The sequence below is a fragment of the Mauremys mutica genome, chromosome 5, assembly GCF_020497125.1.
Source record: "Mauremys mutica isolate MM-2020 ecotype Southern chromosome 5, ASM2049712v1, whole genome shotgun sequence".
NCBI lineage: Eukaryota > Metazoa > Chordata > Testudines > Geoemydidae > Mauremys > Mauremys mutica.
In genome coordinates, this window is record NC_059076.1 from 123,886,257 (window position 1) to 124,030,435 (window position 144,179).

Below are 144,179 nucleotides of genomic sequence, written 5' to 3' on the forward strand. Positions count from 1 at the left end.
TGGAGTGAGTCATGCAGGATTGAGTCAGGTCCAAAATTTGAAAGGGAAGCTATGTTGTTTCGTGATATGGCCACTTAATGATGGAGTCTAGTGATTAGATACTCTTTGTATGCAAAAGCTTTCCCCTGAACATCATGCTGAGTGTTTACAAAGTTGTCTAGGAAACCGCTTCCCAACCTCTTCAAGTTAGCAGCAATCTCATGGGATTGTGGAGCACTCAGAGCTTGTCTATTCTGAGGAAGGACAAGTTTAAAAACAACACAATCTTAGGGCTTGTCTACACTGGCAATTTACAGCGCTGCAACTTTCTTGCTCAGGGGTGTGAAAAATCGCCCCCATAAGCGTAGCAAGTTTCAGCGCTGTAAAGTGCTGGTGGAGACAGTGCTACACCCCTTGTGGTCTCTCCCAGCGCTCTGCTGCGATCACACAAGTCACATTAAAGTGCTGCCGCGGCAGCACTTTAGCGTTGCCAGTGTAGATTAGCCCTTAGCATATGCTAGGTACTGAATGGGGATATGTGGTAACTAACATGTTTTAGCTAACATATGCTAAACACCTGAACAGGGCCAATTTAGGGAGGAGGGATAGCTCAGTGGTTTGAGCATTGGCCTGCTAAACCCAGGGTTGTGAGTTCAATCCTTGAGGGGGCCACTTAGGAATCTGGGGCAAAAATTGGTCCTGCTAGTGAAGGCAGGGGGCTGGACTTGATGACCTTTCGAGGTCCCTTCCAGTTCTAGGAGATTGGTATATCTCCAATTATTACCTTTAATGAGAAATAAGATCCCACTAGGGTTGCCAATTTTGGCTGGACGTATTCCTGGATGTTTCATCACGTGGTATAACCTTTAATTAAAGATTAATCTTTAAATCCTGGAGATGCAATGTGAAGTGTAAAATCCTTCCTCGACCTCATCTTGTATGCATCACACACGGTACTCATTTCCCTCTGCGCTCTCATTCGAACCCATCTGAATCAGAGGGCTTTAGGAATTCAATGGAATTTAAATTCACTTTCCCATTACTAGTCAGTTGCTTTTAGTTTGGTTTGAACAGCCCTAGATTGCAATACCAGCTTAACTGGCGGCCTCAAAACAATAGAGATTTCTCTTCTGGCAAATGCAGCTGTTCAGTTTAGTGCGGATAATTCGTCTGTAAATTCAACTTTCTGTTTCCTGTTAGAATTTCTCAAAGGAATGATGCCAGCTATGGGGCAAGGGGCCACGTAGAGGACTCAGAGGGCTGCTCAGACTATTTAAATTAGGGGATGTTGCATATGCTGCTCTCTGATTGTGAGGGAGCCTCTGGACCTGCAGCATTGTGACTCATCTGCAATCAAAGTTCTGCCTCTTCTATAGGCTATGTTGCAATAAATAGGAAGCCATGGAGGAGCAGAGCTAAGAATAAGAAAAGTAGCAATGGGGGCCCAATAGAAATGCTGGGCCACAAACCTCCTGAACTTCCACAATGACGACGACACTCAGCCAGGAGAGGCATTTTCCTTTTCAGACCAGCCTTGAGAGTCACCAATGGCAAGAACTAGAGTAAAGGAATTTTAGTGGCTCAGTCAAAAGTGAAACTGGTGAGTGATCTCTAGGCACCTTGAAGACAAGTGTGTAAGTGCCTATGTAGGGTCCTTTGGTCCTTCTCAGGTCTCCATAATGGAGAAGTTGCAACAACTTGCAATCCTGGCAAGTCCACTCTGGGGCAGAAACAGGGAGACAAACACTACATCTTTGTCTCCAGTGAAAATGAGGCAACTGAATTTTAATGAGTCATTTTTACTAAATTAGAAGCATTACATTCTTGCAGGAATCTGGTACAGCATGACTGTATTAGAGTCAGTTATTTAAGTGCATGTGATTTGAATGCATAAGTGAAACCACTGCAAAATTTTGATGGCCACTAACAAGATGACTTATCTACAGAAGGAAAAAATTAAGGAGGTGGTGGTGCAAAGACTTCTTCCAGGGATGCGTTTCCCCCCTTCTCATTTCCAAAGGTTAGGACAAAATAAAGAAATTGTGCAAAAAAATGTGTCAATTTACCAGCAATTCTGAGTTTTAAAGATTTATAAGAGGCAAAATCCCATGTTATTAAAATAGAAACAGCACATCCAAAATGATGAACCTGAACATTCTGCTTGCAAGTTTCCTACAGGCACGCCCCAAACCTGCTCACCTAATCAACCATGCCTATCGCCTCTCCCTCTTGCAGTCTCTGGTGTGTTCCAGGGATGTACATTCCCCTTCCCTAGGAGCTACTGGCTCTGCAGAAAGGGCTTGGGAGGTAAGAGGGCAACTGGAATTTGGGAAAAAGTGAGGCATTGTTGCCAAAGTATAAGGACCCTTCTTCCCAGCCCAGCAGTGATTACACCAGTTTGACAAACCATCATCCCTTCACTACCCTGACTTGTAAACCCTGTGTGCCAGTAGGTCACGTCCATTCTGCATGTTTTTTAAATAAGGGCCTTAGATTCAGCAGCTGAACTAGGATGAGCTCATTCTAAGCTGATCAGATCAGTCAGCATGTGGTTCATGCAAAGCAGCACACTCGCCAAGTATGAGAGCCCCTTTATTATTTAGGCTGTTGCTGTACAAGACTGCTGCCTCTGATGGACATACTCAGTTTCTAAGCTGACAGAGGCACTAAGGTGTATAAAATAAATCACGTGGCTTCCTGGAAGTCACATATCTAGTGGGTGAAAATGAGTGTCATTCTATACAGTTGATAATCAGTGGTGGGGATCACATTTATGTCAGACCTAAACCACATTAAATCCTGTGTCTTTTCACCCTTGAAAGAGTTAAAGCCTGTAGGACAGTCAAATCATCTCTCCTTGCAGAGGTTGGCGATGTTCCATCAGGTGGTACATAAGTAAAGTTTGAGATCTGTGTTTAACATTAAAATTTTTCATCTATCCACTTAATTACCAGTAATACTGCACACTCACGGCACCTTTCGGATGAGAATCTCATACTACTTTCCGAACATTGGTGACTAAGTGTTCCCCAGAGGTACACAGGGAGTTCACACTTTCTACTCCCCCAGTGAACTGCAGTCACCTGTGAGATGGAAAGCAGCAGCAGTTTGATAGTACAAACTCAGCAACACTAGAGAGTCATTTATGAGCAGAAGTGAAGGTGAACTGCATCCATAGGAAACTGCAGAGTGTTAATGTTTTGGATTGTAATTTGGCCACAACAGTGAGGTTAACGCCTCTTACCCTTATGAAAAAGTTGCCACGAGAGACCGGCACAGGGCATCCAGCCACTCTTCTGGGGCATTAGTTTAGAATGGTCTCAGAGGAAAGAGCTCCCTCTGCTGAACCAATACTACTTACTGCAGCATCTGGGATTTACTTGGTTCTGATCCAGCTCAATTTGCAGGATTTGATGGGCTCACAACAGAAGGTGGCAAGCAACAGGCCATTTCACCTGCTTTATCCCAAATAACTGTCAAAGTGTGACCCAAAGTCAACTACCTGTGGTGGTGGTTTAAAACAGGTCTGAGATGATAACTTAATACTTGAACTTCTAATATAATCAGTTAAATCTCAAGCCCTACTGGTGTGGTAAGGCTTCAGAGAATATTACTATTTACATTTCCAATCTGCTACACAGGTGCTTTTGGAAAATTCCTGCCACAGACTGACACAAAACAAAAAGGATATTTCCTTTTTTTTTTTTGGACACTGGTGTGGGAGTAAACAGAAAGAAGCAGATAGAGTAAAATGACTGAAACAAAACTAAACTCACCATGTGAACTCTGGCGGTTTTCAACCAGTAACAATTCATAAATTAATGTTAGAGAAGGCTGGTTTTAAGGTACTGGACTGATATTCAGGAAAACTGAGTTTAATCCCCCACTTCTGCTTCAGACTTCCAGTGTGACCTTAAGCATGTCACTTAATCTCTGTGCCTCAAGGTTCCCCTGTAAAATGGAGGTGATATTTCTTTTCTCATATATTTAGACTGTAAACAATTTGGGACAGAAATTGGATAGGGCCTATTCGAATGGGACCTTGATATCAGTGCGGGGCTTGCTACCATAACAAATATTAACAAGCTTCGTTATGACAGAGGTGCTATTAGGTCTCAGCTCAACAGTTATTCACTGAGACTCGGAAGAGAGCGCACACCCACATGCATGAACCAGAAACATTTTAAAGAGAACAAAAAGCAACACATTATGTGAGAAATTAAGAAACTGGTATGTCAGAGAGCCCCTCGTTAAGGGAGTGAAACATACTCCTCAGTCTGGCTGAGGACCAACTTCAGAGAACAGAAAAATCTTATAAATTCGTAGCAGCTGTTAAAGAAATAAAATAAATTGTTAAAGACACTAACAAGCTGGACCCAGAAGAAACTAGTCACAACAAATGGTTACAAGCCTCCACCCCGTTTCCATTTGCCCCAATTCTCGTTTTCATTTTTCTTATATAACCAACAATTAATAACCAAACTTAGACTGCAAGTACCTCTGCGCAGGGACAGTGTTATATTGGCTCTGCGTGGTTATGATACTGTATAAATAAGAGACACCTGAACCCTTTCTATTGCACCAAAGAGTCTCATGCAAAATCTTTTATAAATCAACATTTTAATGCCATTCTAATCTAAAAAAATGGCAATTTGAGCATCAGACTCAGTCCCCTCAATCTAATTTTTGGAATGTATCTTCTGAAGTGGAACAAGATAGCATGATTTTGATTCAGGCAGAACACAGACTAGCTTCAAGGAACACAGTGAATTTACATTTGACTCAAAGTTTAAAAATATGTTTGTAATTTTAGAAAACCTCAGACTAGTACAAATGTTTCCACGATTAAAAATCCAAAGACAACAATTTTGAAACAAATCAGCATCTCCTATCCTACCCCCTGCAGTATTTGAAACTCTGACACTGCCACCTTGAGAACATGAAAAATAATATAAATGAAAAATGTGTAAAAAAAATATCCAAAAAAGAAAAAAAAAACAGTAGAAACAGGAACTGACTCCACTGATTTTTTCTTGTCACTGCCTCCATCAAAGATTGCAACTGAAAGAGGGGAAAAAACAGGAAATTATACCACATTTCATTACAGGTTTTCCGATCATTGGCATTTAAGTGACATCCAAATCTGTGCACATATTAAAGCATAATGTCCATCTAAAACTTGGAAATGGGCATGTTTTTGTTTATACAGTTTTGTTTATGCTGCATTGACTAGTGGGTATTGACAGAAAACAACACATTCCACATTCTACTGAATATAGATCTAGATTTTTTTTTTTAAATACAAATGTCAAAATATGACGGCTTCCAAAATTTCTCAATCCACTGCATTGTTTCCTTATTTGGTTACTATTTGCTTGAGTGACTCAGTGTTATGGTAACATTCAGAATTTCTTTGCTCATCTACAATCAAATATTGTTATGGTGCTTGAAAGGGGGAAATGAAAGAGCTAGTTTTGAAAACAAATCTGGAGTATGCATAAAGATTGCCCAATTTTTTTTAAAAACATTTTTTTTAAACAAGGAATTGAGCAATTAAGTAGAATCACAGCAAGATAAACAGTCTGCAGAATGCATGCTAAATATTTACGTTCCAGCTGATGCAAGGCTGCCTCTCTTCCCCACATGGTAGCTCACTAGCTGAGGTTATCACAAGCATCCTTTTGGTGTAAGTGGGAGGGAATAGGCAGTAGGGCATTCCCAGGTCTTGACTACACAAAACATTCAGCAGTTTAATTAAACCGGTTTAGTTAAGCTAGGGCAAACCCCTGTGTGGACAATTTTCAGTTAAAGAGTCGCTTAGTTTTGTATTCTAAGTTTCCTGCATGAATGACTGTGTGGTGGTGGGGCTTTAGATTGAAAATTATGGTCTACACTGCAGGAATGTGTTGATCTGAGGTTTCTTTCAAGCCCAGCCATCCTTAACACTCGCACACTGCAAGGCATATAGAAACAGGTAGTGTTGTGCAAGAGAGACGTCGTGTCCAAAAGCAGCAGCCACACACAGAGCTAGGACAAACAGCAAAGGCAGAGTTTCAGATGACATGAAGCAGGCTTAAAAAGAAAAGAATGAGATATTTTCTTCCATTTACGGCAAAGCTGTTAGAGATGTTTGCTCCAGACCTTGCAGCCTCTCCCAATTTTCCTTCACCTCAGGGAAGCTGCAGTAGAATGAACATCCACAAGCATCCTATCTTTCAGAACTACCCAGTTGAAACTCATTTAAGCAGCAGCAGCAACAAAACAACAACAACAACAACGTGTGTTTGCAACGAGCAGATGTGAGGGGCTGTGCATAAACTGATGTCTTCATCTGTGAAATCTATTCTCCATTTCCAAGCTACAAACACAGAAGTTTGATTTGCAACCCCTGTGCCCAGTTGGAAAGAACATCACACTCTCCACTGAAAGACTCTGAATAACTTCACTGAAGATTTCCCCCCCGCCCCGTAAATTTCTAGTATATTTAGACTATCAAAAGCTAATAAGAGAGATGCGAAATTCAAAGATACTGAGGTGTCTTTAAGAGGAAAGCTCATCACACTCCTATTGAATAAGTTAAGCACATCACTGAGCTCCAATGTTGTGGGTTGCCTATTGATATATCTTGTGGTAGTGCCCAGAGCAGTGGTTTTCAAACCTTTTTTCTGGGGACCCACTTGAAGAAAACTGTTGATGCCCACGACCCAACGGAGCTGGGGATGAGGGGTTTGAAGAGTGGGAGGGACTCAGGGCTGGGGCAGAAGATTGGGGTGCAGGCTGCGGGTTGGGGCTGGGAATGAGGTGTTCAGGGTGCGGAAGGGGGCTCTGGGCTGGGGGTGCAGGCTCTGGGATGGGGCTGGGGATGAGGAGTTTGGTGTGGAGGAGGGGCTCCGGGTTTAATGGGGGCTTAGGGCTGGGGCAGGAGACTTACCTCCAGTGTCTCCCAGTCAGCACCGCAGCAGGGGTGCTATGGCAAGCTTCCCGCCTGTCCTGGCACCATGGACCGCACTGCGCCCCGGAAGTGGCCAGCAGCAGGTCCGGCTCATAGATAGAGGCGTGTAACCAGCTCTGCGCGGCTCTTGCCCGCAGGGAACTGGCCAATGAGAGTGCAGACCTGGTGCTCGGGGCGGGGGCAGCGTGCAGAGCCGCATGGCCTCCCTGCCTAGAAGCCGGACCTGCTGCTGGCTGCTTCCAAGGCACAGCGCGGTGTCGGAGCAGGTAGGCACTAGCCTGCCTTAGCTGGGCAGCACTGCTGATGGGACTTTTAATGTCCCGGTCGGCGGTGCTGACCAGAGCCGCTAGGGTCCCTGGATGCTGAGCAAGGCGACCTTATATGCCGCAACTCTGTACTGGGTCGCGATCCGAACTTTGAAAAACACTGGCCTAGAGGCCCACATCAGGTCTATTGTGCTAGGCACTGTACGCACAGTGAGAAGCTGGTTCCTGCCCCGAAGATCTTACAGTCAAAATCAGTCATCTGAAAATTAGATAGTTCATACATTAATTTCTTCCCTTGTTCAGGAAATCTACCACTCATTCTTTTTGTCCCTTAACTCTTTCTCAACCTGATCTGTTTTCTACTTTAAAATGTTTTCCTTATTCAGAACACTCTTTCTGTGCGATCTCCCACTGTCAACTCAGCATTCACAGCCTAACTCTTATTAGCTAAAAGTCAGGTCAGAGTGGATCAGTTTAGTTCTCTACTGCAAAAACAGATTTTTAGATCAAGCAGAACAGGTCCAATACAAGTTCCCCTCTGACATACTGGAGAATTTCTGTAGGACTCAGGAATTCTTCCGCACTCCAGGTGAAAACTCCCTTAAACCATGCAGTGCAATTGTCTGAAACAGAAACTTATTTTTAATACACTTGTTTGCCTCTAAACATATCAAAATTGATCATGAATCAGAATCACAACAGCAAGACTAATCCAATCGAAAATGCAACACATCAGACCATTTAGGACAACACACTAACACGTCTACACTTGTGATGGCTCATCTATGACCAGTTTGGATTGCCCAGTTATTAACATGGATTAACATGGCACAATTTTCTGCAGTAATAATGGATTTACAAAAACCAAAAAAAACCAACCAAAACACCCCAACGCGCAATCGCTATGACTCCAACCTGTGGTTCTTCAAACGAACTGAACTTGAGCAACACTTGGAAAGAACAACAGTTTTGATGAGGTAAGAGTATACTTGCTTAGAGCAGCCAGTCAGTAGTTCTGCTTCACTTTAATCTTTCCTCCTGCAGATCTGTTAAAGGCGAAGGACAACTCAGACTCATGAAGAGCTGGTAATCAATCATTACTTCCTCAGCTTCAGTTTAACACACAGGATTCCACAACATTTGGAACCACCTAAGGATCAAAAAAATCCCCAATGCAAATACATGAGAGGAGCTCAAAGCACTAACCACCAATTATTCTTAGCACCCCTTATTGCCACCATTTTACAAAGGAGTAAACAGCCCAGAGAGGTTGAAAGATGGTATATTGGGACTTTCAGGAGCAGGATAGGATACTGAGCTCAAAGAGCAGCGTGCTTACTATTAAACAGTGCCCCCTTTCCTTGTCTAGTGAGAGAATGCCATGTACCTCTTTATTTGCTTCATGGTTCTCATCTTTAGGCCACTCATCCATCGAGGTATTTCTACAGCCTCATCACCATAGTAGCCACACTTCACACTAGAAGCTGTCACTCAACAGTTCTGAAGTTCAACTTCATGGAATTACAGTTTAAAGCCTTGACTTAATTTTGCACCTCCTGGAGAAAGGGAGACACAGCTTTGATTAGAGAGAGAACCCCAGAACACCATACACATGATCAAACTGAAAATAGCTTAAGGGCAGACAATACATTCAGCCTTATGCAAGTAACAAAAACAGCCCCTCACCCATGAAGCATATTAATAAAGATCACAGAGATGACAGGATGCTTCAGGAAGTGATGTTCAAACCGTTCCTCTCCTCAACTTCCAGTAAAATATAAATCACTTAAATTGACTAAATACTCATTTTAAGTGATATGGGGGGGGGAAAAAGAACACAGTGAATCTTTAACTTCACAGCAGCCAACAAAGTAACATCCATGTTTTACGCAATACAGTCACACCATTGTGCAAGAGTACTAAAAAGGATTAATTACTTCTTTGAATTGGCTTTCCAAAAATAATTCTTCTAAAACTTTCTCTTCCTAGAACTGCAGAGAAGAGAGACTATGTGCATTTTGGTTTTAGAAATTGTAAGGCAGTAAGACACTAGGGCCAGGACAATAGTGCAAATACCATATCTGATGGATCATAGCTCTGAGAGGGTGGGTCTCAAACATATTTCAGGGGATCTGACCACCCTCCTTTTCTTTATGGCTAGATTGGGGAAGGGAGGAGGAAGAGGGAATATCCATATATTTTTTCTGATGTAACATGGGGTTGCAATATAGAAAGGTTGAGAGTCACTTCACTAGAAGATCCTTTCAGTGAATAAAATTAATGAGAATTTCCTTATGGATGCATTCTAATATGATATAGATATTAATTTGATTCTTATGCCGTAGTCCTAGCTACACATTTTATTTACGCACACGCACCCCTTGCAAAGACACGAGGATTGAGAGTGCAGGTGGAGCTGTTTGAAGACCAGAATATCTGGCACTGACAGACCTTGCTCTTGCTATTTCTTCTGGAAATGAAGAGCCTGGGGTGAAAGATACTTCTGACATATTCCCAGTTAACAGTGAGCAGCCCCCCAGTCAAATAGGTTCTGGCAGTTTGGGAGATTGTTACTCTTAGAATCCTACCCCTCATACTCAGAACTGAAGGCATGATCTCAGATTACAGGCAGGCAAGCAAGGACATTTTCATGAGGTTATGCCCAGACTGTTAGAGGGCTTCAATAGAAGAGCCCTAAGAGGAAGCCTGCAAAACAAGATCTATTAAAACAGCGGCAGATTTCAGACCATGGATGTGTTTTAGTGGATTATGACACACTAGCCTCAACACTGAAGTCCTGGATTTAAATTTTGTTTGGTTGCAATTGAAAATGAACTTGGACAGCCTCATCCTCACTGTTTGCACACCCCAAAAAACAATTACACCTTTGGTTTGAGTTCGCAGTCCCTCTGCTTAACAGAAATCAAAAGAGCTAGCAAGAGGTGCAGAACAGAACCCACGTCTTCCAAGAATCAAGCCAGTGTAAACTGGTTGGGTGACCTACCTGACTCAGAGAATGTACTTATCTTAGGCAACTACAGATATAAGCTGTAGATAAGGTAGCAGCTGCACTAGTGTGAATTTTTTGTTTATTGTTCAATGCATTGGCCTGGGAGGGGAAAAATGTATAGCATTGCATATGCCTACAACTTCCCATTTCCCATAGGTGGGAAGCCACACGTATGGATGGTACTAGAAATGAAGGTTAGACTTTGTTAGATGTGGTGAGCAGAAACTAGGGGTGAAATCCTGTCCCTATGGAATTCAATGGCAGTTTTGGATTTCATAGTTGACGCCACTCCTTGAGCATGCATCACATTACATGGGCCAGTAAATCACAGGGTGTAAGCCATTAAAGCAGGTAGGATTCCAAGGGTGGAAGAAAAGGGGACTTAAGAATTTAAAGACCTTCCTCAGAGAAGGTTTGGCACAAGCTTGATCTTTCAGCTGGTGGGGGCTGGAGAAGGAGGCATAGAAGCAGGCAGGAAAATACATTATCAAACTGATGAAAACAGGGCTGCAAATAAAACTGCTGTACTTAAGACTAATCCTTCCTTTATCTGTCTCTGCCACTAACTCAAAGCAATGAATTAGCTTGTTATTTATATTTACACTAAGACTTAAAATATACAACAATTTTGCTCTGGATGCTTCTAATGGAAGCAGAACAGAGACTGAAGCTGGTTAAGAAGACACAAGCTGATGCAAATTTCAACTCTTATCACTAGTTGCCTACAGTCTTTTGGCAGCTCCAAGGAAAGATTGCCTAGTAGCCTGCAATGATAGATTCATCCATCTGTGCAGATTTTGTATCTCACACCCACCTCTGTAGTACCTGAGGAAACAGAATAAAGATTCAAATAGAAGGGTAAAAGCTGCAGCGTGTTTACTGCATTTATAGCCTACTGGTTAGACAACGTTCTCATACATTCATTTGGCCATGAGCTCTACTTTGAAATTCTGTCTATCTTGTTGAAAGGGGAAGTGCCAAGTAGCAGAGACCCTAAATTAAACTTTTTTTTTTTTAAAACCCACAAAACTGACAAATAAGATTTTTATTAAATTAAAAGAAGTCACTGGAACCAGTCAGGAAAACCAGTGATCTTTAGAGCAGCAAGTCAAGGTATTCGCATCCTCTAAATAGCACTGGTTAAAATGGGAGATTGCCAACCTGTAAGTTATGTTTCCCCAAGTATGTTGTATCTACTACTGCTACTAGTAACCCTATAAAATTATTACAATGGAATCTGATTACAGAAAAGGTGCATTTTGCCTTAAATTTTTTACCAGTTTGTTTACTTGATGCATTTATCAGCAATTTGGGTAGATTCTGTGTCACCACTTCATTGATGCTAGCTGTGTTTCCTGGCTTGTGCCCAAACATGAGGCCATCCCTCAGGCACAGGACTGCAGGAAGGTCACACGCACACCCTACAAGAAGATGTTTATTGGTAACAGCAGCAGCAAAGCTGAAATTAAAAATGAAGAGGCATAGACAGGTGTGTACAGAGAAACGAGAGGGAAGTGGAGGATGGAGAAAACTCTGACAGGGTTGATGTTGTTCTTAGGTCCCTGCAAAAAGTTTTAAAACACAGTAGAGTACACAGGGAAAAGACGACAAAACAAAAAACCAGACAGAACAAACCACACTTTTTTTTTTTAGAAGGTTTAAAGAATACAAGCCCCAAACAATCCTGTTAAAGGGGCTCTATCAGAACACCATATTTTTAAAGAGTTATTCAGTTTAAGAAAAATGGAAGTTGACATTGTTCATTTAAATTGTCAAAAAAACGCTTTAGGACAGTGGTTCTTAACCTTTACTGCAGCCTGCACCCCTTTGGTTCTCAAAAATATGTTCTCGCACCCCTTATCAAAAATCATTGAAGTAGGTCAGTTCTTTAAACCTAGATATATCATAACTATAGAATGAAATAATTATATATTTATTTTAATTTCGCAGTTAATATTTAATGCAGTAATCATTAAAAAATGTATAATGTTAATAAATACATAGGTTTGATGAAACAAAATAGTTGTACTTACTTGCCTGTGCTTAATTTGTGTTTTCAATTATTTGCTTTCTAAAAAAATCTGGCATGTCTCGCACCCCCAGAAAGGGCATCTTGCACCCCCAGGGGGTACGTGTACCCCAGGTTAAAAACCACAGCTCTAGGACCTTGCGAGGTGGGAGGGTCCCACAGGTACCTGAACGGCTACACCACAATTAAACAGACCCTTTATCCAAGGTCCAGGAGCCCAAGTCAGCTGGCAGAGAGCAGCTGCAGGGGTCTAATTGCAGAGTAAACATAGTCTAAGGTAATGTTATGTAAACCCAGGGTTAATAGAACTTGAGTTAGCTGACCCCGGGTTTGTTAACCTAGGGCTTGAGCATCTGTGCTCATCTGTAACCCCCAAGTTATGAATTATTGAACCCTGGGTCCCAACCTGGGGCTCCCCCATCTACACTGCATTATGCAGGCTCAAGTCCAACCACCCATATCCCAGCCTTCCTAGTACCATCCCAAAATGTGGCCGCTCTAGTCCTTTGTTCGCGGTGCAGTGTGGGAAAACTTGACTGTCTGGAGGACAAATAAAGTCAGCCCGTGGGGCTGTGGGATATTTTTGGGGGACTCCCAGAGCATGAGTCCAGTGGGGCTGTCTATACTGCAAAACAATAGGGTTTGAACCCTGGGTTCCAGCTCGACTTAGCCTCAGACCCTCCACCCCCATGTGGGTATAGATGTGTATAGATGGAGGCCAGGGCAAGGCTTGAGCCTGCGTTCAAAGCCTGGGCTTACACTGCAGTGTAGACATACCCTAAATGTGCTAGGGCCTATTAGATCACCTCTGAAACTAACCACCACCAGAGCAGCGGCATTTGACAGGGAAACAGACTAATGAGGCTCTTACCTATGGAATTTGTCACAGATGGGGATAGTCTGAGCCTGAGTCATGTCACCCTTAAAGTGTGGTACAAGGACTGGCTCATCTGCCTTCTCCTAGAAACAAGTTGCAAAATAGGTCTAGCTGCATGTTCTAGGAAATAAACTACTGAAATGTAAAACTTGTGAAATAAATGGCTTTAGCCGGTGGGGAGAAGAGTTTTATTCCTTTTCCTAGAAGGAACTGAAGTTTTTTCAAGTTTATGCAATGGCATCCAGACACCACAGGGATCGGCACAGAAACATGCATAACCATCGCCACCTACTACAAATAGAACCTGTGGCAGTCCATAGAAAAGGAGACAAGTCCACACTTAGGAATAACCTTAATTCAGCAGTGTTCCTGAAATAAATGGGACTAATTCAATTGGTATAAGATACTGCATGCCCTTGTCTACACATTAAGGGCCTGTGCATCTCTGCAGATAACTCATCTCTGACATGTGAACTGGCTATTGCCAAGTGTGGACAAGACCAAAGTGAGAATGATTGAAGAGGTTATAACTGACCAGTCTAGTTTCATCACCAAAAAAAGAGTGATATGCCCAAAGTAAAACACAGCATAGTGACATCAATTTACTTAACATTTTTAGTCTTGTGTGTTAAGACATAAGGAATTAAGATAAAAGGTAACAAATACAAACCATCTATTTTGACAGCTCTGGACACATGTCAAATTTGGAAAATTGATATTTTAGAAAAGAAAATTGATTTTTGGGGGGGGGCGGGGGCGGGAGGGACATTCCTGAATTTCAGATAATCCTAACTGGGGTTCAGATAATTAGCACTTACTTGTAATACAGTTTTTAATATGGAATGTTTCCCTTTAAAGCATGAGACCTATCAATTGACAATCTTTGAACTGGTTTTTTGAAGGTGTAAATGCAAAATAAGGCAGTCAAAAAAGCTATACTGTACTTTCCATGCTGCCTCACCCTGTTCAGACACGCATTATGTGCGTATTACAGTGTGATACATTCATTGTATGTGTGTGGTTCCTATAATTACAAATTGCACAACTTAGTTAGTGCTGAGAGATGTTTGAAATTATAAAAAGACTAGCACAATAAAAAAGTCATACCAGTAATATTTAAGGGTTTGTGTGTATTATAATATGAAGGAGCTCACTTTAAAATGAATAAAGACCTAATAAGATGCAAAGGGGGTTGTCTTTGCTTCACTGAAATACAGATAGTGATATACTGAAGCCTTTTTATAAAGCTACTATCCAGATCAGAGCAAATAATGCTAACTTCAACGATGACCACAGCAAGGGATCGGTGTTATAATTAGAAAGTCGTCCAAATGGGTTACATTGAGATTTGGGTCCTCATGGTGTTAAGTCTCATTTACGCCAGCAAATTTAAGATCCAAAATGTTTACCGCTGGTGGTATCAGCAAAAGAAGCTGTATTGAAGACACCCTTCTGAATGGGTTATAAAAAAAAAATAGACTAGACTACTGCTTTCTCCATTGCTATGTTCAGTGGGGCCTGATTAAGTTTGATGAGTTGTTATAGTTTTGCATACTCAGTTCCTTCCCTTTACTATTTTACCAAGATGCATGCCTGATGTCAACTATTTTATTGTTAAATGACCTTGATTATTTCAGTTCCAGATTTTAAATGCGAGATACCAATTGTAAAGCTGAAAGAGTTATAATTAGGGCTGTCAAACAATTAAAAAAGTTAATTGTGATTTAATCGCAGTTTTAATCACACTGTTAAATAACAGAATACCATTTATTTAAATATTTTTGGATATTTTCAAATATATTGATTTCCAATTACAACAGAATACAAATGGTACAGTGCTCATTTTATATTTTTGTTACAAAAATTTGCACCCTAAAAAAGATAAAAGAAATGGAATTTTCAATTCACCTCATTCAAGTACTGTAGTATGATTTCTATTGTTAAAGTGCAATTTATAAATGTAGAATTTCAAAAACAAAAACAAACACATAATTGCACTCAAACAAAACAATATAAAACTTTAGAGCCTATAAGTCCACTCAGTCCTACTTGCTCAGCCAAAGGTTAAGACAAACAAGTTCATTTACATTTATGGGAGATAATGCTGCCGACTTTTTATTTACATCACCTGAAAGTGAGAACTGGTATTCGCATGGCATTGTGGTAACTGGTGTTGCAAGATATGCCCCTTCATGCTTTGACCACCATTCCAGAGGACATGCTTCCATGCTGATGGGTTCTGCTCGATAACAATCCAAAGCAGTGCCGGCTGATGCACCTTCATTTTCATCATCTGAGTCAGATGCCACCAGCACAAGGTTGATTTTCTTTTTTGGTAGTTTGGGTTCTGTAGTTTCTGCGTCGGAGTGTTGCTCTTTTAAGACTTCTAACAGCATGTTCCACATCTAGTCCCTCTCAGTTTTTGGAAGGCACTTCAGATTCTTAAACCTTGGGTCGAGTGCTGTAGCTATCTTAAGTCCTGGTTTACGCTACCGCTTAAGACAATGCAACGTATATTGCTCAGCAATGTGAAAAAGACACCCCCTTGAGTGATGCAACTCACAGTGACCTAAGCGCTGTCCACACTGGCATTATGTTGGTGGGAGACGCTCTCCCACTGACATAGCTTCTGCCTCTCACGGAGGTGCAGTAATTGTGCTGACAGGAGAGCACTCTACCATCAGCACAGCGTGTCTTCACCAAACGTGCTACAGCAGCAAAGCTGTATAGGTGAAGCTGTGCCGATGTAGCGCTGTCGTGTAGACCAGTGCTTCCCAAAGTCAGGCCGCCGCTTGTTCAGGGAAAGCCCCTGGCAGGCTGGGCTGGTTTGTTTACCTGCCACATCCGTAGGTTCGGCCAATCACGGCTCCCACTGGCCGCGGTTCGCTGCTCCAGACCAATGGGGGCTGCAGGAAGTGGCATGGGCCAAGGGACATGTAACAAAAAAAATATACATTTCTAAGTTGTACTTTCACAACAAAGATTGCATTTGGATGAAGTGAATTATTTTTTATCTTTTTATAGTGCAAATATTTATAATTAAAAATCATATAAAGTGAGCACCGTACACTTTGTATTCTGTGTTGTAATTGCAATCAATATACTTAAAAGGTAGAAAACATTTCAATCGGTATTCTATTGTTTAACAGTGTGATTAAAACTGCGATTAATTGCAATTATTTTCTTAAATTTGTTTTGAGTTAATTGCTTGTTAACTGAGTTAACTGTGATTGACAGCCCTAGTTACAATGCATAAAACCATTTTTATTTAGGCACATAACTGGTAGTTATACACACAGTGAGGCTATGTCTTTAATTAGCTAATAACCTATAGCAGTGGTATTCAATTACATTTTCTAGAAGGCCAGAAAGGCAATGTCCAAATCTTGGTGGGCCAAAAGGCAATCACTAGGACTTTGCTCTCTATTGGGCTGCAGCCGCCTTCACCTTCCAAGCGGGGGGCAGCTCCAGGGGTTCTTCACCCCCGCTTCTCCAAGGCTGGGCATTACAGGGAGGGAGGGAGCGGGGAGAAGCCATTCCTGCTCGCTGGAAGGGAGAAGGGAAGAGGGTGTGGAGCTGCAGGTCTCTTTCTGTTTCGTCTTCCTCTCCTGTGAGCAGGGATGGCTTCTCTGCACCTCCCTTCCTGTGAGAATAGAGGCTAAGATCCTGAGGGAAGGGGGATTGAGCTCAGCTGCTTGCGGAGCAGCTGTGATTGGCTGCTGCTTCCCAGGAGACATGAACAGAGAGCAGATACCCGGCAGTAGGCCAAACAGAAGCCCCTCACAAGTCAGAGCTGGCCTGCAGGCTGCCAGTTGAAGATCAATGATCCATATTTTTGGGGTGTCCTCAAAATCCAAGGGCCCAGGCTGCAGTGCTTAACATCCCTGTGTTAATCCAGCCCTGACTGTCACTAATGAACACTGCTAATGTGAGTACAGGCTTGGAAATCCACATTAAACCCCATTTGGATCTAGGGAGTAATGAAGGCCTGAACAATTCCGTACCCTTATGGTTTGGAATCCCCTATTCATAACTCCCGTCTGCACTTGGGAAATGTTTCAAGACTTTCCCAACCTTGTTAACAGATTCACCATAACTGCTGTTAGCAATGCTAAGAGCCATCATGTGGACAGGCCAAGAACTACAGGTTAGATAAGTTCTGAGGGGGCTAAGTGGCAGTGCTTATAACATCAGTGTCAGCTGGAGGCCTGTCTACATTATGGCTTTCAAAGGCATGAGCAACAGTGGGAAACTGTTTGAAAAAACACCCCTAATACAGACAGAGCCTGACAGACAATGATGTAAGAAATATAGTTAAAAAAAAAAAAAAAAGCCTCCCCACAGCAGACTGGATGCAAAATTGTGTTTTGCAAGCACTGTAATTACATTATAAAACTTTTAAATTAGTTACATTTAGGATAAAGAAAATAAACCTGAATATAGAAAATATATTTATGTATCAAGCCAGAAAATTTGTATTTCTAAGCAAAGACGATGATGTTTCAGGCAATAATATTGTGTTTTACAAGCCTTAATAATAATGCTGAGTGTTTAGATCTCACTTTGCATCTTCACAGAACTTTTCAAACATTACGTAAATGAAGCCTTACTGTATGCTTAGAAGGTATTATCATACCCATTTTACAGACAAGGCAAAAGACGGAGAGGTTAAGTGATTTGCCCACGGTCACAGAATAAGTATTGGAGCAAGGATTAGTACTCAAGGGTTCCTGGATCCCAGCCCTGCTCACATCTCTGATTGTCCTTACTGAAACAATTATGAATTGGGGGTGGGGTGAAGGAGTGACTTGCCTGTAAATTCTCGTCATACAAGAGCAATAGGTGATCCATTCAGACTCATTCTTCATGCTTTCCCTGGAGTGGCTGGAATTGACTAAGCTTTATCTGTATATTCTGGTCAGCTGTGAAGAGCATTGAGGTACCAACTTTTAAGAATGAAAGTTACATATAACAATTCAAGTGTGGGGCAATTTTTTTGTTAAGTCTTATAAAACGAATATTTTCAAAATAGAGAAAAGGAAAGCATGTTATATTAACAGCTTATTGAGTGCCCCATGTTAAATACATGGGGAGGAAAGGTCATTTTTATTAAAACATTCTAAGTGTAGGAAGTGACTTACATATATTTTTAATAGATTTTAGAAAACCCAGTATTTGCCCTCTTAACAGCACACCTATTGCGGGGAAGAGGGAAGAGAAGAAAATTGCATAGTATTTGGAATCTTGAATGTTACCTGGTCACATGACAAGACGCAGACATTCCATTTAACATTAATAGTTCATTACTGAGTAAATCATTCAAAACTTAAATTGCAAGTAGTTGTGATCCACATTGCCACCTTGTGTTATACCTTGGTACTGAAGAACTTAGATTTCACATTGAGATAGACAATCTTTATAATGGTGGGTTGGGTCTTGGTTAATCTTTTAGATTTCAGTGTAATGGTATTCTTTACTGTATTATATAGCACAAAGGACTGATGAGGACAAGAATCCTTTCATTTTTACATAACTGGGTAAAATTTAGCTCAGTCTGGCACAGACCAAAAGCTGTTCCCATTTGACTGCTGTTTGCGTCTAGTTTTAACTCTCCCATCAGTTATCCAAAATAATTGGCATTAATTAGTAGAATTGTTTGTAACTCTAATAGAGAAACCAGGTAATGGGTGTGCATGAGGAGTGTCTTCATTTCAATAAGCAGTCCCTCGAGGATAAGATGAGATATAATGGATAAGCAAGAGTGGAAAGTCTGTACTGTTTCTATCTGTGCAGCGTCTCATCTACAGACAAAGAGAAGATTCCAGTCTCTAGGGCTATCATTCCATAGCCACTTTCAGAAGCACTAAATTTACATAACAGTATCTTCAATCAAATCAGAACCTTGAGTTATTCCTTCAAGCTAGAAAAGGCATTGGTGATCTGTACTATTGTTATTTAACATTTGTATTGTGGTAGCATAGAAGCCATACCATATACCATATTTTCTACAGTGGTATTAAAGCTTTGTGTAGTTTCTCTCCTCACATATCTATTGAGAGAGAGGTATCAGAGTGCTTGTACAATCCATGGTATGAATTCCAGCATTCACAAGAGTACACCACACTTACAGCAGATAGCGTGCATACTGCTATTGGATGGGTTCAATACAAGCGTTCATAGACAAACACACTAAACCACACAGGGCTCTCATTGACAATCTTATCCAAGATGCATTTACATTTAGAAGAGTCTAGCTTACTCACCAGTCCCTTTCTGTTCCTCCACTCCCTGTCCCCAAGCAGAAAAAAGCAAGACACAAGCCTTCTGCCATACTAATGTATTCCATCTTTCAAAAAGAAAGACATGATTTTAATATTACTTAACAATATGTTAAAAAAGTAGCCAGTTAGGCTTCAGTGTTAATACAATTATACTCTCTATAACAGATTTGATAGTGTGAGTATTGTTCTTTTTTAAACGTTCTCATTCTGCAAGTATTCTTACACAAGCTGGCTACAAGTCAGGAAAAAATCAAAACACAAATAGCGTAACTTGTACACTCTTTAACAGTAGATTGTGAAAGAACTGAGGAAATGCTTGTCCCATGAGAGCCTCTTTTTCATGAGACCGTGTCAGGAGAGTTCTGGAGCAGATGAAAGCGCAACTGACTAGGTCCATTCCTTTGTCAGAAGTCAGAATGACAAAACATAGCTAGATGCAGAAGTGACAGGAGCCACTGCAGATGATGCAAACTAGTATTTTGGCCTCCACCCAAGCCTAGGAAGCAGGTTTAAAGTCTTTGAGGCCAAGGCAATCAGAAGGAGTTGGGGAAAAAAAAAATCTATTGTTCCAACTCCAACAGCATACAGCTACAATCAAGTAAGTCTCACTCACAGACTACAAGCACACAAGCTAACAAATTCAGGTAGAAAGTGGCAATTTCTCAGTCTGCAAGAACTATCAGGCCAAGGGGTTCAGTGCAGATCCACACAGCACTGGGGACAAGGCAAGGCAGCACTGGCTCAAGACCAGATAAGCTCTCAGCACAGCAGGACAGATAAGTGGAGTTGTCTTTCATTGATTCCTGCAGGGTTCCCTCCCCAAACTGTGTCATTTCAATGAGCAGCAAAGGTGGTTTTTTTCAAGCTAAAATTGGACCAGTTGATGGAAAGTCTCTGCCTTGTCTGTCTGGCGGAGTCCAAGCAGAATCTGTAAACAAAACAAGCAAGAGAGAAAGTGAAACTGTTACACTGCTTACCAACAAAGAGATACAAATATTAGTTTGCATTTAAATAGCATCTTTAATCCCAACGGACCATAAAACACTGTAAATCACACACAGAGGAAACACTTCACCCACCACTGAAATGTAACTACCACTGGTGTGGAATATACCAACCATTTCAACAGTCAGACTCATAGACTCAGACTTTAAGGTCAGAAGGGACCATTATGATAATCTAGTCTGACCTCCTGCACAATGCAGGCCACAGAATCCCACCCATCCACTTCTATAACAAACCCCTAGCCTATGTCTGAGTTATCGAAGTCCCCAAATTGCGGGTTGAAGACCTTAAGCTGCAGAGAATCCTCCAGAAAGTGACCCGTGCCCCATGCTGCAGAGGAAGCCGAAAAACCTCCAGTCCACCATAACACTAACATTTAAGAGACATAGTGAAGACTACTGCATTCAACAAAGAATAGGAAGTACTAAGGCAAACAAAATGTTATTATCCAAACTGGAATCTGGTTAGACACTGAGCCAACACTCCTATTTTTACAAACAAAAAACCCCACCCCAATCTAGAATAATTAATGAACTTAAGTTGTCAGTGCCTCTGCTTTACATATCATCTGTATTCAGGACACCATTACTCCTATACAGTGGTCCTCTCCTGACTGTAGTGAATCTGTACTTTTAAAAGCTATGTTTCAGACACAAATAAACTCCATGAGAAAGTATCCAGGAAGTGGCTGAAACTAGGACAAAGACAATAGTCCATTTAACTGGATAAAAGTAAAAAACAAAAAAATTATCTACGAAGTTTCATTGGACATACAGTTCATGAAAGAGACAATGTTTCAAGAACAACTCAATACAACAGGTAAGCATGTATTCCAACTATTGTTAATGTGTATCTGTGTCCTATATCAAGAGCAAGCTATATTCTCCATTGAGCGTGATTGTGCAATTCTTAGCATTTGTGGTAGTAATATGTGAGCATCAAGAGAACACTCACAAAAGTAGTATCTAGTTCCTCTTTGGTGTGCTAAATTGCTTTCACTAAAGGTACATCTACACAGCTATGGCTGTGATGTTGTAGTATCATAGTACAGAAGCTTCCTACATTGACGGATGAGGGTTTTCTGTTGATGTAGGTAATCCACCTCTCAGCGGTGGTAGGTAGGTCAACAGAAGTTCTTCTGTTGACTTGGTCAATCTACACTGGGTGTTAGGTCTACTTAACTACAGGGCTCAGGGTGTTAAATTTTTCATAGCCCCAAGTGATGTAGCTAGGTTGACTGAGTTTTAGGTGTAGATCAGGCCTGAGAATTAAAGTCCACAGAAGAGAGGGGACACAGTGAGAGAGGCAAGGCAAAAGTTACACTGCAAGGACTAAGCTTTTATTTAACCTGGAATAGAGGAGATTTAAAGGCAACTTGCTAGAGAAATTCCAAAATGGGGATAAAGTGACATTACATTAAAGAGGCAGTAAAAAGTACCAAGTACACAACTCCTAGTCAGCCTGTACAGTTCATTGCTGTAGTGTAGTTCATTGCTACAAATTGCTAAAGAGTACTGGCAAACTGTATAACAATATTTGTAACTGGATTTTCTATGAATTCTGACTGATTCAGGCAGTACTCTCCATTATATCTATAAAAGGAAATCTCAAACATAATTTTTTTTAAAATGATAGAAAATTAGTGAGCCCATTAAATGTGTCTTCTTGATGTAAGTGGATAACTTGACAGAGTTCAGAGGAAACAGTACAAAAAGTGTTCCGATACCATGGTGATCAACAGTTTAAAAAACTAAACAGACAGCACTGAACAGATAGCTAAGTGCATTGTGGGAAAGTTTAGTCTTCCTCCAAAGTAATAAGTAATGTCAGTGATGGAGGTAGAATAGCAGATGCCATAGATAAATGTCTGTTGCAGTATGGCAAATACATATTATTGGCTCTTGTCTGGTTCTGTTCTGTGCTAAGGCCACATGACTATAATTTCTACCCATAAAGCTATAGCTTTGACACTCATTACAGTAACTATGTTTTTATACAAAGTTAATTGTTTTCATTTCGATCACATATATTAAGCAACACAACAGGCGTACATGCAGAGTTGATAGCACTTTTATTTACCTTTTAAAATACTCCACTTCCCGTTCTGTCTCATCCATTTCCACACTGTCTAGGTCAATGTCTTTGGGCAGAAACACATCATCTGCAAAATGGAAAGATACACCAAATTAGTTTCAGCTGGCTGTTTTACTCTAGAAGAAAAAAATATTTGGACAGACTGAAGTGAGGTCTCTGAGGACTGCTTGGCCTTTGTATACTTCTTTTGGCTGAAGGCTAAAAAACCTAAACAACTTATTTCCAATAGTAAAGACAAAAAGGAATCAGCAGCAACTGTTCACATTGATTACAAAACATTCCACAGGACTGGCCCATGCAAGAGAGAGTTCAATTATAGAACAGACTGGGAAACTAAAGAGCTGATCAGCCAGCAAGGGTTACTCGGAGTGAAAAATATACAATAATTGGCTGCCCTGAACTTGTTAGCCTCATCACCCTCTGATGAATCTATACACCCGAGAGGCAGTTTTTGCAACAATCTAATTCACATTTGATTTAAAAATACTTTGAGAGATGGTTTTTTGCAGTACTGATAATACTGGCCCTGGGTCATAGTGTATGAAACCAGAATAATGATATAGCTATGATTGTGATCTTCTGTGCTTTTATCATGATTTACATCCATATTTAAACATTGTCTGACCTCAGAACCTATTTAGGATATATAAAGAATAGTACTGGCCTAGGACGAGATGCTTAAAAACCCCACAGTTCATTATGGCTTTGTCTAGACTAGTTTTTGGTCAGGCTGTAACTCAAGTTAACTAACAGGATTTGAATGCTAATCTAAACATAAGAACGGCCATATTAGGTCAGACCAATGATCCATCTAGCTCAGTATCCTATCTTCCGACAATGGCCAATACCAGATGCTTCAAAGGGAATGAACAGAACAGGGCAAATATCAAGTGATCCATCCCTGACTCCAATCCCAGCTTCTGGTAGTCAGAGGCTTAGGGACACCCAGAACATGTCTTTGATGGACCTATCCGCCATTAAACTCATTTAATTCCTTTTTTGAACCCAGTTATACTTTTGGCCTTCACATCATCCCCTGGCAATGAGTTCCACAGGTTGACTGTGTGTTCTGTGATAAAGTACCGGGTACTACTTTTTGTTTGTTTTGAAACCTACTGCCTATAATTTCATCAGGTGAACCCTGGTTCTTGTATTATGCAAAGCGGTAAATAACACTTTCTTATACACTTTCTCAACACCATTCATCATTTTATAGACCTCTATCATAGCCCCCTTTAGTTGTTTCTTTTCCAAGCTGAACAGTCCCAATCTTTTTAATCTCTCCTCATACTGAAGCTGTTATATACCCTTAATCATTTTTTCCTGCCCTTCCCTGTCTCTTTTCCATTTCTAATATATACATTTTTTGAGATGGGACAACCAGAACTGCACGAAGTATTCAAGGTGTCATCTTACCATGGATTTATACAGCAGTATTATGATATTTACTGTCTTATTATCTATCCCACTCCACAATCATTTGTTCCTGGTCATGGTTCAGTTTACACTGTGCTGAAGCATGATCTGGAATGACTGCTTGTGAAACATGTCGCACTAAAACTACATTAGTTAACTCCAGTTAATCGGCAATCGATTAACTTTGGAACAACATGACCAAGAACTACCAGTCTAAATGAAACCCACGAGTAATTGGAGATTCATAGGACTGAAACTGATGGCTGAGTCCAGAATAAGAGCAGATCAGGGTATCGCTTCTGAATAGTTGTAATAATATTAACGGATGCCACATTTGTTCTGCACTAGAGTCCAGGATCTTCTACGAGTAATTTCAGAATAAAATTATTGCTTTGTAAAATAGGGCCCGTGTCCGATCACTTTTTCTGAAAGTGATTTTACATTTAAAAAGGAAGAAGTACTTGAGCTAAGGAGAAAACAGCAGAAATAGATAATATGTTGCAGAGGCCACCCTCCCCTTCCTGTCTCTCCCCCACCCTCCACCCCAGGGTACAGATTAGAGCTGCACAAAATGTTTCAGATAAATACTTCATTCACCAAACACAACCCCCCTCCCCCCAAAAAAACAAAACAAAAAAACCCAACCTGCTGTTTTCGTCAACTGAAAACTATTTCCTGAATTTAGCCTAATTAGCTTCATGAATGTGCATGTGTGCCATTTAGCCCAGTGCTTAAGGCATATGGTTGGTATATGGAAACCCAGGTTTGAATCCACATTCTGGAGCAGAGACTTCAACTCAGATCTCCCAGCTCCCAGGGAAACATACTAACTAGAGCTATTCTAGAGTGAGTTCCCCACAATCTCTCCTGCTGAAGCTGTTTCTCTTTGTATAAATATTTAAAATATTCACTGGGCCTGAGAGAGAGAACGACTCTACAGCCTAATGATGAAGATACTCAACAGGGAGAAAGGATACATGGATTAAAATCGTTCCTCTGAATCAGCCAGAGAGAAGACTCTTGTTTTGTTAGAACAAAAACATGTTTCATTTCTTATACAACCATGCTATGGCACATGCTTTGTTAGAACATGACTTCGAGGGCATTCAAATAATTTGGTCCAGTCTACCCTGCCAGATGTAATTGTAACTTAACCATGGGTTGGAGACTACTGTTGACTATAACGTTGTTTCGACAGGAATTGAGCCCACACAATGGCTTTATGTTACAATTTAATTTTGCTTGTCTAAAAAGTCTCTCTCCATGTAATCTAAAGTAAATATGCTAAAAACTAACAGCAGCAACAGACTTTTAGGTCTTCTTGTTAGCACAGATCCTTGCGCTGCATCTTCCAAGACAATTGGCTGCCAAAAGGGCTGAGAAGAAAACTCTCTAATCCTCCTCCTAATCCCCCCGTTAAAACTCTGTCGCGATGCCTACAAAATCTTGGTATGCTATCATTGGAAGTTTTTAAGAAGAGGTTAGATAAAGACTTGCCAGGGATGTCCGAAGTATATTTGGTCCTGCCTCAGTGCAGGGGCCTGGACTACACGACCTCTCGAGGTCCCCTCCAACCCTACATTTTGATGATTCTATGATCAGCAGCAAGTGCTCTGTCATACTGAACAGTGAATCTGTAAACTGTATTTGGAATAACATGTGGTCAGCAAACAAGCCAAGCAAGAGTTCACTAATCATAATTTTCCACATCTCCTAATTCAGATCTTAAAATGGAGATGAGATGAAATTAGGAAGGGTGAAAAGATAATTCCAACTTAAAAGATGGGTTTTAAAATGCAGATAATTGGAAGAAGGATAGGCAAGCTTCATTGTCTTAGAAAATGATTATTAAAATAGTAGGACTGGATCAGTAGGAAAACTTGAGGGAAGAAGCTAGTGCTGCTTCCAGTGAGGGATCCCTTCTCATTTAACAAAGCATCATTTTATTGTAGGATAATGTAATAGTTCCTCATTATGATGAAACCATGCAGAATGAGAGTACTGGAGAGATGCTCTGTATTTACAGGGCTGTCTGGTTCACAGAAGGGTAAACTTCAAAGGCTAGAGATTTAGTTACCTGTTAAATTACATAAGACTCTTCTCTAGAGATACTACTGGCTTCGGCACTCTGGAGAATCCTGGGGTACCTAGGGGGTTTCATGGTTACTTACTCCAGTCTCTCCCTTTTTTTAGAGCAACTTTTGAAGCTGCTACAAAAATATGCAAAATTAAAGTCTCCCTGTTTTAAATCTACTACGAACAAGCCTGTGTTTGTATAAAAACTAACTGGAGAATTGCTTTCCTTATTTATTATTTGTATGATCACAGCACCTAGGAGCCCGAGTCCAGGACCAGGACCCGGACCCCACTGTGCTCAACTAGGCAGCAAGAAGATTTGAATCCATGACTCCTACCTGCCAGGAAAGAGCCTTTATCACTAGATAGTCACTCTGTCTTTGGCCCAATAAATACTTTGTGTACCTAAGTGGAATAGCTTCAAGAGGAGAGACTGAGAAAATCCCACCCCAGAATACCTTATAGATTAATGGTTAGGATGCTTACCTGGGAGGAGAAATATCTGAGCTGACGTTCCTGCTCCAGGATGGGGATTTAAAGCTGGGTGTCCCAGGAAAGTGCCCTAACCACTGGTCTAAAGGTTACAGACACACAACTTAGTCCAGTGTTTAGGGCATTTGTGTTGGACATGAACAAAGTTTGCTGACAAATTCCAAACATTCCTGGAATCGAACCAAATTTTTCCTGATTTTTCACTTGGCTGGCTGAAGCAAAAAATTCAACTATTCACCCAGCTCTATTATAGAGCCTTCCACACCTTCCAGTTCCTCAGCAGTAGTGATCATTAATTCCCATCAAATATATCTAGGAGGAGGAAGAGAGGTGGCATGGTCTATGATTCTCCTCTGCAAATTGAGAAGGATGGTATGCACAGAAGGGTGGGAAATAAAGGAGTTTGGGAAGTGAGGCCAATGTGAAGGGAAAGAAAAACCAAAACCCAATCCCCAACAAACTACAACTAGATGTGCAGGGAAGGGAAACAAAAGGGTGAAGGAATGGGAAGAATCAGAGAGATCTGAGGTAGTTTCATTCAATCCCAGCATAAGACGACTGAACACGAACCTGGGCTCCTCATCCAGCACTCATGATCACCATGCATTTGTTCTGTGCTCTGGTAATGAAACTTACAATAATTCAGTTTTGTGAAGTTCTGGAACATACCCCACACCACCCTCCAAGGATCTCAAGTTTTAATCTGTGAATACTAAAGAGAGCTGCAAGGATGAAATACATAAATGCTAAAATTAAGTGCCATTATGCCATAGATGCTTAGTTCAAGCACTGCTATCACATAGCTATTTGGTGATTTATGGAAAATTTGTTGGTATTCTCAGTTCAACTCCACGTATACAAATGTCCATATCACTAAATTAGTAGTCTCATCAAAGACTGAATAGACACAGATTCTGAACTATGCTAGCACGTGGAGGTGGTATTCTGGGTAGCAGGGCACTGTGGGGAAGCTTGCACTGCACCTGCTCACGATATGCCTGTTCTGAGGTTAGAAAGGGAAACTAAAGTAACCTGGTTACCTGTACGTTTTAAGTAGTGCTAAAAATCACTTTATGAAAAGAATTGTACATCTTTCCATCTTGTGAGAGAAATATAGTGACATGCTTTATAATTAATCATTTCTTAGTAAGGAAAAATGCATAAAATACATGTATGAAGCAATTCTTATCTGGTGTGTGTTATTTGGATGGCAAACTTTCACATTCAGTTATTTTACTTCACAGTATATTTACTCATTGTGAATGCATAGTGAAACTGTTTGTAGAGGAATAAAATGAAATACTGAACTTGCTTTATAATCACCTTTCCAGTACAGAGATGTTCTATGGAGAAAGATTGTTTTTAAGTGAAATCAATGTATGCATAACTAACTCTTCACTGTCTGCAGAATCCTGTGCTCTTTGATTTACCAAGTGATATGAGAGTGACTGGTTTTAGACTCTATATTCCTACTGATTCAATCCTCCTATCACAGTAGAGATTAATTTAAAAAACATGCTTTGAAAACTAGTTAAAGAGTTTCTCCAAAATGGGGTTTGTCATCAAAATATCCAGTAATTATATTTCAAGTCTGTCACTTCATATAGGTCTTATGAAAGAGATGGTACTTGTATCCTATTGTTTAGTTGACTCAAAGTGTATAGAAGGGATACAAAAAACACTAGTTGTAATAATCTCTTACATGTTTTTCCATACTTATTCCATACTGGTTAGCTATTTGCATCTCTATTAATACTGAACATCAGATTAAATATCAATGCTAAGAGCACAGAAAAATAGCATAATTAACTAAAATGTCATTATAGTGACTGACAACAGATGCAGGAGATCGGATTCTCCTCTCACACCTGTTTAACATCAGTGAGTTACTCCCAATTTACACTGACATGAGTGATTGGAGAGCTGTCCCAACATTTTGAAACTAATCTATATGAAAAATTATTAGTTATGCACTTACCTATGGAATTGTTGACTTTGTCTCCCTTCTTCTTCTTGTTTTTCTTGTTCTTGCCTTTTGGCTGAGGAGATTCTGCAAGTATCAGTTTATTGTTTTGTTGCTGCTCACTTGGAGAAGGGGACTCACTCACTACAGGTGTTTTCTCTTCCTTTACGTGATTCAGCTGCTTTTTGTTATTACTGCTTGTTTTTTTGTCCTCTTTTTTCGGCTCTGCAAGCAGTGGGAGCTCTGCTGCTTTCACTTTGGATTCGAGTTGGTTTCTGGTCTTACACTGAATCTCTGTTGCTTTGGGGGATTCAGCAGGCTTTTTCATTTGTTCAGCACAGGGTTTGTTTATTTGCTTTAGTTTTTGTTTACTATTACCTTCTTTATGATGATGCATTATATCAAAGAGAAAAGACAGGGGCTCATGCTGTTTCACATTCATCTCTTTCTGGAAAAGCAACTTTGAGTCTCTAGTGTTTGTGGGATCAGACAGTTCACAGACCATCTCAGGAATTGGCCTCTGTTCCACATGATTTACATGCCTAGACAGTGAACTAGATGAGGTTTCTACCTTTTCTGATTGCTCAAGTATGCCATTCTGAATGTCTTCTGGTGGGTTTGGGATTGATTCCTTCACTGCCTGGCAGTTTCGAGTAAGCATTTCCATCTTCTGACAGTCTTTACTTGTTCTGTCTTTTTTCTTTTTCTTTACAGCTTGTAACTGCTGAAGTTCTTGAAGTTGTTGCAGCTCCTGTTTTAGTCTTTCTTCCTCCTCCTCTTCCCGCCGTCTCTGCTCTTCAAGCAATTGATGATGCTCCCTCTCTTTGGCTTCTGCTTCAAGACGAGCCTTTTCTTCTAGCTACAAAAGCAGCAGTTTATTAAATAAATGATGACAAAGATTCTAAGAACTAGACATTTGGGAAAAGATCTTCATCTCAACAGCTAATTCCTAAACATTCCATGTTACAAGGATTTGTTAAGGAATTTTAGAAGTCACAGGGCTTGTCTACACTACCTGCCGGATTGGCAGGCAGCAATTGATCCAACGGGGGTTGATTTATCACGTAGTATAGATGCGATAAATCAACCGCTGAGTGCTCTCCTGTCGACTCCGGTACTCCACCAGAACGAGGAGCACAAGAGGAGTCGACGGGAGAGAATCAGCTGTAGACTTACCACAGTGAAGACACCACGGTAAGTAGATCTAAGTACGTCGACTTCAGCTACACTATTCACATAGCTGAAGCTGCGTATCTTAGATCGATCCCGCGCAGTAGTATAGACAAGCCCACGTATGGAACATGAATGTACCCCTCAAGAATAGTATTAGAATAGGCAAACAATTTAAAATGAACACATTTAGCAGCTACCTATATATATTGTCCATGAAGCTATAGCACATTTTCCATTTACAATAACTTGCATTGTGCTCAATATAAAGCAGGAAAAAAGCATTTTTCAGCTCATTTTTATAACACTAAAGAGACAATATTCAACTGAGCGCACAACTGTATATCCTTTATAATATCACAAGCAAGAATAGGTTGCTGGGGTGGATAAAGGCTGGGTGTTCATATATAGTACCAATAGGTGTAAATATGACACAAGAAACATGACAGTGTTATTCCTGACCACAAAGAGGCCCTTCTCCTGAAAATCTAGTGAATGCACCTAGATAAAGGTATTATGCATATTACTAAAGTGGATCACACCCTTTTTTCAGTATTGTTTTTATAATATTAAACGCATAGTATTCCACTGAACATTTAACAAATTGATATGAAAATATGCTCTTAATTGGAAAATTCCACAGTACTTTAAATTTTAACAACCATCAATAAAAATAATGTCATCCAGTAACACTATATGAGAATCACAGTCCTTTTTACTTGTAAATTATGAAGCAAATTAACACTAAAGTTGTAAAAAATAAAAAGATGGTCATTCATTATTAATTTTTAAAAACTGTTTACTTGATTACTAATTCAAAATGGGTCTTCTCAGTTATTACTGAAAATAATCAAGGTTTTATTGTGCAACATTTGCTTACCTCTCAATTAAATTACGAGCAGTAGCTTCTTGTACAGTGCCATTTGCTAGTTGACAGCCAGATCTCGCAAAAATTTTGTGAATTTTTGGAAGCGCTTATATGTGACCCATTCATTTTAAGAGATTAGAAAATTTGGGGGTTTTTTTGAGGGTTTTTTAAAAAAAAAAATCCTACAAAATCTTCTAATTCTTTTCTTCTGGAGTACACAGCACTGTATTTGCATAATTTGTGTTTTTAAAATGAATTAACGGACAATGTTAAAAACAAGCAGTTTAAAGAAAACTACTTCTTAACTTTGGGATGTATGAAAAAATAGTCTATTTTTCATTAGTATGGCCTATGTTAAAAACAACTTTGGCCCCCCTACTAAATACCCCAACCACAAATTTATAGGAAAATATAATAATCCAAATATGCAAAGTAAAGTATCACCTAAAATGTGGAATATTTAGTGATCTTATAAAATTTATTTTCCAGATTTCAAACACACACAGTAACTTAAGCCTTATTCTGAACTTGTATATCCTGAAGTTGGTGTGTGAAGATATCAACTCAAGAAGAGATCCAGATTTTCTGTTTATTAAGATAAGACAAAAATTTAAACCATTTTCCTGTACCACCTCACAACCAAATCTCACAATTTTTGAAGGACATAATTCCATATATTTCCTCTCTTTTTTTTTTTTTTGCCAACTGGCATTTAAAAGCTAGCTAAGTTAAGACTTCATACTGCAATTTCATGAGTTAGTTGGGGTTGGTCCTGCTTTGAGCAGGGGGGTTGGACTAGATGACCTCCTGAGGTCTCTTCCAACTCTAATCTTCTATGATTCTATGAATATTTACCCTTCAGCCAACCAGGGAGATCATGGCTCTTCACTCAACCTGTCTTTAATTCCACTTAGACCACCATAGAGGGTGCCAGAGCAGCTTCCAAATCCAGTAGAAGGTGTGCAAATTACTTACAAATCTTGAGTCTCCTCCACATCAGCAGACATACTGCTCCTATGCTACATGGTTGAAGGAACATTTTAATGGAGCTGACTGATAGTAAAGAACGCTAGATTTTTACATCCACCCATTATTAATGTGTCACATTAATGCACTCCAGGATGGTTACTCAAAGATCCTGAAATTTTTGACACTAAGAAATACCCCCTTTTGGAGATGTGCAGTTCTAATATGCAATTTATTTGCAATTAAAAAAAGAGCTATGATATACTGGTAAATCCTCAGAGTAAAAAAAACTCAGATAGCTTTCAAAACAGCACAATGACTATACCCACCAGACTAAACCAACTGTGTTATATACCTGTATGCTACAGGCTACACATCAATGGCAGTTTAAAATCAGTAATGCACATTCAATCAGTAGTCTGCCATTCAAAATGATGCCGATGGAAAGTTTCACACAAATACCTATATACACAATGCCTTTATAAATTCAAGTTAGATAATTTATGACAAATATGGGTCTGTTTCTTACCTTTCTTTGCTTATGTCTCGCTCGCTTGGCTGCCCGAGAGCTGCTTACTGGTTTGGTCTCAGAGCTATTTATGAATTGTAGCAAGTCTTCCACTTTTCGATGGTCAACTACACTCTCTCTTTCAGAAATCTGGTCTGGTTTCTTCGGCTGCTCCTCCTTCCTCTTTGTCAAACGTAAACGAAGTTTTTCCCTCATTTCTGCATAATTTCTACTGGTTGGTGCAGCGGGTGGCTAATGGCCATAAGAGAAAAAAAATACAGTAACCTGGCTTGAAAGTTTCACAGTACATCTTAGAATTTTGCAATATGAAGTTTCAGGTAGTGCATAAACAATACCGACTCCCAATGTCGGTTGTGTGCACATGTATGCCACAGACAACAGTATCACAACACATTTTTGGCTGTCTTATTAGCCAGACCTGTTTGTTTACTTTCATCTTGTAGTGGAAGAGGTGGGTGGGGAGGTAGAGGGATATCAAATGCCAGCAGAGGAGTTTCCAGTGATAGGTCAGGAATTAGTTATGGTTAGTTAGATTATTAAATGTAATTTGAAAAAGGAGTAAGGCTTTGCTGCCACTGTTTTCCATGTAAATATTTAGTGGTAGGGAAAAAAATAAGCCGCCACCACCACCACTTTCACGCAGTTGTTTGTTTGACTTTGGGCTAAAACTATAGCCCAATCCAGTGAGCTGGGTTGGTTGTCACTTTGAATTGTCTTTATTGCTATACAATGTAGGTAGTAATGGCTGATTTTGTTTTAATACCCATAAGCATAGTTTTTACCCCAAAATGGGAAAAGCGTCAGAGACTCCATGAAGTCCACTATGTACTTAATTATTATTACAGATTTTACATGGAAGATAATTAGCTACTATGGTAATGGATGGCTGTGTAAAACCTTAAAATAGATTGCCACACTAAAAGTATCTATTTCAATTTGTAAAAACTGCAATTAAACAGAACTTTTAAAATGTTCATGTTTGCTGCATATGCAAGGAGTATGCACATAAGTCTTCAGATTCCCATTGACTTAAACAGGCTTGAGTCAAACCCTCAGCACGGAAGAAAAGCAGACAAAAGGAAAGAGATCCCATAGCCAATTAATAATAATAAAGCTTTGTTATTACTACAAAATGCCTTTTAAGTTAGTCAAGTCAGTGTTTTAGTGCACTTTTCTTACAATTCTAAAAAATAATTCACTAATAAGTATATTTGTAATACTAAGAATTAAGAAACTTTTTTTTAAATTTAAAGAAGCGTTTTAAAGCTTTGCTTGTACTAGATGATGCCAGCTCACAAAAAAAAAAAAAATCAAAATCGTAGTTAAAACAAACCCTTTAAAGCTTCAGAATTGGTCAGAGAGTTATATAAATTAGAGATGCAGATTTCTAGTGCCAAGAAGGTACTTGATAGATTTTGTGGCAAGAATGTTTTGAAGTGCAGTGCTCTTTTGCTCAATGTCATCTCATTACTTATAGATATATACATACAAACAAGGCTAAATAACTTGATTTCATCTCAGAGACAATGTGACTGAAGTAATATCTTTTATTGGACCAACCTCTGCTGGTGAGAGAGAGAATCTTCTGAGCCATACACAGCTCTTCTTACACTTTACGATTACTCATACATGGCTACAAGATACCCATTTTAGCCATCATGAAACCAGCCTAAGCACCTATTGTTAATCTTTTCTTCAAGTTGACCTCCTCCTAAATCCTCATTTGTTGCGCTCTCTTGAATTACTTCTAGCTGAGCAATCATGTTAGGTATTTTTAGATGTACAAATTTACCAGTTTACATTTTATTTTCTACCCTTATATTGAACCTTTCTATTATTTCTCTGTTCTTAGTGTATCACAAAGGTGGCTAGAGTACAATCACTCTATTTCACAGATTTAATAGAGGTTAAATAATTTGCCTAAGTTCACACAGCTGGAAATTTACCTAAATTCACACAGTGCTGGAAATCTAGCTGTGAAATCGTTTTATTGTCACTAGCTTATTTTTAGTGCTTCTTAGAAAATGCATTCTAAAGCACTGTTTAGCTACAAAACTCCTATCTTTGCAGTAAACTGATTATAAGATACCAGATTAAAATTTACAGTTAAAAATGAAAAAAGGAATTTATGGTCATTTATTTTTACTATTACTAATATTACTGCCAATTAGATATTATTACAACAAGCAACAGATGACAGCACACTTGAAAACAGTTACTCTTATTAAAATCATTAAACAAAACTTACTCCTCCATGACCGAAGAACTCACAGTAGCAACAGTCACAGTATTTTCCTTCTTTCTGATTTGTGGATGTTGAGGTACTGGAGCTATGCTCTGAACAGCTGTCTTCATCTTGGCTCTCCTCTCCATCATACTGTTGATGATCATATGTATTACTGTTCTCACAGCGATGGCCCTCACAGTCAGGATCACTGTGTTAAAGAAAAGAGGGTTTATTACAATATAATAAAAAAGAAACATATTATATCTGTATATAGAGAGAGATATGTATGCGAATCAGAAGCAGCAGTTTTCAAACTGTGGGATGTGCATCACCCGAAAACCTATTCTAGCAGTCTGCAGAGCTGTATGTTCAAAACCAAGCAATAAGACTAGGGTGTTTTAAGGGGAGATGTCTCCATGAAATGCTCACGAAGTGGTCCATTGAATGAGTAAACTGGAGAATCACTGTTTAGAGAAATCCGTTCTGGTCTAAAAGGTATACTCTTATTCATAATCTGGAAAATAGTTATTTTCATTTCTTAAAGCAAAGTGATTCACAAACTGTGATCTATGGATTACTGGTGGTCAGCAGAGCTGGTTGGTCACACAGTATTTGCTCTCCTCGTCTCCCCCCTTGCTTCTACAGGTGTCCAAACTCTTTACTACTAACAAGAGTCTCAAGATCAGCTGAAAACAAGGAGCAGACAGTGATCCAACTAGTCCAGTATCAAGTGTCTCAGAAGAAGGGATAAAACTCTGCAGGAGGCAATTATAAGATAGTTTAGCCCAGAGAAAGTTGATTCACCAAGAAACACAGGTTGATTTATGTCCTTAAATATTTAAAATAACTTTCATGCTTATAACTCTGCATATGCATGTAATCCACGTAAGCGCCCAATCCTTTTTGATTTCTGCTAAGCTCGTCCTCAAAGATCACAAAAGTGAGTTCCGTAACTATACATAGTGTGAAAAAAGTACTTATAATTAATGTCTCATTATGAGAAACTGTAAAATGTAGTGCATGTTCTACATGTTCTATGTTCTTTATTTAACTCTTCTCAAGGTGAACAGTCCCAATCTTTTCACTATCTCTTCATACTGAATTCTTTTCCATGTCTCTCCCCATTCTCATCACCTGTCTCTGAACCCCCTCTATTTCAACTATATCCTTTTTAGATGGGATAACAGATCTGAACAAAGTTTTTCCGGTGAAGGTGTACAATGATTCACATAACGGAATGATATTTTCTGTCTTTTTCTCCATCCCATTTCCTACACAGCCTAATATTATTTGCATTACAGCAGCACCTAGTGGTGCTAACAGAAATTTAGGTTCTATTGCACTAGACTAGGTAACCTATGCTCAAAGAAACACTTCTTTTTATTACAAAGAATCATTTTTATACTTCAATAATTTCTCTAGTTCAAACAGCAGTATTACAAAGCTAGCCAGATGTTACAAAGCTAACTTTTTTTTAATATAAAGTAACTCAAGTGGATAGCTATAACTCTGCTTAGTTCTCAAGCTGCCCCATCATAACTACTGCTGTGGCCTCCCACCTCCTCCATAGCAACCATCACCACCGTACAACAAGTCAGAGTACTCAGAAGAATGACTCAACGGGTTTGCCTTTAGAACATTCCTTCGGACACTGGAAAATCAGTGTCACTATGAAATCACTCTGCCATAATGTCCTGTACTCATATAGCACAATTTACCCAAAGCTTTCAAAGATCTTTAAAATTTTAAGCATCACAAAAAATGTTAATTACTACATTAAATGGGGAACTGATATTCAGAAAAGTTGCAAGTGCAGTTATGGTCAAAACACTGTTTAAATATGGTAGCTTTCTCATAAAATATACTCCTTGTATGGTTTCTGAGTCAAGTCTGCTGACTAAACTAACAAAAAGTAAGTTGTCACTGCTTTTTGTTCCTGTTAGCCCTGTCATAACAATTTTGGTATTACAAAGTATGATAGGATCTATTCTGGTGTATGCATCATCAACAGAATTATCTATTGAGTCCCAAATGTAGAAAATATTATTGGGAATGATGAATGAACCAGAAAGACTTTGAAGATGAATGACTTTTCCAACCCAGGTGATATTTCAGCACACGCAGTGAGGAAACATGTCTTTTGACTTATAAACTGAACAAGTGTGATTTTGCATGTGACAAAAAAAATGCAACCCTACCGCAGAAACACCATGGCCACACTTTCCTGAGAGTAACATCACACTTGATGTGACTTGTGCAAAGTCACACAGCTGGTGAGTGGCAGACCAGGAACAGAACTCGGGTGTTCTGCTCATCTATCAAATGGACAAGACCTCCTCTCACGTTATAATGGTGTACAAAATGGTGCAGCAAGAGCGATAATTTATTTTACATTTTGGTTACTATTTTTAATGCCAATTTAAGTATGAACAAAGTAAACTCACCTGCAGACACTTGGTGGCGCACTTACAGAGCTGTTTGTGGTTGAAGTAGGGGGTGCAACTGTGGAGGGACAAAGACCTGAATGTGGATCCACAAATCCAGGGGCCGTTGCAGCAGTTTTGGGGAAAGATGGAGCAGCAAGATTTGGGATATGGGGTGTAGTGGCTGGAGACAGTGCAGCAGGAGAGAGTGAAGGAAGGGATGCTAAACTAGTAGGGCTATTTCGTGGTGCAACTGGTGCAGAATGTCTATGGTCCTCTTTATTGATATTGTGGAACACTTCTCCTAAATTTGGGAGGAAAAATAAATATATAAATAAAAAGTTACTTCATTTTCTGAAGGAAGTTAACAGAAATCTCCACAAGCTCTAACCAGTCATTCCAGCTGTGGTACCAGCCATTCTTGACATCTAGCTCTTTAAAAATCAGGTAAGTGATCTTTTTAGTCACAAACTAAGTAATTAAGATATTCAAGCATATTTAAAGAATATATCTTTAAAATGTATTTTCCCTTTTTACACATGAACATTTTGGTCAAACCAATCTTAATCTCAGGACTCATGATTAAATCCTTTTGGGTTAAGAGATTACAGAAAAAAATATAGGTCAAGATTAATAGGTGAGTTTTGATTAAAAGAAGCTGTTTAAACCATTTAAATACATAATATGAATAATGATACTTTAAAACCTTTGTGGCTCATTAATTTAGCAACTGACTTCAAGTAACTTCACATGCATTATAGTTCTTACCTATTGATGAAGGTCTCTTAGATGATACTTTAAACTGGTTGCTGCTTGACTGCACTGTAGTAGCTGTGCAGGAGACAGAAGAAGTGGCAGAAGAGGTTGCCATGACAACTTTATTAGCTTCCATAAAGGCATCCTGGAAATTGTACAGACATTTCTTCTTTGCAGCATTTTTTTTCTCTTTGCTATCTGTAACTGCTGTTGCTTCATTGCTAGATGTAGTAGGAAGTGCTTCAGGTCTTATTTCTGAGAGTGCTGGTGCTAATAGATCATTCCCTTCAAGTGAAACATACAGAAATTAAGACGTCTAGAATTACCAGAATTGTGTTTATGGCACTTGCCCAGATTTAAGCATGTTATAATTTTCTGAACTCTGATGTGTACTTCTATATCTAGCCATGTATGTTATTACTGGCCTGGTAGGACTACTGAAGTAAATATGTTCTCGCTGAATGTTAGTCTATGTAAGTGTAACTAAATTTAAATTCTCAGGCTGATTGGTCATATAAACTAAAATTTTAAATGTGTTCTTAAATATCAGTAGTGGTAATAAGCAGCATACTGCATTACTGTACATATCTGTTCAACCTTTTAATTTTTTTAAGTGAATTTACACTTGTGAAATGTGTAAGATTGACAGCTCTGGAGTCTCATGCCCAGTTTAGCCATATAACACAAAAGGCACTGACAGCACACCACCTCAATCAGAGTGAGAAGAAAATGTAGCCTAAATGCTTACTTAGTTATTGGCGACTCCAAGTGCCAGTTTGTGCTGGTGTTTTTTGGGGTGTGACTTTCCATAACGGAGATTACTCACTCACTTTTTTTTTTCCACTAGTGACCTGGATGGAATATTTTGTTAGTTTTTTAATGCTACTAGTAGCTGGGTACAAATTAGAAACAGGCCAGACAAGAGACAACCAAAACAAAAGGCAAAATAAAGTCTCAGAACAAGACAGTTTTTCAGTGAGTCATGTTTTACGACAGGAAGAAGTCTTGCATAAAAATGCAATATTTGTAATGAAAACAAGAGAAGAAGGTACACGTATACATTTACTACTATTTTACTAGTATCAGAGGGGTAGCCGTGTTAGTCTGGATCTGTAAAAGCAGCAAAGAGTACTGTGGCACCTTATAGACTAACAGACGTATTGGAGCATGAGTTTTCGTGGGTGAATACCCACTTCGTCGGATGCATGTGGTTGAAAACATGAAAGTAGAAACTCTTTAATCTCATTGTAGGGGCAATTTTAGCCTCCGGTATTCTATTTTATTGGTTGAGTTTCCTCTGTTCTCTCTCACCAGAACGATATTTTAGATTTCATGAATTTTGCTGCAAAGCAGCACAGACTTTTCTGTATCCAACTGCCAATTAGAATTCCCTCAGACTTACTAGTTTAATGAAGCAAGGCATACTGAACTCACATGAAACATACATGTACACAATTCCAATTTGGACAAGCCCCTAAATAACTGACCCTATAGTGACAGCTGATCTATAAATTGTTCCTTTGTATGATAAGTGAAATAAATTCAAAGGTCTAAGGAAGTGATTCTACAACATAATGTAACATGAAAATATTCTGAAGCTTGTTTTGCATCAAAGTCATCCATTCTGGGTTCTTCTAGCTTTTCTCCCATCACAGCGACAAGAGGAAGGAATTTGTGGCAGCTGTTGTGGTGTTAGTCTAGCAGTGCTCCTATAATTTTATGAAACAAGATCAAGGTCTTGTGATAAGAAGTAAAAATCCTGAGTCTCCTATCTCTGCCTTATAAGCATCTCTCTAAACCCACATCCTTCTGTAGTTGCACAAATCTGAAGATGCAAGCATCTCTATAAATTTCTCTATATATACACCGGAGGCCAAAATTGCCCCTGCAATGAGATTAAAGAGTTTCTACTTTCATGTTTTCAGCCACTATAGCTACCATGACTCCCTGTCTATGCAAATCTTTAACTGCTCTCTCAAAAATGATAATGAAATGTACCATTGCGAGACAAAGTGTCACATTCAGTTTCATAATGCAGTTTTCATAGCTATTCAGTTTGAAATTATAACAAACCCTCACCAGGAAGTGTCTCGGGCAAAAAGGTAGCTGGATTCCAGTTCTTGTCATTCATCATTTCTGATCCCCAAAGACTTATAAATTTAGAGCTATTCCAGTCTGGAGTGCTCCCAAAACAGCTTGGATAAATATGATCTTGGAGCGACGCATTGAATACCTGATGCTTGTTTGTATGATTCTGAACCGGTGCTGGCGGTAATGCCTACAAAAATAAGAGTATTTTCTAATTAATAGTCTGTCTGCCTACACAGTTATTCCAACATCAATATTCAAGTTATTATAATAAAGTGTTATGACCCTGTAAGAAATTATGTAAACTAAAAACTAATAAAAGTTTGTCTCCGGAAGTAACAATTATGGCAGGTTTGTTTATACACCGCTACCTCAATATAATGCCACCCGATATAACATGAATTTGGATATAACACGGTAAAGCAGTGCTCCAGGGGGGCAGGACTGCGCACTCTGGTGGATCAAAGCAAGTTCAATATAACACGGTTTCACCTATAACACGGTAAGATTTTTTTGGCTCCCAAGGACAGTGTCATATCGCGGTAGAGGTGTATTTATATATGCATATGTGTAGGTTGTACCTTAACTGCATGTATATATACACACACTCACTTATATATAGCTCTTAAAGAGCAACCAGCTGACAAATATTTGAAAATTTTTCCTTTTATAAAAAGTTGTGTGCATACTGTGTTTCTGTTGGTCTTCACTTTTTATTAAAAATTATATTTGAATAAAAATTGAACCTTTAAGGACTCATTATTTTTAACCTATTATCTGTGCCTATTCAGCTGCTTCACAATACTAAAACCACATTTTAGAACCCCCTTTCTGCCTGACCTCTTGTTAAAAAGTCCAAAACCAACTAAACCCTACTCGTTGACTTATTTTTTCCTCTTACTTCTTATCCCTGAAGTTTTTCTAATATACTCACTTCACACCTCTTCTACAGATGTTACCAATAGAGTTTACTTTCATCTGAATATACACCAATTGATGTGTTCTGTGATCTTTTTGTATGATACACTAAGATTTTTGCATTCCAACTATCTGTGTTTTCATCACAGGAATACACATTTCATTCACTTTGGACCAGACATTAAAGCCTCCATCTGAATCAGACTAAGATCTGTGAGTGCAAGTTTCCTCTAATCTGGAGAGTTACACTTTAAAAGTAGCATTGCAGAGTCCCACATTTTCTGAGTCACTGACTCCATATCAAGTCTGCTCCATTTTCAACTAAAGATTTGTAGTTTTCCCAATTGCCAGCTCTGCATATACAACTTGGAAACTGAAACTGAAGCTGCGTTTTTCCCCTTCTCACATACCATTGACAGTAAAAGTGATTCATCCTGTGACGCTGGAAGACCAGGTGCCAGCTCATGACAGAGCCACAGGCCAATTCACTTGTGTATTAGTATAGATCAAAGTGATTGTTAGATGTACAAGAGTGTATTTGGTGTTTAAACATCATGAAAATTAATGGGATGTTACTTGCATTGTTTTCACTTATTTGTATCCGGTTATAATGTAGTACCCAACATTTACATTGTGTATGCCCTTGTAACTAAATAATCCATCAGTTGAGAAAGAAGTCTTGTGGAATGCTAGTGATGAATTTTAACAGAAAAGTGCTAATTTCAAAGCAAGTGGTCACTGGGTGAGATGATCGGAGGTCAAAGATTCAAAATGCATTCCTCGCTATCGGTCATCAAATGAAAAGCCCACGTGGGTAGTAACACTGCCAGCTTGTTTTCTATGAAAGCAGCTATAAGTATGGATTCATGGAAAGATCCTGCGTGTTTGGACTCTTACAGGGAAGTGTATCAGACACAAAGCAGAGCTCCCCACAGACAATCTGAGAACCCTGAAAAGACTTTGGGGAAACTGGTAATTTGGCGTACCCGTGCCCACTTATCCACTGACACTTTAAAAATCTCTTGCACCCCAATCTGGGTCTATGCCAGTTATGTGATATGTATGTCTCTCTTCATCCTTGCAACCGATACCTGTAATCCCTCATAGCTCAAGCCTGACCCTAGATGTACAGTACCTTCCCTCTTAACTTGTCTCTAATCATTTTTAAACATTAACTTTAATAAAAATTTAAAATCTGTTCTTATCACTGCCACCATTTGGAATTACAAACTGACTCACCTGTACATATATTTTTACCTACTTTAACCTCTCAATAACTCTCACTTCCTTTTCATAGCTAATAAACCTTTAGTTAGTTTACTATACAATTGGCTACCAGAGCTGTCATTGGTGTAAGATCTAGAATACCAATTGATTGGGAGTAAGTGACTGGTCTCTTGGGATTGGGAGCAACCTGAGTGTATTGTGATTTTTGGTTTAATCACAAAGTCCAGTTTGTCTAGGTGGCAAGGTAGACTGGAGGGCCTAAGGAGACTGTCTATCATCTATGGTAGGACTGGTATAATGATTCAGGAGTTCACATTTGTTATTGGCTTAGTGAAATCTAATTATAGAACATAACACCAGGTGGGTGTCTGCCCTGTTTTCTGATAGTGTGCCCTAAGATAGACGTTCACAATTGTAAGCCACTCCAGACAGCATGACACAGGCTAAGTTAACCTTTCCACGCTACTTACACAACCCCATTAGCCTGTCATTTCAGAGGTGATTATGCATGAGAGCACAAGGAACCTCCCCCTCCCCCAGCGCTGTTTGCTACCTCGCAGAGCTCAGACTGAGTTTATGGGGCTGATTAGAATACTTTATACATGAAAAATTAACTAACTGATTTTGAATAAAATTATGTGGCACTCCACACAGCAAATATTCTGCTCTGAAAAGGGATTCTAAAACACATTTTTGTTTCAGTCTTATCTGACAATCTTCACTAAGTGCAAAAAAACTGTCTAAAATTTAAATCAGAGGAACTTCTGAAAAACTAACTAGGCAATTATCTGGGCCCACTCACTATAGTGTCAGAGTGTTTGAACATCTCCAGATGAACATGGATTACAATACCCTTATCTTGCTAGTTAACCATGCTCTTTTGCTGAAGTGCTTTGCTGAATTTACTCTCTCCTAAAAGCACAAAAACATTCAACAAGTAGTCCTCTACACTTGACCTTATTCACAGTATCATCATTTTGACCCAAATCCAGGACAGCAATGTTGAAAAGGAACAACAGCTGCCTTTCTTCTACTTATTTTTGACCTCAAATATATACAAATTTAAAATTTAGCACAGCCATATTACATTAAATGTAACTATGCTGCTTTTTAAAGATTTCTTCTTGTCCCTATATCCATTCCAACTGATAAGAAACTGAAAATCTTTACCAAGATTAGCCTGATGATAGCAACTGGTAATCCAGTGATGGCCAAACTCCATCAGAACTGGGGTATTCTCAATTTTGGATTTCCCTTTTACAGAATGTATGAGTAGATACCTTTATAAATTAGGAAAAAAGTTAAGTGTAATGTGCCAATAAGGTCTTAAGTTAAGTTACTGTAATGCACACAAATTTACAATTGTTTTCCTGAAACTAGAAAGCATTTTTTTAGCCACACTTACCTTATTGTGTGTAAAGGGTGAAGCTGTATATAAGGTAGGGTGGATAAGTGGACGAGGCAGATGAGGAATAGTATGCAATGGTACATGTCCATGTATATGAGGGTAAAGGTGAAGTGCAGGATGTGCAGGTTTTTCTGGGTTCATAAACTGATGGCCAGCAGGAAGACGTCCGGCTGCGAGCGCTGAAGCAGTCAGACCTGAAGCTTCCTGTTTGCAAACATGGCATTCACAAGTATTTGGACCTTGGTCAGCCTGTAAGGAATGAAAAGTTACTCTCCTCATTTTCTCAGACAAGGAATTCAGATAGTTTTATTTCTTTTAAATGCCACAAAACAGCAAGTCTAAATATTGTTTAGTCTTGTATAATAAAGGAGAATGGATAAGGAGCAATTTACACATTTATACAGGTTTAAAACCAAAGTTCAATATTCATCAGAGTTCACAGGTCCAGAGTTGTAGCAAAGGCAACCTAGAGCTATTCAAAGCCTTTTTATGGTGGTTCCTATGGTCAGGACTAAAAAGGCATGAGGCGCGGTTTGGTTCTTGTTTGGAAGGAGTTAATGAAGGTGACTGATTTTGTTCCACAATCAAACTATTGAAAAGCTTGATCATCAGTGTGGAAATGATCCAGTCAGAATATGGCATTAAGAATGCAAGCAAGCAGATTTATAAAAGAGTATAATGGTTGTTTTCCTCAATAGTACATACAGGTTCCTTTGGATTTGTAGCAATTGTCTTAAAAAAAAATTAGCTCACACATAACTGACTTTAATTTTTTTTATTTACTCATTGAAATAGAAACCATTACATGATGAGCAGAGAGCCAAGTATGATATTTGGGAATTTTTAGTAAACAAATTAGCAATCCAATAAAATATTGAGTCACAACAGATCTACATGCAAGACATCCATATAAAGTAAGTATGAAGCACTATCCTATACTCCCTACATTTGCAAATCAGTTTTAGATACATTATTAAAATATCCATTACTTACTTCAACCAGTGGGGAAAAATCACTTTCTGTCACTTAACTAAAATGTTCTCACCATTAAAGCTCAGAACAGTGAGTTTATCCTAGATTTCTGTTATATATTCAACAGTTTAAGTTCATACTGACTAAAGTACTATTTCAACCAGGAAGCAGTCTTTTTAAGACAGCAGTAGCAAAGAGTACAACTCCTTACAAAAGGTCTCAGATTTAGGTTCCAGGAAGGCCAGCCATCACTAGATTTCTAATTGTTATATATTCAGCTGTAAAAATAATTTAAGTCTCATAATGACAGCTACACAGATAAAAAGACTCCCTATATCTGCAACTTACCTTCTAATTAAACAATTTTCACTGCAAATAGTCTCAAATAGTCAAGATTTCAAAGGTAATTTACAAACGGGCATAAGACTTCAGTGAGCTATACCTGTTGACTGGGGTAAGACGGGGGTGGACTATCCATTTTTGCCTCATCTTTCCTTAATGTTCTCTTTCCTAGAGTTATTTCGTCCTTCTGAGTCCCCGGTGGTTCACCACTGCTTTCCCCATCTGCTTCTTCATCATCTGCTTCTGAAGAACTGCTGCTAGTACTGCTCACCTGAGGAGACTGAAAATCCATAGTAAAAAAAAAAAAAAAAAAAGAAAGAGATAAACCAGTCTCCAATGATTGTTTCATTTGACAGATTACATAAATTGTGTGTCTTTAGAGTGCTATACCTCATCTTTCAATGCCATGTTTTCCCCTCCACCATTTAGTTCGTTATGGATTCCATTCATGTTGGCTACGACCTCTGCATCATCATAGTTATTCAATGGGTAGATATCAGCAAATTTTGCTGATAATGGTGCAACATCTTCATCATCACTACCACTGGGGAAAGAGAGGCTTACATAAATGATGATGATCAGTAACCTAAGCCACTGTGAAAGCAGTTACAAAACATTGGAATGAAATAAAATATAGATACATAATTTGTATTTCAATTTAAATTGATCTGCTTCAAAATAGTTAAAGACAGCTGTTTTTTAAAATCACAAGACTTACTACCTACCATCTAGCCTGTTTAAGGTAATAGCTAAACTCCTCAGCAGAAAGCCTGGGCTAAAAAGATTTTCTAGTATTTTTATATGTAATTTTTCCCTAATACTATGCCATCAAGAAATCCAATAACTCCAACATGCCAAAACATAATGAAGGGTAAATCCAGCCTTTCCTTGGATGAGACAAAAGCCTTATTTCAAATGAGTTTCTTGGTAGAAAATGTGTAATGTGTAAAAATTACAAATATTTCAAGCACTGACAACGTTAAGCCAGAATTCCCTACACGAATTACTAAGTATAACAATCTCATTTTTTGATTAATGATCATTTAAAATTTTCTCCTAACAGCACATTCTTGGATACCACTATGTTAAAAAAAGCATTCATCCTTCAGGCCTTCTCATAGTGCCTATTCATACAATTCCTGAATAGAGGACTAGAAATTTTTCCTGACACCACTAGACAAAAAGTATGCAAGCTTAGTTACCTACCTCACGAGGGTGTTGCAAAGTTTAATTCGGTAATTTCTGTACAGTACTCAAACATATAAAAGAGCTCTTTAAGTGTATTATTATGTCCTTTTGCATTCCAGTAAGACTTTTTGCTGAGACTTAATTACAATACAGTGACGTATGGCTAATGGTACATGTGCCACAGAGATAGAAATACCTAAGAGATTATCTAGGCCCTAATTTGAGAAACAGAATGATCCTCCCCTGAAGGAAGAGTGAACTTGCGTCTGTCTGTAGATAACACTGCCTTTAGTAAGTGCTGTTTAAATTAGCATCTCATGAGACAGTTAATATTATTGATCTTCATTCCTGGAGAACTGAAGTTAGCTTAAGAACTTCTGAGATAATATAGCAAAATATTGGCAAAAGCAATTGGCAAAATCTATAATATTACAAAAGCCCTCCATCATCTTTGAAAATTTTACAAAGGTGAAGAACTAGAGGGCATAGATAATTTAAATACAGGATAAGAAAACCAAATGAAATTTTTCATAACACCACAATGCAACATTGTAAAACTACCCAAACAGCTATCTTGGTCTATTTAGGCATTAGCTAGCATCAACACAACAAACAGACACAGATATAGACACTAGTTTTAAGTAGACAGGAAAACTGAAATACTTGCACAATGCTAGTTGTTTTGGACACATGCTGATTTAATGTGTGTCAAAATAAACAAAAAGGCTGAATGGAATTCTGGCACTTTAACTGCTTCAAACAGAAAAATAATTACAGTGATCAGAAACATTGAGTATAATGCAATTGTGCCACTGCATAATTTGCCACATAAATGCCCTTTTATGTTCCAGAATCTATGCTTTCATTAGAAAGTAGTAAGTCTTTAGCCATAATAAATGCAAAGATAAATTTTGAAATGAGACCCAGGTATAAATCAGTTAAGTGATATTAGCCTGAAACAATAATTGACAAATCTGTGCTATCTCCATTCATTTCAATAAAATGTTAATATTGAATCTTAATGACAACTCCCTAAAATACCTCTGTTAGCTATTTCACTACTGATCACTACAGCAGAATCAACTTAATGTTCTTCATGGTTGCTGATGTGTCACGTACTGTAACAGGGTGTTGTAGTTAGTTAGTTGCCATCAAGGCTTGATGGATGGGAATAAAAAATTCAATCTACTCCCCCAATTTAAAAATCATTTACCCCCTTTCTGGTTTGGGGAAGGGTCAGGCAGCAATAGCAAATGCCTCAGTTCCTAAATTCACTATGATTTTTAGAGGAGATGAGAACTTTTTTCATTGCACAAGAATCTTCACTCTAAGTCTTAAATTAATGTCAACTCAACAGTCTTGATAGAAGAGTTCAGAAGTCAGTTACTTGTAATCAGGTGACTAACCTTTCAAAAAAATCATCTGTTCTCACACTAAAAAAAATAAATCATTAAGCAGTTCTTACATTCACGTTTATCGTTGCTCTTTGTAAGGCAAACCACAAAAATACCAGTTATGATTGTCTGAGGAGTGTCTGGTTAGTACATGACGGATAAGGTTGTATTAGGCATGTGGTGCATGTGTAACAATATTTTATTCACAGAGGATTAAAACCAATTTTTAAAGAAAATAAATAAAAATCTGATTTTTAAAAAACTAAATTAAAAATAAAACCTATTTAAAGTTAAATTTGAATTCATGACAACCAGGGCCAGGCTCCAGGGTTTTTGCCGCCCCAAGCAGCAAAAAGAAAAAGCCGCGATCGCAATCTGCAGCTCTACTGCCGCCGCTTCAGTCTTCGGTGGCAATTCGGCAGCTGGTCCTTTGCTCCGAGAGGGAGTGAGGGACCCACCACCAAATTGCCGCCGAAGACCCAGACATGCCACCCCTCTCCATTGGCCGCTCCAAGCACTGCTTGTGCAGCTAGTGCCTGGAGCCAGCCCTGATGACAACTTATGTTAAGGCCTTATTCTAATCTATTAAAATGATTTAGATTAAGCATAAAATTTTTTAAAAAACCCCCAAAACACTATGCAGTACATGTTTCCTGCTGAAGTTTTAAAGGAAGTTAAATCCCTGAACTGGTGAAGCACCTGGAACCAGACATAGTTGAAATGCTAAGCCACATTTTGATAGCACTAGCTTCTTCTGCAGGTGCAGAGAGAATATTTTCTTCATTTCAGTTTATTTAACTAGTTCAGTTCAATGACTAGTTCAAAGTTAATAAGTCAAAAGAATTGAAAAAGCAGGAAAGCTTGTTTTCCTCTTCCAACCTATGAATAAAATGTAGGCGAAGAAAGATGAGGTCTGCTACTGCTAAAATCTTGAAGGACATGGTGACCAGAAACAATCGGTTTAATTCACTAACTACAAATAATACTCCCTTTCTTTAATAAATCAGTTAGTTTTAAAACTCAAAACCTGTTTTGATAAGTATTCTTATATATCACACAGACTTAAGGTAGATTTAATTAATTAAAAACCAACCTTAAAATGCTGATTTTGTACATTTTTAATTGCATCTGAATTCCCATCTAACCTTGGCACAAATCACAAGTAAAAATTTAATCTTGTAAATAATACATTATTCACCATTTTTAACATAACATATAGAACATAAAAATGGCCATATTGGGTCAGACCAAAGGTCCATCTAGCCCAGTATCATGTCTTCCTACAGGTGGTCAATGCCAGGTGACCCAGAGGGAATGAACAGAACAGGTAATCAACAAGTGATCCATCCCCTGTCGCCCATTCCCAGCTTCTGGCAAACACCATCCCTGCCCATCCTGGCTAATAGCCATTGAGGGACCTATCTTCCATGAATTTATCTAGTTCTTTTTTGAACCCTGTTATAGTCTTGGCCTTCACAACATTCTCTGGCAAGGAGTTCCACAAGTTGACTGTGCGGCGTGTGAAAAAATACTTCCTTTTGTCATGATTTTATAGACCTCAATCATATTCCCCCTTAGTTGTCTCTTTTCCAAGATGAAAAGTCCTAGTCTCATTAATCTCACCATTGCCGTTCCATACCCCTAATAATTTTTGTTGCCCTTTCCTGAACCTTTTCCAAAACCAATATATCTTTTTTGAAATGGGGTGACCACATCTGCACACAGTATTCAAGATGTGGGTGTACCATGGATTTATATAGAAGCAATATGATATTTTCAGTCTTATTATCTATCCCTTTCCTAATGATTCCCAACATTCTGTTCGCTTTTTTGACTGCCGCTCCACACTGAGTGGATGTTTTCAAAGAACTATTCACAATGACTCCAAGATCTCTTTGAGTGGTCACAGCTAACTTAGACCCCATCATTTTATATGTATAGTTTGGACTATGCTTTCCAATGTGCATTACTTTGCATTTATCAACATGAAATTTCATCTGTCATTTTGTTGCCCAGTCACCCAGTTTTGAGAGATCCTTTTGTAGCTCTCTGCAGTTTGCCTGGGACTTAACTATCTTGAGTAGTTTTGTATCATCTGCAAATTTTGCCACCTCACTGTTTACCCCTTTTTCCAGATAATTTATGAATAAGTTGAATAGGACTGGACCCAGTACAGACCCCTGGGGGACTCCACTATTTACCTCTCTCCATTCTGAAAACTGATCATTTATTCCTACCCTTTGTTACCTGTCTTTTAACCAGTTACCAATCCATGAGAAAATCTTCCCTCTTATCCCATGACTGCTTACTTTGCTTCAGAGCCTTTGGTGAAGGACCTTGTCAAAGGCTTTCTGAAAATCTAAATACACTATATCCACTGGATCCCCAACTCAAAGAATTCTAGTAGATTGGTGAGATATGATTTCCCTTTACAAAAATCATGTTGACAATCCCCCAACAAATTATGTTCATCTATGTGTCTGACAATTTTGTTCTTTACTATAGTTTCAACCAGTTTACCCGGTACTGAAGTCAGGCTTACCGGCCTGTAATTGCTGGGGTCACCTCTGGAGCCCTTTTTAAAAATTGGCGTCACATTAGCTATCCTCCAGTCATTTGGTACAGAAGTGATTTACATGACAGGTTACAGACTACAGTTAGTAGTCCTGCAATTTCACATTTGAGTTCCATCTGGTCCTGGTGACTTATTACGGTTTAGTTTATCAATTTGTTCCAAAACCTCCTCTAGTGACATCTCAATCTGGGACAGTTCCTCAGATTTGTCACCTAAAAAGACCAGCTCAGGTTTGGTAATCTCCCTCATATCCTCATATATAAGTAAGAATCTCAATTAACGTAATGTGTATAGACATAGCATATCCTCTTGGTATGCATAAGCAGCAACAAATATAGCATAAAAGCAAACCAACATGTTTTAATGGATACCAACCACTCAATCAAATTTTCTTTGGAAAAATACCTAAAAAGTACAAATGCAAAACAAATTCAAAACAATGATTTAAATCAAGATTTCCTGCTTGCTGATTTAAATAATGATTAAAACCAGTGATTTGAATCAATCCACCCTGATTTCACTTAGGGTAGATGTCTAAAGCAAGATATCAAATGATGTAACAAAATGTGTGGAATGGACAAGTCCTCTAGCTAGCAGGTCACCATCCAGAAAGTTTACCCTTGCCACTGCCTGTGGCTAAATGTGTAAGCAGGGTTCTGTCGTAGATGTCTCCCTGAACTCCAGAATATACAGCTGTTTGGAGGCATAAAATTAAGACATATGTTCAAGAATTACTACTTCATTGTAATGAATTCAGTCAGTTGATACCTCTCAGAGTAAGTTCCCAATGTGGCTAAGCACTACTGCAAATATAAGAGTTAAATCTTTAAACAAGGATAGTAGTTTAAAGTCAAACTATCAACCTTCTGTAACTTGTCTTCCATAGTTCTCTCAATTTCCTTATGATTCCAAATTTTACAATAAAAACAGCAACTCACAAAGTTGGTGCAGAGCCATTATCTGTAAGGATGAGTCTTGGGTGCTGCTGAATTGTGATAGGAGAGCTGGAACCTGATTCAGAGCTTGCTGAAGACATACTAGGTGGGCGGATCTCAGACAGATAATCCGGAGCAGAATCAATTTGTAGTGGTAACTGGTTAATATGGATGTCATCTGTTATTGGTGAATCCATGATGCCACATGTTAAAATGTGTGAAAGGCTGCAGTCATCACAAGTACATCTGCTCAAGAATTAAGATAGTAATAAAATTTATCAGTGTCACAGATTTTTAAAGGTATTGTTTAAAGGTATTGAAGTTGCATTCCATTTTATTAAATTCACTGTGCCAGTTACAATATTTGATATCCTCTTTTCTCTAACTCAAGAGATTAATGTTTTATTATGAACTCATATTCAAAACATCAGCTCACCTTCTTCTATAATTACAGTTGGGACAGTCAGGCATGCTCAAACGTGATGACAACATATGCCTCATTGTGTCTGTAAAGTTGTTCTCACCAGCTAGTGCTTTCTTGTTATTTAACTAAAATAAATTGTAAGGCAGTGTTTTAGTATTGCAAATAAACGTTCGCTAAAATTGTAACCAGTTTATAGCACAACTAATGGCAAAAAATATCCTTTCCTTTTATAATGCCCAACTTAAAAAGACAATTATAATGCAAGTAATAACTTGATAAAAGTATCCTTTTGATCATCTATCACAATACCCAAAGTCAAAAACATTTATACCTAAAAAAGTTTAAAGTTAGAAGCAGTAAACACCTGGCATTCAAAAATACGTTAGCTCAAGAAAATGTATTTCCGTATTAAAGAAATCGCATGGCGAAGTCAATCTCTCTGACCCAGTTATAACTGGAGTTTTGTATATTATTTTTATTAGATCACGACACAGAGTTCTTTCACTTCAGCAGTTACATTCCTTTTATGGATATACACAAAGGGACGAACATGTAATAACAAACTCAATTACCCTTAAAGTTTAGAAAAAACGTGGGGGCCCAATTCTGTAGCTGATCTGTGCTTAACTCCCATTTATCCAAGTGAGCTCTAGGCATAGGGTTGAAGAATTAGAGCACATATGGTTAGTGCAATATACAGATTACTCTTTCAGTTGCAAGTGTCTGTCTCTCATAGTATACAGAAAATATTCAAATTACCTAATATAAATTGCTAAAACACCATAATCCTACCTGCTCTTCAATAAAACGCCTCTGTTTAAAAAATTCCCAGTCTTCTTTTAGCATGCGCTGTTTTGTTTTCATTGCCATCTAAAACAGGATAGAAGGAGATGCATTGGTTTAAACATGAAAATACTACACTGTATTTGTTAGGTTCCCATCAAATTTTATTTTATTCATCCTGTCCATGTTTATTTCAGAAAACTCACAAGAATCTTGTGCAATTAAAAAGAAAGTTAAGTAAGTTATTAAAGTTATATTAAAGATAAAGTCTATCTTATCCAAGTGCTCTTCTGATTTCATTAGTAAAGCCACTGTATTTTAAACTCTACGCAAATATAAAATCATTTTGGCAATCTTCCCCCCTTGCACCCTCCACACTCCAGTTAACTCTTTACACGGACATTAAGTTGCATTTTATACTATACACAAAATTCTGATAACATTTAAAGTGTTCTGCATCAGATACCCAATATCTCATCTCCTGATCCATGTGTGAAGCTCTAGCAATACAGGACTTCTGGCAAGTCCAGATATACGCTCAAGGTCAATAGCAAATCTTGTGGTGTTCAAGACCTAGAGCTCATCATTCAATCATAGAAGAATATTTGCTACTGAAGTTGGACTTTTCTTTTTTGTAAGTTTATATAAAAAGAAAAGATCAAGTTTAAAATTATAGCCATTCACATGTAATGATCTATACTGTCAGTGTTTAAGGTTGAGCTTAAAAGTTAAACCATAGGCAAGGAGTACATAACTCAGAAAGATGCTTTTTATTAATTATAGAGCACCTTGGGGCACATTACTGGAAAAGCACTATTAAAATCAGATTACATTTTGTCTTTGAAGAGTACACTTTTTAGAGTTAACAAACAATGCTACAAACATAAAACAAACAAAGAAAAATCCGTAAATGTTTGAGACACAAGGTGGGTGAGAATATCTTTTAACGGACCACCTTATGTTGGTGAGAGAGCGCCCAGACCTGAAGAAGAGCTTTCTGTAAATTTGAAAGCTTGTCTCTCCGCAACAGAAGTTATCTTTTATTTGACTAATACCTCACCCACCTTGTCTCTAGTATCCTGGGACCAACATGCATACAATACTACATACAGTAATTTTTATTTTTTTTTAAAACAGTGAAGAACAAAAAACAGTTTCTCCATCTGTTTCCCAAATCAATTTGAAAGAACTGGTTCAGTAGGTAAGGGAAAGCACCTATCCAGGTTTCTTTCAACACTTATCACTTAGCATACAAGTACTAGAAATTCAAAACCTTTCAGAGGTTACATATTCATGGAACAAAATTTGCAGCAAATGAACCAGAATTTATTATGATTAGCTCATGTTGTAACCCTCAATTTGTAATATTACCTTAAATTAATATTTCAAGGAATGAACACAGAATTCAAACATGAACATGAGTTTAAAAGATTACAATAGGATATTGTTTCACTCAGGAAATACCATACTGAACTATCCCCGCTACACCTCAACACTTGAATTTGAACGTCACTTAGCATGATTTTGCTCTTTGATGCTGGTATCAAATGTAATTTGGATTACTACTATTCAATTTTGAATTCCCTTGCTCTGAAGGGAATATGTTAGTTTACACTAAAAGCAATATGGTAAGTCATGCAACGCTTTTAAATGGTTAAGAGAAATAGTAAGCATGAACACTTATGGACCATCCTTTGCTCCACTTTTCAGAGGGATTAAAATGTACTATATGGCCAAAAATTCTATTCCTGGCTCTGCTACTGACTGTTTTGAGGACATGGGCAGTCACTTAATTTCTGTATCAGTTATTCTACCTACTTATCCATCCCTTCAAGTAGCACCTATCACTGCTAAATCTAGGCACCTAAAAAATATTTATTTACCTACCTTACATGGGTGCTGTGTGGATCAACCATTCACATTTGTACAGTGCTTTGCAACCACAACACTATAGTGGATGCATTTAATCTCTACTAGTTTGAGAGATAATTTTACTTCTACTGTATTCACTGTTTTGGGCAAGACTGTGAGATGCCCTCGCTTAGGCACACAGGAGTGAATGGACAAGCAAGAAGCCTCCCCTACACACTTGTGCATCAACAGTAATTGCTGTATTTTTCCTCTCCATGGGAGCAAGCTAGTGAAGAGGGGTGGAAAGGGAGTGGGGTCATTATTCTGGCCCCTTCACTTTGCACCAGCCTGTGGAGCCTGGCTGGCATACAAGATTGAGCAAATTACCAGGACCTCATATGCAAGCAACAGTCCTGTGATTGTGCCTCAAACAGGCATAATTTCTCCAGTGTTCTTCCTGGCATGGTTAGATTCCACACTCCTATTTACACAAGGGCTGTGTTCTTCAAGACAAAATCTAGACCTTTAAGTATAGGGACTCTCACAAACTAATATGATCTTTCAAATGGATAAAGATTGCAAAGTATGACAAATGCACATTAGCACTAGTACTACCAGACATCCTCATATTCATGTTCTTAAAGCAATGGCATAAAGGCTACTTCAGAGTCATTAGCCTTTGAATATTTCAGTATGCAAATTAATCATACCATAATAGCCTGAAACTGCTTTTGGTGTTTCTGTGAGAATTTAATCATTAAAGAAAAAGAAGCTCTGCTTCCAGAATAATGTTACTTCATTAAATAAATGAGGATCACAGGCTGTAATTCCTTTTTAGGACTTTTAAATGTTCTTTATACCAGCTGCGGATGGCATAACAGATTAACTTTTGAAGTCAACAGGATCATCTTAAAATCTGTTTGTGGGAAGAAACCTGGACATATTTGAGATGGTCTATGTTAGTCTTTTCCTGAAGAGTAACTGCTCTGACAGCCCCACCTTTCCAGTGCTACACTTTAAGTCAGAAGGTGATGGATATTTTTGCTGTAGTGATGCCTAGGGTGCTTATTTCCTGCTTATAAATTGATCCTGCAAAGACCTACACCTCTCAAGCCCCAGAAAGACTGAATTTTAGAAGAGACACTGCCATTTACATATGCAGAAATGGGTTCCACTTCACCCCTCAAGAGCTTCTCTTCTGATGCCTATAATTATACTTTATAAAACAAAGATGCAACAACAGCCTTTAACCATTTGTATTCATTGTTAATACATGAATATTACAAGGGAAATCAAATAAGGTAAAATCAGATTGTCTTCACAGTAGTTGCCTGTTACTTCTGTCTGGTTCTTATAAACACTAGCAAATGTTCATTATTTGCTGTGCCTACTTTTCTTTAACAAAATGGCTATTTTTCACGTTTAATATACCTAGGATTAGAGCATGCAAGCTTTACAGGTGGCAGAGTTTGGCAACAAGAATTTTCTTCAGATGCTTTAAAACTATCCTCAAAATTTTATGCAAGACCTTAACAAAGACACTGCTAACCGACTTTCTTGCAACATCCCACAGTGGATTGTAGTGGTTGTTAACTAAGCAGAAACGAGTAACTTTACTGACAATGTACATAAAACACGGGGATTAAGTTTTTAAATTAACAAAACTCATCTTATAAAGACAATTGTTTCTTATACAAAAGTAATAATTAAAATATACTGATGTATCGTGTATGCTACGGGAATTCAGACTAAGTAATAATTCATTTTTATCAGCACCTGTATTCCATAGTTATTATACCACCTTGACTAAAGGTCAGGATTTTTGGAGTACATGTATGCAGTATATAACGTTGTATGTTTTACATTTACTGCAAGGCAGGCAATACCTTATATGGTCCTTACCTGTTCATCTACATAATCATCTATTTTTTTCTGGCATTCAAGCCAGGCTTCAGCCACTTGACCCATCTCCTGTTCCAATTGATGATACCTTTGTAGCAAGGTACTATACATATCTTCACTACAGGAATCGTGTGTTGTTCCAAGCCTAAAAGTTTAAACAGCAATTATTAGAGTATGAAATAGAGGCAGAGGCATGCACCTAATAATCAGAATGATTCACTGGTGTTCACTAACTTTTCTGATATACAGCACCACTTAAAATCATAAAAGATTATTGTTGGAAGAGTCCTCAGGAGGTCATCTAGTCCAACCACCTGCTCAAAGCAGGACAAACCCCAACTAAATCTTAAAATAGTTTTAGGACAAAAAAGGCTTTAGGTGATGAATATATCTACAGTAACTGACACAGAAGCTATTTGGCCATTAGTTCCACAAAACATGTTTATCTGTATTTTTAACAAAGGTCTGACAACAGCTCACTCTTGATGTTCTGTAACCAGTGTAAGCAATAGTAGTGAGTACATAAGAAGCGTAACATTTCCATAACAAACTGGGGTCATCGCAACTGAGCCATACTTATTCACCCAGCTTTATTACTTGATATACCTATCTTCCTGAACCACATATGCGTTAAGTACAGATGACCATCTACCAAAGAGCTGGACAGCAAAGACATACCCAGGTCTGGTGAAGCGTTAATCAGCACAATGATTAAGGATGACACTAATTATTTAATAGCTAGGGCTGTTGGGCCTCCACTTGGGGAAACAGACATGAAATCAAGCTATTGCAAAACTTGGTTATACACAGTAACTCATACTCCTGAGGGAATTTTGTGTCACTACGCGTGCACAGAATTCATGACCCCTGCAGACTTTTTTGTTTCCCCACAGCAAAATGACTTTCTGACTGGGAAGCAAAGGGAAGCCACAAGAATGGTCATGCTGTTGCTCCCCAGCAGCACACATGCTTTGTTTCAGGCACCTGAAGCAGCCAGCAGAGAGCTAAATCCCTGGGGGAAAGGTAGGCAGGGCTAGGGATGCCTCAGCCAGTGGCTCCTACCTTGCTTGTCTCAGCTGGGCTGGGGAGGATGAGACTTCCTTTTCCCCTACAAGGAGTGGCCAGGGCCATGTCAGACCTACCCCCAGAAACCTCTCCGGCTACAGGAAGCTCCGCACCACCACTGACTCTCTTCCCGTCCCCATTGCTCCTCAGCCACAGGGGAGGGGTTCACGCTACGGGTAGCTGCTTCCCCTGTCCACCCAGCCCCTGTGCATCCAGACTCACCTCAAAACCAGATCACCCCACCAAGCCTCACCCCCTACACCCAGAACCCCCCCCCACCAAGTCCCTGAACCCATGCCCTGACAAGCCTCACCCTCTGGAATGGGTTACCTAGAGAGGTGGTGGAATCTCCTTCCTTAGAGGCTTTTAAGGTCAGGCTTGACAAATCCCTGGCTGGGATGATTTAGTTGGGGATTGGTCCTGCTTTGAGCAGGGGTTGGACTTGATGACCTCCTGAGGTCCCTTCCAACTCTGATATTCTATGATTCTGCATTTGGACCCCACCCCTGCCCCCAGACCATCCCCTGCACTCGACCCTCCCCCATCCAAACCACCCTGACAAGTCCCCCACATCCAGATCCCCATCCCACTGAGCTCCACTAAGCCAGCACCCAGACCTGCAACCCACCAAGCCAGCACCTGGACCCTCCCTCCAGCTGAGGCCTCCACATCCAAATCCCCGTGCAGAGTCCCACCTACCTTCACCTAACCCCCTCTGCAGAGTCACATTGTCTCTGCACCCAGAATCTGCCCCCCCATGACCCCCTGTTCATCCAGATCCCCCCACGCCTGGACTCCCCACCAAGCTGGCTGCACCCAGACTGCCTCACACAGAACCCTATCACCCCACATCTGCATCTCTCCACATTCAGGCCCTCCACACTTCGCTCCTGCTAGGCTGAACCTGCCTGCCTACATCTAGTGTGGTTGGCATAGAGGGGCAAAGCCCCGGGTGTTTCTGGGGTTGGCCTGGCCCTTGCGCTGTGTCAGGGTCAGATGCATCTTCACTGCTAAGTCCATCTCCCGGGACGGGGAGGATAGGGGTAAGGCCTGCAGGGTGATCTCCCACCTCTGTGCAGTCACTGGCTTGTGCTCTCCACTGCCATGCTAGAGCCTCTGCATTTATTTATTACAAATAAAATTTGCAGAATTTTAAAATAGTGTGCAGAATTTTTGTTTTTTGGGGCGCAGAATTCCCTCAGGAGTAAACTCACTTCCTACCCATTGGAGGCAGCATTTGTTCTAAGATTGATAGGTTAAAAGACACTTCTCCCTCAGAGGGGCATTTTCAGGAATGGAAGACAGAGACTTTCCTGCTCCCCTACTACTGTGGAATCAGCAGTTTTATTCCTGCTTATTCCTTTGAGGTCTGCCATACATCATCATTGCAAGCATCCTCAAACTACCAAGTCAGCATCCTGAACTTGGGTCTCAGAACCAAGTAAGGTAGAGATTATAGTATGTTACACACTTCTAATGTGCATTTGATTACAAAGATCTTTGAGTTCCTCCAAATATAAACCAAGACTCATGGCAGCCATGCCACTCAATCATGTATTATCTCCATTTTACCAATCGGTGAAGAGGTTAAGTGACTTGCCCAGGGCTTCTCAAAAAGTTAGTGTCAGAACCAGGCATCTCGACTCCTAGGATGAAATCCTGGTCACAGTGAGGGTCACACGGTTTTGCCATTTACTTTAATGGGGCCAGGACTTCATACCGAGTTCTCTGTTCTAACTGCTATGTAATACTGCCTACCACCATCTGGCAACAATTGTAAGAAATTTCTCCATCCCAACATAGAGAATCTAAAATAACTAAGAACAAAGTGAATAGCAGACAACTATTGTCCAGTATTAAACCAAAGCCACTAATTTCATTTCACCCAAGATCTCAAGTTTTTTTGTTTTTTTTATTATTATACAGAAACCTCAGTCTTTTTAGGAGATAATTTCTACATACCAAAAATCATGAAGATGTAAAAATGCATCAAGAATATAGGCTAACTATATGGAATGTTCAATGGTGCTTAAAATTCTACCAGCAATCAGTGTTGCCAATTCTCATGATTTTATCATGATACTCATGAAATTTATTTTTTTCTTAATGCCCTGGCTCCTGAAGTAATGGTAATTCTATATAAAATAGCAAGTTTCTAGCCTTTGTGATTGCAGAGAAGAACATGAAAATTTAACCCCAGTGAACCCTACACTGGTTCAAAAAACCAAAAGGCAAATAAAACTCCCAAAACATATTTTTTTCAAAATTTTCATTTCTGAAGGCCAACTCATGATTTAATATTTTCCATTGGCAATTCTGCAGTATTTATACCTGTATAAAATCAAGAGTTATAATACAATACTTAGCATTTACACACTTACAACAAATTTATTTAAGACAAATGTAGGGCAAAAGTTACTAAAAAGAGAGTTTAATCTTTCAATTGTATAGGATCCAAGACAGATAGTAAATATTCCTAGCATATTTGGGTCAAAACACATGATTTTGCAAATCTATCAAAACTATTACTCAAACGTGCTACTGCATTTCCTAGAGTGCACCACCAATTTCACATACAAACAGGTGCATAGACTAAGAAAGTAACTCATTTTTAAAGGCCTCTATGAAAGCAAAACTCAGAGGAGCAGCAGCAATGTTTTAGAAACCTGTGTTTAATAGGGTTTTGTCCATTTGATTGCTTTTGTTTAATATTAGTAAGTTATGACCATTAATTTGTTTGATGTTTTTTGTGTGTCTGTTTAGGATAGTGGCAAATGATTAGTAATTGTTCTAGTATGGCATGTAGGCCACTGCTAAAGATATCATCATCTGAGGGTTGCTTATGAAAGCCTAATTCTGCTAACACTTACCACCAGGGATATACTGTGAAGTCACTCATGGATCCAATCATGGTAATATGTACCATCCTCAGGGGTGAACCTTTGCAGGATTGAGCTCTACATTTGTAAGGTTTGTGTTTCTCAGTGTACCTACAGTAGTAGACCAGCTAAAGATTCTAAATAAACATGCAGTAATGAAAAGAAAAACCCAATTTACATGCAAGTGCACCAACTGAACAGATGTTTTCATCACACCTCATCTTAAAGTAGTTTGTGAGGAATATGAAGAGATATTTCAGTGGTTTGCTTAGCCAAAATAATAATCACAGAATCGAATTCTTTTAAAAAAAGAAGTCACAGTTTTACCATTAGTCTTATCAGAAGTATCTAACTATTTTGTCACAGATACTATGTAAACTATTATTCTCTTTACTTAATGTGTGTATATAGATATATTGAAAGACACTTTACCTTAGCTGTGACACCAGTGTTGGCAAGCTGTTCTGCAGCAGTGGCTCAGAAAATACCAGATTTTCAAATAGATGCTTATTGTGCAATTTCCACGTCACCTGAAATTTCTTCAAGTGTTCATTTTCCTATTAAAAATATTTAAATTTTCTATAAATCTAACATATTTCTAAAGAACTCTTCAGATGCCAGAAAGAAAATTTCTTTAGCTAGTAACCTTTTAAACCCACCAGCCCAGATGATGGGTTATTCAGCTTAGACCTTAGCCAGTTTTAACACTAACAAACATATTATTTTGCCACTGATCTATGAATCAGGACCGCCACTGACTTCTAAAAGTCACTCTAGCTTCTTTTCTCATCTTTCTGAATAGTCAGGGGATAGGAAAGGGGGGAAAAAATTCAGAAGAAGGCACTATCTTGTTAAAAGACCTTCCACAAATTCACAGTTCAATTTCTATCTCAACAGACAGAGTATATCATCTTAGCCAGACTTTTCCAGGGGTTTTGATTTGCTATCCCTGATCAATGTTAGGTTCTTCTTTACCATGTCTAGCAGGAGATACCGCTCTCCTAGTAAGTTCTGCTTTTCCCACAAGGTTTAACTAAAACACTGAAGAAGTTGTACTTTCTAAGTATGGTTACTCAGAAATGTTCTTCCTGAAGCAAGCAATAATCTACTTACTCATCTGTCTAGCATACTAAATGTGCATCTTGGTTTCTGGACTATCAACCATCTACCCATTTCCAACCTTGAGGTACTTCTAAACAGAAGAGTTAACATCTATGGTTATAGTAATTCAGTGTTGACAGCTGAACAACAGACCCTCTACGAGAGATCCCCTAACCACCAATTCAGCAAGCGTTTCATTTATGGAACAAACACGAGTGTCTGTCTTCTGTCACCAGACCTCACACTGAGCAAGATTAAATGAAGGCATTCTGGCTGTCACACCAGCAAGTGAATCTCCTGCACTATGGCTTTGAGTAATCAGTAATACAAGCATCGCATAGGACAGAGTCATCTTATTTTATAGACCTCAAACTCTGATAGGAGTTATGTATTCGAAGTCAGACCTCAGTATCAAGCACTCCTAGTCCGGCTAGCACTGCTCGAAGAAAACAATGGAAAACACTCATCTGTACATAAATTATAGCCTCTCCACTCCTGAGGTGTGCAATGAAGCAATATACTCCCTTGCTTCGGATGATAAATAGTTTAAGATTTTAGTTCCTACACATTACTAACAAAATTTAAATTTTAGCCTGATTATCCTGAAAACAAGTGAGCCTTCTGGTAGGTTCCATAGGTCTGAGGAGAACAAAACTGACAAAACTTCTTTAGAAAGCTTACATCCCTAGTTCAGTTGATCAGGTCCTGTACTGCCTACAGAAAGTATCAGGCAAGTTTTTCTTTTAGACCTCTAAATTGGGGATTGAGGGACTTTTCTGTACTGACCACAGTCTCTCCATCTTGATCTTGGTATGGTGTCTCATCCCCTGGTGGGGCAAAAAGGCTTTAATGCTTGTTCTTGAACCTCTCCAAAGAGCTGGACTCCTTTGAAAGGAAGGAAAATCAGTCATAATTTCACTAAGAAATTAAGTCCACATGGATGGAGGTTCAAGCCTCTTCCTGCCATCATACTGCAGGCTACACACAAAGGTTGGACCTTAGCCAAGTGGAAGACTGAATTACAAAGTTTACAATATGATGATCTAGCCACACGTGTGTATTTGAGGCTAAAAGGATTTCTCTTGATCTCAAACAGTGCAGTAGAGTCTTAACAAAATGCATTCATGTGCACTGAAAAAGCTAAATGAGACTACTTCCTTACGCTTTTTCTCTGCAGTTAAATCTCAGCTTCCAAGCTTTAAATATTAGCGTGCCTAAGGAGAAGGCCTTGTAGCAACCCAAGAAATCTATATAAAAAACCACCACAGGAACAATATCCTGTGTTCCTACTACAGCTTATAGTTCAATTTCTGAATACTGAAGCCTATTAGAGGAACAATGGCTGGTCTCAATACTGACTGAGCTGCTAAACCAATCACACATAAGGAAGGAGTTACTGTAAAAATACCATATCCACTCAAACTCTTTGGAGAATGAAGTATCCTTTCCGCTTCAGTAGGGCAAAAAGTAGTAGGTTGGAGAGTTCATGTCTATTCTAAGCATTTCCTGTCAATTTGATCTCTTACATATGTTGACTTTACTACTACTGGTCCACAGTAGAGACCAGGAAAAGGAGAGTGACTTAACATGAAAACATCAAATGCCTGATTAGCTATATCTTCTTGACAACCAGTGTACAAAAATTAGTGGATTCTTAGAAAGGAAAATAAAAACTGTCTAGTTTCAGAGGCATCAATTTAATTTTCATTCTGCAATAAATCTGTTCTGCAGTCAAGTATGTTTTTAAACAGCAAAGCAACTCAGTAACTTTAAGAACCATACTCTCAAGAGAGAAATGCTAAGACTTGACTAATACAGGAATATGTCAATGAATGGGTGGTAATGAATTATTTCTAATAAAAGTGCATCGTGTCTAAGGGCAGGGAAAGAAGATGAGAAAATAGCGAGCACAGAGCAGGGAGGGCAGGAAACAGTCAACTATCATATTTTTGTATATCTGAACACAAATAAATTATGTTTTAATTTTGAATTTCATTCTATGAATCTCCTTTTCTCTTTGAGAACCTTTTCTTCCCCACCATTTTTTTTTAAAATCACCCGAGGTCTGAACACCGTCCCCTTCTATATTTCTTCCCTTTTGTCTACCACTTACTGCCCATTTCATTCCTTTCTATAACTGTCCCACACCTCTCCAGCCCATCTACAGCAAAACCAAATTCTACTCTGTCAAAATTCCCTTTGCAGTCTTCAGCATGTACATAGTATGAAAAGAAATAAGGGAGTACAGCATAACAAAAAGGCTGTAAAGACCTAAATCCTAAAAGAAAAGTGAAAAAAACATTAGAAATAACTGTTTCTACTACTTATATTTTCTGTATTTCGCTTCTCTTCTGGTAGACCTTTGCCTGCTGCTTGTTCTCTACCTGTCAACATAACCTGAAGTGTGACAACAGTATTGGTTGGTAGCAAAGGATTATATCGAAGAGAATGATGAGTTTGGTTGTAATACGTAACAGGAGCAGATTAATTCCTAAGCAAGAGATAGTCTTCTCAAGCAAGTGTCTTTGATGATCAGGGAAGAGAAAAGAAAATATGTAGAATCAAAATATCTGAATTAATGCATCTGGAAGGGCATTAAAGCTTTCATAATACTTTTCTTAAGACATCACTGAAGCTCACTAGTGTAATATTCTACCCATCCTAGATATGGGGCTGTCTAAAATAAAATAATTCAAAATATGGCAACTGAACAGATTCCTCAAAAGTTTTGTTTTGAAACTAGTCAGTCCCATTACCCATTTGCAGTACTTGTTTAATAGCTTCCTCTTGATCATTCAGATGATGTAGCAGCTCACCTTGCCCCCCGCAAATGGACAGTTTTGGCAATTTCGCCCATTTGTGAATAAACTGTTTTGTTCAAAATGTCCCAGCCTAGATTTCAATATGAGGACATAGAAGTTAAGTGTATTCCTCACTCTCCCGCCCAAACACACAAAAGCTTATACTCTGCAATCTGCAAAAGGATTGTGAAAACTCACAACACGACTTCTTACAAATTTGTATTACCTCTACAGATCAATAGTACACAGGAATTTTGTTTGTATCTTACCAGAGTGACAAGAAAGGTGCTGATTGTGCATGCTGCCTGACAGAGTGCACTGTATTCCTCAAGAAGGAGTGAGATGAACTGATGTGCCTGCGGTGGGCCTGGTATTGATAATGTTGATGCAACTTTAGATCCCAGCGACAAGTGCCTGAGCAGACGAACCTTCATTTCAAGCACATATTCTCTAGCTTGCTGTTCCAATCGTTGATAAAGCTGATAAGGATCTCTTTCACAAAGCCTGCATTTTTGGAATAATAATTGTGACCAAAAATTCACAATCAAAATAGTGTTTAATGCTCACTGTCTCCTAAATACTCCTAGGAGAGTATTCTGGAGGAAGGATGGTCTAGGGGTTAGGGAACTAACCTAGGACTTTGAGACCTGGGTCCAATTCCCAGCTATACAATAGATTTTTTGTGTAACCTTGGGCAAGTCACTTAGTCTCTCTGTGCCTCAGTTTCTCAAATGGATAAAAGATGGTAACAATTGATGGTGAAGTCCTTCAAAACATTTCTCTCTACCCACCATAACACACAATATCTCACCAGAATTTAGGGCTTGTGTTAAGATAAAAATGGAATGCAGACTAGAGCAGAAATTGTTGAGAGAAATAAGATGGAGAGAAGGAATATGTATAAACAATATGCAGCTGTTGCTCATTATTGTTTGTAAAAAAGGTATAAATGTTGGCTCTAATTGTTTATCTTTAGAGAGACCTGCCCTAGGTGGGGGAAACCCTGTGTCCTAGTGCACTCTCTCCCTCCATGCAATTAGAGAATAAAGTATCTGACTTGCTGCACCCAACCACAGAGCGAGAACTCTGTTTTTCTCAGACAGGCTTGTCTTCACTACTGGGGAAAGTCAACCTAAATTATGCACCTCCAGCTACGTATATATAACATAGCTGGAATTGACATAGCTTAGGTTAATCTACCACTGTGTCTTCACTGTGCTGCGCCGATGGGAGATGCTCTCCGGTCGACTTTGCTTACTCTTCTCACAGAGCTGGAGTACCAGAGAGCGCTCTGCCGTCGATTTAGTGGGTCTTCACTAGACCCGCTAAAATCGACCCCTGCTGCATTGATTGCAGCAGTAGTGAAGACAAGCCCTTAGTTCCAGCCAGAAGCTCTTACTCATAGAATCATAGAAGATTAGGGTTGGAAGGGACCTCAGAAGGTCATCTAGTCCAACCCCCTGCTCAAAGCAGGACCAATCCCCAGACAGATTTTTACCCCAGTTCCCTAAATGGCCCCCTCAAGGATTAAACTCACAACCCTGGGTTTAGCAGGCCAATGCTCAAACCACTTAGCTATCCCTCCCCCCCTGCTCATAGTGCTACTGTCATTCAGGTACCAGGAGAGCTGACCCACTAATATTTTAAATGTTCAGTAGACCAATAGGCTATTCTAGGATTCACATTGCCAGCGAGGCTAAAAAATTAAGATAGTTACCCAATGTATTGGGGCAGTTTAAAGACACTCAAATTGTTGTGTTATCTTCAATAGCATGAATATTCAGTGATCACATTAAGCTAAACTTCTCTACATCATACTAAGAAAGGATTCCCATTCCAGATATGCAACTAATTTTTAAGTGTCTACAAATCTCAATTTTCCTAGTCAAATAATCCACTGGTATGTACTAATTTCTTTTTTTTTTGAATGAAGTAATATTTTAGCTGTCATTGTGGTTTTAAGAATCCACCACTGTTCATTCTAATCCAATGTACTAAATAAAGACAAAGTATCATGTATGGAAATATCAGCTGAGAGTAGTATGTCAGCTTTTAATATTATTAATCTCATGTTCTTCTGAAGAGATGAATTTTTAGGACATATCCATAATTTATGCATCAATAGCCCTCTTGCAGATTAGTATGTCAGAGTTTAATAATTTCATATGATACATTCAAGCCAACGTTCAATATACGTATGCAGGAGTTTTAGTTAAAATTGCTCTGATTCCTCATTCCAATGACAAATTCTGAATATTTGGACACATAAGGGATTGATGATTTTAAAAAGTATGGCCACAGATTAAGAGGTGATAGATATACTTCTATTAAAGAAATCAGTGATTCTGAATTATTTGCAGCTTCATAATAAAGATCGTTTAAACTAGAGGAACAGTACTAATCTACATAAGAAAATTCTATAAAAATTTTTTATACCTATCCACCAACTCCTTCATTCCCTCTTTATCTGGTACCAGGGATTGGTCTTGATCATCTGCCAATGGGGTGCCAGCTTGGCGATATACACATCGGACCATATATCTTACTTCTGACCAGTAATTTTGAAGCTGCTGAGATTCACGTTCAGTCTCTGCTGAAATTTCTCTGCAACAATGCCAGAAAGGTTAACATAGCATGCAAACTAAGGTTATTGTACCACCACATTATTTTAAACATGCACTTCAGTAAAAACAGAGTGCCTATCCATCAACTAAATTAGATTAGAAAACCAATTAAATAGAATTACCACTGAATTACAAAAATTCTTATTTTAATAAGCAAAATATGAGCAGAGATGAATAAGTTGCAACATTACTAAGTTCGCTGCAAGTCTCACCTGCGCTCATTACAGGCCTCACAGTTACATGCTACATCAGAAGGAGAGGAATTACTGAGATCTGCAGAGGGTACTGTCTGTGCTCCAACAGTTATTCTCCCTCCTCCTACAGATTCCTGCTGTGATCCACTGTTTCCAAGCGGCATGTGCAAAAGGAAATCTTGGCTCTGTTTAAAAACAAACAAAAACAAAAAAAACCATACCTTACAAAACAGACAAACGTGAAACGTAGACAAGCAGGCAAATCTTTAATAAAAGACGGTTACTCACCTTTGTAACTGTTGTTCTTCGAGATGTGTTGCTCATATCCATTCCAATTAGGTGTGCGCGCACTGCGTGCACAATCATTGGAAGATTTTTACCCTAGCAACACTTGGTGGGTTGGCTGAGGCGTGCCCTGGAGTGGAGCCTTCATGGCGCCGGATATATGTCCCAACCGACCCAGCGCCCCCTCAGTTCCTTCTTGCTGACTACTCCTACGGAGGGGAAGGAGGGCGGGTTTGGAATGGATATGAGCAACACATCTCAAAGAACAGTTACAAAGGTGAGTAACCGTTTTTGCTTCTTTGAATGTTTGCTCATATTGATTCCAATTAGGTGACTCCCAAGCCTTACCTAGGTGGTGGGGTTGGAGTGCGATGTCGCGGAGTGAAGGACTGCTGAACCAAATGCAGCATCACTCCTGGACTGCTGTACTATTGCATAGTTGGCGGTGAAGGTATGCACCGATGACCAAGTCGCTGCCCTACATATATCCTGTATGGGCATGTGTGCCAGGAAAGCAGAGGATGAAGCCTGAGCCCACGTGGAGTGGGTGGTAAGACTGGAAGCTGGGACACCAGCTAAGTCATAGCATGCATGAATGCATGATGTGATCCAGGACAAGATGTGCTGGGAGGAAATCAGAAGGCCCTTCATCTGGTCTGCCACAGCAACAAACTGCTGTGACATTTTCCTGAAAGGTTTTGTTCGTTCGATGTAGAAGGCGAGGGCCCTGTGAAAGTCCAGGGAGTGCAGCTGTTGTTCCCGTCTAGAGGCGTGTGGCTTTGGGTAGAAGACAGGGAGGAGGAAGATGTCCTGGTTGACATGGAAGGCAGACACCACCTTAAGGAGGAAGGCCGGGTGGGGTCACAGCTGTACCTTGTCCTTGTGGAACACCGTATACAGTGGTTCCGATGTGAGTGCCCTGAGCTCAGACACCCGCCTCGCAGAGGTGATAGCTTTGAGAAAGGCTGTCTTCCAGGAAAGATACAGGAGTGAGCCGGAAGCCATCGGCTTGAATGGGGCATCCAGGAGTCTGGAGAGGACCAGGTTAAGATCCCACGTAGGGAGTGGTTGTCTAATTCGTGGGAACAGGCGCTCCAACCCCTGAGAAATCTAGTGACCCTGGGATTGGAGAAGACAGAATGCCCGTTTTCACCCGGGTGGAAAGCTGAAATAGCTGCCAGGTGCACTCTGATAGATGACACTGCCAAGCCCTGCTGCTTTAAGGACAGGAGGTAGTCCAAGGTGATAGGTACTTATGCCTGTAGAGGGGCCGTATGACTCTGAGCGCACCAGCACGAAAAACGCTTCCACTTGGCTAAGTACGTGGACCCGGTAGAGGGCTTCCTGCTACTCAAAAGGACCTGCTGTACCAAGCGAGAGCAGCACAGCTCAGATTGAGTTAGCCATGCAGAATCCACACTGTGAGCTGGAGAGATGCAGGTTGGGATGACAGAGCCATCGTGGTCTTGAGTGATCAAGTCTGGCCACAGCGGGAGTGGAATACCAATGCTGTCTGGGCCACGCCGGGGCGACCAAAAGCAGCTGGGCTCTGTCCCTGTGCAGTTTGAGCAGGACCCTGTGGACTAGCGGGAATGAAGGAAAGGCGTAGTACAGGTGAGACTTCCACTGTATTAGGAAGGCATCCAACAGGGAACCCGGGGAGCATCCTTGGAGAGAGCAGAACACCTGACGTTTCCGATTCTTGCGAGAGGCGAATAGGTCTATCAGGGGAAAGCCCCACTTCCGGAAGACAGAGTGGATGACAAAGCGAAGGAAGCGTCTGTGCACTGGGTAGATCGCAATATGGAAGTACGAGTCCTTCATGTCGAGGGCAGCAGTCTCCAGGATCTAGGGAAGGAATAAGGGTCCCTGGTGAGACCATGCGGAACTTCAACTTTACCATGAATTTGTTGAGTCCACATAGGTCCAGGATGGGCCAAAGCCCGCCCTTGGGGATTAGGAAGTAGCAGGAGTAAAAACCCCTGCCCCTTGACTCTCTTGGAACCTCCTCTATCGCCCCCACACATAGGAGTGATTGGACCTCCTGTAGAAGAAGGTGCTCGTGAGAAGGGTCCCTGAAGAGGGACAGGGAAGGAGGGTGGGAGAGAGGAGAAAAAGCAAATTGGAGGGAGTATTCCCTTTCCACTGTGCACAAGACTCATCAGTCTGATGTTATGCGAGACCATGCACTGAGGAAGTGGGAGAGAGGATTCTGGAAAGGCGGGGAAGAATTCTAAATGGAGACTGGTGCTCCGTCCTCGGGCGTATCTTCAAAAGTTCTGCTTAGGCCCTGCTGATGGCTTGGGAGGGCCTTGGCCTTGACTGGCTTGGTGCCCAGTCTGGTTCTTTTACCACCTCAGCTGCATCTTCTAAAGAAGTCCTGTCTTGGCCAAGAGGGAGGGTAGGATCTCTGAGGCTGCGGTCTGAAGGCCTTCTCTGCGTTACTGGTGTATGCATGCCCAGTGAACACATGATGGCCCGGTTGTCCTTCTGACTCTTGAGTCTGTCTTTTCAGATAATAGGCCCTGGCCGTCAAAGGGTACGTCCTGGAGGGTCTGGTGCAACTCTGGTGGTAAGCCAGAGACCTGCAGCCATGAGATGCGGCACATGGCTATGCCCGAGGACAGGGTCCTAGCCACGGAGTCCACCACGTCCAGAGAGGCTTGTAGGGAGGTTCTGGCCATCTTCTTGCACTCCTCTACTAGAGCCCCAAATTCCTCTCTGGACTCCTGTAGAACCAACTCTTTGAATTTTGCCATAGAGAGCCATGAATTATAGTCATATTGGCTCAGGAGTGCCTGCTGGCTGGCCACCCTGAGCTGCAAGCCTCCGGCCGAGTACACCTTGAGCCCAAACAAGTCTAGGTGTCTAGCATCCTCAGATTTAGGCGCAGGGGCCTGCTGGCCGTGCCGGTCCTTCTCATTGACCGAAGGACAAGGGAGCACAGTTTGGGGGGGGGGGGCGGTGTAGAGGTACCCGTATACCTTTGAGGGGACAAAGTACTTCCTTTTCACCCCCTTGGCTGTACATGGAATAGAGGCTGGTGATTGCCATATTGTCTTGGCATTGGCCTGTATAGTCCGTATGATGGGAAGGGCCACTCTGGATGGTGTCTCCGCCGACAGAATGTCCACCACAGGGTCCACTACCTCCACCACTCCCTCTACCTGGAGGCTCATACTGCGCGCCACCCTGCAGAGCAGTTCCTGGTGGGCACGGAGGTCCATAGGAGGAGGGCCAGAAACCGTAATTCCTGCGACTGCCTCATCAGGCAAGGATGAAGAAGATACCCCCGGGACTAAGGGAACCTACGTGAGGTCCTCTTGTGGAGGATCTTGTTGTTCAAGGTCCACCATGCTAGGAGCGTGGACCCATATTGGCACTGGAGCAGTCGCCTCAGAACCCCCCAGGAAGGGGGGGGGCGGAACACCGTGACCTCCAGTACTTGGGGCTCCGAAGGGGCAGAACAGGAAGCCCCCAAAGGAACCCCCTGGGCCTGATGGTAGGCCCAGGGGGTCCAAAAGGACCACTGTGAGGGTTCCTGGCCCAGGTCCTGGCCTTCTTCCAGCCACTGGCCTGCACCGCCCTCGCCCTGGTCGTGGTAGTCACCTTGTGAGTGTGACGACCCCGAGGCGCAGCGAGATGGCCACGGCGGTGCCATACATGACGGCGCCGAGTCCCCCGGTGCTGTACGGTGCCATGTGCCATGTGGGGACCAGTGGCGTGATGCAGAGCGGTACCGAGATAGTGATCAGTGCCTGCAGTCGTATCGGTACTGGGGGCCTGGTCTGGATCTCGATGGTAACCTCCAGAGAGACTGGCGCCGGGATAAGCTCCAGGACGAGTGCCACTCTGACCAGTACCATGAGTCCAATCAGTATCGGCCGTACCACGATTTGGATCTCCACGAGCCAGAGCGGTGTCACAAGTGCGACTGGTGCCAAGAACAAGATCGGTGCCGGAACTGTGAGCGACGCCATGATGGGTGCCGGGACCATGATCAGGACCGTGACCAGTGCCATCCTGCTTCGCTCGGTGACAGTGGTCATATCAGGGACGGTTTTCCCTTCGACAGCACCGTCCGCACCGGAGGTGCCGCCGGCTGCAGAGGAGTCGGTTCTGTGAGTGCGATCAGGTCCCGTGCTGTTGAGAAGGTCTCTGGAGTGGAGGGCAGTCTCAGCTCGACCGCAGTGTGCACCAGGGAGCTTACATGCACCGGAGTCGACGGCCTTTGCAGCGCAGGAGTTGACAGTGCTGGAGCCGTTAGTTGTCCTATGCCCTCCGGCAAAGGAAGTGCCTTCGATTGCGGTGCGGGAAGCGTTGGTGGCTGTTGAGCCAGCAAACAAGGAGCAGTTGGCCCTGAGACAAGGACCAGCACTGTGGTGGAGATGCCAGGGAGATCTGATGCCGCAAGACTTTAGCAGAGTCCGAACGCGGTACAGGGCCAGTCCGTGCCACAGGGGCACCGAAGACGACGGTGCCGAGTCCCGGTGAGCGGAGGAAGAAACCAGGCTAAGTGCCGCCTACATAAGGAGCTTCTTCAGTCTAATGTCCCGCTCCTTCTTAATCCTTGGCTTGAAGGCTTTACAAATGCGGCACTTGTCCGCTTGGTGGGATTCCCCCAGACACTTTAGGCAAGAGTCTGGGGGTCTCCCGTTGGCATCGGCCTCAGACAAGCCAAGCAGGGTTTGAAGCCCGGAGACCCAGGCATGGGCCAGGGTACTGGGACAGGGGAGAGAGGAGAAGACCCTCTTCCACCCCTCTAAGTAAACTAATTCTAACTATCCTAATTAACTAGTAACAACTATCAACAACTATTAACAGGTACTAAGTGAAAGCTAGGGAGAGTGGAGATCAGCGAAGCTGTGCTCCACAGTTCCAACAACTGTCACGGGTGGTAAGAAGGAACAGAGGGGGCACTGGGTCGTCTGGGGCATATATCTGGCACCATGAAGGTGCCACTCCAGGGGGTGCCTCAGCCAACCCACCGAGTGTTGCTAGGGTAAAAATCTTCCGACGATCATGCACATGGCGCGCACACATCTAATTGGAATCGATATGAGCAAGCACTCAAAGAACTAGAATGAACTTTACTTCACAGCTTATTTATACAGCCCTGTTCGACACTACAAACTTATGTTGGTATAACTATGTTGCGCCTGGGTGTGGATATCCAGCCCCTTGAGCAACACAGTTATGCCAACTGAACTCATGGTGTAGACAGTACTATGTTGACAGAAGAGTTTCTCCCATTGACATAGCTACCATTTCTCGGGGAGGTGAAGTACCTGTGATAATGGCAGAAGCTCTCCTATCAGCATAGGTAGCATCTTCACTAAGCACTACAGCAGCGCAGCTGCAGCACTATAAGTGTAGATAAGCCCTTAGCGCTGACACCGTACAATACAAAACTAAAGGCACTCCCTGTCTTGAAGAGCTTATGGGCTAAGAAACAAGCACAAGAACTGACAAACAAAGAAATCCAGAGGTGGGAATAAATTAGAATTTCTCTTCTACTAACCCTAAAATATGATTAACAACATCCTCACTAATATAAATAATATTTTACAATAAGCTGTAAACGCAAAGTAATGCACATTGGAAAACATAGTACAAACTATACATATTAAATGATGGGGTCTAAATTATCTGTGACCACTCAAGAAAGATAACCCGCATGAGGAAATAAGGAAACAGATCAACAGAGCCAGATGTGTACCCAGAAGCCTCCTACTGCAAGACAAGCCCAAGAAAGAAACCAACAGAACTCCACTGGCCATCACATACAGTCCCCAGCTAAAACCCCTCCAACGCATTATCAGGGATCTACAACCCATCCTGGACAATGATCCCACACTTTCACAGGCCTTGGGTGGCAGGCCAGTCCTCGCCCACAGACAACCTGACAACCTGAAGCATATTCTCACCAGTAAATGCACACTGCACCATAGTAACTCTATCTCAGGAACCAATCCATGCAACAAACCTTGATGCCAACTCTGCCCACATATCTACACCAGTGACACCATCACAAGACCTAACCAGATCAGCCACACCATCACCGGTTCATTCACCTGCACGTTCACCAATATAATATACGCCATCATATGCCAGCAATGCCTCTCTGCTATGTACATCGGCCAAACTGGACAGTCTCTACGGAAAAGGATAAATGGACACAAATCAGATATTAGGAATGGCAATATACAAAAACCTGTAGGAGAACACTTCAACCTCCCTGGCCACACAATAGCAGATCTTAAGGTGGCCATTCTGCAGCAAAAAAACTTCAGGACCAGACTTCAAAGAGAAACTGCTGAGCTTCAGTTTATCTGCAAATTTGACACCATCAGCTCAGGATTAAACAAAGACTGTGAATGGCTTGCCAACTACAGAACCAGTTTCTCCTCTCTTGGTTTTCACACCTCAGCTGCTAGAAGAGGGCCTCATCCTCCCTGATTGAACTAACCTCGTTATCTCTAGCCTGATTCTTGCTTGCTTATATATACCTGCCTCTGGAAATTTCCACTACATGCATCTGAAGAAGTGGGTATTCACCCACGAAAGCTCATGCTCCAAAACGTCTGTTAGTCTATAAGGTGCCACAAGACTCTTTGCTCCTGGAATTGGAAAAGGTTCAGAAAAGGGCAACAAAAATGATTAGGGGTATGGAACGGCTGCCATATGAGGAGAGATTAATAAGACTGGGACTTTTCAGCTTGGAAAAGAGATGACTAAGGGGGAATATGATAGAGGTCTATAAAATCATGACTGGTGTGGAGAAAGTAAATAAGGAAGTGTTATTTACTCCTCATTACACAAGGACTAGGGGTCACCAGATGACATTAATAGGCATCAGATTTAAAAACAAAGGGAAGTATTTTTTCCCAGAACTCTCAGTCAACCTTTGGAACTCCTTTCCAGAGGATGTTGTGAAGGCCAAGACCATAACAGGGTTCAAAAAAGAACTATATAAGTTCATGGAGGATAGGTCCATCAGTGGCTATTTGCCAGGATGGACAGGAATAGTGTCCCTAGCCTGTTTGCCAGAAGCTGGGAATGGGCAATGGGACGGATCACTCGATGATTACCTGTTCTGTTCATTCCCTCTGGGGCACCTGGCATTGGCCACTGTCAGAGGACAGGATACTGGGCTAAATGGACCTTTGGTCTGACCCAGTATGGCTGTTCTTATGTAAAGTGCTAGATATATTATAAATTAAATTTCTGGTTTGGAATTAATCATGCAACCTGTTTAGTCTATGGTTTGGATTTGACAGCTTGCAGCTCATTTTCTATAGTTTGATCCTATCCTAGCTAAATGCATAAATTCTTGCTGTTTCCAATAACCAGATGTTACTCTACAGACAGTGCTGCTGGAAAGATGCTTTTTTTCAGGTGCTTGGTAATAAGTAAGTAGCCTTGTGACCACGGAGCTGCTGTAAGAGGTCATCTACATTTGAGCCCCTGCTGACTGATATATCTAAGTCTGGAATTGTTAGCCACCACCTACAATTTGTTTGATAATTAACTGTAATTGATAACTTCATTGAGTTTAATTCAGATGACTTTGAGACACTTCTTTAATCAGATACACCTTACCCCGATATAATGCGGTCCTCGGGAGACAAAAAAATCTCACCGCATTACAGGTGAGACCGGGTTATATCGAACTTGCTGTACCCACCCCCCATTCCTTGTTCCCTGACTACCTCCTCCAGAGACGCCCCATCCCTAATTACCCCCAGCACCTCACCCCCTACCCAACCCCACTGCTCCCTGTGCCCTGACTGCTCTGACCCCAATCCACACCCCCCGCCCCCTGAGAGGCACTCACTGGCAGCGGCGGGAAGCAGAGCAACGCAGCCCCAGCCCACTCCACTCCGCCACCTCCCAGCTGCGGCGCTCTGCTTCCTGCCGTCGGTGAGTGTGGGGAGGCTGGGGAAAGGACGCCTCCCGTACTCACCTGCGGCCAGAAATGGAGTGCCTCGGCTGGGAGCTGGCAGAGTAGAACAGGCTGGAGCCAGGCTGCTCCGCTTCCCGCTGCTGGTGAGTGTGGGGAGGTTGGGGAAAGGACGCCCCTCCGGCACTCACCTTCGGCGGGAAGCAAAGCGCTGCGGCTGGGAGCTGGCAAAGTGGAGCGGGCTGGGGCCGGGCTGCTCCGATTCTGCCGCTGCCGGTGAGTGCGGGGGGATTCCTTCCCCCAAGCTCCCTCCCCCGAGCCGCGGTTGGGGCCGGGGTGAGGAAAGCGGAGCGGGCTGCTCCCGGCCCCCTGCTAATCCCCTGGGCCACTCTGGGCCTGCAGGGCCCCCAAAAGTGCCCCCCACCCCAGCTCCTGTCTCCCAAACCCTGGGGTGGGGGAACTCCTGACCGCCCCCTCCCCAAGACCCTCTGCCCCTTATCCAACCCCTCGGCCCCAGCCCAGCACCCTTAACATGCTGCTCAGAGCAGCGTGTCAGAGCTTTACCACATTGTATGAGAACCAGCCTTATATCGGGTCGCGTTATATTGGGGTAGAGGTGTATCTTTAAAATGCATTTTTAAAAATGCTCCGATGCTGGCAGGCACAAAGACCCAGAGCCTCACTGAACACTGATAAATGCATAGTTGGAAACGAGTCTGGCTTATGCGTGGGGTTAGTATAGTTAAAATAGATATTAGTGTTATAAGAATGTGTTTGTATTTATGCTTTATGGAATGCTTGTAGAATGTTGCATATATTAATCCTATTTATAATATCTGTATCCATTGGTATAAAGTTATATTGAGTGTTTGCACTGTAAAAATTTCTGTAATTATGTAACTCACCAAACAGGAAAAGCAGAATTAATTAAGGTAAAGTATTCGCACTGCACACAAAATGACCCACTGAAGGCAAATGAGGCACTGTGTAGTATCAGTGGACAGAGATTTTGGTAATTGTATTTCTGACTCACGCCAAGAAAGGGGGACCTATACATGAACTCATCCCATCAGATTGGATTCCGAGGTGAGGGGGCATAAAAATCCTGACATGGTCTCTTCATGCTGTCTAGACTCGGAGGAGCAAAGATTCCTAAACATAAGCAAGAGATCCCCATGCTGCTTGGCATGGGTCAGCCCTAAAGGAGGTATCGAGCTGTTTATTATGGAAGCTTATATTACCTTTTATAAATAAGACTAACTCATTTGCGTGTCAAGTATCAGAGAGGTAATCGTGTTAGTTTGTATCCACAGTTCTCGTCCCCTAGCGCTCCTCCTCTACTTGCACTACACTGATGACATCTTCATCATATGGACCAACCGGAAGGAGGCCCTTAAAGAATTCCACCTGGATTTCAACAATTTGCACCCCACCATCAATCTCAGCCTGGACCAGTCCACACAAGAGATCCACTTCCTGGATACTACAGTGCAAATAAGTGATGGTCATATATACACCACCCTATACTGGAAACCTACTGATCACTGTACTTACCTACATGCCTCCAGCTTCCATCCATGACACATCACATGATCCATTGTCTACATCCAAGCCCTAAGATACAACTGCATTTGCTCCAATCCCTCAGACAGAGACAAACACCTACAAGATCTTTATCAAGCATTCTTAAAACTACAATACCCACCTGGGGAAGTTAGGAAACAGACTGACAGAGCGAGACAGATACCCAGAAGTCTCCTCCTACAGGACAGGTCCAACAAGGAAAACAGAACACCATTGGCCATCATGTACAGCCCCCAGTTAAAACCTCTCCAGCACATCACCACCAATCTACAACCTATCCCAGAAAACGATCCCTCACTCTCACAAACCTTGGGAGACAGGCCAGTCCTTGCTTACAGACAGCCCCCCAACCTGAAGCAAATACTCACCAGCAACTACACACCACACCACAGAAACACTAACCCAGGAACCAATCTCTGGAACAAACCCCGTTGCCTACTCTGTCCCCATATCTACTCTAGCGACACAATCACAGGAACCAACCACATCAGCCACACCATCAAGGGCTCATTCACCTGCATATCTACTAATGTGATATGTGCCATCATGTGCCAGCAATGCCCCTCTGCCCTGTACATTGGCCAAAGCAGACAGTCTCTACGTAAAAGAATGAATGGACACAAATAAGACATCAGGAATGGTAACATACAAAAGCCAGGAGAACACTTCAATCTCCCTGGACATTCAATAACTGATTTAAAAGTAGCCATCCTTCAACAAAAAAAGCTTCAGAAACAGACTTCAAAGAGGAACTGCTGAGCTACAATTTATTTGCAAACTTAACACCATTAATTTGGGCTTGAATAGGGACTGGAAATGGCTGGCTCACTACAAAAGCAATTTTCCCTCTCTTGGTATTGACATCTCCTCATCAATTACTGGGAGTGGACCACATCCACCCTGACTGAATTGAACTTGTCAGCACTGGTTCTCCACTTGTAAGGTAACTCCCTTCTCTTCGTGTGCCCACAAATTTATGCCCGTGTCTGTAATTTTCACTCCATGCATCTGAAGAAGTGGGTTTTTTTACCCATCAAAGCTTATGCCCAAATAAATGTTAGTCTTTAAGGTGCCACCGGACCCCTTGTTTTGTGTGTGTGTGTTTTCCTGTTCTAACCTTGTAAATAACACTCATTTCTTTTCTTTGTTAATAAATCTTTAGTTAGTTTATTACAATATTGGCTACAGGCATTGTCTTTGGTTTGCGGTCTGAGTACAATTTACTTGGGGTAAGTGACTGGTCCTTTGGGACTGGAAGTAAGCTGAATATTCTTGGGATTTTGGGTGTAACATGACCATTTATCACATAGTTCAGCTTGCCTGGTTTGCAAGATGGACTGGAATGCCCAAGGGGACTGTCTGTGACTCCACGGTAAAACTGTTACAGTGCTTTAGGAGTTCACACACTTGTCACCAACTCAGTAACATCTAATGATACAGAATTCAACCAGTTTGAGGTTTCTGCCTAGCTTTTTGACATTCTACCCTGAGGTTGGCACTCACAGTCATGAGCCACTGCAAACAGCGTGACAAGTGTAATGGTTGCTAAATCTAGGGGGTTATATATTTTTATTTCACTTGACTTACTGGAGTTTGATACTATTGATTTCAACTTCTTTGCTACCATTCTTCAAAATTTGGTGTTCCTGGTGTTTGGTTCACTGTTTATTCTCCCTCATTCTTTTCAGGATGAATTTAAAAAAATGCCTAGGCCTTGTGACTTGGCCAAGACGGACCTTTGAGCCCACAGTTTTCTGTAACTTTTAGGAGAGGCCTACAATTAAGCTACCTCCTCTCTGAAGATGGCCTGTCTACGGTAATTCTCATCTCATTAGTCAACATTTAATGACAAGTACATCAAACATTGTTTATGGTTAATATGGGTAAAATATGCTTAGGTCCAGCTCATTAACTTAAAACTCAAATTATAGCTGAGTTAGATTCCTTTTGTATAAAACATCACCATTCTAAAACTGGCTTGTTGATTTATCAATAGATGCCCCTTGGTCCTTCAATATCAAGCTAGTTGGAAGCGTTACAGAATTCCATCCTAATCTAAAATATGGGACTTTAATAAAAATTCTATTCTATGAGCTAGCAGAATTTTGCTCAGAACACTAAATCACTTAGTTGGGGTTTTTCTGGAGCTTCATTCAACTTCTTATATCCTAATACAGTGGTTTTCATCCTCTTTTCATTTATAGAGTTAAAAAAAAAAAGTCAAATGGAGGTGCAGACCCATTTTGGAAATCTTAGATAGTCTGTGGACCATCAGGGATCCGTGGACCACACATTGAAAACCTCTGTCCTGATATATTTCTCCATGGTATATATGCATTGTTCCTGTATTACTTGGTGTACATGAGCTACCATTTAAAAAGGAAGATTCAATTTAAAGGTTGTTAAAATTTAAGAATTAAAACTTGAGTCTCAAATTAGTATACCGAATGTGTGGGCTGCAGATGGCACAAGTGTTTGTTGGCTGCATACCATGCAAAGAGGCATATGTTTAATAGCCTCTCTAAGGGGAGCAGAATTGATAAAACCAGAAACCTGAAGAAAAGTAGCAATGAAAGAATAGTAACCTGAGAGGAAGACTGAAAAGACAAGCCTGAAGAACAGATGGGTGGGAAAACAAAGTCAAAGATCATGCATAAATGGACAAAACAAGGTAAGAGTTGGGGGCGGGGCAGGGGGGGGAAAATCATACAAAAAGGAATGGAAGAAGGTAAAAAGAATAAAACTGAGTGAAAAAAGAGGGAAAAGGCAAAGAGTAGGAGGAGAAGAAAAGTTGAAAGGGCTTAACACAAATCACGTAAGAGGATCCAAGACTGAATTCTATCTTATGGCCCAAAAGATTCTTAAGAGACTCCTTTTCAAAGCTAGTGAATCAGGTGACACATTCAGTTTCATTTCTAGAACAAAACTCCCCAGCAAATGAATATATTACATAGATTTAAAAAAAAAAAAAAGCAAGTGTCTAGCCCATCATGGTGTCATCTCAATTTAGTCAACTCATACACTGAAACTTACCACAAGAGATTGCTCTAGCGTGGCATGCCTCTCCTCCTTCTCGACTGTTCGTCGACAATCTGGACACACCCACAGTGGAAGATGCAGCATACTATTTGCTTTTGGAGATGTAGAAAGTGCTGTTTTGCTAGAATTTTTAATCCCGCTCTCTGAAAGCAAGGTGTCTTTCCGTTCACTTCTACAAAGAAGACAATGCTCGCCTGTTGTATATGGTGCCCTTTGACCCAAGCCAAAAGTAAATGGAGTCTACAAACAAACATTTAAATAGACACAACTAGTTATTTCCATGCTTAACAGACAAAAAAGTCATCTTTATATTTCTTATTCTACAAAGTATTCAGTAGGAGCAACAAAGTCTGTGTTAATACTTGATGCATGCTTTGGGTCCATTGAAACCCCCAACACTGAATATCCTACTATTAACACAGATCCTGGAAGGTCTTATTGCTATTATGAATAAGGATCCATAATTACACATTTCATTTAAATAAAAATATACTTTTGGAGGTATGTACTATAGCTTTCCATTATTAAATGATTCAAAATAGAAGTTAAAAATAGTAGGGAAAAATTGAACTCCTTTCATTATTTTCAATGTTTATTGTTGTTTTTTGTTTTAAACAGAAAGAAATCAGGAAAATAAAATGGCTCCTTAGACTTCATTCCCTTCTGTCTGCTATAGGCGCAGCTGCTCTTTCAGCAGCAGTTTGTGGCCCAAACACTTTTAACTAACTTGGCTGTAAAGACTGGATTTAGCTTTTACAAATCTGAAGTGGTTTACAAGAGGGCCTCAAATTGCTTTGGAATGAAGTCAGCTTAGCATCTTAAAGCTATCCCTTTCTCCTCCAGACCCTCCTCTGGACAGTGGATGTAAAAAGGAACAAGTTTCCAGCAATAAAATGCCTACTATGCACTATCCAAAAATGGTGTATATAGGGGTCAGTACCAGAAAGGCCCAATCAACTGAGCACTGATTCTTCAAAGGTGCAGTCTATAGAGTCAAGTGTCAATTCTCTTACCTATCTGGTCATAGGTTCCAAAACCAGAAGGGGCCACTGTGATAATCTAATCTGACCTCCTGTGCAACACAGGCCATAGAACTTTCCTAAAACAAATTCCTAGAGCATATCTTTTAGAAAAACATCCAATCTTGATCTAAAAATCAGTGATGGAGAATCCACTAGGACCCCTGTAAACTGTTCTACTGATTAGTTACCCTCACTGTTTAAAATTTGTGCCTAATTTCAATTTTGAAGTTATTGAGCTTAAACGTCCAGCCATTAGATCTTGTTATACCTGTCTCTGCTAGATTGAAGAGCCTAGTATTACGTATTTGTTCCCCATTTAGATACTCAGACTGCGATTAAGTCATTCCTTAACTTGCTCTCTATAAAACTAAATAGATTTAATTCCTAGAGTCTGTCGCTATAAGGCATGTTTTTTAATCCTTTAATCAATCATCCTCATGGTTCTTCTCTGAATCCTCTCCAATTTGTCAACATCCTTTTTTGGACTGTGGACACCAGAACTGGAGACAGTATTTTAGCGGCAGGCACACCAATGCCAAACACAGAGGTAAAATACATAACCTCTCTACTCCCATTCAAGATTCCTGCTTATACATCCAAGGATCACATTAGCCCTTTTAGCCACAGCATCACACTGAGAACTCATGACAGTGGAGGAATAGGGACACTCAGGAATCTTGGGTTCCAATCAAGATTATGGAAGGGAGATTTCTCTAGGGGTCTCAGACCCTTCTGCCCCTGTTTCCCCACAAGCCTGACTTCTTCTGCCCATCGAGTCAATGCTAGTCTTCCTTCCCTACCCCACTGACTCTCAGTCATCCATTCTCCCCAGCACCCAGTCCCAGTCTCCACATCCAACTGCCTTTCCCCCCGCCACTTCCTCCCATTTCCCTGCACCACCCACATCCTAAGCTCCCAGTCTCTTTCTCTTCCCCCACTCTTTGCCAGTCCCAGCCTCTTAGCCAGGAAGGGGAGACAGGATCTGGCTGGGCAATCTGTCTGATCTTAGTCTCCCTCTAGCAGCTGGTTTCTGCCTGCCTCCCAGTCTCCAGAATCAGTCCCAGGCACCACTGCTTCCAGTCTCCATCTCCTCACAACCTGCTTGGCTAAACCTACTCTCTCTGGCACCCATAGTACTGGAGAGACAGACATTCCCTGCTTTCAGTTCTAATTCCTGGCACTGCAGCAGCTGAGAGCAACAACTACATGGATAGTCCTGCTCATCCTCTGCAGCCCTGGGTCGGTGCAGATGGAATCTTCAAAGAATTTAGCAGCCAAACTATAACAACAAGTCATTACTGAGCTTGTCCAATTTCAGATTTTTCAAACGCTTGTAACTGAATGAGATTTGGGTGTTGTTTCCAGGGGAGAGGAAGGGGCACATCTCTGACATAAAGGCCACCCCCTACCAAATTTCAAAGCCTTTCTTCAAAGCATGGAAGCACTAGGGATTCTCAATGACATTTGGCGTTTGTATTTTTTTAAAACACATAGTCACATACCACACTTCAGCATTAACAAATAGCCGGTACCGTTTTGGAAAGTTCGCCAGGTTAGAGTATGGCTAAATCTCTGACACTCACTTTGGCACAACAAGGAGGATATCATCAAGATGTAAACCAATCTTATTTGTGTCCCACTAATCCTACTCTCCTCCTCACTGCAGCAACAACCTCCATCCCCTAATGCTGATATCTGAACAGAATCTGCCTGTATTTTCCTCACTGCAGCATCAGGCAGTCCAAATGCCAGGAACAGAAGATTCACAGGGCTGAGACTAGCATCAAAAGCTTCCTACAGCCATTCTGGAAAGTGGCTGTGGGGGAAGAATTAACAAGCCCAGGCCTTCATAAGAACACAGTGATTTCATATAGTCACGTTGTACCATCAATCTTCTCCACCTACTCCAAACTTTCTCCAGAAGTGGAAGGTCCTAAGGCAGAGGTGGGCAATCTGCAGCCTGCATGCAGCCCATCAGGGTAATCTGATTGCGGGCCACGAGACATTTTGCTGACGTTGACCATCTGCAAGTGTGGCCCTCCGCAGCTCGCAGTGGCCACGGTTCACTGTTCTTGGCCAATGGGAGCCGTGGGAAGCAGCAGTCTGCAGGGACATGCTGGATGCCGTTTCCCGCAGCTCCCATTGGCTGGGAACGGCAAACCGCGGCCACTGGGAGCTGCGGGGGGCCACACCTGCAAATGGTCAACGTCAGCAAAATGTCTCACAGCCCGCAATCAGATTACCCTGATGGGCTGCATGCGCCCTGCGGGCCACAGGTTGCCCTCCACTGTCCTAAGGTGTTTAGCCAGCTTTTTTCCACTACCTGTGAAACTGACTGTCTACAAGGTCACCTGCCTCCTCCTGATCTTACCTGCAAGCTGCAGACACCTCACCATTTCCTTCCACTGTAATTTGCATTAGGGGAAAAGGAGAAAAGCATTGTGTTCTTTTTTCCTCATGCAAACTTCCATTGGAGGGACTTCTGAGAGTGAAGGGGCCCCCTTTGTGTCTCCTTATGGGCTGGGCTGGGCTTGTCCCTTCATTGTCTCTGCCAAGTCAAACAACAGATTTCAAGAGCAGCGAGGTTGGTCAGCCACTCTTCCTAGGAGCACTGTTCCTGGACCCACCTCAGCATGCAAGAGTTGGGTTTTGTTGATACTTGGAACTAGTCTGAAAAGCTTGCAGCAGATGGCCTAGCTGCTCATCTCCTTGGCCCTGCAGTTCTCCTTGTTAAAGATTTTTTTCCCCCCAGAAGTCAGGCTGCTTCCCTGATGCTGCCATGAGGATCTGTGTAGAGCTATTTACCAGTAGAGCCTTATAGACAGCAGCAGCAGGGTTTCTTGCTTCCAAAAAGGAAGACAGAAGTGTAAAGATCTCAAACAATAATTAAAAGGTATGCATCAACACATCCTGACCTTCAACCTTTTAAACAGGTGAGGGCCAGGGAAGCTGGCTTCCAGCCTTCCTATAGAAGGATTTGTAGATTAGATTGCTGCATTGTAGTACAAGCAAAAATAAAACTAGTCAGTATTATTTAAAGGAGAACCATTACAACAAACAGCAGGAACAATAATTTCGAAGGCTGGCCATCTAGAAGATTCCCTTTGTTTACAAAATCAGAATCTCACAAATAAATCTGCATTTATAGCACAGTTTTAAAAGTTGAATTACAAATGTTTGGTTCATAAAATGAGAACCATCACTTGATATTCAGAAAGATAGGTGGGGTGACTTATACGCAGTGGTAGTTTCTAAACTATTTTGTATTTTAACAAAATTAACATTTATCTTGATTATGGGCAATCCGAGATGCCAACTTCCTGTTACCTCTGCCACAGTAAAATTGCTACTAGTCTCAAACATATCTTGAAGCAGTCAGTCAATTCTAAACCCATACTTTCATATCTTTGCAACTTTCTCAGAAACATGAGGCTGAAATCTCTCATGCTTTCAGCCCAAAGGTGGAGAGCGCATGCATACTTGTATGTAAAAGCATCCACAATAACAGCTGAGCTCTTTTTCTATTACATGAACTTGAATCTAGCATTTCACAAGTCATATTTTCTAGGTAAAAAGTACACACTTGTGGGGGGAAGTTTGCACTTTGCTAATCAAATTTCAAAAACCTGCCACAGCGTTCAATGAGGAAGAGTATCTGATGTCTGTACAAGTTTACTTATAATTTTATTTGTTAACAAATTTGGAAGAATAGAAACATCAGCATTAAATAGATTAATAAATATTCCATTTAAGTTTGTTTCCAAGAAGAATTTTTTTGTTGGAACAAAATTAACATGATGCTAGTCGAGATAATCATTTAAAGTTTTCCCTATGCATGTTTCCACTTCAAAGATTATTAGCTCAATAATTATTTTAAAATCTAATTTGCAAAAATGACAGCATGAATGGTGAAAAGTACTTTGTTAGCAGGCACAACGAAACCATTTAGTCAGTTTTATAAGCACATTGCTATTTGGGATATAAAGCTTGCAGGAATTTCTTTACATTGTTTCATGGAAAGAAAAATTCTATTAGGGTTTATAATACTTTACTATTTGATTCAGCATCAATGAAGTCAGTGGAAACTTTATGGGCTAGTCTATATTTACAGTGCTGCACCAGTGCAGCTGCACCGCTGTAGTGCTTAGTCAAGACGCTACCTATGCTGATGGGAGAGCTTCTCCTGTTGACGTAGGTACTCCATCTCCCCAAGAGGGGATAGCTACGTTGAAGGGAGAAACTTCCCTTCAACACAGCACTGTCTACAACGGGAGCTTGGTCGGTATAACTTTAGTGTAGACCAGGACTACCACTGACTTCAGTGAATAGAGTCAAGCCCTAAAACCTATATTTTTGGCTTAAACGCTGTAATGAGGTCTCCACCTCATTTTTGCACTTCAGTAGTTCTTCCATAAATCGTTCAATGACTATTGACCAACCAAACTTGACTGTACCTACCTGAGAAACACCTGTGAACTCTGATCCAACGGAACTGTCTGTAAACTGGGTACCATTTAATGAAACCTAGAAAACAACGAGAATACACTGATTATAACAGCTACATATCTTTTGTTTTCTACTGCATCTTAGAGAGAATGGCACTTGCTACCACCACAATTGAGCCTATAGCTATAGCATTATAAGCCTTTTTCCAGAGGACTTGGCAGAGACATTTTTTCCCCCTTGCATTAAAATTCTCCAGATACAGAAGTTAATAATGTGGCCATTTCAAAGTACTGCCGTATGAGTAGGAATTGAATGGATCTATTGCAAATGCAATTAAAACACCAAATATAAAGCAAAGTCACCCAGTGAAATGGACATAAGGACCAAAAATATGATTGCCTGTTTTTTCAAGTTTCCGGGTTCATGTAGACCTTTCATTAACTGTTCTGGGTTTTGTATTTTTATCATGTCAATTTACAAGAGTTTCACCTTTTTGGAAGTTCTGCATAATATAGCTTAGAAAAATAGGTTTTCACGTATTAGCTAAGCAAGTTTCTTCCCCTTGGAAAAACATTTTGAAATTAGATAATATATTTTAAGGCCAGAAGGAACCACTTGGATCATCTAGGTTGATCTGTACAACACAGGCCATAGAATTTTATTCAGTAACATCTGCATTAAGCCCATAATTTCTGGTTAAACTTGAGACTATCTTTTAGAAAGACTAATTTTCCACCCTTCTCTCCATACACACCGAAGACCCTGAACTAAGCATTGCTCGATAAGCCACAAATGACACTATATGTCACTAAACCAGAATAAAGTGAAAATAGGACACAACCAGAAGTCAATGACAACACTCAAGAAAAAGAGGATGGCCTGGTTATGAAATTATCTAAGAACAAGAAAAACAAGGAGTCCTTGTGACACCTTAGAGACTAACAAATTTATTTAGGCATAAGTTTTCATGGGCTAGAACCCACTTCATCAGATGTGTGGAGTGGAAAATACAGGAGCAGGTATAAATACACCTCTACCCAGATATAACACCATCCTTGGGAGCCAAAAAATCTCACCGCCTTATAGGTGAGACCGCATTATATCGGGTTTGGTCTGGTACAGCATACCTGCAAGAGCCAGTATGCCGTGCCGGACTGGACCGGCTTCCCCAGCAGGGATTTAAACGGGCCCAGTGTTCCAGCCGTTGCGGGGAGCCCCGGACCCTTTAAATCACCGCCGGAGCTCTGGCAACGGGGCTCAAGCAGTGATTTAAAGGGCCTGGGGCTCCACAAGAATTCAGATAGAACACGGTAAAGCAGTGGGGCTCGGGTGGCGCTTTAAAGAGCCCGGGGCTCCACGATGCTTTACCGCGTTATATCCAAATTTGTGTTATATTGGGTCGCGTTCTATTGGGGAAGAGGTGTACATGAAAAGATGGGAGTTGCCGTACCAAGTGTGAGGTCAGTCTAACGAGACAATTCAATTAACAGTAGGATACCAAGGGAGGAAAAATCACTTTTGTAGTGGTAATGAGAGTGGCCCATTTCAAACAGTTGACAAGAAGGTGAAAGTAACAGTAGGGGAAAATTAGTATGGGGGAAATTAGGTTTAGGTTTTGTAATGACCCAACCACTCCCACTCTTTATTCAGGCCTAATTTGATGGTGTCCAGTTTGCAAATTAATCCCAGTTCTGCAGTTTCAGGTTGGAGTCTGTTTTTGAAGTTTTTTTTGTTGAAGAACTGCTACTTTTAAGTCTGTTATTGAGTGACCAGGAAGCCTGAAGCGTTCTCCTCCTGGTTTTTTAATGTTATAATTCCTGATGTCAGATGTGTGTCCATTTATTCTTTTGCGTAGAGACTGTCCAGTTTGGCCAATGTACATGGCAAAGAGACATTGCTGACACATATCACATTGGTAGATGTGCAGGTGAACAAGCCCCTGATAGTGTGGCTGATGTGGTTAGGCCCTGTGACGGTGTTCCTTGAATAGATATGCGGACAGAGTTGGCACCAGGGTTTGTTGCAGGGTTTGGTTCCTGGGTTGGCGTTTTTGTTGTGTGGTGTGTAGTTGCTGGTGAGTATTTGCTTCAGTTTGGGGGCTGTCTGTAAGAGAGGACTGGCCTGTCTCCCAAAGTCTGTGAAAGTGAGGGATAGTCCTTCAGGATAGGCTGTAGATCCTTGATGATGCGCTGGAGATGTTTTAGTAAGGGACTGTAGGTGATGGCTAGTGACGTTCTGTTACTTTCTTTGTTGGGCCTGTCCTGTAGGAGGTTACTTCTGGGTATCCTTCTGGCTCTGTCAATCTGTATCTTCACTTCACCAGGTAGGTAGTGTAGTTTTAAGAATGCTTGATAGAGATCCTGTAGGTGTTTGTCTCTGAGAGATTGGATCAAATGTGGTTTTCTCTTAGAGCTTGGTTGTAGACCAGGAGTCGGCAACCTTTCAGAAGTGGTGTGCCAAGTCTTCATTAATTCACTCTGATTTAAGGTTTCGCGTGCCAGTAATACATTTTAACATTTTTAGAAGGTCTCTTTCTATGTTTATAATATATAACTGGACTATTGTTGTATGTAAAGTAAATAAGGTTTTTAAAATGTTTAAAAGCTTCATTTAAAATTAAATTAAAATGCAGAGCCCCCGACAGGTGACCAGGACCCGGGCAGTGTGAGTGCCACTGAAAATCAGCTTGCGTGCCATAGGTTGCCTACCCATTGTAGACAATGGATCGTGTGATGTGGTCTGGATGAAAGCTGGAGGCATGTAGGTAAGTACAGCGGTCAGTAGGTTTCCAGTATGGGGTTGTGTTTATGTGACCATCGCTTATTAGCACTGTTGTGTTTAGGAAGTGGACCTCTTGTGTGGACTGTCCCAGGCTGAGGTTAATGGTGGGGTGGAAATTGTTGAAATCCAGGTGGTATTCATCAAGGGCCTCCTTCCCATGGGTCCAGACGATGAAGATGTCATCAATGTAGCTCAAGTAGAGTAGGGGCGGGCATTAGGGGACGAGAGCTGAGGAAGCGTTGTTCCAAGTTAGCCATAAAAAATGTTGGCATACTGTGGGGCCATGCGGGTATCCATAGCAGTCCTGCTGACTTGAAGGTATACGTTGTCCCCAAATCTGAAATAGTTGTGGATTTGGACAAAGTCATGAAGTTCAGCCACCAGGTTTGCTGTGATAGTATCATGGATGCCATTCCTGACGTCTTATAGTCCATCTTTGTATGGAATGTTCGTGTAGAGAGCTTCTACATCCATAGTGGCTAGGATGGTGTTTTCCGGAAGATCTCCAAAGGATTGTAGTTTCCTCAGGCAATCAGTGGGGTCTCGAAGACAGCTGGGAGTGCTGGTAGAGTAGGGCCTGAGGAGAGAGTCTACATAGCCAAATAATCCTGCTGTTAGGGTGCCAATGCCTGAGATGTTGGGGTGTCCAGGATTCCCAGGTTTATGGATTTTGGGTAGCAGATAGAATACCCCTGGTCGGGGCTCTAGGGGTGTGTCAGTGTAGATTTGTGCCTGTGCTTCTTTAGGGAGTTTCTTGAGCAGATGGTGTAGTTTCTTTTGGTAATCCTCAGCAGGGTCAAAGGGTAATGGCCTCCGGAACGTAGTCTCAGAGAGTTGTCTAGCAGTCTCTCATTCATATTCTGACCTATTCATGACTACTACAGCACATCCTTTGTCAGCCTTTTTGATATAATGTCAGAGTTGTTTCTGAGGCTGTGGATGGCGTTGTGTTCTGCACGGCTCAGGTTATGGGGCAAGTGATGCTGCTTTTCCACAATTTCAGCCTGCGCACATCAGTGGAAGCACTCTGTGTAGAAGTCCAGTCTGCTGTTTCGACCTTCAAGAGGACTCCATGCAGAATTCTTCTTCTTGTAGGGTTGGTAGGAAGCTTTCTTGGGTTAGTGTGCTGTTCAGTGGTGTGTTGGAAATATTCCTTGAGTTGGAGATATCAAAAGTAGGATTCTAGATCACCACAGAACTGTATCATGTTTGTGGGAGTGGTGGGGAAGAAGGAGAGGCCCCGAGATAGGACAGACTCTTCTGCCGCGCTAAGAGTATAGCTGGATAGATTAACAATATTGTTGGGTGAGTTAAGGCAACGACTGTTGTGGCCCCTTGTGGCACGTAGGAGTTTAGATAGTTTAGTGTCCTTTTTCCTCTGTAAAGAAGCAAAGTGTGTGTTGTAAATGGCTTGTCTAGTTTTTGTAAAGTCCAGCCACGAGGGAGTTTGTGTGGAAGGTTGTTTTTTTAAGAGAGTTTCTAGGGATTTTTTACCTTCAGTCCTTTTGGTATGATGTCAAGTTGTTTGCATTTGGAAAAGAAGATGTCTGTATCTGCACAAGTTTTTTCATGAAGTTGATGGATTTCCACTTCATACGGCTAAATTCAGTGCCTTGCCTGGTGACAGGTTTCAGAGTGGTAGCTGTGTTAGTCTGTATCAGCAAAAACAATGAGGAGTCCTTGTGGCACCTTAGAGACTAACAAATTTATTTGGGCATAAGCTTTCATGGGCTAGAACCCACATCATCAGATGCATGGAGTGGAAAATACAGAAGCAGGTATAAATACATGAAAAAGATGGGAGTTGCCTTACCAAGTGTGAGGTCAGTCTAATGAGACAATTCAATTAACAGTAGGATACCGAGGGAGGAAAAATAATTTTTGTAGTCGTAATGAGAGTGGCCCATTTCAAAATAGTTGGCAAGAAGGTGTGAGTAACAGTAGGGGGAAATTAGTATGGGGGAAAATTAGATTTAGGTTTTGTAATGACCCAACCACTCCCAGTCTTCTGTGAGAGAAGCAAAGTACATTGGGGGAGGATGAGATGGGAACTTTCAAATGTTAATTCTTTTCAGTGGGTTTTTACTGGGGGAGAGGAAGGAGATTTAGCCCCATTCCCTTCTCTTTGTTTGGGCATTGCCTACCCTCTAAGATTTCAGACAGGTCTTCACTTTATTTTCATCATCCCCTTTTCCCATTTCTGTTGATCCTTTCTTGTTTCCCCCACTCCACTATGTAAACATTAAGTGAGATTAGTATGATAAGTAGTTAACTAAATACCACCCCTCTTACTTAAGAGGAGCATGTAATTGTGTCAGATCTGCTCACTTAAGTGAACAGAATATGCTTTTACTCCTGCTAGCACAACAGAGGCCACAAACTTACAGTATGAGCTAGAGTCCATTACTCCTGCACATCAACAGAACTAAGAATTTCTGACTAATGATGCCTACTCACTGGATGGCCTTGAAGAAGATTTCTACTAACTCTTCTCCCTCCTACCAGTTAAAAAAAAAAAGAAGTTGCTCCATGCCAACTCATAAGAGATGCCGCAAAGATTAGCACCTTGATAATGTTAAACTCTACTGTTACAGGCTATTAGTGACACTTACAAGGCCCAATGACCATAGACAAATTATTTAGCATTGTCCTTCCCCTAGTCCAATTCAAACAGTAGAGGGGTGCGGGTGATCTCCATTTTGACATTACGTTTAATTAGACAGTCACAAATTGTATTTTTTTCAGTGTATTAATGATTTTTGTATTTACAATGAAGAACTGTATTAGTTGTCTCAGGAAATCTGGCAGCTCTAACAGCTGAATAGGAGCAAGCGAAGCTTGACACCCATGAAGGTGTGGTAGCTAGGTTAAGTTTTTGGCATTCAGCCGGTTGCTTGCCTAAAAAAAAAGAGGGAGGAGAAAGCTCTGCATCCCCTCTGAAGTATGAAAAGCCCAGCCCAGTCCCCCCTCACTAGTTTTTCTAGTTTTACAATCAGATTTACCTATTTGAAAATTCTTCTCTGTTGTGAGAAAGATTCACATGAGGAGGTAATACACCCTGTCACAATCCCGCACTGGTGAGGCAAGGGTTAAGGAGCTGCACTAAAAACACAGGAAGCCACACCCCTCATCTCTGCTTGGCGGGAGCATTCAAAAGGGAGCAGCTCAGCTCAGTCTGGGCTGACTGAGGAGGAGAGCAGTTGGGCTCAGCAACCTCCTGCCGAGAAGCTGCTGGGACTGAGTCTATCTAGCCAAGCTTCTGGAAACCCATGGACTGTGGGAGCAGAGGGCAACGACTTACTGTCGCCAGGGGAAGGAGCTCCAGAGATGAACCTGGGAGGCAGGCAGGCAGACTGAACTGTGATACCAACGGAGGTACAGGAAACAGGAAAGAAGCGACCCACAGAGTGTGAGTAAGGGTAATAGGTCCTAGGCCATGTATATGTCCTACTGCTTTGAAAGGCCCTGGGTCGGAACCCAGTGGAGTAGGGTGGACTTGGGTTTCCTGCCCATGCCCCCCCTGGGGACTGTAGCCACTAGGCAGAGTGGCCCTTGACTCTGGGCAACACTCCCATGAACTGTAGCAGCTAGGCAAAGCGGCCCTGGACATCTGCCAGTAAGTGATACTGCCAGCCTTAGACACAGAGGCACTCCCCAACAAGAGGGGAACAGTGAAACTGAGTACACAGGAAGTGCTATCAAAGGTACAAAACAGGAATAAAAGAATTACCCTCTTTCCATTAGCTGTATTAATGTTATTTGTAACAAAATGTTTAGTAGCATGATTAAGTTGGCATTCCTTTAATTTTTCTTGATAAAACTTAGCTTCTAGACCACAATTACGGGATAAGTTATTCAGTAGTATAATCTGAATATATACATAGAACATAAAAAATCAAACCCAAAAGATATATAGTCCCAACTACAACCACTGTGCTTGCAATAATCTAGCTTGCAGAATTTGGAGAACACTAACTGGGTAACTGTCATTTATAAATACATTACTCCTGGGGCATTCTGTTCCACAAAAAACAAAAACAAAAAAACCAATTCTGCACACAATATTTTAAAATTCTGAAAATTTTATTTGACAAATAAATGTTACAGCTCCAGCATGGCACTGGGGAGCACAGGCCACTGGCTGCACAGAGGTGGGAGATCACTGTGCAGCTCCCCCAGGGACATGGACTCAGTGGTGAGTCTGCACCCAACCCTGACACAGCATAAGGACCGAGTCTGCCCCAGAAACACCCTGGGGCCCTGCCCCTTTGTGACAGGTGCACCGTGTGTGGGCAGGCAGGCTCAGCAAGGCAGGATCCAATGGTGGAGGGGTTTAGTGTGGGTTGAGAGGGTTCTGTGTGGAGCAATCTGGATGTGAGCGGCTCAGTGCGGGATCCAGGTCCGGGGCGGGGGGGAGGGAGAAAATCTGGATGCACAGGGGCTTGTTGGGGAGTTCTGGGTGCAACAGTAATGAGACTCTCAGGGGGTTCCAGGTGAAGGTGGTTGAAGCTCAGCAGTGGAATTAGGTGTGGGAGGGTTGGAAGGGACCTCAGGAGGTCATCTAGTCCAACCCCCTGCTCAAAGCAGGACCAAACCCAACTAAATCATCCCAGCCAGGGCTTTGTCAAGCTTGACCTTAAAAACCTCTAAGGAAGGAGATTCCACCACCTCCCTAGGTAACCCATTCCATTTCTTCACCACCCTACTAGTGAAAAAGTTTTTCCTAATGTCCAACCTAAACCTCCCCCTCTGCAACTTGAGACCATTACTCCTTGTTCTGTCATCTTCTACCACTGAGAACAGTCTAGATCCATCCTCTTTGGAACCCCCTTTCAGGTAGTTGAACGCAGCTATCAAATCCCCCCTCATTCTTCTCTTCTGCAGACTAAACAATCCCAGTTCCCTCAGCCTCTCCTCATAAATCATGTGCTCCAGCCCCCTAATCATTTTCATTGCCCTCCAATGGACTCTCTCCAATTTATCCACATCCTTCTTGTAGTGTGGGGCCCAAAACTGGACACAGTACTCCAGATGAGGCCTCACCAGTGCTGAATAGGGGGGAATGATCACGTCCCTCGATCTGCTGGAAATGCCCCTACTTATACAACCCAAAATGCCATTAGCCTTCTTGGCAACAAGGGCACACTGTTGACTCATATTCAGCTTCTCATCCACCGTAACCCCTAGGTCCTTTTCTGCAGAACTGCTGCCCAGCCATTCGGTCCCTAGTCTGTAGCAGTGCATGGGATTCTTCCGTCCTAAGTGCAGGACTCTGCACTTGTCCTTGTTGAACCTCATCAGATTTCTTTTGGCCCAATCCTCTAATTTGTCTAGGTCCCTCTGTATCCTATCCCTACCCTCCAGCGTATCTACCACTCCTCCCAGTTTAGTGTCATCTGCAAATTTGCTAAGGGTGCAGTCCACACCATCCTCCAGATTGTTAATGAAGATATTGAACAAAACCGGCCCCAGCACCGACCCTTGGGGCACTCCACTTGATACCGGCTGCCAACTAGACATGGAACCATTGATCACTACCCGTTGAGCCCGACCATCTAGCCAGTTTTCTATCCACCTTACCGTCCATTCATCCAGCCCATACTTCTTTAACTTGCTGGCAAGAATACTGTGGGAGACTGTATCAAAAGCTTTGCTAAAGTCAAGGAATAACACATGCACTGTTTTCCCCTTATCCACAGAGCCAGATATTTCATCATAGAAGGCAATTAGGTTAGTCAGGCATGACATGCCCTTGGTGAATCCATGCTGACTGTTCCTGATCACTTTCCTCTCCTCTAAGTGCTTCAAAATTGATTCCTTCTGGACCTGCTCCATGATTTTTCCAGGGACTCAGGTGAGGCTGACTTGCCTGTAGTTCCCTGGATCCTCCTTCTTCCCTTTTTAAAGATGGGCACTACATTAGCTTTTTTCCAGTCATCCAGGACCTCCCCCGCTCGCCATGATTTTTCAAAGATAATGGCCAACGGCTCTGCAATCTCATCGGCCAACTCCTTTAGCACCCTCGGATGCAGTGCATCCAGCCCCATGGACTTGTGCTCATTCAGCTTTTCTAAGTAGTCCCGAACTACTTCTTTCTCCACAGAGAGCTGGTCACCTCCTCCCCATACCGTGCTGCAGAGTGCAGCTGTCTGGGAGCTGACCTTGTGTGTGAAGACAGAGGCAAAAAAAGCATTGAGTACACTAGCTTTCTCCACATCCTCTGTCACTGGGTTCCCTCCCTCATTCAGCAAGGGGCCCACACTTTCCTTGACTTTCTTCTTGTTGCTAACATACCTGAAGAAACCCTTCTTGTTACTCCTAACATCTCCGGCTAGCTGCAACTCCAAGTGTGATTTGGCCTTCCTAATTTCACTCCTGCATGCCTGAGCAATACTTTTATACTCCTCCCTGGTTATTTGTCCAATCTTCCACTTCTTGTAAGCTGTTTTTTTGTGTTTAAGACGAGCAAGGATTTCACTGTTAAGCCAAGCTGGTTGCCTGCCATATTTACTTTTCTTCCTACACATTGGGATGGTTTGTTCCTGCAACCTCAATAAGGATTCTTTAAAATACAGCCAGCTTTCCTCGACTCCTTTCCCCATCATGTTATTCTCCCAGGGGACCTTGCCCATCAGTTCCCTGAGGGAGTCGAAGTCTGCTTTTCTGAAGTCCAGGGTCTCTGTTCTACTGCTCTCCTTTCTTCCTTGTGTCAGGATCCTGAACTCGACCATCTCATGGTCACTGCCTCCCAGGTTCCCATCCATTATTGCTTCTTCTACTATTTCTTCCCTGTTTGTGAGAAGCAGGTCAAGAAGAGCTTTTCCCCTAGTTGGTTCCTCCAGCACTTGCACCAGGAAATTGTCCCCTACACTTTCCAGAAACTTCCTGGATTGTCTGTGCACTGCTGTATTGCTCTCCCAGCAGATATCGGGGTGATTAAAGTCACCCATGAGAACCAGGGCCTGTGATCTAGCAACTTCTGTTAGTTGCTGGAAGAAAGCCTCGTCCACCTCATCCCCCTGGTCTGGTGGTCTGTAGCAGACTCACACCACGACATTACCCTTGTTGCTCACACTTCTAAATTTAATCCAGAGACTCTCAGGTTTTTCTGCAGTTTCATACCGGAGCTCTGAGCAGTCATATTGCTCTCTTACATACAACGCAACTCCCCCACCTTTTCTGCCCTGCCTATCCTTCCTGAACAGTTTATATCCATCCATGACAGTACTCCAATCATGTGAGTCATCCCACCAAGTCTCTGTTATTCCAATTACATCATAATTCCTTGACTGTGCCAGGACTTCTAGTTCTCCCTGCTTGTTCCCCAGGCTTCTTGCATTTGTGTATAGGCATGTAAGATAACTCACTGATCGTCCTGGTGTCCCAGTATGGGGCAGGAGCCCTCCCCTCTTGCACTCACCTACTTGTGCTTTCTCCCGATATCCCACTTCCCCACTTACCTCGGGGCTTTGGTCTCCTTCCCCCGGTGAACCTAGTTTAAAGCTCTCCTCACTAGGTTAGCCAGCCTGCTTGCAAAGATGCTCTTCCCTCTCTTCGTGAGGTGGAGCCCATCTCTGCCTAGCAATCCTTCTTCTTGGAAGACCATCCCATGGTCAAAGAATCCAAACCCTTCTCTCCGACACCATCTGCGTAGCCATTCGTTGATTTCCACGATTCGACGGTCTCTACCCTGGCCTTTTCCTGCCACAGGGAGGATAGACGAGAACACCGCTTGTGCCTCAAACTCCTTTATCCTTCTTCCCAGAGTCACGTAGTCTGCAGTGATACGCTCAAGGTCATTTTTGGCAGTATCATTGGTGCCCACGTGGAGAAGCAGGAAGGGGTAGCGATCCGAGGGCTTGATGAGTCTCGGCAGTCTCTCCATCACATCATGAATCCTAGCCCCTGGCAAGCAGCACACCTCTCGGTTTTCAGAATGGTACAAACAGAAATTTAAGTTTTTGGATTAGAAATAAGAAAACTTACTGAGTTTTTATCTACAGGGACTTACAAGACTAAAATAAGAAACACACTATCTACAACTGGTCCTGTTGACATTTACCAGCCTGACTGAAGCTTAGCACAAGTCACACATGGTTTTAGAGCACCCAAAAACCTCTCTGGAATATTTAAGACAACACCTACAACAGAGCCATGCATCCTCTTGGATGGATGAGACAACACTGAACTGCGTTCACTACCATAACAAGTCAAAGTCTCCTTTCAGAGTAGCAAGCCTAGTAAATCTCCCTGAAAAAGTACAAAAAGGAAGTCTTGACAACCAGAGGCCTGCTCTCAGTGCTCATACTGTTCCACCATGAGTGCTCTGTTATTAAGTAAATATGATAACAGTACATTACCTTCAATCATCTTTTTCCAACAATCCATAGGGCAGCACTAGTCTGAACTAGTGCTCTTTGATAAGGGTCCCCACCTACCAAGTAACAGGGATCCACCCTGTCCCCAGTCAATTCTCTTCATCTACTTACGACCACCTTCAGTATCCACTTGAGACCATCAGAAGAAGTAAAGTCACATTGTGGACTCTGGTACCAACAATATGCTACAGGTACTCTGCTGTACATCTGATCTTCCACAGATGCAGACAAAGGCATCACAGATGTTACAATGCTTACAGGAGATCAGCACCAATATACCACAGTTTTCAAAACATTCAAATTTTTTATTTTGATTTTAGTGATTACATTTCTTTTGCTCTTCAGTAATATAAAAGTCTCTAGAGCATTTAAATTTGGGGCCAATTTAAGACGACTGCATCCCTTAAAGGGCCAACATCCCAAAATAAACTTTTCAGTAGCAGCAATCAAAACTAGAGCTTCAGCTCTCCAATATATTATCATACTTTGTTGACAAAATAGTGCAATAATACTTTATTGTTGCAATAATGGTCTTTGTTCTTCATATTTAAATAAAGAGCTCTGAAAAACAGTGTTTGTATGTTATAGGTAAAAAGTGTCCACAAAAACGTAGACTGAGAACTAGTGATGTTTTAATTAAGAAAGGCGACACTATAGGCGGTGCATTTCTGGGTGATAATTGCACACTTCAGATGGCGAACAGAAGGCAGGGTTATTTCTGTTAACACATACTCCTCCCAGAGTGTCTCACTACTATAGCGTAGAAACTAGCAAAACAAAAACAAAAAAAAAAGCCAAAAAGAATATTTACTGGTTGCTAATGTCACAAGTATGGCTACAGCCAACCAAAAGACAGTTCTAAAGGCATCTCATAAAATTACAAAGTTCTTTCAGCTGTATAAGGGATTTCAGAGTTCCTAACAGTCAGTGAAATCTGCTACAAAACAAAAACACTAAGATTTCAGCAGACATTTAAATCAATGTATTGCAAGTAGTGTCTATTTATTTAGGAATTATTTTGAAGCATGCCAGGGTGACTTAGGTTTCATTCTGCACATTACTGTTAAAAATCAATCCATAAGAATTAAGCTGTGAAAGAGAATCTATTTAAGGACCATCTCTTGTGAAGAAACCATGCTGTTCGGGGTCAACAATTCCTTACATCTTAGAATCAAAAAAATGGAATGGACCTCAAGAGATCTTCTAGTCCAGTCCCCTGCATTGAAGGCAGGAATAAGCATTATCTAGACCATCCCTCAACTATGATTCAAGGAAATAATTTAGGTCATTAGCTCAATAGCCTGAGCAGCAAGAATTGATACATATGGTGTGTGGAAAAAGAAAGTTCCAACAATTTAAAAAACAAAACAAAAACAAAAAAACAAAACAAAACCACCATACACGAAATCCTAAGCTTCTGTTAATCTTCTGAACAGAGAAAATGAAAATATAAAGCTTGAACAAAAAAAAGACTATCTATCCTATGGAGAGTGATCGGAACCAACAGCAGCTCTCTAATGCTTTGCTTAAAAAAGGCACAGCATTCAGGAAAGATGAGGGCTCTTGTCAGGAAATGAGGCCCTTGTATCTAGAGAAGAGCAGTGGAAGATCTACTCTTAACCACCTACCAACCAAATCATCATCATCATCATCATCGTCCACAACTACATTACTCTCAAAAGCAGCCAGTCTGACTTTCTTGTCTGAGATAACTAAAAAGTTCAGTAGGGAAAAGCTGAGTTCCCTGGGTGAAAGGGAAAAATAAAAAATTAGTGAAGAATTTAATCGCACTTCTGGATGTCAGTAAAAGTGTTAAACATGGATACATCAATTGCCACTAAAAATTTGCCTTTGTTATCACAATGATATCCAATGTATACCAGTTATTTTCTACATTTAGGATAGCTATCGATGGTGCTTTTATAGCCACCCCATCACAATAGTATCTGAGTGCTCTACAATCTTGAACATACTTATCCTCATATCAACCCTGAGAGGTCGGGAAGTTCCATTATCTCTATTTTACAGATAGGGAATGGAGGCAGATGCAATTCCTGCTCTGCCTCAAACATCCGGTGTGATTTGCCCAGGTCACACAGGATGTTTGTGGCAGACCAGGAATTGAATCCAGATCTCACAGGGCCCAGGTTAGTGTTCTGATCACTGAACCATCCAGTGAAACAACTGTGGCAAGATGTTGACATGGCTACTATATAAATGTATACCTTGTGTGACGTATTTGAATATGCCAGGATCAGGTCTGCCATGCTAGTGCACACTCCATCTATTGTGGTGTAAACAGTATACGTGGCCAAAGCCCTCCAGCATGTTTAGCCTGCAGGAAGTACATGTTCATTGGTGACACAGAGGAAATGTTGCCTCAAGGAAAAACAAACTGGCACCAGGCAATGAAGAATCACCTAACCTGAAAGTAAAAGAAGGAAAATGCCAGGGAGAGAGCCTAAATATAGCTCTCCATTACACAGATATGAGGTGATGGGGCCTGGGAATGCTGAGGAGGTAACTCACTTAGCCCTTTGGGAAATAGTCAGATGTTACCTAGCAGCAGCCTATTAGCAGTATGTAGCCACTAATACATTTAGAGATCACATTTTTACCTTCACTGGGGCAGATTTTATATCTAGTTAAAAAAAAACCACCGATATTTCCCCAGAGATATTTAAACAAGTATGTCGTTACAAAAAGACTCAAAACCATCTCATTAGTGTGCTACCAACTTTGTTAGTTCTCTAACAAAACAGCTTCAGAGCTGATACACCAGAAGTCTAATCATATTTACAAGTTATTGAAAGTTTTTTAATCCTGTATAAATTAACAGACTTCATGAACTTTAAATGACATTTTGATTCCAAATTTACTGTTTTAATTTTTGTAATGAAAAACACTTAATCCTGCAACATTTCATTCTCTCCCTACCACTGCTGCAGTGATGCCGTTTCAAAACTTCACTAACCTGTGAAATTAATGCTTTATGGGTTGGGGAAGGGGAGCCTTGTTAGTGTCAGCACACATTAGATACAGATGAAGATAATTTTTGTTAATGTTTTCAGTTCATAGTGAGTTTTAAATAAATATGAAAAATTGTACCAGTATAGTTTAGCAAAACTAAAAATGATTCCTAGAATAGATCATGTAAAATATTATACACAGCACAGGTATATTATAAACATCTTCTAAAGGTATTTTTTAAGTCTAGGAAATCACATTAAACTACATTAAGATAGTGAGGCAAGCTTAACAAAGAATTCAAAAGCCAAGAACTGACAGTTAGAAAGTTGCCCAAACAACCTTAATTATGCCTTCTTGTGACCATGCACTGGTCTAGTTAAGCAACTCAACATTCCCCCCATTTCCACACAAACCTTACAACACATCTGACGCATCTTATAGTACTGTGCATTACTCCACAAAACTCATGTGTACGAAATACTGACCTACACTTATACTGATTTGATAATACATAAAGTAATAGAATAATTTAAATTTTATGGCATGTAGGGCTTCCTTAAGTTGTGGCTAAGAGTTGAGAATGGCTGCACTGCCAGGAAAAAGTAAACAAATGTTACATGGCTGCTAACTTAGACATCCAGTTCAGGTAAGTGTCCCTATTCAGGAAAATATTTAAAGCACACGCCTAAGTGTTTTCCAGACAAAGGGACTAAAATTATTAAAATACATATACTATAGCAGGTGACTTCTAGACAAAGTCTGTCAGATGTACAGTAGAACCTCAGAGTTATGGGCACCTCGGGAATGGAGGTTGTCCTTAACTCTGAAATGTTCATAACACTGAACAAAGTGCAGTTCGGGCTCCTGAGCCAGCAGCTGACACTCTGGGCCAGGCTTCAGTAGTAGCTAAGCTCCTTACTCAGTGGGTGGGGACAGGCAGCCCAGATGTGCCTACCTTTAAGATGCAATAGAGGCACGGTACAGTGGTTTTTTATTTTTTTATTTTTTTACAGTATGTGTCTTTTTTTTTTTGGCTCTACTACTCCCTGATTGGTTACTTCCGGTTTCACATGGTGTCCGGTTGATCGGCGAGTCCATAACTCTGGTGTTCATATCTTTGAGGTTCGACTGTACAATGAAAATGATGTAAGTGAGCAAAAAATGAAAAAAGTTACAAGATGCTAGGTGTCTGCACTAGAAGAAAAAATTCTATGAATTAATAATGCATATGCAGCATAAGAGGAAGAAGAAAGATTATGTATACAACTTTAAAGTGTTACTTTTTGACTCAAATACTTAACTATGGAACTTTACTATTCTCAGTGTAATAGCTTTGTAGACATATATAACATCCTTGTAATAAGTGAAATCCACTAGTTTAAAAAAAGCCTACCCCATCTAAATATATTGACCCACTTACCCACCCTAGACAGAGAGAGATAAGACCGCTCAAAACAGACTTTTTAAACCAATGAGAAATAATATAATTCCAAATATTAAAATTATAATGAGCTGTAGAAAAGACCCTGCCCCCCCAAGACAATTTAATCACTAGAGAGTTAAGTGCATTGAATTGTGACTTGAGTTGCCTGAATTTAAGAAATACCATCCAAATCACAAAGTTCCCACCAAGACTTGAGGAGCACGTAGAGGACTTGAGAATGGAAAGGGGTAACTAGTGGTGTTTCCCAAGGGCCAGTCTTAGGATCAATCCTATTCAATTTATTAATAAATGATCTGGAGAAAGGGGTAAAAAGTGAGGTGGCAAAGTTTGCAGATGATACTAAACTGCTCAAGATAGTTAAGACCAAAGCAGACTGTGAAGAACTTCAAAAAGATCTCACAAAACTACATGATTGGGCCGAAAAATGGCAAATGAAATTTAATGTGGATAAATGTAAAGTAAGGCACATTGGGAAAAAATAACCCCAACTATACATACAATATAATGGGGGATAATTTAGCTACAACTGATCAGGAAAAAGATCTTGGGAGTCATCATGGATAGTTCTCCGAAGACGTCCACACAGTGTGCAGCGGCACTCAAAAAAGCAAACAGAATGTTAGGAATCATTAAAAAGGGGACAGAGAATAAGACAGAGAATATCTTACTGCCCTTATATAAATCCATGGTACGCCCACATCTTGAATACTGCATACAGATGTGATCTCCTCATCTCAAAAAAAGATATACTGGCATTAGAAAAAGTTCAGAAAAGGGCAACTAAAATGATTAGGGGTCTGGAACAGGTCCCATATGAGGAGAGATTAAAGAGGCTAGGACTTTTCAGCTTGGAGAAGAGGAGACTAAGGGGGGGGATATGATAGAAGTATATAAAATCATGAGTGGTGTGGAGAAAGGAAAAGTTATTTACTTGTTCCCATAATATAAGAACTAGGGGCCACCAGATGAAATTAATGGGCAGCAGGTTTAAAACAAATAAAAGGAAGTTCTTCTTCACACAGCGCACAGTCAACTTGTGGAACTCTTTGCCTGGTTGTGAAGGCTAGGTGGTTGTGAAAGCTAGGACTATAACAGCGTTTAAAAGAGAACTGGATAAATTCATGGAGGTTAAGTCCATTAAGGGCTATTAACTAGGATGGGTAAGGAATGGTGTTCCTAGCCTCTGTTTGTCAGACACTGGTGATGGACGGCAGGAGAGAGAGATCACTTGATCATTACCTGTTAAATTCACTCCCTCTGGGGCACCTGGCATTGGCCACTGTTGGTAGACAGGATACTGGGCTGGATGGACCTTTGGTCTGACCCAGTACGGCCGTTCTTATGTTCTTAACACAGAAACTATAAGGCAAGACAAAAAGGAAAGAATTCCATTCTGCCTAATTTTCAGATGCTGGGGCAGGAGAAAATGTAGGCTATGGTTATTGGAGAATGGGGTAACTGAAAACTCTCTGATTAAAAGGCAGATCCCTAAGCCCCTCTGCTAAGAAAAGATGATTTTGCCAGAAGTTATGGTTAGGCATACTAAATAAAAAGCTAAGTGTCTGCAGTCTCCCAAAATGGAACACAGGAGTTAAAATTATGAAGCCATACCAACAGAAGGAAGTATTTTACTTACAAAAGTAGACACATCAGTAAGTTAATTATTTCATGTATTTGATAAGAGTTTTCAGAGAGGGTTGAGATATTTTCCTTGAGAATGAAAGGGCTTTTCTGTTTCTTTAATCTATTGACTGGCTAAACTGATTTGTTACCTTGGAAAAGCCAGCATGCTTTCATTTAAATAAACAAATAAAAACCAATAAAAAAGATCCAAAAAGAAAGGAAGTCTCTAGCAGTTGTGAAGAAAACCTAAAAAAATGTGAGCACCAAGTAACTGATGTAGAGTTGTCTATGTAAGTCTGCAACATGCCTAAAAATAGGTCTAAGATGTCAACTCAGATGCCCAATGATGATTTAAGGTGTGGTCTACCCTACAAAGTTAGGTCCCATAAATCACCTTACACTGACTTATTTGGGTGTATCGACACCCAAGTTTGTCTCCAGCTGACATAAGATTCCCCATTATAGCTACACAGTAAAAGCACTTGTCCAAACGGCACAGAACCATGGTCGACCTACTGAGGTTTATGCAGTCCAAGTGTAGACACTTCATGACCTGTGTGTCAACAGTCCTCCAGCAGCAATCCCACAATGTCCCACACTCCCTGCGATAGTGACCGCTCTGGTCACAGTTTTAAACTTCACCACTCAGGGGTTACAAAGACTGGAAGCCACGACCCCCTTTAAAGCCCTTCACATTTTTTAAATGCTTTTTCCCCGATTGCCCATCTTGGCAACCACATCTAGCATCTCACCCACGTTGTGAGCAACTGACCATGCTGTCTCTATGCACTAGACATACTCCTGCCTGAAAGAGACAAGAAATATTGGATCTCTTTCCCCACAGGCCCAGGACAGGCTGTGCAACCACAGCTACAGACCAGCTGTAGAAACATCAACATCTACATCTACAGGAAGATTGCACATGAGTCATACGGTAAAGGCCTATGATGGGAATCAGCAGCAGTACTGCATGAAAGTGAAGGGGCTGTGCCACAAGGCCAGGGAGGCCAATAATAGATCTGGTGCTGCCCAACAGACCTACTGCTTTTAGAACTGCACGCCATAGCAGACGAAGATCCCACCAGCAACCCACAGACCATGTGGATACCTTGGAGGAGTCCAAGACAGAGACCCTTGCCATGAACAGTGGCCAGGAAAGGGGGGGAGGGGGGCAGGGAGTGCAGCAGGGGACTCTAGCCAGGCTATGAGCCAGGACATGATTGAGACTCCACCACTGTCTAGCCAGTCCTGCCAATGAGTGCAGATGAGCCTGATGAAGGAGAAGGGAACTTGAGTACGTTTCTGCATGAATTTTCCTTTACAATGTTTAGAGATGGCACCTGACCCACCCCCAATTTAAGACAAAAGGTATCTAGTTCATTCTTTTGCTGGTATAAGAAGAATTTTAGATACAAACAAACAGAGGTAGAGCTGGCATCTGCTTTTCATTCATTCATTTCATTCATGGATTAGGCGGGTATGGGGGGAGGTATGGAGAGCACTTTGGTTATGTACACAGGGAAATCCCTATGCACAGAAAAGGTTCCAGAAATACATCATCAGCAAAAGACAAAGAAAAGTGTAGAATCACTACTTAACGGGGAATGTGAGCTAACAACAGATGACATCAGTAAGGCTGAGATGTTCAATGCCTACTTTGTTTCAGTCTTCACTAATTACTATTAATGACAAGAGGGAAGGAATATAACGCAGAAAAAGAAAAGAACAGGTTAAAGAATATTTAGACAAGTTAGATGCAATCAAGCAAGACGGGCCTGACAAAATTCACCCTAGGGTACTTAAACTAGCTGAAGCGATCTCTGAACCATCTGAGATTATTTTCAAGAACACATGAAGAAGGGCAAACATAGTATCTATCTTTAAAAATGGGAACAAAGAGGACCTGGGGAATTACAGACCAGTCCGCCTAACTTTGGTATCTGGAAAGATACTGGAACAAATTATAAACAATTTGCCGCAGTCTAGAGCAGAGGTCGGCAACCTTTCAGCAGTGGTGTGCCAAATCTCATGTATACACTCTAATTTAAGGCTTTGCATGCCGGTAATATATTTTAACGTTTTTTAGAAGGTCTCTCTAAAAGTCTATAATATATAACCAAACTACTATTATACGTAAAGTAAACAAGGTTTTCACGTTTCAGAAACTTTATTTAAAATTAAATTAAAATGCAGATCTTATTAGTTTAGTGTGATCCTTGCCCTTGCTTTTCCTTGCTGAGTTTGCCAATGTCTGGTGGCACGTATTTGGATACTTTAAGCTGCACACAGGCTTCTGAGCTACTAGTTGATAACCGGCTGGCAGGAGGTCAGTGGCTGGAATCCCAGATCGGCAGCTGAGGTGAGTGGAGCTGGTGGCTGGTAGGGCTGAGCAGGGCCAGAAGCCTGGACCCTGTCTGGCAGGGGGCCTGCGCTGGAACTCCAACCAGAAGCAAGGTGAGTGGGGCTTGGCGGGGAGCCCAGCTGGTAAGGGGCCAGCAGCCGGAACCCCAGCTCAGCCCGCCCCGCTCTGGGGTTTCGGCCACTGGCTCCTGCCAGCTGGGATCTCAGCCTCCTGCCAGCCTGGGGTTCCTTCCCCCAGCCAGCAGCGGGTGCTGAGTGGGCCCCGGCTGGCAAGGGGCCAGCTGCGGGAACCCCCAGAGCAGCGGCGGGCTGAGCAGCTCAGCCCACCCCACGTGCCATCAAAAATCGGTTCGCATGCCACCTTTGGCACGCGTGACGTAGGTTGCCGACCCCTGGTCTAGAGGATAATAGAGTTATAAGGCATAGCCAACATGGATTTGTCAAAAACAAATCATGCCAGATGAGCCCAATTTCTTTCTTTGACAGAGTTACTGGCCTAGTGGCTGGGGAAAGCAGGAGATGTGATCTTGATTTTAGAAAGGCTTTTGACCCCCTTGACATTCTCAAAAGCAAACTATGGAAATATGAATTAGATGAAATTACTCCAAGGTGGATGCATGCACAACCAGTTAAAAGACCATATTCAAAGAGTAGGGTATCAATGGTTTGCTGTCAAACTGGGAGGACTTATCTAGTCAGATCACATGGGGTCTGTCCTGGGACCAGTACCATTCAATATTTTAATTAATGACTTGGATAATGGAGTGGAGAGTGTGCTTATAAAATGTGTGATGACATCAAGTTAAAAGGGGTTGCAAGCACTCTGGAAGACAGGATTACCATTCAAAATGACTGTGACAAATTGGAAAATTGGTCTGAAATCAACAAGATGAAATTCAATAAAGTGCAATGTACTTCAATTAGGAAGGGGAAAAAAATCAAATGCACAACTACAAAATGGGGAATAACTGGGTAGGTGGTAGTACTGCAGAAAAGGATCTGGGGGTTATAGTGAATCATAAATTGATTATGTCTACAAGGTGATACAGCTGCAAAAATGGCTAATATTCTGGGGTGTTTTAACAGGAGCGTCATATGTAAGACATGGGAGAGAACGGTCTCTCTCTACTTGGCACTGGTGAGGCCTCAACTGGAGTACTGTGTCCAGTTCTGGGCATAACATTTAGAAAGATGTGGACAAACTGGAGCGAGTCCAGAGAAGAGCAACCAATACGATAAAAGGTTAAGAAACCCTGATGTATGAGGAAAGGTTAAAAAACTGGGCATGTTTAGTCTTGAAAAAGAAGACTGAAGGGGAGACCTGATAAGCCTTCAGGTATGTTAAGGGCTCTTATAAAGAGGACAGTAATCAACGGCTCTCCATGTCTACTTTTCCTACCTTTAGAAGTAATGGGCTTAATCTGCAGCAAGGGAGATTTAGATTAATTTTTTTTCCCCTAAGATCTAGCTATAGTATTGGAATAAACTTGGAAAGGCGGCTGTGAAATTCCCACCACTGAAAGTTAAGAACAGGTTAGACAAGCACGTATCAGGAATGGTCTAGGTATACTTGATCCTGCCTCAGCATTGGGAAGCGGGGGGTGGGGAGCGGAAATGAGACTAGATGAGGTCCCTTCCAGCCCTACATTTCTATGATGCTATACTACAGGGAAAACAGAGTGAAAATTAATGGCCTATGATATACAGGTCAAACATTAAGGTCAAAAGGGACAATCAACTATGAATCTATGAAATCTCAGAATAGACGTTTATGTACAGAGACTATTAACAGTTTTTACCACAACATCTCTCTCTTACTCTATCCAAGGCCAGAGTTAAGGTTGGGCATTTAAATGTAATTGTGGTGAATTCTGCTTGTGCATTGTGGGTGGCTATTTTAGACTAAAATTGAGTTTGACTGCTTGGCTATTATGAGGTTCGAATAGCAAGGTATGCAAGTTGAGATTAGTGTAGTTGTGAATGTTGACAGAACTGGCAGTTTGGATGACTGCACTAAAGGATGTGCAGTTACAAGTCAAATTTACTGTCAGGTAAATATACTGTAGTGCAAATTAGTGACATCTTGCAGGGGAATTATCTAGGTTTTTACTAAGTAGGTGTCAAAGTAGATATTTAACCACACTGACATTATCAATATTAGAGAGAGAAAAAAAATGGGTAGGGAGCTGGGGGCCATGGGGTCATTCTAATTATGTCAGGAAGGGCAAAGGAGGAAACAGGTCTGGGCAGTGGAATTGCTGCTGTCTCCATGGCCCCACACTATGTTGTCGTTCCCAGACCAATTACATAGCCCAGTTCCTTGTTCCCAAACAAAGGCTTAGTTGTTAGAGAAGAACAGGAAAAGAAATGAGGCAAGCAGGCTAGACATTGGGTTGGGAGACTGGGATTACCAGCAAGACATCTCACTGGGCAGCTCTACTTCCCTCTCCTTTCCCCTTCTCCACAGATCTACTCAGTCTATATGCTGAATAATCTTAGCTCTTGATTTTTGGATTTTTAAGGCTTTGTGCTACTGAATTTGAAGTCTCTAACATGTGACTCTGCCATCTAAGGCAGTGGATCTCCATTTTAAGAATCAGAAGTTATATGTATGTAAATGTGGCTGTTTCACGTGATGAAGCATGAACGTTGCCAAACCAATCACTCTGAGTTGAGAGTCTTTTGGGTGGGGTAGGGGTAGATTTCTTGTAATTGTGACAACCGCTTTTTTTTTTTTTAAAGCAATTTTTGTTTTTTTGTTTTTTAATTTTTTCTTGGGAAACTGTACCCATAGGTATTTCAGGAACACATCTTCACTGGGTGGTTACCAGTTGTGTTTCAACAACCTGCTTAAGAACAGGTGATCTAATATTTTCCTCTGATTAAAAAACAAATAAATAGATCTGGAAGCATAAACCAAGAATGTTCCTATTCACTACTGCTATGAGGCAATGTCAGCCATGTTAAAAAGTAGTGATAAGATGGAAGAGATTTTTAGAAAGAGACCTAAATACTTATTCCACAGTTGTCACTAAAGTAAAAGGTTAGAATTTTGAAATCCAGACTGTTCTGTGACCTTGAATATTACTGTTTATCATCTCAGTGGATCACAAAACTCTAAACTATGCAACCAATGAAACGGTGTCCCTCCTCCCAAAAATAAATATGTAATATAATAGATAACTCATATTTGTTTATTTTACTTATTCTTTTGGGACTATTTTCCGGGGGGGGGGGTGCAGAAGAGAGGTGTAACAGCTGCACCACAGAATGTTTACAATATTCTGTAGTCATGAACTTGAATTAAGTATGGTAGCCACTTCTCAATACAGAGTCAAAATTCATGGTTTGAAAACACCCTCTATCCTATAAAAAGTGATAAGATCTCCTTGAGAGTATCATCAACTTCTGCAGAATCTAAGTTTTCTTTTAAAAAAAAATTCCAACTCTTATCATTGTGATGATGGTTCACATTTGGAAAGCTAAGTATCTTGATACATTTTTGTCTTCATAAATCTGAAGACTGGTCCAGTGCCTATTTTATAACTTGGGAAAGTTCTGAGCATCAGTAGGGTAAGAAGGAGTAGTCTTGTTCATTTTCACTACAGCTATTCAGAACCCTATGGGTAACAATGAAACTGAAAAATATCAGTTTCCTTCTACTATTGCTTGGAATAGTTATGAGCAGAAGCAGAGGAAGACACTAATGCTACTTAACCAAGAAAACTTCTCAAATTGAAGTTAGGGAAAGGGATAGGGTAATGGAAATAAACCTTCACAACAGCCCATGGGAGAGGAGAACATAGAATAAAGACAACCAAACATACAACTGCAGCAACAAGGAGAATCTTGGGGATTGGGAAGAGAGAATGCATCTTCTAAGAACATAAGAACGGCCATACTGGGTCAGACCAAAGGTCCATCTAGCCCAGTTTCCTATCTTCAGACAGTGGCTAATGCCAGATTCCCCAGAGGGAATGAACAGAACAGGTAATCATCAAGTGATCCATCCCGTCACCCATTCAGGAGTGAAGAAGTCCTTTATCTCCTATACATCCACACAATAAAACTTCAAAACTGATTTATATTACAGTAAGTCAAACTGAAGACGACTTGTGCTTCCAGCACTAAACATCTTTCTTCTGTAGCAATTTACCTATATCTACACAAGTCGCTGCTATCTTACAACAAGATCATGAAGCACTTCTAATGAACCCCAAACAAAACCATTAACTTATCACCTGCTGTAGCAGCAGCTTATTGAGGATCAACAGCCTGGAGTAGCTGTAACAGTTCAGAAAGCTAAGCAATCACTTGGTCACTAACGTCACGTAAGTTATAAACACTAAAGACTGACAAAGCAGTACAGTAGCCCAGACATGGTTAAAAAGCTGGTGGCAAGATGGATGTTTTATAAGGCAAGTATTCTGTTTCCAAAGGCTGCTAAATACTACAAATGAGATTAAATGAGCAGGGCTAGCAAGGAACTACAGTAGCTTTAGTCTTTAGGTAGCCATTTCATAACCTTTGCTTAATAAGAACTCAAATGATGTCTTTTATGTAAGTGGTTTTCTACCCCAAAAATAAAAATGTACAGGAATACATACAGAAGAGAATGTACTACACATGTACACATGCCATGATGTTAATACAGTCTTAATGAAAATAACAATTTTCTATTAGTGACAGAAGTCCAGAAATTCATACTCAATGGTAGCATTCTAACTAAAATCACAAAGCTTCACAGGTCCTTCTAACCCCAGCCTTAAAAAGTTTGAGTCATGTAAATTGTTCAGTTTAATATTTAAATATCTACACTACTGTGCCAAAATTGTTTCCATATTTTGCCTTAACTGCCATAAAAGGCATCAAAATATGCTCTCAAAAGATCATTAACTCAAAGCATTTTAATCAGGTGGGGCTACCCACACAATTTTTTTTGGATTAAGATAATTAAAAACTGGAGAACAATGATTGTTTTAAAAACAGTTTATATATGCTTTCACACAACGTCTGATTCTAGCACCATCCTCAGAGCTTTTTATATGCTTACCTTTGGGAGTTAAAACTACCACTTCCGCATACTGGTTAAGTAGGAAATGAAGCAGATCTAATTTTCAAATAAAAACTAGTGCCCCATTTAAGTGCAGTAACACTTAGTTCTTGATGTGTAAGAGAAGTGAAAGTTCACAACAGCTATAGTTTATTTATTGGCTCAGAAACCACCCCAACATAAAGCTACTTGACATCAGTTTCCTTGCCTCAAAAAAGCATTGAAGATAACAAGTGGTTGGGGACAGTATGCATTCCAAAGCCGGCAATGCCATCTCTTCTCATTTGCACTGTACTGCCATAGATGCATTCTGACAGTATGAGGTTTTAAATGGAATACAAGTCAATGGAGACTCAGAACACTTTGCAGAATGTCACAGTAACACTGACTATTTTCAAAGAAATAAAAATAGTTATTTGTAATAGAATGCTAAACCCCAATAATGAAATGCACAGATTATGAAGATTCATAATTCACACTAAAAAAAATTCTTCTGAGAATATGATATAATAGACTCTCTTTGCCCATTTTGGATCTGTATTCGTTTTACCAAGTGAATGGCCGTGATTAGTTATAATACAGAGGCACTGAGCGGTAAATGTTTTAAGACCTGTTATTATCTAACACCTATGAACCCAAAGGCTAATCTTACTAGCCAAGGTAAAAAAAAATACCTGTAATGCCATGACACATGCACCCTTGTCCCTCAGGCCATATCCCCAGTAATAAAGGAATAAAGCATTTAACTTCCCCTGAGGGCAGGGGACTGGACTCGATGACCTCTCTAGGTCCCTTCCAGCCCTAGAATCTATGAACTGTATAACACTGTCAGTCACATTTCAATACAATTTTTAAAAAACTTTAGTTTTGTTTAGATTCTTTCCCTTCCTGGTTTCATCAACTCTCTTTATCATCTCTGATTATTATCCATCTTTTCCTGGTTTGTTAGTGTTTCCTCTTTTCATTCTCTTCCCCCTCTCCTATTATCTCTTTCCCTACATCAAGGTAGAAAGCCTATTTAGTCTGCCCCCCAAGTCTCTTCAGTTTAGTCCATCACTCCTTCCTTACCCGCCCATCCATCCCTATACTCAATCACCTACAGAGCCCCTCAGACAGGGCTTGGAGATTTTACCAGACTCCTAACAGCCAGGGGACTAAATCAAACATAATATACAGAAGATATAACCTCTCCCTCTGCCCCCTTCATCCAGGGGAAAACAACCAGCTGCTGGGAAAAGGGACTCTGTTACAATTCAATTCCTGCCAGGGTGCTGTCCCTGGAATTTGATCAGTGGCTCCATCTTACCTTTGAAGCTCCTCCCACTACCTGCATTGCCAGAACAGAAGAGCATTCTATGTTTCCCCCCTCCCTGATGTCTCCCAGGTATTGCAACTGTGAGTGGGGTTTCTGCTACTATACCCCCCTCCACAACCCGCTTACGGATGCTGTGGAGGGATGTGCCCAATATTCAATCCTTTCCCCAGCCTGCTTGTGAGTTATGCTTTCCAATGAACACTTTCAGTGTGCTTGCATCTGCCGTTGCTTACAGATTTCCCAAAATTCTGAGTTGACTTAGAACTTACTTAACAGCAGCCACAGGGTTTTCAAGAGAAGCAGTGAAAACAACCTTGTCAGTTCTCAGTCTGTTATAGCTTGGAAAGCTACCACCAGCTACTGCAGCACTAGAGCCATCTGTCTGCAAACTCGGGCAGACCACGATTGGATCAATTTACATTCTGGTCACATTTAGCAATCATACAGTATTAAGGGTATGTATATTTAATATATATCAAATGTATATATAATAGATTTAATTTTAACATCCCATGCTAGTGTGTGTGTGCGCGCGCGCGTGAGAAAATAAAAAAAATAAGAAATTCTGCAGAAGTGATGACCCAGGAAAACTTTATACTAATGGTCATTATCCGCACTTTAAAAAAAAGACACTTATTTCTACTGTGACTTTCTCTAGCTTCTGCTGTTCCAGCCATTGGATCTCATTAATCTAGCAGAAAAAGATAAAATTTCACTCTCTCTAGACAAGAGCTCTTCAAATAAGTCAGCTTAAAGTACTTGTAATGAATAGTTTACTTCATCCTTCTAAGAAGTGTACCTGATCTAGAAGAATATGAATTTCAGTTCTAACCTCCAGTGAAAAATAATGGTTACTGATTCTAATAATGAAAGTGAACAAAACTGACACACTGTGACAAGCAACAAGTTATTTCAATAATTTAGACAAGTAATGCTTCTTCCTTCCCTCCTAAGGGATCTGAAATGGAATGAAGAACAAAGATCTCAATTCTGAAATATTATGAATTTTGTACTTTGTGAGTGAATAGAATTAACAAATGTCTGTTTTCTTTGTTATTTACTATTCTGAAGTACTTTAAAATTAGCTCTTTTACAAAGCTATCACGGCTCAGTTCAATGGGATATATATATAGAAGGACCTCTATTGTGCAGAATATTGCACTTGAAGACAATTCTTGAAGTTCAATCATACTCCCTGTTACCTCTTTATACTCCCTCCCCATCTTATTTCACTGGCTTCAGGAAAAAGATTTTAGCAACAGTGAGATTTCATGGCTGTACTATCATAACTTTGCTTCAGAAAAATACTGAGTAAAATTGTAGGCTTTTACAAGGAGTGAACTAAGTTAGCAGACTTCTTTTATTTCAAAATTTTAAGAAACATAATATCAATGGAATTTTAGTTTTAAAGTGGACCCAGAATTATCATTCTCCACTTTTAAAAAACAAATGCATGCTACATGTCTTAGAAAGATGCCATGAATACACTTTTAGAGTAAGTGGGTGGAAACTAAATAGGCACAATCTCCAGTATCATAAAACAGTGTTTTAGTAAATATATTTTTCTAATTTGATTCATTCCGAAGATAGCTTTTAGAGAAATGGCTAAAAAGTTCATGTTTCTACCTCATTAGAAAGACTGAAATGTAACAGAATGGGCATTTTCAACACTATAATCAGGCCCAATTCAGTACAGAACACGAGTGCTTTTTAAAAAAAAAAAGAAGAAAAAAATTGGCCCCAAATTAGTGGTCAGTCTAAAGTAATATTTGCATCAGTAATGACTACAAATGTTTTTTGTGTGTTATGTATCTCATTTGCTCTAAATATTTAATCGATTAGAACTCAGAATTAGTATATTGGTCAAATGGATATGTAACAGGACTGTTGGCCCCGTACTGAAACTTAGTGTGTTCTTTTTTGGTTGTCCCTCTCCCAATACCATGAGAAAGGGGAAGGACTGAAGAGAAATCAGGATCCTGAGACTGACGGTGTCCAGGGTCAATGAGAAGAGGTCAATGCTCCAACTCAGCAAGACTGACAGGCAGGCAGGCCAATGAGGGAGTTGAGCCTGGGACCCATCCCCCATGTGAGCTGGGACTGCCAGTGGCAAAGTAGAGCAGAGCTAAGGAGAGTTCAGCAGCCAGACTTGAGCTGGGGGCAAAGCAGCAACAGTAGCACTGAGCCAGAGGCGGCAGAGCTGGGGAACTGGAGCAGCACAGATCAGTAGCTCCGATGGTGAGCCAGGGTTGAGCTACAGCAGGGAGCTGCAGGGCCAGAGCTGGGGAGCAGATGCCAGCTGTGCCACAAGTATCACTGGAGTCGGGCACAGTGAGTGGCAGGAGGGAGCAAGGTGGGGCCCTAATCAGAGAGAGGGCCAAGCAGAGGGAGACGCTGCCAGACATGAGGGCCTTGCAGGCTGGACTAGAGGAGGGGACATGAAACTGACAGGAGGGCCAATACTGGGGAGAAGGGTCCTGCCACCTGGAGCCTGAGGGCATGCGGCCACCACCAGACGCAGTACCGGGTTTACAATGGCGCTGGGACCACACACAAAAGGGGCTCTGATTCCTAGACCATGGCCCCGCCCCAGTTCAGCCTCTTCCCCTCCCAAGGCCCTGTCTGCCACTTGCATGGGGGAGAGGGGGAAAGGAGGAGCGAGCGGCAGGCAGGGCATTGTGGGGGGAAGAGGCTGAGCAGGGACGGGGCCACAGTCCGGGCACTGGGGCCCACAAAAGATTAATCTGGCTCTGACCAGAGCAGGTGTCTGACCTGTAGTATCACTGCAGCACAGGCAGGCCCTGGGACAGAGGCCCGGGACATGTGAGGAATAAACTGTGAACTTTTCTTAAGTCACAGAGACTACTGCTTATGGTGTTCTCTACACCCATAGTGCAGGGCTCCATGTTCCTTTAACCTTTTCCGTTTTTCCCTTATTTTTCTTACAGTTGCTGTTTAATAAATTAGATTTGGTTCAAACTTAATGTAGTGATCAGTGGGGCAGAGAAGTGGCCACTGTGGAGAGAGTATCCCAGAGTGGGGACATACTAGCCCAGTGGTTTTCAACCCTGGGGGTCCGCAGACTATGTTTAAGGGTCTGTGAAAGGTGACTATGAAAATAAAGTTTCAGATCCTGGTTTTCTGATCATTCAAAAGTATGTGAATACCCCCACTTCCAGGTCAAAACCTGGAAGTGTTGTCATTACCATAGGAACCCACAGTTTAGTGCATCACACTGCATCAAATGCTGGGCCGAGCACATGCAACATTTATAGTTGAATTCTGTTCAGTCAGTATTCTTCTATGGTAGGGGCCCATGGTGGTATTTCCAAAGTCTGCACCGCCACTCAAAATGCTTGAGGTATCAGCAAAAAAAAAAGTTGAAAACCACTGTGCTATCCTGTCCTAAATGACCACGACGAGACTGCGGTTTAAGCCTCACAGGAATCCTGGGTCCAGTCTTATCAGTGTTACAAAGTGAAAGGGGAGTCCTCAAGGCATGCGGGTGTAGGGAGTTGGGGCAAGGAGTCGGATCCTTTTACTATTCAGTTCCACTGGGATAATACAGAAGCCAGGCAAGTTTCCCCACAATAGCAGAAAAATTCCCCCACTTACATATTTTAACACAGCCACGTGCTGAATATAAGGCAACAGTCTAATACCAAATAATTGATTTGGGAGTTTTCAGTATGAATTTTAGTAATAATCAGGCCAGAAAAAGAAATAGCGGCATACTTATTTTATTGCTGTCTTGTCATGTAAGAACACAGCATTGGAATTTTGGCAGTTCCCCTTCTAAATAAAATTTAAAAAAAAAAAAAGCATTGGAAATATCAGGTCCCAGCTTACCAACTTTTGGACTATGATACTACAGGAAGCGGACACCAGCACTCTCAGATATCAACTATTCTAGGAATATTCCAGATAGAATATTTCTTCACAGATTTTGGTAATCAGAGGCTCGATTGCCCCTTACGGCAATACACCCAGCAAAGGGCACCTTAAAAGGAAGAAAAAGCAGAGCCTCCTCACCTTCCATCAAAGGTGAAGGTTGATCCCCCTTTACCATGGAATGAGGAGCTGAACTAAAAATCAAAAATCCATGGATTCCCTGGTTCCACAAAGATCCTTCCTAGAACATCACAGAAACCCTGTACAACCTCAGCAGCTCTGTGCCCCCAATCATCTCCCCATCTCCTTGAAAGCATGACTTCAATAGATCTTTATCGTCAGGAAGTTTCTCTAATCACAGAGAGATACCTTAGGGCAGCAGTTCTCAAACTGTGGCTCACCAGGGCTGGCATTAGACTTGCTGGGGCCAGAGGTCAAAGTCCGAGTCCCACTTCCCAGGGCCAACAGCTTCAGATCTGGGTGGCAGGGCTCAGGTTGCAGGCCCCCCTGCCTGGGGCTGAACCCTTGAGCTTTGGCCCCGGCCCTCTCTTCCGGGGCAGCCGGGCTCAGGCTTCAGTCCCCACTTCTGGGGTCATGTGGTAATTTTTGTTGTCAGAAGGGGGTCACGGCTGAGAACCCTTGCCTTAGGGACCCAACATTTTCCTTTTAAACAGCTATGAGTTGCTTCTACCTGTAGATTGGAAAGGTAAGGGGGCCCAATTCCTCCCCCAAGTTACCAAAGGAAAGGTAAAAGTGTGATTTTTTTTTTATTTTGTTAATGCACAAACACAAAATAAAGGTTCAAAATTTAACCTTATTAGTTTATACTGTGATTAGACTGAGATTTGGATAATACCTTACCTTGCTTTCTATCTCCACCCATTAATTTTCAGAAACCATTTTTTCATGTGAATTTGAATCTAATCATTATGTAGTGACCTACAACAGGATTTAAGTTTTTTGCAAAAAATGGAGTTTTGGGGGCAGCTGCATTGTATATTTGAAGGTAGAGAAAATAAAAAAATCTAATTTTAGCTTTCTCAGAAATTTTTTGTCCAACAAGGCAAGACAAATGTTCCTTCTGACCGCATATTTCAAGCCATAGGATACCTTAGTTATATGAAACATTTGATGGTATATCTAAGCCAGAATCTGACGCATGTGAAACTTCAATTGTGTTAATATTTGTTCTAGACAAGCTGTTTGTATGTTTAATGTAGCAGTTCAAGTCTGATTACTCTTGATATCTGCTCACATTAACACATGTATAGTGAGAAAAAAATGCAGCCAACAGATCTGGATTTGATATCCATCAATGTCATGTATACATACATACACTCTTCCCATGTCTTAGATTTATCAGATAGAATTAGAATCAATTAGCCCAGGGAACAAATAAAGCGAAAGCTACTTTTGCCAGAAGCTGGGAATGACTGACAGGGAATGGATCACTTGATGATTACCTGTTCTGTTCATTCCCTCTGGGGCACCTGGCATTGGCCACTGTTGGAAGACAGGATACTGGGCTAGATGGACCTTTGGTCTGACCCAGTAAGGCCATTCTTATGTCAGTATAAAGGGGACGTTAAGCCTATACCTTTGATAATGAGAGAAAGTAAAAGGAGTACACCCAACAGAGTTTTGATAAAATATTTTAAGTTTGTCTGTGTCAGAAGGTTCTTAATTGTACAAAGATTGATCATATTAGTACACACTATCTACAGACAATATTTCTAAGTGTGCAGGATAGTAATTTCTCCCCTCTTTGGCTTACTAAATTGTTCATTCTAGTTAAAGCACACAAATTCACTCAGACCTGTAGTAAGGTCTACCGGAACAGGTCAGTCATAGACAAACAGTTCTTCACACCAAGCCACCTAGGCAAGCTATCACACAAAGCCAACTTTACAACTTGTTTCCTCACCACAGAATCCTGTATTGTGAAGAGACCAATAAAAAGCAACTCCAAATATATCCCAGATTCAATCAAAATTCCAACTATTAATCCAAATCTTAATATTTCATCATCACAGAACACAGTATAATCACATTTTAAAAAACGCTCATTTTTCTTTTCACATAATAAATGAAATATTAAATTTAAAAATGCCTGGTCTATATGCTCAAACTTCAGATAAAAAATTATTCTATTTTAATGTAACACTATCCCCAGTAGCCATATTTTATCATCACAAAGATATATGTAAAGTCTTATGATCCTACCCTGCAAGCGTAAATTGCGTAGCTTCCAATTCCAGTTAAACTAGTGTCACCAACAAGTTTCCTTACTAGAGGAACACCAAGCAAAGCATCTTTAGTTTCTGCAGAACACTTGCAGAATATTGTTTAGAAGACAGGAATTCTGATGTTTTCAAGAATGTATATAGGGCCAAAAGAATAACTTCCAATATGATTTTTTTTTTTAAAGAATTGCTTGCTTGTATCACAGGAAAAGATTTAGCATATATTTAATGAAGAAACGAAACAGAAATGAGTATCTTAGGCTAAGAACCATAAAAATCTCAATTTAATTATGATGTTCATTCTAGCTAGGATTTTCATAGCTAATTTGAAAATTAAGAAAAGGGCTTTTTAATTGGAAATATAAAATTGGATGTATCTTAAAACTCAATCCAACTTTGCTTATAAAACATCTTTTATCAATATATCACCAGATAATTAGCAACTGTTTTGCACAAGTTTGGTAAAGTGTAGTTTAAATCTAATCATGTATTCTAAAGGGAGTTTACACTAATAGAATTCTAATGGGAGGTTGCGCCATAGTTCAGCAACCTAACAATAGTCTTTCCAACAATGGAGAACCTAATATGAGGGGCACACAACTGACACAGAGCAGCATTAGTGGGCTAGCAACTTGACTACGTTATATTCTGGGGTGCAGTCCCAGCTAAGCAGTAACAGGACTTTATAATATATATTCTGAGAGATCAGAAGCCATTAAAGTTTGTAAATTAGAACAATGGCTTTTGATTTTTCGTACCACCTCTCAGACACTCAGCAACATTTTGTACAAGATGAAAGTAATGCAAATCTGGTTACGACCATAGAGATACTAGCATGCCATTTTCTTTTCACTCAGTCAACAAATACCGCACCTGATTTGTACAGGTCATTCATGAAAGGTATACAGAGCTTCTGGGTTATGTGGAGAAGGAAAGCAACTCATGGTAAGTCATCACCCCAGTGAATGACAATCACAAATCTTGTCTTGATCCTGTATTCTTTAGTTTCAGAGTGGTTAACTATTTAGAGTATTACATTCTGGAGCAAGAGCAACATTTAGAAAATGTCAAGTTATTTTAGCTTATATGCTTGAAACAACTATGGCATTAAATGACAAAGTATTGGCAATTTTGTTGCATCACTAGAATAAAAAAATATTTAAACGTGTCAAGAAAAATAATAGTGTATATGACATGAGGCAAGTGAGCCAATATAAAACTATTAACTATATGTGGCTTTCAGTAACATGGCATAGTGGATTATCCTTGCTCTCATAAACCAATTGTAATGTTTGCTACCTTGTATATATAAATCCAGTCTCATGAGTTTACTTCCAACTTAACCAGTTGGTCCAATTGATATTTGCCAACCAGCTTGCAGAATCGTTAGTAACATACTGTTCATCAAATGTTGTGAAAACATTGCAATAACCTGTGAGTGTATTTAAAAGTACAAGCAAAAGTAGTAAAATAAATTTGTCATATGTGGAACTGACTTACAAAATAATGGACTTGTATAATAGAGTACTCTCTCATTTAAGGGCAAATTATTTTAAGTTCTCTACTATGAACGAAGGCATACAGTAACATGTGAAAGTGTTTTCACAATTATTTAAAGTTTTAATACTGTACAATTTCAAGGAGATGGTGGTCTATCTTAAAAGTGAGACATATAAATGACAACTATCAAGTCTAAAATCTAAAGGTAGCCCTTAAGCAGAAGGATGGCCAGCCCATTCTGTCCTCCTGAGATCAGCTTTTGCAAGAGATCTCTTAGTCAGTTACGAACTTAAGAAAGCCACTTGCAGAATACTGTTCTGGACTCTGCATACAGCAGATGCACAATCTATAGACAACCCAAGTTATTAGGGACAGCAAACCCCTTCATTGGTTGAATCACTTCAATCTACCATGTTGCTCCATTTTCCTCAGGCATTACCAATCACATGTATTACCACAGTGCCTAGGGACCAGCCAACATTGGGGGCCCACTGAGCTACGCACTGTAGTAGACAGACACTGCCCCTGAAGCACCTGCATTCTATTAAAGTGTTATACTGATTTTTAAATTGAACTTCAGCCTCTCGCTAGATATTTTCTAGGATAACAGTAGAGTTTGAGGACATCCTCTCAATGTAGCAGTAAAATCTGTATCACTTCTAGATATTCACAAGTTATGGTAGCGCCTATAGTCCCAAATGGAAATTATGTTTGAAATAAATACTGCATTAGCATGACAGTTATGACAGCTATGAAGCTAAGTTGCAGCTGATGCTGGGTGGGGGGTTTTGAGGAGGGAGGGCAAGGTTGCTGTGGTTATAAAGAAAATACTGGCAAGTCTCATCGTGGGGGTTCCGTTCCGTGGTTCACGCGTAAAGCGAAAACCGCGTATAGTGAAACACTCATTGAGTTGAATGGCGGGCAGAATCGCCCGCACTACAGATGCAGTTTTTATATTGTTATTTTTCTTTTTTTCCCCCATTTCTGCCAACCATGCAAAGCTGAATTCGCGCATGTTAAATGCGCCTAAGATGTGACTTGCCTGTAAGTTTATATTTATCATTGATGAATTCTCATTGCCTTAGCAAAACAAACAGGAGATAAGACCACACACAGAACTAAAATCCAGTTGGTTAGATCATTAAGTACTTTGGATCCCTCTCACACAACAGAAACCATTTCTTCTTTCTTCTTCCATGTGTCTGACAATTTCCTTATGGAGAAGGAAGATGAAGGTGACAAATGAGGTATATACTGAAACCTGCAAGTAAGGACACTGCCAACAGGCAACCCCCCTTTAAGTGAGGCACCTAAATCTAACCTTAGTGCACTTTTCAACAAAAATCTGTTCAACCTTTAAAGAAAAAAAAGTCAACCTCCCTCCGTTCCTGTCTTGTTAATTATGACAACAGAGTATCTCTCAAAAAAAAATCAATAATTTAACTGATTTTTGCTTGACCCTTGGTCAGTCACCTAAGACAGGTGTCATTGCACAATATGGTATGCTTACAATAAACTTCACTAAAGTGAAACTAGTAAAACAGAGCAAACATGCCCAAATTGTTTCAGCAGCTCAATATGCAAGCCTGCAATCCCACTAACAACGAACATGCAACTTTTCAATGAAAATATTTTCGGAGAAAAGGGAACTTCACTTTAAGGAGATAACATGTGCCCTAGGTGGCAACGCCTCAAACCTCTTCTCTCGCTCCTCCTCCCACAAGCTTCAGCACAAGCCCTGGGGACGCAGAAAGATGGGATGCCTGGCATGGGAAGCCCTGTGGGATGCTCAAACTACTCCCCGAGCCTCCCCACCAGGACGTACCATGCTGCAGCGCCCTGCCCTGGTGGGGTGGGAGGAAAGGACCGTGCCCAGCCCCACATCCTCGCTGCGAGGGTGGGGGGCAGGCAACACCCCGGGGCTCCCCGCTGCGGGGGGGCTGCGAAGCGGCCAAAGGGGGCTCTCCCCGTCACCGTGGCTGACTGCCCAGCTCCCGCCCCGCTCCTCCCGCCGGCGTGCGGGGGGCTCCGCTGCAGCGGGATGCCTGTCACTGCGGCCGCAGAGCGAACCCCGCTAGAGGCTCCCACCCAGGGGCGGCGGCCCCTGCTCCCGGAGAGGGGGTGGGTGGGTGCGGCCAGGCCTCCCCTCGAAGCGCCCCCCCTCACCTCGCCATGTCCCGCCCCGGCCCCTCCAGCGCCGCCGCTCAGGGCTCCGTTGCCGGTGGCCGTTGCCGGCGCTGTCAGCAGGCCGCCCACCACGCTCGGCGTGGCAGCCACCGCCTGGGCTGGAGCCCGCAAGGCGGCCGATGCCGAGGCGGCCCCGCTCTTGCTCAGGCCTCCCGCCCCGCCGCCGCCGCCGCCGCTGGGTCCGGGGCCGCCGGTACTGCCGAGGCCGCCGCCCCGCTTGTTCTTTCTGCGCTTGGCTCCTCGCTTGGCGTCGGCCGGACTCATCGTGTCTGACACCCGGGCAGGGAGGGGGCAGCGAGGAGGTCGGAGCCGCCGTCAGCGCCCGGAAGGGGGAGCGGGTAAGGCCGGGGCACAGGCCGCCCCGGGCACCGAGGAGCAGGGGCGCGCGAACTGTCACTGTAACGGGGACTCCCTTGGCCCCAGCGCCGCTGACCAGAGTTACCGTCCAATATGGCGGACACAAGGGGAAAGTGATCCCCCTTTACGTCGGGGGGCTCCCCCTTGCGCTGACGGGAACCCGCGCCGCGCAGCACGCCGGGAAATGCAGTCGTACTCTGCCGCCACTTCGGCAACGCATCCTAGCAGCAGGAGGGGATGGAACTACAACTCCCGGCGTGCATTGCGCTGCCCAGCCAGGAGCGGTCGGTTATGTCATCTCGCTTCGCAGCGTTCGATGGGATTTGTAGTTTTCTTCGCAGCCGTTAGCCCGGTTGATCAACGTTGCCACCCTTGTCAGGGGACTACAGAGCCGCAAAGAAGGAGCAGGGGTGGAGGAGTCTAACAGCACCACGTGATGGTTGGATACAGGGGCTTTTAAAGGGGTAGACTCCTTAGGCAGCCCTCCAAGAGTCCCTTGCACAGGCAGAGGGTATGTCAGGACAGTTCTCTGTATAATACAGTGTAGCTACTTTATTAGGTGCAATGTCGTTTCCCAGCTGTGCACCTAATACAGGTGGTTCTAATGGTACTGCAATTCCAGATGTGAAGTCTGAGGTAGCTGAGCTGCAGCAGTGTGCATGCAGGTTTTGACCTCTACTGAGTCTTCCAATTAGTGCAAAGCACCGTGATGAGTTTGGGATATGGGAGCTAAAACCAACCACACTCATCGCAAATATGGCCCATCAAACATCCATTGGATGATGATAGCTTTTAACCTCATCAAAGCTGTCGTGGATTTGTTACACCTTTAAATATAAGGCTTGTTTTCCAGAAATATATATTTATTAACTAGAGGTCTGACTCTTTGGAGCTTACACAGGTAGAGTCTTCCTGTGAAAATGCAGTCAAAATTTCAACCACGCTACTAAGAGCCTTCTGCAAATATATTGTATAATACAAAACAAACAATGTTTTAAAATGAAGCCTTATTTTAAACTGTTAAATACACAATAGCATATCATTTCAATAGTTACTTTTTATTACAGCATCTTCACAGTTATAAGGTGGGCACCAATGCCAGCTCCTCCCTTTGCCAGATTTTGAATAGGACCTGATCCTATAGGGGTGCTCAGAGGCTGCCTATTGGATAGGCAGGAAAACACCTATTTTCCTATTTGTGGCTCACACTGGGGCTTAGGCAGGACATAGGTGTCTGAGCATATGAGGCAGCAGTGCACATGCCCAAAGGGAGGAATTTAGGTGCCAAATAAGTTTAGGTATCTACAGGGTTAGGTGGCAGCCGAGAAGGAATTTTGTGGATGGCAGTGAAGCCTAAAATTGGGATTCAGGTGTCTAAGTTCCTTTATGGATCTGAGTCTTCCTACTTATCACTGTGCTTCCAACACTGACTTTCTAAACTTTTTATGACAGAAAGATAAATCCTAGCTGGTTCCTGATGCAAAAGTACAGGCCCCTATCACTTGTGCTAATGGAAAATCTCCATTAATTCTTTGTAGGAACAGGATTATTACACACAGTTGAGACATTCTAATTCCATCCAGTGAGGGCAGTGGTACACATGCCGCAAGCCCATCACTCTATCTAATACTCTATCAATGGATTTCTAAATCAGCAACCCCTTAATAGGTTGGCATAATTATCTGGGATTATCCATGTTTGTGGCATAACAAAGGCCTATGAATCATGTCACATTGCATCACTATATTTTGACACAATATGATGAAATAGCATTGCAGCATGCAGATGGATCGATAGGACCAGATGATGTTTTGATGCTTTATCATACTGTATTGTAGCCAGTGGCAGACTACCGTAGCGTTATATTTTGATGCAACTCAAGATGACAATATATGATAGTATGAAGATGAGTGTTGGAAGCAGATTTTTTTTCACTCAAAGCAATCTTGCATCACAGTTTACTAATGTTTTTGACCCCACTGGCACAATGACTACACTTAGCCTCTCCTACTCACAAAAAGGGCAACTCTAGGTTATAGTGCTGTGGATTGAAAGTGCACAGTTGTTTCATTGTCTTGTAATGAGCAAAGGGTGTTTCCGTTCTAGCAAACCTTCTGCCTACAGTGAAATTGTTCTGTGACTAGCCTTTCTCAGTCTACTGAAAAAGATATCTCTATGTTCACACATAAATTATCGAAGTAGGAACACATGTGCTGTACTTCACCCTTGAATCTCACTGCTGATATCATATCCCCGTCCCACCTTGTTCTTTATGATGGCTAGTTAGATTGTGAGTTCTTTGGAGCTAGGCCTTTGTCTTAGTGGGCAAGCTTTTTAGCCTGAGGGCCATATCTAGGAACAGAAATTGTATGGCGGGCCATGAATGCTCACAAAATTGGGGTTGGGGTGCGGGAAGGTGTGAGAGCTCCATCTGGGGGTGCAGGCTCTGGGATGGGGCCAGAAATGAGGAGTTCAGGGTGCAGGAGGGGGTCCGGACTGGGGCAGAGGAGTGGAGTATGGGGGGGTGTGAGGGCTCCAGCTGGGGGTGTAGGCTCTGGGAATGAGGAATTTGGGGTGCAGGAGGGTGCTCCGGGCTGGGATCAAAGGGTTTGGAGAGCAGGAGGGAGATCAGGGCTAGGGCAGCGGGTTGGGGTATGGGGGAGGCTCAGGGGTGCAGGCTCCAGGTGGCACTTACCTCAAGGGGCTCCCAGAAGCAGCAGCATCTCCCTTCTCCAGCTCCTACGCAGAGGTGCGGTCAGACAGCTCTGCACACTACCCCGTCCACAGGCTCCACCCCTGCAGCTCCCACTGGAGCGCCGGAGTGGGCCACTGGAACAGGGCCATTGGAGTGCATAGGAGTCGGAGGGAGGCCATGCTGTGGCTTCCGAGAGCCACGTGGAGCAGCCTCCGACCCTACTCCCCAGCTGGAGTGCTGGACATGGACCATGCTGTGGCTTCTGGGAGCTGCGTGGAGCGGCCCCCGACCCTGCTACCCAGCGGCCCCCAACCCTGCTACCCTGGAGTGCCGGAGTGGGGCCATGCAGCTGCTTCCACAAGCAGTGGCTCCCAACCCTGCTCCCCGGTTGGAGCAGGGCAAGCCCCAGACCCCGCTCCCCAGTGGAAGCACAAGGGCCAGCTTAAAACGGCTGGCAAGCCAGATCCAGCCCACGGGGTATGGTTTGCCCACCCCTGTCCTAGTGGAATGTTAGTGTTATACAAACAAATAATAAGTGTTATACAAAATGCACACCATCACAAACCTGAAGAACTCTATGTAAGTTCAAAAGCATGTCTCTCTCACCAACAAAAGTTGGTCGAATAAAAGATATTACCTTGCCCACCTTGTCCTACCTTCACAATCAGCATTTTATTTCAAGCAAAAAATATGCATAACAGCAGACGTTATGATTTTACTTCATAAAGCATCATTTTTACATAGAGTATTATTTTTAATCTAGAGAGCTCCTATCTTTCATTTGATGTTTTGGCATGCTCTTATTTAAATTTGATCTGGAGCCAGCTTTATCTTTTTCTAGTGATTTTATTTACACTTGTCCCCATTCATCCAACCGTGTACTTCCAAAAGAAATGATTACAGCTCTGTCAGTTTGTATATTCCCCATGTGTTGCAGATAAAATGCATTAATCTGGGGAAGTATTATAATAAAAAGCAGTCAACACTGCAGCAGTAAGAGTAATAATACTCTGTCATCAGCATGCTTAATTCCCTTGTTACAGAAGCATCACCATGTTTGCTTTTACTCTTCAGACTATAAAGGGCCAGCAGGTCATGTTTTTTTAATTCAGTTTTCAAAATTAAAATCAGTTCCCATGCCTGAACGGGGCTGTGAATATTTATAAACTGTGAAAAGCAGAGCTGTGGTTTTGGTTTTTTTTTTTTAATCTGTGAGTGAATTTACTGCCCATGAAAATGAGAGACTTGTGTGGTTTCCTACACAGCTCTGCCACTACACCTCATTTGTAACTTGCAGTCCAATCTTAGCTCCTGATGCAGGCCAGGGTTGCTTTAGAAATCACTTTGCCAGTTTAATGGCGAATTTGAAATGTGTATAGAGTGAAATGGGGTGGGGAGATGCTGTGACCAAACTCACGTGGGTGTGACTGCTCAAAAGACCTACACCTTTGTTTCTTGCCCTTACTTGAATCAGCTTGATTGTAGTGCTGTGCGTCATCACTAAGAAAATAAAATCATTCGGCTAAAACATTTGAGAGAATTAACTTTAATTTGCCTCACTATTGCTTTTCGCCACAGCCTTACACTTTGAATTCCTGTGCAAAACAATATTATTTAGACTGCTAATAATTTCAAAATTGCTCAAAATGGCACCCGAAACAGTCACAAACAGTAGGACTGATGAACTGAGGGATTGTAAGAATATTGTCGTGCATTCCAATGTTTTGCCACCTGAACACGTCAGTCTTCCACAGTGTTGTAGTTTAGTCTTTGAGGCATATGGGCTATAAAAAGCTGTGTGCAGAGTTCCACAGGGCTCAATTAGGGTCAGATTCTGTCTTCAAAATTCACAGGAGCATAGGAAAGCACAATGTAACTTTTACAGTTTAATTGGAAGGTTTGTGGCTGTGTCCTATCATACACCTGACACTGATCTGTAGAATTTTACCACTCAGTGAGTCCATCATTATACGTAAAGAGAGGTCTCCTATTGCCTATTGTTATTCATAATTTGTTATCATTTATTAATTGTATTATTGTAGCTCTTAGGTGCCCTAGCCATAGATGAAGACCCAGTTGGGCTAGGCATCATACAAACACTGAACAAGGAGACAATTCCTGCCCCCAAAGATCTTACTATCTACATAATTAATAATAAATAATTGGTTCATAGCAACCCAAAGTGTGCTAGGTGCTGTACATGTATATAGAAGTTAGTGTCTGCCCCAGTGTGATTACAATGGAAGGGCTCCTTTGATTGCAGTGGGCTTTGGATCAGGCCCTTCACCCCAATCCTGCAAACACAGCCATAAATACACCTCAACCCCAATATAACACTGTCCTCGGGGGCCAAAAAATCTTACCGCATTATAGGTGAAACCACGTTATATCAAACTTGCTTTGATCTGCTGGAGTGTGCAGCCCCGCCCCCACCCCCGGAGCACTGCTTTACCGTGTTATATCTGAATTCGTGTTATATTGGGTCGCGTTATATCGGGGTAGAGGTGTAGTTCCATTGAAGTCAATGGGACTACTCAGATGTCCAAGCGTTCACGGATGTTTAGAGTAACAGAGGCATCTTGATGGGATTTTAAAGCTGTAATTTTTTCTCCACTGTTTTGTACATTATGTAATGGCTTTATTTATATTTCCCAAATTATTTCTGGGTTTCACTGAAAATGTGGGGGTCTTTTCCCATGGGCGGCAAGTATAATAGGGCAGGGAAGGCTAAGCCTGCCCTGGCTCAGCCGCCACTGCCCCGGTGCCAGACACCTGGGCCATAGTGGCCCCACCTGTGCTCTGCCTCTTCCCGAGGCCCACACTGCCCACTGCTGCCAGGTGAGTCCCTCCTCTCCTCCACTCCAGCCTCCCTCTCTGGAGGTCCCCACCACTTGCTGCGTCCCTCCCAGGGCTAGAAGGGCTGGGAGCAGGTTGCAGCCAATCAGGGCCCAGCAGGCCAAATATAAAGGGCTAGCAGCTTCTAAAAGGCAGTTCCTGGGTGGAGCCAGGGAATGGACCAACAGACTGACTGGCCTCTACCACAACTCAAGAAGCCAGCCCAGGTCAGGGCCTATTGCTGACCGCATTTTGTGTTTAGGTACCGTAATGGAGAGGCTTTTTGATTTACTATGTGTGAGTGTAAGGTCCAGGCAGGTCAACCTGAGTTAGCCATTGGTTGGACTATTGAAAATGAGGTGAGCTCACTTCATGAGACACCCATTGACTCAGGCGAGCCAATTACACTTTTCCAGCAAGCTCAGTCATCTTTAACAGCAATTTCATTCTGAAAACTCCTTTTCCTATGGTATGGGGTGGGGGGGAGGGAAGGGAGCATATCTCTACACACACACACGTTCTTAGTGCTAGTCCAGTTCACCCCATAAATTAGAGCCGTTGGAGATTACCAGCTCTAGGGGCCAGCTATTCACATTTTCCATGGCCATGCCTCCTAGTCTGTTGCCTGAGAAGGGAATTTCAAGCACCACTAGGGCAGCTCTTTGCCATTTAAGGATCCCCCTGTGGTGAGGTAGCTTTCTGTGGCCAAAAAAGCTTCCCCCACATGCCAAAGAATTGTGTCCTATATATCTGTTTGTGAAGAGTCCTAAAGTTATAGACAAGTGCTGCCAGTGACCATGTCCTAATATTGTCCACATCACACAACATCAAACATGACATTATGAAGGTATTACAGGATATACCTGCATCAATGTAAATGGTGTCTAATCTAACTAAGAGTTTTATCCTGCTGTCCATCATCATAGTATCTCAGTCCATTTTACATAACATTTATATCAGTAGTGAAGTCCCAAGTGGACTTCATGGAGTCTCTGGCACATCTCCTTTTTAGGATAAAGACTGTGCATGAGGTAGAGTTATGGTTTTTGATATGTTTAGATTTTAGTTTCTTTTTTGGTTGTCTGGCTGATTGGCTGGTTGGGGTTTAATGGGCGAAAGGGGGTGTCAGTGTTGTGAGTGTCACCTACAAAAGATCTTTCTGAAGAGGAAGGTTCTGTAGCATTTCCTAAAGACAGTCAAATTCTGGATTCTCCTAATCTCTTCTGCAAGTTTGTGCTGTAGCCACATACCTTAGCCAAGAGCACCTTGCCTGATGCTGGGAGAGTCTGGGACAAAACAAATAAAAACTCATCTTATGTCTGACGAGAACCTGGATGTACACCCAGAAGCTACATGCAGTAGCGTAGCAAGGGGGGTGCAGGGGAAGCAGACGCTTTCCCTCAGCGCATTTTCCAAAAGCGGTGCCTTAGTTAGGGGTTACCATGGTGCCAGCGAGCGGGGCCCACGCTCCACTCTGAAGCTTGGCCTGCTGGGCCGGTGCTGGGCTCCTGCAGGCAAGGGGGCGCGCAGCACAGCCGGAGGAGCCATGTGAGGGGAGGGGGTGGCATGGCCGGAGGAGCTATGGGGGGGGCGGCATGGCTGGAGGAGCGAGGGGGGGCACAGTATGGTCACAGCACGGCCGGAGGAGCCATGGGGGGGGCGGCCCACCCCATTATTATCAAGGCAGGCGCATTTTCCCCGGTGCTAGTGTCAGCTTTTGCCCCTACCCTTGGCATAGTGCTGCCGCTGCAGCAGGGAGTGTGTTGCTGCTCTCGGGGCAGGCGCGTGTCCCCGGCGGCTCACCGTGCAGCAGGGGCCAGGCCGGGGGCAGGCTGCCATGGGAGAGAACATGTCCAAGCGACTGAAGCTGCCGTCCAGCATTCTAGAACCCCACCGGGCTCTGGAACGTTCAGCCTCCTTCTCCCATACCCCCCGCCTGGGGGGCCCGGCGAGTGCGGTGCTCGGCCCCATAGTGGTGCAGAGGGCAGGCCAGCGCGGATCCTATGCGGGCAGGCGAGTGTCAGCAGCCTCAGAGGCTGGAGGCTCCTCTCATGATCTGATGGGGACTCGGCTCCTCAGCTGGTGTGTGCCTGGCCCAGGAGTGGGAGCGAGAGCCCCCCACCACCGCTCCACCTGTGCAGCCGATGCCAAGCACCAGCCACTCTGTCTCTGTCCCTAAATGAGAATTCAGCTTGGCCGGCACGGCTGGAGGAGCCATGGGGGGGCGTGGCCGGAGGAGTGAGGGGGGGCGCAGCATGGCCAGAGGAAGAGCCAAGGGGTGGGGGCGCAGAGCGGCCGGAGGAGGAGTCAAGGGGGCATGGCCAGAGGAAGAGCCAAGGGGGGGCACCTTTTTTATGTTTGCGCCCCCTGCTCTTAGAACCTGGCTACACCACTGGCTACATGACCACAGTGTGCAGAATGGTCATTTTTTTCAAGCAGGTTGCTAAATTCTTTGAATTATAATGTTGAAGTACTGGTGTAGGAAGCCTTGAAGAAAAGTAGCTCTCTTCCAGCACATCAGCCTTTGAGGAAGAATGACTTAGAACCTGGAGTAGGCCTGGAGATTGCACTGTACTAAGACTCAGGAGGCTTGGGTTCTAATTCTGTCTCTGCTGTGTGACCTTGGGCAAGTCTTGGTTTCTTGACCCAACTTTTCAGGACAGGGACTGCTTTTTTCCATGCATTTGTACAGTGTTTAGTACAATGGGGCCCCAATCTGAGTTGGTACCAGTAGTCACTACTGGGATATGAATAATAATAAATCCCAGTGGAAACGAATTTAAAGAGTTTGGTTTTGATAGGTTAGTGTAGACTGTTTTCTGGATTTGATTAATATTGCAGGCTCTGTGTGCCAGTCCACAGTGCAAGTGCTGAAAGACCCTTCCACATTATTCTGCACTAATAAATCACGGGAACATAAAAGCAGAGAATTAGCATCTTTCCAACAATTAATGCTCTTCCACAAAGTCCATTAAAAGAAGAGCATGCACTAGCACCCACCTTATATGAGACAAGAAAAGCAATCAAGCAGATGTCACAAAGGAAAGCACCTGGACTGGGTAGCATTCCACAAGAGATGTAGAAGCAGGGTGGCTCCCACATTGTAGGATATCTCACATGGCTCTTCTGCTTTATCTGGGAGCAAGAATCGGTGCCACAGGATTTCAAGGATGTCAGCATCATCCATCTCTATAAAAATAAAGGCAATAGGGAAACTGTGATAATCACCATGGCGTTCCTTACTTTCTGTTGCTGGGAAAATTCTTGCATGCATCATATTGAATACATTTAATACCTATCTTGTGGAAACCATCCTCGCCAAGTTTCAATGTGGATTTAAATCTGGACAGGACAATATTCATATGATCTTCACATCCTGTCAGCTTCAGAAAAAGTGCCTGGACCAAATCACGATCTGTACATGGTATTCATCAACTTAGCTAATGCTTTTGACTCTGTAAATCATGAGGAACTTTGGAAACTTTTGTTCATCTTTGGATGCCCTTCAAAGTTTATTTTTGTCACTCGGTTCTTCCATGATGGGACAATGGCCAGAGCAGTAGAAAATGGCATGACATTGGACCCCTTTCTAATCAGCAATGACACTAAACAAGGTTGTATGCTGGATCCTATGCTCTTTTCCTTTTTTTGGCTATGATTAGGGATGCATTTCATGACATTGGTAGAGGTGTATTTATCCAGTTCTGCACCGATGGGAAGTTGTTCGGTTTGCAGTGCTTCCATTTTCTCATGAAAGTAGGAGATTTAGTCATGAAGGAACTTTTCTTTGCTGCTGACTTTGCACTGGTTGCTCACTCCATTGATGACATTCAGTTTATAACTGATCCCTTAGCTCATGCAGTCAATCACTTGCACAACCAGCCTAAAGCAGTGGTTCGCGAACTCCCGGGGGTTCGCACAATGTTACAGGGGGTTCACCAGAAAAATTTCCTTAAGGGCGGCCAGAGGACCCTGGGCATGGGAGGCAGCAGGTGTGACCCAGTTGCAGAGCAGACAGCCCAAGCCTTGTGGAGCGCTGAGTGGGCAGTTACACAGTCAGCGCGGGATCTGCAGCCTGAGCCCTGGTCAGCAGAGGTGCTAGCAGCCTGAGCCGGATGCAGCACAGGGCTGGGCAGATGGGACCAGCAGCCCGAGCCCCACGGAGTGCGGAGCCGGCAGCCCAGACCCCAGTGCGGGGTCAGCAGCCTGAGCCCCATCACGGGCAGGGAGGCAGCTGGGACTCCAGGCACACAGGTGGCAGCTCAGACTCTTGTCCTTGGCAGACGGGAAGTTGGGTGGCATGAGGGGCAGAGTGAGCAGGGGCCACACTGTACGTGGGGGGTGGTCCAGGCTAATTTGTCCCTCGTGAGGCACCCTCCTAAGGATGGCCCTGATGGTGGAAGAAAAGGTGTTTGCGCACCAAACCAGCTGGAACCAGGTAGTAGTCCAGGAGTAGGCAACCTATGGCACGGGTGCCGAAGGCAGCACGCAAGCTGATTTTCAGTGGCACTCACACTGCCCAGCTCCTGACCACCAGTCCAGGGTGCTCTGCATTTTAATTTAATTTTAAATGAAGCTTCTTAAACATTTTAAAAACCTTATTTACTTTACATACAACAATAGTTTAGTTATATAGAAAGAGACCTTCTAAAACCCTTAACATGTATTACTGGCATGCGGAACCTTAAATTAGAGTGAATAAATGAAAACCTGGCACACCGCTTCTGAAAGGTTGCCAACCCCTGTATAGTCAATATAGCAGCGTTCAGGTGCCTCAGTAATTCGATACTAAGTCATTTTCTCTGGAGTCCTGTTTTGCTTCAGTGAGAGGTGAGTGAATGTTAGCATCACACTGAGGAGATTTAAACTTAAATCCCTGGAAATATTCATTTTTAGGAGGGGGTTCACGGGATTTCACATTTTAACGAAAGGGGTTCCTGGGTTGTTAAAGTTTGGAAACCACTGGCCCAAAGAAAACTGAAGTACTATACCAGTCTGTGCTGAGGGATGTGCATCTCTACCCAGTTATTAAGGTCAACAATGCTCCTCTCAAGTCCATGAAGAAGTTTGGCTACCTAGGGACTATGCTGTCATAGAATGCCATAATTGATAATTGCATAGCCAAGGTCAGCTCTGCATTTGGATTGCTGTCACACAGCCTATGGTATGATAGGGGTGTCAAAATTAGCACTAAGCTAAACACCGATTGAGCAGTCATTCTCAGGATGCTTCTATATGATTGGGACATGGACAACATGTCACCGCCACATTAGGAAATATGATCAATTCCACGTGTGCTGTCTTCAGAGTGCTTACAGGGTCAAATGGTGGGACAAGATTCTCAATATTGAAACCCTCAGTCATTGCCAGATGTCTGGGATTCAAAGCTTGCTATAAAAACTCAGCTGCATTGGCCTTGGCATCTCCATCATATGGCCGACTTGAGCCTACCCAAGGCCATACTTTATGGTCAGCTAAAGCAAGGCACCTGTTCACATGGTGGCGAGTACAAAAGATATAAAAGACACACTGAAATCAAATCTGAAAATACGTCAGGTTGACTACAGCAACTGAGAAGCGGCAGCCCATGTTAGTGCAATTTGGCAGCACATTTGTCATGTCGCTGTTAACCGCTTTGAAGCAAGGTGTTTTAAGAATTTATATGAAAAACATGAACAGCACAAAGCAAGGACACAACAGACTGCAGTGGTCTTGGACAATCTCATCTGCCCCACGTATAACCATGTTTGCAGTTCTTGCATTGGTCTGACCTTGAATAAACATGTCCACCTACAGTGTTTGCTGAATCCTCATATGACAACATCAGCATGAGACTTCTTCATCTCCACCCAGTTCCCTTTTGAGTCTCAGATTTTTTTCAAAGCCAAGATCCAACTAAAATTCAGGTGAATAGAAATTCTTTGCTTCTTTCTTCAGATATGTTCTGAAACATTTCCAGCACCCTATAAAGCATTGCTTGATTATTTGTGGACATTCAAATATGGATTTATGAAATTAAATGTCCTGTGAAATTTGCCATTTTTCCTCAATGAAAAATGATACTTGTTTCAATTAAAAAAGCCATACAACCTTAATCTATTCTGTTTTAAAATATAATTATTAAGAAACATTGTACAAATCAATACTGAAATAGCAGAAAATGAGAGAAACTGTACAGATTCCAATTTATCCCAATAGTGGAAAGAATAGGCTAAGATATACTTTTTACATAGAAAATCACATATTTTAGATATGCATACAGATTGCTGACAAATCGCTAGAGGACAGCCTACCAGCAATTCAAAATAAAATAAAATGACTCTTACAAGTCTGTCCTGAGACGCTTCATAAACTATGGAATAAAATTAAGTGAGAAATCAAGTTGATACTGCTAGCTCCAGCTCCAAAAGGAAGTATTGTTGCCCCTTCTGTCCCAAGTGGTTAGCTAACATTTGGGACTTTGTTGGTTTATTTCCATTAGGAGAAGAAACTGATAGTACAAGTCAGTTGTATTCTTTGGTGCAATCCCTGTTTATTTGTAAAGAATGTCCACAAAATTCTGTTTCACTGAACACAGTGGAAACAAACAACAGCAGGAAGTTTTTTTGCTTGTAGTTTCCAAGGCTGCTTTTCCATGCCCAGGCCCTACGGAACTCTATCTTTCTAACCCCTCTCAGGAACATGTTCATCATCTTATATCTTGCTATCTGCTGATTTTCTCTGCTTTCTGCCTCTCCCTTACGTCTTCATTTGCAACTAGTCCCAGGGAAACCCCTCAGGCCTTGCTCTGCAGCCCAGTACTTTGGGCAATGACTTCTACTTTTTACAACCTTCACTATATAAGAGGGGCTTAATTGCTCCTTCTGTTAAGCCTGAATTAGGGCTGCTTAGCACTCCTATTTTCTTTAACCAGGTCTGTGATTACAATACATGTTGTGTGGACATGCAAAGGTGGTTTAATTACAGCAGCGGATGAACGTCGATGTAACTAAAGTCAACTTAACTTTGTAGTTTAGACATAGCCTTAGTCTCATGTTTTCACCATGAGTTCTCACTAATGTTTATATCAGGAAGAGAAGGGTCTTGAGGGGTCTCTCACATCTCAGGTGAGTTCCCTAACTACTAGGCTAAATATTCTGAGGGAGGGCATCCTCCCTGGGCTATTTTGTGTGAATTTGCCTGAGGGGCTGGACCTAGTAGATGTTTTTCAAAGACCATCTACTGGATTGGGCCCCAGGATGCCACTTGGGCAACTGAACACCTATTGTTCTTGGTTTGTGGGAGTTAGGTGTCTAAAATACCTTTGAGGATCTGGGCCTCAGTGCCCATTTCACTTCTGTCCAGTGTGTGTTTTTCCTGCATTTCCAATTTCAACAACTAGCCCCTAGCTGGATGAGATGCAACTAGAGACCTGTGAGTTGGTGACTTCCTCTGGAGTCAGATGTTCTGTAAGGAAGTTCTGACTAACATGGCAGTAACAGTCCTTTACTTTGGGGACATCCTGGCTCCACTGAAGTGAATAACAATTTTGTTCTGGACTTTAACAGGACCAGGATTTAGGTATTTTAATATTCTTCTTCTTCTCTGATTTTTCTGGAATCTGCTTGTCTCTCTCTTTATCTTCCCCCTGCCCAGAAGAGGTTGGGAAGTAGCCCCTTTCAATTCACCTTCTGAATTGTTTATAATTATAACCAGGCAAGATGCAGGTCCCAACATGTGGAGTGAAGTTCTTGGACACATCTTGAACTAGGACCTCATACTGCATCACAAAGCAACTGCCAGTTGGAGTGAGAGATGTTTATTCCTATAAACCAATGATATTGACTTTGCTTTGTAGAGATGGGCCAAGACTGGATCATGATGTGAACTTTCCCAACATTTTAGGTTGTTTGGAGCTGGTTTTTGGTCCAGGCCCAAGCCAGAGCAATGAGACAGCTGTGAATTTCAGACCCAGATTAAAACTAACCAGTAGGTAAGTCTTTTTGCATCTACTTAAATATTTCATTTATTTGATGAGATTATTGATATTGAATGGACTAGAGTGTAGAACTATTTTTATAATGTCTCCTAAAATCCGGAGCATATTTTAACTTTATTTGGATAATCCTCAGAGAACTTTGGGGTGGTTTAGTTTGTAATGATACACTCCTAGAAGACATTGTGCACCACAAATTTCATAAAAGGGGTGGATAGTACTTAAGCACTCTCCTGTTCACTCCCAAAATACTTTAAAAGCAGCTCAGAGTCCTGCTTGCTTAATGTCATTTGTTAAGTGGTATTTTTTTGTCATATTTATAGTCAGTTAAAAGTTACATTGTAGCCAACTCTGAGTTTGTGTAGTGATACAGGGTAGCATAGCTTAGGGCTTCTCTCATTCCCACGGTGGAAAACATTCAAGGGAATCCCTCTTAGGCCAGATCACATTTGGCAGAGACTGGCACAAATCCAAGAATGTGAGCTCCCTTTTTATGTGTGATCTGTCTTATGAAGGAGGATAATGTAGCATTATTTACAAGTAAGAGGCATGATCCTGCAGTGTGCCGAGTATCACCCTCATTGGCTTACACAAGAGTTGAGGTTGCTCAGCACCTCAGGTCCAGGCTCAACAAACACTGACATGTTTGCACACTATGTGCTTTTAAGAGGTAATTATGTAACTGCAAGAAGGCAGTTTGTGCATTAGTGAAGCAGGCAGAGACATTTTCGGAGCAGCTTCAGTTATCTGAGTCTTCGTTTGCAACAGCAGTATCAAGAGCATTGGCAGAGGCAGGCTATTAATTAAGGCAGTTCCAGTATAGAGGGCTGTGTGTGTTTTTTTTTAGTAGCAAAACACTGTGTGCACTGCACTGTTTGCTTGTATAGATAAAAAGGAGCTTAATCCCTCTGCTCATATTTAGCATCTACAATCAAATAAACCATTGGCAAAACCCCACAGAGAAATCAGGGCACCGTTGTGTGGAATAGTTTGTTTTAAAAAATCAGAATATCACAGAGCAACACATAGCAAAATGTATACAGTATGTTAAAAACTATAATATTGAGCACTTAGGATGGGGTGGCCAACCTGAGAAGGAGCCAGAATTTACCAGTGTACATTGCTAAAGAGCCACAGTAATACGTCAACAGCCCCCCATCAGCTCCCACCCTGCTCCCAGCACCTCCCACTCATCGGCAGCCCCGTCGATCAGTGCATTCTCCTCCCTCCCCACACCTCCTGATCAGCTGTTTCCTGGCATGCAGGAGACTCTGGGAGGTGGGAAGGGGAGGAGTGAGGGTATGGCAGGTTCAGAGGAGGGGCCGGGAAGGGGTGGAGTGGGGGCAGGGCCTGGGGCAGATCCAGGGGTTGAGCAGTGAGCATCCCCCCGGCACATTGGAAAGTTGGCGCCTGTAGCTCCAGTCCCCGAGTCAGTGTCTATTAACTTCTGAAGAGCTGCATGTGGCTCTGGAACCACAGGTTGGCCACCCGACTTAGGACGTGATCCTGTACATACATACAAGTCACTCTACCCATGTAAATAGCTCCATTGATTTGAGTGGGTCTACCCATCTAGGGTATGGCTACACTTACAAATCTGCAGCGCTGGTAGTTGCAGCGCTGGTCGTCCAGCTGTGCAGGGCCAGCACTGGTGTGTGGCCACACTCACAGCTACCAGCGCTGCAGTGTGGCCACATTTGCAGCATTTGCAGTGCTGTTGGGAGTGATGAATTATGGGCAGCTATCCCAGCATTCAAGTGGCAGCAACGTGCTTTTCAAAAGAGATGGGTGTGGGGCAGTGTGACAGGGACCTGGGGGGGGGGAGGGGGGGGGAGAGAGAGTGGATTTTTGGAACTGACACTATGCAAAATCAGAAATTTTTCCCACCCCCTTACTGTTAACTGCAAACAGCCTGCATCCAACATACTCTCTTTCCCCCCTCTGCCCCCTCCCCCCGTTTCTCTCAAGCAAAGCAAACACTCAACCCCTGTGAATGACTCCTTTTCTCGCTGCTGGTCAAGCAAAACGCAAACACTCAACCCCTGTGAATCACGCAGGGAGGAGGATCTCATTTGATTGTTCACAGATTGATCACAGCAAACAGGAGCTGATAAGCAGCTCTGGTAGAGCAGCTCTGGTAGCAACGGAGCTCCGGAGGTTCACAACAAAACAAAGAGAGGCTGCATAACAAAACAAAGGGAGTAATTTAGTTAAAAGCATTCTGGGATACACCCTTATACCCTGGAGGCCAATAACAGCGCTGGTGTGTGGCCACACTTGATGACCAGCGCTGCAGCACCAGCCCTGCAATCCTTATTCCCCATGCTGAGTGAGGTGTATGGCCAGCGCTGCAGCCAGGGAGTTGCAGCGCTGGAAGTGCCCTGCAGGTGTGGCCACTTACTAATTGCAGCGCTGGAAAGCCTCCACCAGCGCTGCAACTCGCAAGTGTAGCCATACCCTTAGTAACTGCTCACCTGTTTAAGCATTTGAAGGATCTGGTCCTCAGATTGTAAGCTGCTTCGGACAAGGACACTTTGTGTTTAGATCTTAGTCTTCGGACTGTACTTACCACCATGGTATCTGAGCGCCTTTGAACAGCAGTCAGACACTGTGGAAACTTAAGAAATTATCCTAAATTGTGTTTCCTGCTTCAATGAAGAGCTTTCACAGCACAACTTGAAGCACAGCAGTTTGTCAAAGCTGATTGAAAAAAAGGGAAGATCATTCACTTGATTTTAAAAAGCTGTTCAAATAATTCTTTAAAATAAATATCACCCCCTCCCCGTCAAAAAGCAGCAATGACACTTGTGGCAAATGCAGCCCCGCTGAAGTCAACAGAATCATAGGCTGGATGGATTTGGCCCAGTAAGTTAATGAACACTTTTCATTTCTCTCTCTAAGAATAATACTGTATCACATTACAGCTTGTCACACTGTATTATAACCATATTACCTTTGTATCTATTGAAGTGATTTTTGTGATCTCCTTCAAAACTCAAGTCTGCAGTGCAGATATACCAGATAAGAAAATGTGTTATCTGCAACTAATTGTTCCAACTTCATTTTAAATAAACGGCATTTCATTAAATCACTGTAGGTGTATATACAGTTTGCAATGTATACCATAAAATGTGCTTCAATAATGTAACTTGCTACTATGAGAAAAACAGTACATTAAACGTTTACATGAAAATGCCACACTTTTCTTTTCAAAGTGGATATCAATGGCTCCAAGTGCACGTACCAAGCAATCACATTTAGGAAAGAGAGGCACTTTTAATAATCTACATTATCGCTTGGGCAGTTGGGTGCACCACTGATAAAAACAATAGTGTGTAACTGAGAAATCAGGAAGTGGATGCCAGATGGACCTTAGCTAATTCACACTGTGCTTGGAAAGCTATTAAGCCTGGTGGCTGATAGAATGAGTTTCCTGAATGAGGTTCCTCCACTGAGAATTCCATTCCCTAATAGAGGAAACCTAGAACAGAGAGGAAGGATGGTCCATTTGTTATCATGCTAGCCTAGGATTTGTTAGACCTGGTTTGAAGTCCCTGCTTTGCCACAGTCTTCCTGTGTGATTTTGGGCAAGTCACTTGCTTAGCCTCTCTGTGCCAAGGTTTCCCCTGTAATGGTGATAATGCCACTTCCCGAACTCACAAGGATGTTGTCAGAATAAATATATTACAGATTATGAGTTACTCAGATACTACAGAAATGGAGTTAGATTGGTATGCCAGCAAAACTGCTTCAGCTGAAGACAACCATCACATACCCCTGAAGGAGATAAAAATAACACCTTTGAAGTCAGTGGAATTAAATGGCCTAACACCAGCATGAGTGAAGTCAAAACAGCCTAAAAAAGGGATACAGTATCAGCAACACCTTGAAGTTTCACCCAGAAATGCTGCACACCTCAGACCTCAAGGACTGTCACATAGTAAGAGGCACACTCAGCTGTCATGCTGATACTTGCATCAGCACTTCCCAACTGCTTTCAGTACAGCAACCTGTCCCCTCATTTATACCTCCAATTTTACACTTTTGTCAAAGCAGTACGACAGCTCCTGTAGAACATCCTAGGGACCAGGTAAAATAACCGTAAGCACTTTGTTTTGTAGCAAGATGTACATAAGAAGTACAACTACAACCTACACCATATATTTTTCCCATCCCCATTTTCCCTCCTTGTCTGCCATCTTAAATGACTCATGGGTGGCCATAAAGCTGCAGAGTTACTGAAACAATCCCTGAGGCAGGCAGATAGGGTGTTGCACATGAGAAGGGGAGATGGACAGTAAGATGGGGCCTACTTGGAAAAACATGTAATTAAAATGAAAAGATGGAAAGCGACCATCCTAATTTTATTCCACCAGTCTGTAAGTCTGCAGAGACTTAGGGTATGCTCAGACTACCCACTGTATCGGCGGGTAGCGATCAATTTATTGGGGATCGATGTATCACGTCTCATCTAGACACGATATAGCGATCCCCGAACGCGCTCCCCGTCGACTCCGGAACTCCACCAGTGCGAGCGGTGGTAGTGAAGTCGATGGGGGAGCCGCGGACATCGATCCTGCGCCGTGAGGACGGGGAGGTAAGTAGGAATAAGATACTTCGACTTCAGCTACGGTATTCCCGTAGCTGAAGTTGCGTATCTTATATCGACACCCGCCCCCCCCCCCCAGTGTAGACCAGGCCTAAAGCTTTCTCTCCCTGCCTCAGCAATTGACAAGTAAACCTATTGCATAAAAAGCTGAGTGTGTGCATTGCTGACTTGTTCATTAAGGTTATGTCCACCATTGCAATTAAACATTCGCAGCTGGCCCATGTCATCTGACTCAGGCTCGCAGGGCTCTGGTGCCAGAGCCATTTAATTACAGTGTAGACATTTGGGCTCAGGCTGGAGCCTGTTCTCAGGGATCAGTCTCCCTCCAGCCCAAGCCTGAATGTCTACACTACAATTAAACAGCCCTGTAGCCTGAACCCCACAAGCCCAATAGATGTTTAATTGCAATGTAAACATACCCTAATAGTTTTAGATTTGCATGCAAAGAAACAATTCCATTTGCATTTTCATCATTCAGTGTATGAAATAATTTACATTACCTTGATGAAATTCTGCCTGCCTTATAAGTGTGAGGAGCATTACAACAGCAAAGGACACTTTACATGATGCATAAGATCATTACTGAGCACCGAGCCTCTTCCTCTTAATAAAAAAGGCTCACTAACAGATTATATATTCGTACACAGGGTATTACACAGGCATCATTCAGTGTTGTTAACAGGAGTTCTGAACCAGCTCACCCAAGCAGCATGCTGAGAAATTACCCCAGATGCTGTGATATTGTGTGTACAAATAAAGCTTCTCACATTCCTACCAATCTGCCTTAAACTGATGGGCCTGCACTATACAATCAAGGTTGAACACACACAGACACTGTTCACACCCATATGTGTATGTTTACTGTAGACATCATGGAACTATTAAGACAAGCATTTAAGAAACCTAAAAAGCCCATTACCTTAGTAATTTTTTTAATCCCTTTCCTTAGTCCTTCCTCCTTCCCCATTGGTTTATTGCTGTCAGTTGAGTCATGACTAAAATTAGGCCCTGCTCCTGCAGCTAGTTGTGTGTGAAGGGAAACCCTGCTGCGCAAAGCCCCGATGGTCTGCCTGCATTGAGCTGTTTGCAGGATCTGGGTGTTAGACTGATCTGTTTAGGGGAGAGATTGGGTCTTTTTCATTTGTCTGCAAAGCATGTAGCACACCCATGGGTGCTATATAAATAACTTAAGAAAACAGCTATGCCATTTCTACAGTGATATTTGTAGGGGTACGTCCAGACTACCTGCCGGATTGGCGGGTAGCGATCAATCTATTGGGGATCGATATATCGTGTCTCGTCTAGACACAATATATCGATTCCCCGAACGCGCTCCTGTCGACTCCGGAACTCCACCAGGGCGAGTGGCGGTAGCCGAGTCGACGGGGGAGCTGCGGCGGTCAATCCCGCGCCGTGAGGATGGGAGGTAAGTCGAAATAAGATAAGTCGATTTCAGCTACGCTACTCCTGTAGCTGAAGTTGCATATCTTACATCGACACCCCCCCTCCCCAGTGTAGACCAGGTCTAGTTTAAACATTCTGTTGTACCTAGAAGCAGCTATAGCTGCGAGATGCCTTTGGCTTGTCACCTGGTTCTGTTACAAAGGAGATGGCAAAGGGAGCGAGCCAGATCAATGTGTTTTAGAAAAGAGATTAAAAGATTGGTAAGGAAAAGATCAATTAGTGCTGTAATGAATACCTAGGAGGAGCGGGTTACATGAGCATTCAATGATTAACTGTTGTTTACAATTTACAAGTGTTTGTCAAGTTTAAGTGCATTTTGGTTACATGTAGACAATGGGGGCTTAAAGGTATTTCACTCCACATTTTATTTTCTGAATTAGTTTGACAATATATATACACAGGCCCCAGTGGGACCTCACATGGGGGCCTAAGACGGGGGCTTTAGGGTGCAATTAGGGCCACTAGAAATCTGTAAGGAATGTTACCAAACTGTTAATATTTTGTGGGATTTTTTCCTCTCAGATTCTGAAGATTTTTAAGCGGGTTTATTTACAGCCTGATTCCAAGCCCCCTGGAGTCTCAGGGAGTCTTTCCATTAACTTCCACGGGCTTTGGATTGAATCTTCAACACTTATATATTGTTCTGTAAATTATGTCAGTTTGGGTTTTAAAAGATACATTTCACTAAATTTCATCTCTTAAAAAAATTCCTCCCTTATTTCCCCAAGGCTTTTCTTCCCCCCGAGATCTTCCAGTCACTCTAGCACAAACTTCTCTCTACCCTTCCCTTTTGGAGTCCTCTATTACACACACTTAAAATGTTCTTCTCTCTTTAAAATGTTAAGATCCATCCCTGTGGAATTTCATTTAGAATGACTAACTCCACTGAGCAAAGCACATTAGCTGGGTGTAACTACTAAAATAAGAGGACCTTGGGCATTGTCAGATGAGCTCAAACCAGTGGTGCTTCTAGTCCAGTGTTCCTTCTCTGATAGAGCCCAATACCAGATGCTTCTGAGGAAGATGCAAGAAACCTTGCACTAGGCAGTTAGGAGATAACCTGCTACCACAGAAGTTTCTTCCTGGCCCATATAGTTAGAATTTGGTTTAAGCCTTGAAACATAAAAAACGGTGAGTTAATATTGACATTTGAATTGTCGTTAGGCTTCAGAGTTCACATCCTATTGAAATGAATGAGAAGCTTTTCAGATATACTCCAAGGCCCTGTATGATTCATGGCAAGCTGAGTGTAAATTCAACTGAAAGATTCCTGGGATTTGGTGGCACTCTGATTTAGGAGACTGGACCTTCTGTGGCTCTTTTATATAATTAAAAATGGTGGGGTTTAGTTATTTGAATATGAAAATGAATATTACATTTGCCACAGTCATCATCATCATCATCATCATCATGTTCCCATTACATCTCTGGTGTTGAGGGCCGTGATGAAGTTGCTCCACTCCTGTCTGTTTCTGGCAAGTCTTTCACTGTTTCCCCGGCTGTGCCCCAGGTTTTTCAGCTCAGCTTCTACAGCTCTTCAGCATGTTGTAGCTCCTGCTATTTATTTTGACTAGTAAAGTTCAATTGTCAAGATGACATTTACATTGTCTCCGTTAGCTGAATGGGGTAGCTCACATGTATGAGCACCACTGTTTTAGAATGTAGATTCAGGATTAGAAGACAACACTGCAGAAATTTACACTCAGCTCTTATTTGTAGAGTTGTCTTTGCTACCAAAAGGACCACAGAGGTTTGGTGTTTTTCATGTAAGATTCTGAAGCACAATTCTGCAGCAAGGAGTGGATTCCAGGGCAAATTTCACCACCTTGGATTTGCAGAACACACAAGATATCATGTGTACCTATGGCACTATGGACAAATGTTGTTAACATGGTTGTGAGCTTTCTGTCTGCAGACTCAGCAAGACAGCACTACCTTAGCTCACACTGAGCAAGTTATCTGCAGCCAGAGAGGTTAGAAATACAAGTAGCAATTTAATGAAAATCAGAGGGTTAGCCGTGTTAGTCTGGATCTGTAAAAGCAGCAAAGAATCCGACCAGGGTTATTCTATCTACTACCCAAGATCCACAAACCCGGAAATCCTGGACGCCCCATCATCTCGGGCATTGGAACTCTCACTGAAGGACTGTCTGGATATGTGGACTCTCTCCTCAGACCCTATGCCACCAGCACTCCCAGCTATCTCCGTGACACCACTGATTTCCTGAGGAATCTACAATGCATTGGTGACCTTCCAGAAAACACCATCCTAGCCACCATGGATGTAGAGGCTCTCTACACAAACATCCCACACACTGATGGAATACAAGCTGTCAGGAACAGTATCCCTGATGATGCCACAGCACAACTGGTTGCTGAGCTCTGTGCCTTTATCCTCACACACAACTATTTCAAATTTGATGACAACATATATCTCCAGATCAGTGGCACCCCTATGGGCACCCGCATGGCCCCACAATATGCCAATATTTTTATGGCCGACCTGGAACAACGCTTCCTCAGCTCCCGTCCACTCACGCCCCTTCTCTACCTACGCTACATTGATGACATCTTCATCATCTGGACCCATGGGAAGGAGACTCTGGAAAAATTCCACCACGATTTCAACAGCTTCCACCCCACCATCAACCTCAGCCTGGACCAATCTACACGGGAGGTCCACTTCCTAGACACCAAGGTGCAAATAAGTGATGGTCACATTAACACCATAATAAGGTGCCACAGGATTCTTTAATGAAAATGTACATCCTATGAAAAACAATGAAACCCATTTGAAGAATCTAAATCTACAGTAAAGCATGGAATGTACACAGTATATAATTCCAGCCGCCGTAGTAATAAGTGAGAGTTTTAGTTATCTGGCAATATGAAGATGCTGTTTATTGATTTGACATAGATGGCTCCAAAGAGTACTATATCCAGTCCAGAGCACATCATAAGTATCTCAATAATGGTACCAGTGTTATTTCAGCAACAGGTTGCTTATGGAATAATCACCAGTCTATATTATGTTTTCTTATTCATTAGTTCAAGTATTGCAGAGAGCTCACAACAGAAACTGTTTTGAAATAAATCTCTTTGGATGCTTATATCTGCTCTTGAAATCTCTAGCCTTTTAGTCCCTCGCAGACTGAACTCATACAACACATTCATTTGTATTTGTTTATCATTTTTCTAAGGTAATTCAAAGCTCATGAAAAGTACCAGGTGGATTACGGTGACAGCAATTGAAGTCCAGTGTTTATCTACAGGAACGGTATAGCACAGGCAGCCAAAGTGCACACCACAGGGCTACAATCCTTGTCCGAAGATACCAGCTAAGGGCATGTCTACACTGCAGGCGGGAGCATGTTTCCAAGCTGGCTAGCAGACACATACTAGCTCCCTGAAAATAGCAATGTGGCCATAGTGGCAGCTCAGGCTAGTCACCTGAGTACAAACCTGCTCGACCCTCTTAGCATGTATTTGGGCAGCTAGCCTGAGCCACACTGCTTGAGCAAAGCTAGAAAACATCTGTCCACCTGTACTGGGAGGCACCCTCCCAGCTGCTGTATAGAGACATTGTCTAAGAGTGAGAGGGAAGTTATGTCTCTACACCCATTCGGTTAGTGGCGCTTCCGCTGAAGCTGCCAGTTTTTAATAGTGAGTTTTGTGATGTGGACACCATTCCACTAGGAAGCAGATTTAGACTCCAAACAGCTGTCAGACTGTAATGACTTTTGGCCACCACCAACCTAGGCTGGATTTGAACCAGTGACTCCCAATCAATCCCTTGATCCTTCCAGTTCTCTGACCAGGCTGATATTTTAGTTTGTTGCTGCTGCTGGGCATATAGGCTCCACAGTATAGGCTTTGTCACTGCACTGCTCTCCTGGGATGGCACATAATTATTTTCTCTTGTTGAGCTCTACTGTGTACTTTACTTGTGTTTTTATAGTAGAACAATTAAACATACATGTAAGCAATTAGTTGGCATGCAGTTAAAAATATAGGTGGTGTTGTTATGGAGAATGCCCTTGAGAGTTCTGGGGTAGGGGAAGGAAAAGGAGACAGATCTGCAGACTCCCTGTAGGTTTGTAAGCTCAAAGTGCTTTTCCACTGTTATTACTAAATTTCTTCTTCAGGTACAACCCTAACTTGCCTCAGTG

At 41.8% G+C, this 144,179-nt stretch overlaps 1 protein-coding gene across 1 annotated transcript; it reads right to left on the reverse strand.

The window, feature by feature from the left end:
- Positions 1–19,400: 19,400 nt before the first annotated feature.
- On the reverse strand, positions 19,401–120,533 carry FAM193A (family with sequence similarity 193 member A). Its single transcript, XM_045019531.1, has 22 exons — positions 120,055–120,533; positions 84,342–84,407; positions 78,856–79,101; positions 66,069–66,235; positions 65,669–65,836; positions 63,502–63,736; positions 59,763–59,887; positions 55,387–55,531; positions 51,643–51,720; positions 50,863–50,975; positions 50,430–50,672; positions 44,725–44,878; positions 44,435–44,614; positions 43,018–43,269; positions 39,459–39,657; positions 37,392–37,664; positions 36,645–36,927; positions 34,222–34,408; positions 31,974–32,204; positions 28,456–29,299; positions 22,479–22,560; positions 19,401–20,322 (listed from the first exon to the last, which is right to left on the reverse strand). The coding sequence occupies exons 1-22, from the start codon at positions 120,337–120,339 to the stop codon at positions 20,229–20,231; spliced, it is 4,650 nt and encodes a 1,549-aa protein (XP_044875466.1). The 5' UTR covers positions 120,340–120,533; the 3' UTR covers positions 19,401–20,228.
- Between the last annotated feature and the right edge of the window lie 23,646 nt (positions 120,534–144,179).

Bases quoted from the DNA above. Each gene is read 5' to 3' on its own strand.
- FAM193A (XM_045019531.1), bottom strand. From the start codon at position 120,339: ATGAGTCCGGCCGACGCCAAGCGAGGAGCCAAGCGCAGAAAGAACAAG. The intron at 51,721-55,386 runs GTAAGGACCATA...ATCCTGTTTTAG, and splicing joins ATGATTATGTAGATGAACAG to ATGGCAATGAAAACAAAACA. The intron at 29,300-31,973 runs GTAAGAAACAGA...CTGCTTTTGTAG, and splicing joins CGAGACATAAGCAAAGAAAG to CTAGAAGAAAAGGCTCGTCT.